The 144,179-nt window shown below is 39.4% G+C and overlaps 4 protein-coding genes across 4 annotated transcripts; 1 reads left to right on the top strand and 3 right to left on the bottom strand.

Annotated features, from left to right (window-relative positions):
• Nucleotides 1–34,563: 34,563 nt before the first annotated feature.
• On the top strand, nt 34,564–66,660 carry LOC133537478 (proline-serine-threonine phosphatase-interacting protein 1-like). The gene is made up of 15 exons (XM_061878532.1): nt 34,564–34,713; nt 35,042–35,142; nt 39,566–39,640; nt 39,721–39,755; nt 45,229–45,335; nt 45,409–45,471; nt 50,526–50,615; nt 53,726–53,771; nt 57,042–57,121; nt 57,267–57,365; nt 57,449–57,545; nt 61,108–61,195; nt 61,269–61,351; nt 62,215–62,297; nt 62,357–66,660. Exons 1-15 carry the CDS (start codon nt 34,681–34,683, stop codon nt 62,486–62,488), a joined length of 1,212 nt encoding a protein of 403 aa, XP_061734516.1. The 5' UTR covers nt 34,564–34,680; the 3' UTR covers nt 62,489–66,660.
• Nucleotides 66,661–67,242: 582 nt separating this feature from the next.
• Nucleotides 67,243–84,407, bottom strand: LOC133537487 (tetraspanin-3-like). Its single transcript, XM_061878542.1, has 7 exons — nt 84,248–84,407; nt 78,652–78,843; nt 78,509–78,583; nt 77,287–77,388; nt 70,429–70,581; nt 70,263–70,346; nt 67,243–68,822 (listed from the first exon to the last, which is right to left on the bottom strand). Exons 1-7 carry the CDS (start codon nt 84,308–84,310, stop codon nt 68,730–68,732), a joined length of 762 nt encoding a protein of 253 aa, XP_061734526.1. The 5' UTR covers nt 84,311–84,407; the 3' UTR covers nt 67,243–68,729.
• Nucleotides 84,408–96,899: 12,492 nt separating this feature from the next.
• On the bottom strand, nt 96,900–98,798 carry nmbb (neuromedin Bb). The gene is made up of 3 exons (XM_061878518.1): nt 98,579–98,798; nt 97,197–97,384; nt 96,900–97,129 (listed from the first exon to the last, which is right to left on the bottom strand). Exons 1-3 carry the CDS (start codon nt 98,742–98,744, stop codon nt 97,079–97,081), a joined length of 405 nt encoding a protein of 134 aa, XP_061734502.1. The 5' UTR covers nt 98,745–98,798; the 3' UTR covers nt 96,900–97,078.
• A 5,065-nt stretch (nt 98,799–103,863) lies between these two features.
• sec11a (SEC11 homolog A, signal peptidase complex subunit) lies at nt 103,864–119,626 on the bottom strand. Its single transcript, XM_061878504.1, has 6 exons — nt 119,450–119,626; nt 117,990–118,099; nt 109,160–109,309; nt 108,957–109,076; nt 104,248–104,305; nt 103,864–104,175 (listed from the first exon to the last, which is right to left on the bottom strand). The coding sequence occupies exons 1-6, from the start codon at nt 119,498–119,500 to the stop codon at nt 104,125–104,127; spliced, it is 540 nt and encodes a 179-aa protein (XP_061734488.1). The 5' UTR covers nt 119,501–119,626; the 3' UTR covers nt 103,864–104,124.
• Between the last annotated feature and the right edge of the window lie 24,553 nt (nt 119,627–144,179).

Genomic DNA, 144,179 nt, shown 5'->3' with positions numbered 1-144,179 from the left:
GCTTTGCCGGTAAATAGCATGTTAGCGTCGATTAGCGAAGTATGTTAGCATCGATTAGCTGACAGTCACGCCGCGACCAAATATGTCTGATTAGCACATTAGTCAACATGAACAAAACTCACCTTTGTGATTTTGTTGACTTTGTCGTTGCAAATGCATCTGCAGGTTATCCATACATCTCTGTGCCATGTCTGCCTTAACATCGCCGGTAAAATGTGGAGCCACTTTAGTACATTCAATGGGGGTCTGGCAGCAGACACTTTCGCATCTTCGGGCCAGTTGTGCAACTTGAATCCCTCCCTGTTAGTGTTGTTACACCCTCTGACAACACACCGACGAGGCATGATGTCTCCAAGGTTCCAAAAAATAGTCGAAAAAACGGAAAATAACAGAGCTGAGACCCAATGTTTACAATGGGTTGAAAATGAAAATGGCGGCTGTATTACCTCGGCGACGTCACATTCTGACGTCATCCCCTCCAGAGCGATAAACAGAAAGGCGTTTAATTCGCCAAAATTCACCCATTTAGAGTTCGGAAATCGGTTAAAAAAATATATGGTCTTTTTTCTGCACCATCAAGGTATATATTGACGCTTACATAGGTGTGGTGATAATGTTCCCCTATAATACAACAAAAATGAGAAAAAGACATTTGCAGAGCCAAATGTTCCAGTGTTGGAATATTTTGGTTTCAAACAGGTCAGTATTCTGAATTCATTGGAAAGTTATAGCAACAACAACAAAAATACCGGACCCAGTTTTTCCTAACTGGGGAAAAAGCTGCATTTGAGGTGTTTAATATTAATTGATTCCCAATTTTTGCTAACAGAGATTTAGAGTCCATTTTATTCTTATTGTTTGTTTACTTATTTAGGATAATTACATTATTGACCTTCCAATTACAACAGTAAAAAAATTGTAATATTTGGATTAGTAGAATTGTTGAATATCCTGATTACATTAATGCTTAATTTGGTCCCAAAATAATATTGATAACAATATTGTTTATTAGCAATACTTTGTGGGACAATATACATTATGTTAGCGCCCAGCAAAATGTATAATCGGAAAGCTGATTTGACATACCAGATATGGAACAAGTTAAATGCGTAAGTGAAGGCACTACAGTATTATATTAATATTAGTCAATAACTAGCTAGCTGCTATTGTGCTACTTGTTGTGAGTTTTAGCAATTTACTGTACATTAGAATGACTTTTTATTTATTTGAAAGTTCATGTGAAAACATTTTTTATTACGGTAATAGTCAAAGTTAAGTAGTTCTAGTATATGATTACACTTAAGCCCAGTGGTTCTCAACCTTTTTTCAGTGATGTACCCCTCTGTGAACCTTTTTTTTAATTCAAGTACCCCCTAATAAGAGCAAAGCATTTTTGGTTGAAAAAAAGAGATAAAGAAGTAAAATACAGCACTATGTCATCAGTTTCTGATTTATTAAATTGTATAACAGTGCAAAATATTGCTCATTTGTAGTGGTCTTTCTTGAACTATTTGGAAAAAAAGATATAAAGATAACTAGTGATTCAATTATAATGAAATATTTCTACACATCGAAGTAATCATCAACTTAAAGTGCCCTCTTTGGGGATAGGAATGGAGATCCATCTGGATTCATGAACTTATTTCTAAACATCCATCCATCTTCTATCGCTTATTCCCTTTTGGGTCGCGGGGGGCGCTGGTGCCTATCTCAGCTACAATTGGGCGGAAGGCGGGGTACACCGTGGGCAAGTTGCTACCTCATCGCAGAATTCTAAACGTTTCTTCACAAAAAAAGAAATCTTTAACATCAGTATTTATGGAACACGTCCACAAAAAATCCAGCTGTCAACACTGAATATTGCATTGTTGTATTTCTTTTCACAGTTTATGAACTTACATTCATATTTTGTTGAAGTGTCATTCAATAAAAATATTTATAAATGATTTTTGAATTGTTGCTATATGTAAAATATTTTTGAAAAATCTCAAGTACTCATTGGTATACCTTCAAGTACCTCCAGGGGTACGCGTACCCCCATTTGAAAACCACTGCTTTAGCCTACACTAAAAAGAATACAGTATAATACCACAGTGGTCAACTTATTTTTCACTTCTATAGAAACACTTATAAATATTTTTAAATTATTAATCCTGTCCTGTGTGGGAAAATTATGACAGTGAAAAATGTTAAAATGTTACTTGACATTGCATTATAATTAAAAAAAAATAATAATTATGAAACCAACAGTTTTGACCTCTGTACATAACATTACCATTTGGTCTTAAAGCGAGAATTATTTTTAAACTTAAACCAATTCTGAAACGTATTGTGTTCGGCCTTTAAGATTTGTAATTTACCAAGAGGTGCCTCCCACTACAAGCAATAAAGACAATATGAAGGCAGACAGAGGAGGAAGACAGCATATAGTACAGACACACAGACACACAGACACACACACACACACACACACACACACACAGCTGCTCCTCTTACACATCCTCTATGTCTGTGTGCAGGCTAACCACAATGCCTGCCTCCCTGCAGCGTTGACCACAAAGCAGTCAACAGAGGCACACTGGGCCTTATCCTGCATGACATGATGGTCGATAATCATGCACGCCGCCACGCAGCACAACACCAGTGTAACGGCGATACCTGGGCCCGGCAGGGCCTGCATAAACAAACACGCCTGCCTGGAGCCGCACGTGCACTTACAGTAATTAATTGTTCGGAAATAGAGATTAGATAAAGATTTGGGGTATTTGTTTCTTTGTGACTCTGTGGTTCAAGTGGTTTGGTAGCCTGGATGTTTATTTTATAACATTCATTTCTAATTTCAGATGCTTTTGACCTGATTATGCAATTATCCCACCTTCAAAGCTGACTTTTAAAATAGAATGTGATGTTTCAGACACCGTACATTTGGGGTGTCAAACTTCTTTTCATTGAGGACCACGTCTCTCTCACTTGTCTCCCTGTATATTAATGAATTTTAACGTATAATGATACAATTCCCTATATATTTGATGATTATTTTTTTATGTACAAATTGATGGATACAATACTTGTTTTTTAAATCATAAATCAGAGGAAAAAGCTTTTTTTTTTCTAACAAAAATGTTTGGAATAAATATATATAATTTTAAATTTTTAAGTATGCGGAGGCCATTTTGATATGTTTTTATTTTGTAAAAATAAATGCGGAAAAACAGAGATTACCTCTATGTTTAAAGACAAATTTAGTGTTGGCTTTGTGTTACAGGTGACAAAGTGTGCTATTATTAAAATATAAAAAATAAAAAAATGGTAAAAATGTAAAAAAAAAAAAGAGGCGCAAAGACTTGATTTAAAGGCCTACTGAAATGAGATTTTCTTATTTAAACGGGAGTAGCAGGTCCATTCTATGTGTCATACTTGATCATTTCGCGATATTGCCATATTTTTGGTGAAAGGATTTAGTAGAGAAAATCGACGATAAAGTTCGCCCAATTTGGTACTTTCTGAAAAACCCTCGCCTTTACCGGAAGTCGCAGACGATGACGTCACATGTTGATGGCTCCTCATATATTCACATTGATTTTGATGGGAGTCTCCAACAAAAACAGTTTTTCGGACCGAGAAGACGACAACTTCCCCATTAATTTGAGCTAGGATGAAAAATTTGTGTTTGAGGATATTGATAGCGATGGACGACTACAAAAAAAAAAAAAACGCGATAGCATGGGACGTATTCCGATGTTTTTAGACACATTTACTAGGATCATTCTGGGAAATCCCTTATCTTTCTATTGTGTTGCTAGTGTCTTAGTGAGTTTAATAGTACCTGATAGTCGGAAGGGTGTGTGCACGGCCGGGTGTTGACGCGCAGTGTCTCAGGCGAGTCGACGGCAGCTATGGACGGAACAAGCTCAGCTTTTATCTGGTAAGAACTGACATTTTAACCACAATTTTCTCACCGAAACCTACTGGTTGACATTTGGTCTGGAACCATGTCTGCTTGACCGCGCTCTGATCCATAGTAAATTTTCACCTCTGGGAATTTTAAACAAGGAAACACCGTGTGTTTGTGTGGCTAAAGGCTAAAGCATCCCAACTCCATCTTTCTACTGTGACTTCTCCAAAATTAATTGAACAAATTGCAAAAGATTCAGCAACACAGATCTCCAAAATACTGTATAATTATGCCGTTAAAGCAGACGACTTTTAGCTGTGTGTGTGCTTAGCGCTCATATTTCCTAAAAACCCGTGACGTCTTGCATACACGTCATCATTACACGACGTTTTCAAGACAAAACTCCCGGGAAATTTAAAATTGCAATTTAGTAAACTAAAAAAGCTGTATTGGCATGTGTTGCAATGTTAATATTTCATCATTGATATATAAAGACTGCGTGGTGGGTAGTAGTGGGTTTCAGTAGGCCTTTAATGAGAAATAGTCAAAAGTTGTATTAATAATATACTTTGTCACTTATAACACAAAGCCAACCCCAAATTATGTCTTTAAATATATTTGTTTTTATCTTGTTTTTTTAACAAAAAAAAACATTTCAAAATGAAACCCTCATACTTTGACTCTTCAGCATGCGACCCCTTGGTAAAAAAAAAAAAAAAAAATTTGGACACCCCTGAATTATTAGTATCAAATTCTCTTTTTTTTTCATCACAAATGTTTGCCATTTTTTTAACATTCTTACTGTTGTTTTTTATCCAAAAATATGCTGCGGGCCACAAAAAACCAGATGCGGGCCCCACTTTGGACACACCATTGTTAACATGATATGTTTTGGATGGCTAGATAATTCTCAAGTTTAAAAGACATGCAACTGTATGCAGTGCATACCATTTCTCTGTCAGCATTGAAAGAACAAATATGTTTGGTGAGAAAGACAAAAGACTCTATTGACGCACATTTCCAGGCTTTCGCAGGTCACATAAAAGGATGTGGCGACCTGATCTGACCCCAGGCCTTGATTTTGACGCGTGATGTACAGTGGGGCAATAAAGTATTTAGTCAGCCACCGATTGTGCATGTTCTCCCACTTAAAATGATGACAGAGGTCTGTAATTTTCATCATAGGTACACTTCAACTGTGAGAGACAGAATGTGAAAAAAAATCTAGGAATTCACATTGTAGGAATTTTAAAGAATTTATTTGTAAATGATGGTGGATAATAAGTATTTGGTCAACCATTCAAAGCTCTCACTGATGGAAGGTGGGTTTTGCTCAAAATCTGACGATACATGGTCCTATTCATTCTTTCCTTAACACGGATCAATCGTCCTGTCCCCTTAGCAGAAAAACAGTCCCAAAGCATGATGTTTCTACCCCCATGCTTCACAGTAGTTATGGTGTTCTTGGGATGCAACTCAGTATTCTTCTTCCTCCAAACACGAAGAGTTGAGTTTATACCAAAAAGTTCTATTTTGGTTTCATCTGACCACATGACATTCTCCCAATCCTCTGCTGTATCATCCATGTATCCATTTTAGTATAAAGTCAACTCGTCGTGTTTGGAGGAAGAAGAATACTGGCGGAAGGCGGGGAACACCCTGGACAAGTCGCTACCTGATCCCAGAGCCAGAATACATTTGGGATAATATATTATATGAAGAACCTTGTCATTCAATAATTTACATTTGAATGTGCTTCTTCACACTAAATAAGACTTGGAAGAAACAGTTTATTTTCCGCCGTGGTGGTGAGGTTTAGTATCTTAGAAGCGGCTTGGCACTGTGGATAGAGGACGCGTTTCTTGTAGCTTTTTCTCAAATTAGGAGACAGTGTGTTGGTGAGACTCGCACATTCCTCTATTCACGCCGCCCTTGAACATGGAAATATAAATAGTGTCTCCCTAAGCATGCATCCCTTTGAAAGAATAAAAACCAAGAAGAACACTGAAACCGACAAAACGAGCCCTTTGGCGACAGAGGCACGGAAACACTCCCACAAACTGGGGCTCATCCGTCCCTGTCTTTTATACCACAAAACACAACCTGTGCTACCCTCACTTCCAAACTCAGCAATAAAATGTTGAATAGATCGCTGCAACACAACATCAAAGACGCACTGCCACATAAATTACCCCAGCACGACAGGTTCAGTCAAAGTTAAAGGCTTGGTTGCAAAATGTTTGATAGTCTTTTATTGGCAGAGCAAAAACATATGTATACGCTTCAAAATAACTTCAGCGATAGAGAATGTGAGCTAACCCTCTCTAGCATGTAGACATTTGGAAATTAGATTCCAGCCCCCCTCCCGACACCGACAGCGACAAAAAATAGATAGATGGATGAATTTATAACAAATGTAATTTTAAAAAAATGTAATTTGACCTTTTCTAACATGTGTAAAAATGTAGAAGTTATCTATTAAACTGTTTTAAATAGAACATAATACAAAATAAGAAAAAAATATATATGGATTTTTTTTTTTAAACTGTAAGCTGACCCTCTAACAAACTCATTTAAGTTGATGTTAAATGGGTTTAAACTTAAAATGCTACAAATAAAAAAAATATATGTTAATAACATTTTTATAAAAAATGATAATTTAATATGTGAGCTGACTCTCTAACATGTATAGAAATGTATAAGTGGATGTTAAATGGGTTTCAATTTAAAATGCTAAAAATTTAAAAAAATTATGAAAAAAAATGAAATACAAAAAGATAATTAGAGGATGAGGTGGTTCGGGCATCTGGTAAGAATGCCACCCAAACGCCTCCCTCGGGAGGTGTTTCTGGCATGTCCGAACGGTAGGAGGCCACGGGGAAGACCCAGGACACGTTGGAAAGACTATCTTTCCCGGCTGGCCTGGGAACACTTCGGGATCCCTTTGGAGGAGCTGGACGAAGTGGCTGGGGAGAGGGAAGTCTGGGCTCCCCTGCTTAGACTGGTGCCCCCGCGACCCAACCTCGGATAAGCAGAAGAAGATGGATGGATGGATGATAATCAAATATGTCAGCTGACTCTCTCTAACATGTACAGAAATGTATAAGTTCATGTTAAATGGGTTCGAATTTAAAATGCTAAAAACCTGCGATGAGGTGGCGACTTGTCCAGGGTGTACGACGCCTACCGCACGGATGCAGCTGAGATAGGCTTCAGCGACCCCCTGCAACCGCAAAAGGAACAAGCGTTAGAAAATGGATGGGACTTATGGATGAAAAAAACTATGAATTTTTGCTTTAATAAAAAATCAAATTAAATATGAGCTGACTCTCTCTGACATGTATAGCAGGGGTAGGGAACCTATGGCTCTCGAGCCAGATGTGGCTCTTTTGATGACCACATCTGGCTCTCAGATAAATCTTAGCTGACATTGCTTAACACTATAAGTAATCAATATTTCGCTGGTTATCACAGTGTTAAAAATAATGTTCAAAATATAAAAATTCTCATACATTTTAATCCATCCATCCATTTTCTACCGCACCTGTTCAAGAAGTCGCATTAATGGCAAGACGTATTTTAATTTTTTATTAGTTAGCTTCAGAATAACAATTTTATTATACTCTAAAAATGTTGGTCTTACTTAAAAAAAAAGCACACAGTTAGTTGTATTTGGTGTTAAACAATATTATATGGCTCTCAAAGAAATACATTTTAAAATATTTGTCTTGCATGGGGGGCTTCACGGTGGCAGAGGGGTTAGTGCGTCTGCCTCACAATACGAAGTTCCTGCAGTCCTGGGTTCAAATCCAGGCTCGGGATCTTTCTGTGTAGAGTTTGCATGTTCTCCCCATGAATGCGTGGGTTCCCTCCGGGTACTCCGGCTTCCTCTCACTTCCAAAGACATGCACCTGGGGATAGGTTGATTGGCAACACTAAATTGGCCCTAGTGTGTGAATGTGAGTGTGAATGTTGTCTGTCTATCTGTGTTGGCCCTGCGATGAGGTGGCGACTTGTCCAGGGTGTACCCCGCCTTCCGCCCGATTGTAGCTGAGATAGGCGCCAGCGCCCCCCGCGACCCCAAAAGGGAATAAGCGGTAGAAAATGGATGGATGTCTTGCATGGCTATCTCAGCCAAAAAGGTTCCCGACCCCTGATGTATAGAAATGTATAACTTGATGTTAAATGGGTTTGAATTTAAAATGCTAAAAATAAAAGAAATAGTGAAAAAAAAATTAATAAAAAATTATATTTAAATACGTGAGCCGACTCTCTCTAACATGTATAGAAATGTATATGTTGATGTTAAATGGGTTTGTTTTTAAAATGCTAAAAATAAAAAATAAAATATGAAAAAAAACATCTATAAAAAATGATAGTTAAATATGTGAGCTGACTCATGAATTGATTAACGTGGACCCCGACTTAAACAAGTTGAAAAAGTTATTCGGGTGTTACCATTTAGTGGTCAATTGTACGGAATATGTACTGAACTGTGCAATTTACTAATAAAAGTATCAATCAATCTAACTCTCTCCAACATGTGGAAATGTAGAAGAAGTTAGATGTAAAAATGTTAATTACACATTCTTCTCTGGGTAAGAAAACATGTGACCTGTTACAGTACGTTGCAAATGCAGAGCAGGGTACATGTGTTCCAAAGCCATCCAAGCATAAATCCTTTTAAACTAAGGTATGTCTTCAAAACAAGCCTTTTCTTAAAATGTCGCCACTACTTTGTGTGTGTGTGTGTGTGTGTGTGTGTGTGTGTGTGTGTGTGTGTGTGTGTGTGTGTGTGTGTGCGTGCGTGCGTGTGTGCGTGTGTGTGTGTGCGTGCGTGCGTGCGTGTGTGTGTGTGTGGTGGGGGGGGGGGGACATACGGCTTGTGATAATTCTGTCAGAGGGCCTCATCAGTTTAGGTGAGACTGAGCAGAAAACAAAAGGAATGTGCATAAAGGATGCAAGAGGAAGGATGCTCTGCAAACTCAACAGCACCACCTGCTGTTGCATAAGTGCACTGACTACTGATACACAGCAACAAGAAGTGAGGCCACTGAAATAAAGCAAAATGTGAATTTTCTATTTCAATATGTAATTATATTAGTAGGCATGATTTGAACTTCCTCTTTAGTACCACAAACTAATTTACAATATGTTAATCTATGTAATTTGGTGGCTATATTTGCCAAATGAAAATAGGTTACACTTTTTTACATGAACGCAACAGGCATTCACAAAAATTCACATTTGTTCCTTTTAAAGGCCTACTGAAATGAGATGTTCTTATTTAAACGGGGATAGCAGGTCCATTCTATGTGTCATACTTGATCATTTCGCGATATTGCCATATTTTTGCTGAAAGGATTTAGTAGAGAACATCCACGATAAAGTTCGCAACTGGAGAAAAGCCCTGCCTCTACCGGAAGTCGCAGACGATGACGTCACATGTTGATGGCTCCTCACATATTCACATTGTTTTTAATGGGAGCCTCCAACAAAAACAGCTATTTGGACCGAGAAAATTACAATTTCCCCATTAATTTGAGCGAGGATGAAAGATTCGTGTTTGAGGATATCTGCGATGAGGTGGCGACTTGTCCAGGGTGTACACCGCCATCCGCCCGATTGTAACTGAGATAGGCGCCAGCACCCCCCCGCAACCCCAAAAGGGAATAAGCGATAGAAAATGGATAGATGGATGGATGTTTGAGGAGATTGACAGCGACGGACTGGAAAAAAAAAAACAAGTTAAAGAAAAAATCGCAATTTGCATTGAGACGGATTCATATGTTTTTAAAGACATTTAAAAGGATAATTCTGGGAAGTCCCTTATCTTTCTATTGTGTTGCTAGTGTTTTAGTAAGTTTAACAGTACCTGATAGTCGGAAGTGTACGTCCACGGCCGGGTGTTGACGCGCAGTGTCTCAGGGAAGTCGACGGCAGTTATGGGCGGCACAAGCTCAGCTGATATCCGGTAAGAAGCGACTTTTTAACCACAATTTTCTCACCGAAACCCGCTGGTTGACATTCGGTTGGGATCCATGTCCGCTGTGATTCATAGTAAAGTTTCACTTCCGTGAATTTTAAACAAGGAATCACCGTGTGTTTGTGTGGCTAAAGGCTAAAGCTTCCCAACTCCGTCTTTCTACTTTGACTTCTCCATTATTAATTGAACAAATTGCAAAAGATTCAGCAACACAGATCTCCAAAATACTGTGTAATTATGCGGCTAAAGCAGACAACTTTTAGCTGTGTGTGTGTGCAGCGCTCATATTCCTAACAGTCCGTGACGTCAAGCGTACACGTCATCATTACGCGACGTTTTCACGAAAAAACTCCCGGGAAATTTAAAATTGCAATTTAGTAAACTTAAAAGGCCGTATTGGCATGTGTTGCAATGTTAATATTTCATCTTTGATATATAAACTATCAGACTGCGTGGTGGGTAGTAGTGGGTTTCAGTAGGCCTATAAATAACATATGTAACTTGTTTTGTTCAATTGAAAATGTACAAAAAAAAAAGAAAAAAGCCAAATCACACGCTGCTGAAGTGCCACAAAAATAAAGCAAATCCAAGAAATAAAATAGAGAAAAAAACTGCCGGAAAAAAAATCAATCAATGATCAACTCTTTGGAGAGAGACAACAAAGCAAAGTGACACCTCCAGGCCACGTGTGCTGACCCTCATCTGGGTACCACTTTGACTCCCCTTGTGGGGGCGGCGGATCACAGGAGTGAAGCCAAGCAGAATCTTTGTCCTCTGTCAGATGGATGAATCCACTTAGCAAATTAGCAGGCCTTCTTCCCTTTCTGCCTTTACGACACACTCCCAGACTGTGCAAACACACACACACATTGTGCATGGCGGCACACGGACAAGCAGGCTGCATGAGACGCTAAAGGCCCGCTCATGAGAGACTAGCAGCACCAGAAAGAAACATGAACACGTCGGAGAAGCAACCCGTCGGAGAAAAGCTGGAGGAAAACAGTATTTAAAACAAATACATATAATTAACTTTTTTTTTTCCATACAGGCTTTTGTCAAAAAGCAATATCTATATTATACAGCATTTCCTCAAATACTGGCCCGATGGGATTATTTACTCAACTACAGAGAGTAGCAGGCATTGATCAGAAAAGTGGTATTCATGTGTATATTGTATATCACTACATTTCTTCAGAGCAAAAATATTGATGTTGGATTAGAACAGGAGTGTCAACAATGATAAACATTCTGAATTCATTTCATCCATCCATCCATTTGTTTTCAAAATAATCTTACTCATCTCACCATATGAAATATAACTTACTTCTCCGAATATTATCTATTTATTTATTTTAATTGTGATTACTTATGGAGTATATTGTGAATCAATTGAGAACAGGAAGTGAACAAAAGTTTTAGCAACTGTTATGTAAAAAAAAGGGTAGGATTAAATAAGCTCTGCTTCTCTCTACTCCTTTTCGAACATGTCCAAAAGAGAAACTGGAAATTGTGATGTATCATGTTGTATGCTTGCTTGCATGTTCGAAATTAACTCAAACTCAACTCAACAAAACTCATTTTAGATGAGGGGGGGCCACACGGAGAAAATCGACTACCAAGTGGGCCGGACTGGTTAAATCACGGCACGATAACTTAAAAATAAAGACAGCTTCAGATTGTTTTCTTTGTTTGAAAATAGAATAAGCACATGCTGAAAATGTACAAATCATAATGTTGTTGAGTTTTTTTTTTTTTTACACTTACATGTTGCGGTTAATAGTATTCTATCTTTATTTGTCTGTATTTATGCTGTCTGAATAAATTATGTGATAATGTTCATCAGTCAACTCATTACGGTTGATTTTCAATCTATCAAGATAAAAACATAATATCAAATCAAATTACAGTATGTTTTTTATGTATATTTTTAAAAAAGGCTTAAAAACCCATCTTTTAAAAAAAAAAAAAAAAGCCTTTTTATAGGTATGCATGCTGGTTCTACCGTTTGGGCTGTTTCTAGTTTTATATTGTATTTATTTGTATTATTATTATTATTATTATTACTATTCTTTTAACACTGTGGCACGTTGAGGTTGTTTGCTCAATGTTAAGTGCTTTTTTACAAATAAAATGTTGTGATTTTGGACTCTTCCGTTCCCTAGTTTGAGCACTTCCTGTTTCATCTGGTCTCCATGGTTTCACATTGGTCCCACCTGCCCTTGTTTCTACGCACACCTGTTTTTCATTGATTGCTTTATTATTTAGACCTGCCTGCTACCTCAGTTCATTCTGGATGGTTTGTTTGCTCCACGCAACACACACGTTGGTATTTCTTTGTTATCTTTACTAGTGTTAAGTTTCGTCTTAGCTTCTCGTAGGCTCGACACGCTAAGTTTGGACTCTGTTCTCGTTGCTAAGTTTTAGCTTAGCTACCGTGCGTTCTGCACGCCTTTTCTTTGTCATTTTGTACCAGTGTTATTTTATGTTTTGTATTAAATCTTATCTTACCTGCAACTCCTGCCTGTCTTGGTCCTCGTGCATCCCTGGGGTGACAACGCGCATCCACAATGCGTCGCCAACGCGACATAAAATCTATTATTATTATTATTATTATTATCATTAGTTTGATCATTTTCCTTGGCTGGTGCGCTAACATTATGTGGTTTATTTTTTTCACATATGTAGCATCATCTACAGAGATACAGAGAATTGCTATTGCAACATCTAGTGGACACATTTAGAACAGCAGTTTCTTTCATTCCAAAATTTTGTCTCATTTTTATACTTAAACTCATCCCACGGGCTGGATAAAAGCTTTTCGCGGACCGTACATTTGACACATCTGGATTAGAATGATAAACATAAAAATGTAATTCAAATAATAGTGTCAAACAATAATTGATATTTCATGTCATCTTGATTAATGTCTAGTTCCATTCTTTAGCGCAGGGGTCACCAACACGGTGCCCGTGGGCACCAGGTAGCCTGTAAGGACCAGATGAGTAGCCCGCTGGTCTGTTCTAAAAATAGCTCAAATAGCAGCACTTACCAGTGAGCTGCTTCTATTTTTAAACTTGTATTTATTTACTAGTAAACTGGTCTCACTTTGCTCGACATGTTTAATTCTAAGAGAGACAAAACTCAAATAGAATTTGAAAATCCAAGAAAATATTTTAAAGACTTGGTCTTCACTTGTTTGCATAAATTCATTTTTTTGTTTTTTTTACTTTGCTTCTTCTAACTTTCAGAAAGACAATTTTAGAGAAAAAATACAACCTTAAAAATTATTTTAGGATTTTTAAACACATATACCTTTTTACCTTTTAAATTCCTTCCTCTTCTTTCCCGACAATTTAAATCAATTTTCAAGTAATATATTTTTATTGTAAAGAATAATAAAAGCATTTTAATTAAATTCTTCATTTTAGCTTCTGTTTTTTCGACAAAGAATATTTGTGAAATATTTCTCCAAACTTATGATTAAAATTCAAATAAAATATTCTGGCAAATCCAGAAAATCTGTAGAATTAAATGTATATCTTATTTTAAAGTCTTTTGAATTTCTTTAAAAATAAATTTCCTGGAAAATCTAAAAGAAATAATGATTTGTCTTTGTTAGAAATTTAGCTTGGTCCAATTTGTTATATATTATGACAAAGTGCAGATTGGATTTTAACCTATTTAAAACATGTCATCAAAATTTTAATATTAATCTTAATCAGGAAAAATTACTAATGTTGTTCCATAAATTCTTTTTTTAATTTTTTTCAAAAAGATTTGCATGAGCTAGTTTTTCCATTCATTTTTTTCGGTGAATTTTGAATTTTAAAGAGTCGAAATTGAAGATAAACTATGTTTCAAAATTTTATTTTCATTTTTTTCGGGTTTTCTCCTCTTTTAAACCGTTCAATTAAGTGTTTTTTTCATCATTTATTCTCTCTAAAAAACCTTCCATAAAAGAAAAAAAATGTACGACGGAATGACAGACAGAAATACCCATTTAAAAAAAAAAAAAAAAGATTTATTAAAGGTAAATTGAGCAAATTGGCTATTTCTGGCAATTTATTTAAGTGTGTATCAAACTGCATTAATCAGTACCCAAGAAGTAGCTCTTGGTTTCAAAAAGGTTGGTGACCCCTGCTTTAGCGTATACTGGCAACCTCATTGCAAAACAACTAAATTTTGATATAAAAAATTATAATTTTCAAAAATGACAGCTTATTAAATAATCCCTTTAACCTGTTGTTTGAACTTCACGGCACAGCGCATTCAAACATGTTTATGCTCCTGCGTCACCAAACCTAGCGTGACATATGCCTCCCAAAAATGATGTGCATTTTAGCATAATTTTGTATTAAACAATCTTATCTGTATAAATGATACTAAATCTGGAGCTAACAAGTATATTTGTAAATAGTATAGCGAAACACAGGTAGGCAAGAAGAACCGAAGCAGAACGTGGAACTAATAAGGTACAGACCTCCTCGGAAGCCAAATATTGACAAACACAACATTGCAGGGCGACCACCTGTCAGTCTAATGCTAATGCTAATCAGCAGAACACAAGCTGTTTCTAAAGCAGTTTTCTGTAGGCCAGCTACTTTTCAATTGACCAAGTCGAGGGGATCTACCTCATTCATATACAATTTATATTGATTAATTTATGAAATAGATGTTTTTGCTAGGGCTTCACGGTGGAAGAGGGGTTAGTGCGTCTGCCTCACAATACGAAGTTCCTGCAGTCCTGGGTTCAAATCCAGGCTCGGGATCTTTCTGTGTGGAGTTTGCATGTTCTCCCCGTGAATGCATGGGTTCCCTCCGAATACTCCGGCTTCCTCCAACCTCCAAAGACATGCACCTGGGGATAGGTTGATTGGCAACACTAAATTGGCCCTAGTGTGTGAATGTTGTCTGTCTATCTGTGTTGGCCCTGCGATGAGATGGCGACTTGTCCAGGGTGTACCCCACCTTCCGCCCGATTGTAGCTGCGACCCCAAAAGGGAATAATCGGTAGAAAATGGATGGATGTTTTTGTTAACAAGTTAAAGGTGTTTGATAAAAATAAAAGCAAGTCGCCACCTCATCACAGGGCCAACACAGATAGACAGACAACATTCACACTCACATTCACACACTAGGGCCAATTTAGTGTTGCCAATCAACCTATCCCCAGGTGGATGTTTTTAGAGGTGGGAGGAAGCCGGAGTACCCGGAGGGAACCCACGCAGTCACGGGGAGAACATGCAAACTCCATACAGAACGATCCCAAGCCCGGGATTGAACCCAGGACCTTCGAATTGCGAGATACATGCACTACTTGTCCAGGGTGTACTGTGCCTTCCGCCCGAATGCAGCTGAGATAGTCTCCATCACCTCCCACAGGGACAAGAGGTAGAAAAATGGATGGATGGATAACCATTGTTATAGGGTTGACTACGCCGTTGGGGTAGTCTTTCATGAGATATGGCGTCAGGAGATAAACTGGGTTACCCAAAATAAAAAAAAGGGACCGGATCTTCATCTTCCAGCAGTTGATTGAGACACGAAGGGATGGTTCCATCTTTAAGCTGCGTGCTAATGGCGGAGTTGGCGAAGATGCGGGCATAATGCACGCTGCCTGGCCATTTCACAGTCACATCCATAAAGCAATATTGTTAGTCACACACCGCCTGTATCACATCCACAGGAGGAAGGGACAAAGTTTTTCGGCAAGTAGAATCACAGCGGCGAAAGTTCTCTTGCCGTCTGAGAAGTGTTGTATCCGAAATAGCTGCATTCGGGCCTTTCCTTCACTTAAGACAGGGGCGTCCAAAGTGCGGCCCTCAACTAATTGTTTAGCGGCCCGCCACACATTCTGGAAATGCTATTGCAAAAATAAAAAAGAACACTTAAAAAAAGGGAAATGAGGTGAAATCTAACGAGAAAAAGTTGCAGTGTTGACACAAAACTGCAATGCAGGCTGTTTTTTTTTCTTTTGTCTTTCTTTATTTTTCTTTTTTTGCCGTTGCTCAAAAATAAATAAAAATGACAAAAAAACCTATGTTATAATTAATCATTTTCAAGGCTCCAATTATTTCAAGTATTTCACTTTAAAATGTTTTGTGTTGTAAATATTGCATATATTGTGTGGTTGCCATATAAAAACATCAACATTTTTTTTTTTACAAAAGAGCATAAAACAAACAAAATAATAGTTCAAATGTAAAGCCGATAGATTTTGATCCTGTAACTTATGTGTTGAGAGTAAAAGAAAAACCTAATAAAAATGTATCACTTTATGAGTGGGGCACCCTTTGGATCCCAAATATATTTATTGGTATTTTATTTATTTTTTCACTCAAAAAATATAAAGTAATTACAATCAATGGTTTCCTGCTGAGATAGGCGCCAGCGCCCCCCGCGACCCCAAAAGGGAATAAGCGGTAAAAAATGGATGGATGGATGGGTTTCCTGCATTATTGATCTTTTAGGGCGTTTTATTAGTACATACTGCATATTTCAGTTTTACTATAAAAAAAAAGTAGTAGTTTTTGACAGAAAAGCCATAAAACCTTTTTTTGTATTACTTTATATCAACACGAAGTTGATATAGAGATTTATTGTAAGCGTTAAATAAAAAATAATAATAATTTGACTTATTTTTAACATTTTAATGACTGAGACCCTTTATGGTCCCCGGGACCCTTAAGAAAAATAAAAAAAAATAAAAATCCATACATTTTGTTCTGGTTTGAAAATGACAAAATATCAAAATGGCCCCCGCACGCTTTCATTTTTCCATGTGCGGCCCTCAGTGGAAAAAGTTTGGACACCCCTGACTTAAGATATTCATGTGTGATTTCCACAAGCGTCTGTGCGGCATGTCTGGATGACTCGCCTTCATCTTTTTAGCTTCGGTTGTTATGAAGCTCGCTGTGGCGCGGTCTTTCTGGCGTTACTTCCTGTGTGGGGCGCGGACTTTCTGGCGTCACTTCCTCTTCAAACTCACTTTGTAAACCATCAATGAATCCATACAAAGATAAGTGCCGGAGATTCAAGAATTACATGGCTGACTTACCCGTGTAAAAACTTGTCCGAGGAGGGGTACCTTAAACGATGGATTAGTGTGGTTAACACGAGGCTTAGGCTAAATAATTATTCGTTTAAGGGGTTAAACGACTTAGTGGAGGCATGGCCTTAAAGCAGTTTCAATTTGTAGTATTGAAGCAGTGCTTTTCACGCTTTCAGCCGACCTTACAAGACCTGTTGTGTTCAGTTTGACAACCGCAGACGTAGCAATTAATCCATGACGGCAAAGTTATTGTGTTAATTTTCATTCACCGGTCGATTGATTGACTATAAGCCCAGTCCTACAATTGCATAACTTTTTTTCATGCCTCTGGACATCAAATTTAAGGTTTTTTACTGTCATTTAAGACCTCAATTTTTACAAAATCCATTTTATGACTTTTAATGCTTTTTAATATCCCTCGGAAACTCTGTAGATGTGCCAAGCTTGTGGCATCGTATTCAAAAAGACTTGAGGCTGTAATTACTACCAAAGGTGCATCAACTAAGTGTAAAGCAAAGGTTGTAAATACCTATGTTGATGTCATTTCTTAGTTTTATATTTACTAAATTTCAAAAAGCTCTAAAAACACATTTTCACATTGTCATTACGGGGTATTGTTTGTACAATTTTGAGGATTGAAATTAATGTATTCCATTTTGGAATAAGGCTGTAACATAACAAAATGCTGGAAAAGTGAAGAGCTGTGAATACTTTCCAGATGTACTGTACATTTTTTCAATTGTAAAGACCCCTTTTGGACACCCTGTATATCAGAAGTCACCAACGTGGTGCCCGCGGGCACCAGGTAGCCCGTAAGGACCAGATGAGTAGCCTGCTGGCCTGTTCTAAAAATAGCTCAAATAGCAGCACTTACCAGTGAGCTGCTTCTATTTTTTTAATTTTATTTATTTACTAGCCAGCTGGTCTCGCTTTACTCGACATTTTTAATTCTAATAGAGACAGATCTCAAATAGAATTTGAAAATCCAAGAAAATAAGGTCCTGCAGTCCTGGGTTCAAATCCAGGCTCGGGATCTTTCTGTGTGGAGTTTGCATGTTCTCCCCGTGAATGCGTGGGTTCCCCCGGGTACTCCGGCTTCCTCCCACTTCCAAAGACATGCACCTGGGGATAGGTTGATTGGCGACACTAAATTGGCCCTAGTGTGTGAATGTGAGTGTGAATGTTGTCTGTCTATCTGTGTTGGCCCTGCGATGAGGTGGCGACTTGTCCAGGGTGTACCCTGCCTTCCGCCCGATTGTAGCTGAGATAGGCGCCAGCGCCCCCCGCAACCCCGAACGGATGGATAAATAATTTTTTTATTTTTTTTTTTTACTTTGCTTCTTTTAACTTTCAGAAAGACAATTTTACAGAAAAAAATACAACCTTGAAAATGATTTTAGGATTTTTAAACACATATACCTTTTTACCTTTTAAATTCCTTCCTCTTCTTTCCTGACAATTTAAATCAATGTTCAAGATTTTTTTTTTTTTTTAATTGTAAAGAATAATAAATACATTTTAATTTAATTCTTCATTTTAGCTTCTGTTTTTTCGACAAAGAATATTTGTGAAATATTTCTTCAAACTAATGATTAAAACTCAAAAAAAATATTCTGGTAAATCTAGAAAATCCGTACAATCAAATTTAAATCTTATTTCAAAGTCTTTTGAATTTATTTTAAAATTTTTGTTCTGGAAAATCTAGAAGAAATAATAATTTTGTCTTTGTTAGAAATATAGCTTGGTCCAATTTGTTATGTATTCTAACTAAGTGCATATTGGATTTTAACCTATTTAAAACATGTCATCAAAATTTAAAAATTAATCTTAATCAGGAAAAATTACTAATGATGTTCCATAATTTATTTTTTTTAATTTTTTTTCAAAAAGATTGGAATTAGCTAGTTTTTCTCTTCTTTTTTTCGGTTGAATTTTGAATTTTAAAGAGTCGAAATTGAAGATAAACTATGTTTCAAAATTTAATTTTCATTTTTTGTGTGTTTTTTCCTCTTTTAAATCGTTCAGTTAAGTGTTTTTTTTTCATCATTTATTCTCTACAAAAAACCTTCCGGACGGAATGACTGACAGAAATTACCATTTCTATAAATATATATATATGTTTATATATATATAGATAGATAGATGGATAGATAGATAGATAGATAGATAGATGGATAGATGGATAGATGGATAGATGGATAGATGGATAGATGGATAGATGGATAGATGGATAGATGGATAGATGGATAGATAGATAGATAGATAGATAGATAGATAGATAGATAGATAGATAGATAGATAGACAGACAGACAGACAGATAGATAGATAGATAGATAGATAGATAGATAGATAGATAGATAGATAGATAGATAGATAGATAGATAGATAGATAGATAGATAGATAGATAGATAGATAGATAGATAGATAGATAGATAGATAGATAGATAGATAGATGGATAGATAGATAGATAGATAGATAGATAGATAGATAGATAGATAGATAGATAGATAGATAGATAGATAGATTGATAGAGAGAGAGATTTATTAAAAGGTAAATTGAGCAAATTGGCTATTTCTGGCAATTTATTTAAGTGTGTATCAAACTGGTAGCCCTTCGCAATAATCAGTACTCAAGAAGTAGCTCTTGGTTTCAAAAAGGTTGGTGACCCCTGCTGTATATTATTATTACAGGAGGCTGCAAAATATATTATAATATACATTTTAGGCCATATTGCCAATCCCTACAAGCACTAGTTAGTAGAATTAGTTTTTCCTAATGGGATAAGAAAGGCGTCTATTTAACTAATATGGCACAGTGTCAATTGTAGGGACCAACTATTAAATACCATATGCCATGTGTGTTTGTGTATCGTGTATTTATAGATGATACCAACATAAGGATGTAATCAATACTATCTTTTATCACTAATACAGAGGATTAAAGCATCTAACTAATGTTTGATTTTAGTGGCAGGCCGACATCAAACGTGAGAAAGGCTCCAGGCTTGTTCTCTGGGGTCAAAGCAGTACTCTTCTTCTTCCTCCTTCAGCTGTTCCCTTTCAGCTGTATTATGACAGCAACTACAGATGGCCTCAGCAGCAAGTACGCATCTTTAGACGGCCATCTTTCAACTTTTGAGCAGGTTTGCTAAGAATTCTCGTCCTGACTGCAAATGCAGTTAAGAGTTGTTATGATTTAACCTGCATCAAAGGTAGGAACTAGGGTTGTACGATATACCGGTATAAGTATAGTACCACGATACTGATGAATCATATTCGGTACTATACCGCCTCTGAAAAGTACCTGTCCAGCCCCAGTCGGCAGTGTTTTAGTTACTTCAAAAATCACTAATCCTCGCATCCATGGCGACAAATAAAGTACGTTTCTTAAAAGTATCATCCCTGCAGGACCAGGAATAGCTAAACATGCTTCACTACACACTGTAGCTCACCGGCCCTTAAAATGTAAACAAACACCATTGGTGGATCGACACCTAACATCCAATGTAATGATACCAAGTACAGAAGTGTATCTAGTCGATACTACTATGATTATGTCGATATTTTTTGGCATCACAACATTTTTTTATTTTTTTTATTTATATTATTTATATAAACTCAGGAAATCTATCCCAGACCTTTTTGAGCAATGTATGGTCCTGTAACGACTTGGTATTGGATTGATACCCAAATTTGTGGTATCATCCAAAACTAATGTAAAGTATCAAACAACAGAAGAATAAGTGATTATTACATTTTAACAGAAGTGTAGATAGAACATGTAAAAGAGAAAGTAGGCAGATATTAACAGTAAATGAACAAGTAGATTAATAATTTATTTTCTACCACTTGTCCTTAATAATTTTTACAAAAAAATAGAATGGAAAATGACACAATATGTTAATGCATATGTCAGCAGCTAAATTGGGAGCCTTGGTTAGGAGCCTTACTTACTAATAAAAGACAAGTTGTCTTGCATCCATCCATACATTTTCTACCGCTTATCCCCTTCAGGGTCAGTGGAGCCTATCTCAGCTACAATCGGGCGGAAGGCGGCGTACACCCTGGACAAGTCGCCATCTCATCACACGGCCAACACAGATAGACAATATTCACGCTCACATTCACAGACTAGGGTCAATTAAGTGTTGCCAATCAACCTATCCCCGGGTGCATGTTTATGGAGGTGGGAGGAAGCCTGAGTACCAATCAATCAATCAATCAATCAAAGGGAACCCACGCATTCACGGGGAGAACATGCAAACTCCACACAGAAAGATCCCGAGCCCGGGATTGAACCCTGACTACTCAGGACCTTCGTATTGTGTGGCAGACGCACTATCAGAGGGGAATGTTAGAAGTTATTAAAAGGGAATTACCAAGTAGATTAATAAGAACCTAGAGAGAGAATACCATAACAACTACTACACAAGCAAGAGAACTGGAGGTACACATAAAGCAGGGGTGGGCATTACGTCGATCGCGATCGACTGGTCGATCTCGGAGGGTGTGTCAGTCGATCTCAAGCCAGGCATTAAAAAATAGACATGAAAATGAGCAATCATCAATCATACCAAGACTTCACTTTCGTCAGTCGTTTGACATTCTCGGCACCCGAGGATCTTGTGAGATGACGCTGGCTGCTGCGAGCTCATATTTAAGAAAAAAATCACTAACAGGGCGGACGCAGAGAAACACATTTTATTTCTAGAGACTTCGTACCTACTGTCAAAACTCTAAAGACCGACTGCACAGTTCCTGTCTTCACCATAAAAGACCTGTTTCAATCTTCCTGTGCTAACAAAATAAGAGTCTCAGAAAGCTAGCGTGCACAAGCTAGCAAGCTACGGAGTTTGATGCCAATGTATTTCTCCCCCGCCCTCAGCGACCGCTTTCTCACTTGCTTGCCCACCCGCACACTCACTGACGTCACTCACCTGCTGCCAGACATTAGAGGGCCACACACATATGCTACTCTCATAACAAAGTGTTTAAAAACGAGTATGCAAGTTGGACAAATGAGATGCCAAATCCAACCACTTTCATGTGGTATTGGAAAGAAAGGAGGACTTTTTTTTCCTCCATTTGAAAATGCGGACGTTATCAGCAACACTGTCTGATTCCAATCAATGCAAGTCATCAGAATCCAATACATCAACTTACATTCTTGTCTTCATGAAAGAAAGGAATCTATGTGTGTTAAACATGCTTGTATTATCATTAAACACCATTAACTTGTTAACAAAAATGTCTCTTTCATATATAAATACAATTATAAATAGGAATGAGGTAGATCTCCTCGACTTGGTCAATTGAAAAGAAGCTCACCTGCAGAAAAAGTGTGAGCGCCCCTGACATAAAGGGTGGGTGTATCGATCCATATTTCTTTCTGCAGTATCGTTTCCAAAAGTGGTGACAGTACGGTATATGATCGATACAAGTGATTATATCGATATTTTATTTTCACATAATTCATTTTTTTGTCGTTTATTTGTATTGTTTACCAATTCAGGGAATTCCATCCATTCATCCATTTTCTACCGCTTATTCCCTTCGGGATTGTGGGCGGCGCTCTCAGCTACAATCGGGCAGAAGGCGGGGTATGCCCTGGACAAGTCGCCACTTCATCGCATGACCAACACAGATAGACAGACAACATTCACACTCACATTCACACACTAGGGCCAAAATTGGTTCCTGGAAATAGAAAGACTTTTGAGGGGGAAAAACTAATTGAGTAGTATGGTAGTTGTTGTTTATGGGAACCCACGCTGTCACGGGGAGAACATGCAAACTCCACACAGAAAGATCCCGAGCGCCGGATCGAACCCAGGACCTTCCTATTGTGAGGCAGATGCACGACTAACCCCTCCTCCACCGTGCTGCCCTGTCTTGTATGTTCACTTTTTTTTTAAGGACAAACTTGCAATAAGAAACATACATTTAATGTACCCCAAGATTTTTTGGGTTAAAATAAAGCCAATAATGCTATTTTTCGTGGTCCCTTTATTTATAAAAGTACCGAAAAGTACCAAAAAGTATCAAAATAATTTTGGTACCGGTACCAAAATATTGGTATAGGGACAACACTAGTAGGAATAATTGTAGGTGGACTACATCTTCCCTCTCTATTCTTTCTCCACACTTCCCCCCCTCTCTTCCTGGAAGTATCTGGTGAGATTTGGTCTGGTGTCGCTGGCCTACGGGGGATTAGCAGGAGTGGAAGATGTGGAGAGTGTAAAAAAACACACACTCACGTGCACGGACTGTCCCCATCATCACGTTCAACAGAGGGCTCCTCCACACGCCACACAAAAATCAATAGAACAGCGTGGTCTGTGCAGGGTTCTACATGAAATAGCTCAAATAAAATAAAGTTTCTGGAGGAATGGCAGCGCTTCCGACACTGTGTGTAACTATCTAGGGAAGGCTTGGGCAGGGAGCTTTACAGCAGTGGTTTGGTAATGGAAGGGTCATTTAGCCAATTCTCCGGGTGGGGTGGGGGCTGCTCTGACATGGCTCGTTTGTCACAGATCAATAACTGCCACTCCAGGGAGTGCGAGGGGGATACAACCATGAAGTGTGTGGGTGTGTGTATGTATGCGCACTCGGGCGCTCGGGGTGCACAGCTTATTCCCAAAGCTTGTCCCTCCATTAGAGGCCTCAAACGAGGTCATGACAAGGGCCACCGAGTCGGAGAAGAACTTCTGTGTGGAAACCTGCACAGAGGTGCATCACGCCTGTAAGGACAAGCCATGCAGAAATTGTTTGATTGCCTAAAGGCCTACTGAATTGAGTTTTCTTATTTGAACGGGGATAGCAGGTCCATTCTATGTGTCATACTTGAACATTTCGCGATATTGCCATATTTTTGCTGAAAGGATTTAGTAGAGAACATCCATGATAAAGTTTGCAACTTTTGGTCACTAACAGAAAAGCCCTGCCTTTACCGGAAGTTGCAGACGATGACGTCACCCGTTGAGGGCTCCTCACATCCTCACATTGTTTTTTAATGGGAGCTGTCACGCCAAAAACCTTCCCCTCCATTTACTTTCGGGGTCATGATTAATACGGACGTTTTGTTAACGCTATATTATAAAAATATAACGCTATATTATAAAAATACAGACGTTTTGTTAACGCTATATTATAAAAAAAATTAACAAACAATTTACAAACACAAGCTATGGGATGACGCATTTACTTCCAGGGTCACGTTTCCTCTTATGTCATCCCATAGCTTGTGTTTGTAAATTGTTTTTTAAATTTTTTTATAATATAGCATTAACAAAACGTCTGTATTTTTATAATATAGCGTTATATTTTCATAATATAGCGTTAACAAAACGTCTGTATTAATCATGACCCCGGAAGTAAATGGGGGGAAGGTTTTTGTAGGGAGAAGATATTCGGCGTGACAGAGCCTCCAACAAAAAGAGCTATTCGGAAAGAGAAAACGACAATTTCCCCATTAATTTGAGCGAGGATGGAAGATTTGTGTTTGAGGATATTGATAGCGACAGACCAGAAATTAAATAAAAACGCGATTGCACTGGGACGGATTCAGATGTTTTTAGACGCATTTACGAGGATAATTCTGGGAAATCCCTTATCTTTCTATTGTGTTGCTAGTGTTTTAGTGAGTTTAATAGTACCTGATAGTCGGAAGGGTGTATCCACGGGTGTCTTGAGACCAGTGTCTGATGGAAGTCGACGGCAGCTGTACAGACGGCACAAGCTCAGCTGATCTCCGGTAAGTAGCGACTTTTTACCACAATTTTCTCACCGAAACCTGCTGGTTGACATTCAGTCAGGATCCAGGTTCGCTTGACCGCTCTGATCCATAGTAAAGTTTCCCCCCTGGGAATTTTAAACAAGGAATCACCGTGTGTTTGTGTGGCTAAAGGCTAAAGCTTCCCAACTCCATCTTTCTACTTTGACTTCTCCATTATTAATTGAACAAATTGCAAAAGATTCAGCAACACAGATGTCCAAAATACTGTGTAATTATGCGGTTAAAGCAGACGACATTTAGCTGTGTGTGCGCGCAGCGCTAATATTTCCTAACAGTCCGTGACGTCACGCGTACACGTCATCATACCGCGACGTTTTCAACACGTCACTTCGCGGGAAATTAAAAATTGCAATTTAAAAAACTAAAAAGGCCGTATTGGCATGTGTTGCAATGATATCATATATATCCTCATTGATATATAAACTATCAGACTGCGTGGTCGGTAGTAGTGGGTTTCAGTAGGCCTTTAAGACACTTCAAAAATATTTTCCTTGGCAGGGGTCTCCGTTTTTACTATCACAGAATGTTATTGTGTGAATTTGCGGCTTGTGTGATGCCTGTCCTGGGCATGATGTTAAAGGGCATCCGTCAGTGGAGGCTCCTCTATGTGGTCTTGGGGCACTAGGAGGTCAACCCCTTTAATACTGTTACCCCAGGTGGCCCTTGGCAAAAGCATAATACCGGACTGCCCCCTAGCCAGGAATGCGGTGAAGACCTCAACGTCAGAGCAGGCGAAAGACGGTAGATGTAAGAACTACCCCAACGGCTGCCATGGCGGAAGAAGGCGGCCCAGTTATGGGGAAATAACAACCCAAGACCTCAACGGTGGAACAGGCGGAGGATGATTGCTAACCCTATGGAGCGTCACAACGGCTGGGATGGCGGATGAAGGCCGCAGCAGAAAAGGGTCCCCAGTCATCTTGGACTCCATGCCACTGGACCCTGACCTGTCAAGGATCATGTGGTGACTGTCTGTGCACCAGTCTGCCCACGTTAAACAAAGTCACACACAGGCATCCTCCATAAAGGGATACCCCCCTACCAGGAGGATCGTCCTACTCGTTTCGAGTGACCGCCGATGATGATGTGTGAAGCCAGTTAAAAATGAACACTTCAGGAAACTTAAGCTGCTATTATATTCTATTACTACTGTTTCACAAGTATACAGGTGAAACACAATAATATTTAATAACGTCCAAAACTCCATTCATGTCAACAATTCAACTTCAAATGTCAAACTAATATGTGATATATACTCATTACATGCAAAATGAGCTATGTCGAGCCTTTATTAATTAAAATGTGGATGATCATAGCTTACCGTATTTACTTGAATTGCCGCCGGGGCGCTAATTAATTTAAAACCTCTTCTCACTCCGGCGCTTACCAAAGGCATGCGGTAAAGGCAAATATGTCCTAAACATTTTAAAACCCCTTCTCACTCCGGCGCTTACCAAAGGCATGCGGTAAATTTATGCCTGCGCTTAAAAAATTTAGTTTGATGTAAGGATACCATCATGAAAAGCACATTTAATAAAAAAACGTTATGATGGTCTTACCTTTACTTATAAATGAAGTCCATGCGCAGCTCCTTCTGATCAACAGCATCGATAACTTGTTCATAGATGTCTTCCTTATCTTTCTTCAGTATCAAAAGTCTCTCTGTCTCGATGGAAATCTTCCTTTATTAACTCCTGCTTCGATTGATTCCAGTTTAGAAAACTGTTTTATTCTAAATATGTAATCCTCCATGTTAAAAGTGCAAGAGAGAGGAAAAAATAAACACACACTGCTCACTCTTGCTGCTTGTTGTCACTTCTTCTACAGCCGAGTAGTCGCAAGAAGGATAACTAGCGCCCTCTACCACCAGGAGGCGAGAGTCATTTAATGACTCATATTCGACACACGCATCTACGGTATATGAATAAAACATAGCTGCTTACTGTTCTTTTTAGCATATTCAATAGCCTGGACCTTAAATCCTACTCAATAGCTCTTAATCTTCTTCCCTTTATGCGATTTCAAATGATTGAAATCAGCCTCTTCCATTTTGAAAATGATGACAGAGGAAGTGTCACTCGTGACGGGACGAGTTTGACCCGGCGGAAATTCTAGGCATATGCTAATTATTTTGCAAAACGAGTTTGACCCGGTGGAAATTCTAGATATGCACTAATAAAAATAATATTTTGCTAAACGAGTTTGACCCGGCGTTAATCCTGAGCCGGCGGTAATGCTAAACATGCGCTAATTATTTTGCGAAACGAGTTTGACCCGGCAGTAATTCTAGGCAGGCGCATACTATATACCTGGCGGCAATTCAAAGAAACACGGTATATATTGAAAACCCCACATTTTCTGAGCTTTTCAGTTTGAGGTTTTCATAAGGTTTTCATCCATCCATCCATCCATCCATTTCCTACCGCTTATTCCATTTGGGGTCGCGCCATAAATATCAAAATTTAATCAAAAGAAGGCTTGAAATATGTTCAGTTGCATGTTATGAGCTTATGTCAATATATTAGTTTTACCTTGTAAATCCATCCATCCATCCATTTTCTACCGCTTATTCCCTTTTGGGGTCACGGGGGGCGCTGGCGCCCATCTCGGCTACAATTGGGTGGAAGGCGGTGTACACCCTGGACAAGTCGCCACCTCATCGCAGGGCCACCTTGTAAATCGAATTGCCAAAACAAATAAAACTTTGAAAAATATACATTTTTAAGAATCACATGTACAGTACAGGCCAAACGTTTGGACACACCTTCTCATTCAATGCGTTTTCTTTATTTTCATGACTGTTTACATTGTAGATTGTCACTGAAGGCATCAAAACTATGAATTAACACATGTGGAGTTCCATATTAACAAAAAGAGGTGAATGAATAGAAAAAAAAAATTAAATTTTAGTTTTTTCAAAAAAGCCACCCTTTGCTCTGATTAATTTTTCGCACACTCTTGGCATTCTCTCGATTAGCTTCAAGCATTAGTCATCTGAAAGGGTTTTCACTTCACAGATGTGCTTGAAGCTCATCGAGAGAATGCCAAGAGTGTGCAAAGCAATAATCAGAGCAAAGGGTGGGTACACACAATACCCCATAATGACAATGTGAAAAGAATTTTTAGAGCTTTTTGAAAATACCATATTTCCTTGAATTGCCGCAGTGTATATAGTATGCGCCTGCCTTGAATTATTGCCGGGTCAAACTCGCTTCCCAAAATAATTAGCGCATGCTTAGTATCAAACTCGTGACGTCACAAGTGACACTTCCCCTGTCATCTTTTTCAAAATGGAGGAGGCTGATTTCAATACCGGCAATTTTAAATCGCATAAAGGAAAGAAGATTAAGAGCTATTCAGTAGGATTTAAGGTCCAAGCTACCTCACACTCAAATTTTTACTGCATACCTTTGGTAAGTGCCGGAGTGAGAAGAGGTTTTAAAATAATTAGCGCATGCTTACTTTTACCGCATGCCTTTGGTAAGCGCAGGAGTGAGAAGAGGTTTTAAATTAATTAGCGCCCCGGCGGCAATTCAAGGAAATACGGGTAAAAAAAACCCTAATTGGGACGGCATGGCTCGGTTGGAGAGTGGCCGTGCTAGCAACTTGAGGGTTGCAGCTTTGATTCCCGCTTGTGCCATCCTAGTCCCTGCCGTTGTGTCCTTGGGCAAGACACTTTACCCACCTGCTCCCAGTGCCACCCATACTGGTTTAAATGTAACTTAGATATTGGGTGTCACTATGTAAAGCGCTTTGAGTCACTTGGGAAAAGCGCTATATAAATATAATTCACTTCACTTCACACTAATTAATGACATGTACATAAGTATTTATAATGTAAATATTCATAAAAATAAAGAATACGCATTGATCGAGGAGAAGGTGTGTTTAAACTTTTGGCCTGTACTGTGTGTCTTTAATCAAATGTTGTCATTAATAAAGAAAAAAAAAATACAAAAGGTCTGGGCGATAATACATTTTACTGAATGCTAGATTGTCCCACAAATTATTGCCAATAAACAATATTATTGTGAGCATTACTCTGAGAACAAAGTAAGAATTAATGTAATCATGATACAAAATAATATTGCAACTAAGTAATCCCTTCAATCACAATAAACTTTGATTCCTCATTGGTATTTTTACCATTGTAATTGAAAAAGGCCAATAAATTTTAATTACTCCAAATAAACAAAGTTAAAACTGACTCAAAAATTGCACTTAAACCATTGTCTCCATTGGGAATTTGGTTTAAAATCAGTTGTATAGAAATAAGAAATGGTGGGAGGGACATTGACTTTAACCTCAGCAGGCCCTGAATGATTTGTACTGCTTTGTAGACATGTCCTGACTGGGGTGTGTGTGATGTGTCTGACTTTCACACTTCACCATTGAGCGGCTGCTGGGAGACACCTCGGTCTGTCCCTCTCCTCGATTCTAAAAATCAATAGGAAGCTTCCGCATGCTCTGTCACGTGTCCTCCCACCGAGGCTCCCCCCGGCACATTGCACTACTCATCCCAACTGAGTGCACTGATTTGGGCTTATACTTCCACCCTGGCACCCCCACCAACAATGCAACTGGTTCCACCTACTCCAGCAGATAAACACGTTCATGAAGTTCTATAGACAGGTCTTTGTCTCCCTCCTGTGGCCGCCACTGGAACATAGCCTTTTAGCTGTGTGAATCACAAATAAAGAACTATTGTTTACTTTGCACTAATGACCTTTCAAAAAAGATGATACACTAATAACTAAATATAGACGTTTCCAACGGATTATTTACCTAAAAGTGCAGACATTAAAGTACAAATAAGTATTTTGTGTCGCAAGGCTCCCTCGACTCAACTGATAATTTTGGTATTGATACGATATTCAGGAAAACCTCCACAAGGCCTATATGAATATCGATATTTTGACTTAAAACGTCACAATCATTGACTAATTTTGTGAATTTGCCTCTTGTTAGTCGATTGTGAGTACAACACGATGAAAACAATATACACAAAAGAATGTATTAGATTACAACAAAATGACAATTAATGTATTACTTTTAACTACACGCAATTATTCAAGAAAAAGGTTATTACTGTTTGACAACAAAAATACAACAAAATAAATGTAATTATGTTGGAAAAACAACTTTAATTAGATTCCTCTACAGAATCTCATCTCTGGTCAACAAAAGCACCTTGGAGATTCTAGCGGGAACTCTCATTCAACCCTTTTTCGATTACGCTTGCACCTCCTGGTACCCCAGCACCTCCAAAACCCTCAAATCTAGACTCCAAACATCCCAGAACAAGCTAGTCAGGTTACTTTTAGACCTCCACCCCAGATCACACCTCACTCCAACCCACTTCTCCAAAGTGGGCTGGCTCAGGGTGGATGGACAGAGTAAAACAACTTGCACTGAGCCTAGTCTATAAAATCCGCTACACCTCCCTGATACCGAAGTACATGTCAAACTACTTCCTTAATGACCGCCATAACCACAACACCAGGGGGAGCTCCACAAACCACGTTAAACCCAGATTCCGATCTAACAAAGGTTTTAACTAATTCTCTTTCTATGCCACATTAATGTGGAATGCACTCCCAACAGGTGTGAAAGTAAGTGCATCTCTATATTCCTTCAAAACCGCTCTAAAACAACACCTCTAGGCAACTTCAACCCTTTACTAATACCCTCCTCCATTCACATCCCATCTCCCCGGATTATAAATAACCTAATGTAAATAATCAAATGTACTTCTAATGTATTTACTTGCTCTTATGCTATCTGAACTCACTATGTTCTCTGCTCGCTGTACATATCCTACTAAGTAAGACCTACACTGTTTCAATGTCCATTTCTCTGTTGATGCAATTGTTGATGACTGAAGTACTGATATCAACCAAAGCTCCTCATCACAACCCCGGGTTGTGAATAATGTAAATAATCCAATGAATATGCTGTGATGATTAACTTGTGTGATGACTGTATTATGCTGATAGTATATATTTGTACCATGAATTGATTAACAAGTTGAAAAACTTATTCGGGTGTTACCATTTAGTGGTTATTGTACGGAATATGTACTGAACTGTGCAATCTACTAATAAAAGTATCAATCAATCAAACTTACATTGCAGGCAGAAACTGCATGGGTGAAAAATAAAGTCAGTCATCACTCTAAGGGTTAAAGACATGAAAGTATCAATCCTAATACCCACCTTGGTATCGATGCTATCGATATTTAAATTGATACGTCCAAGCCTACTTTCTACAGTTGCGCAACCTACAATTACTTTTAAAACACTGTGGCAAATGCAAACGTACCAAAGTGTATTTGTTAAATTACGCAAACATTGATGCTAAGCGTTAACACAGCATGAGGTGACCTGACTGGTCAACCAAGAATATAAACAAGTATGAATGTCGAGTGATTTGCTTATTTCAACACAACATTTAATGTGAATGATGTTATGCATAGTGTGTATGAATGTACAAACGAAGTACAGTGTCAATTTGTTTGAGACGTTTTCATGCCAGCACCAAAATACATACAGTGGGGCAAAAAAGTATTTAGTCAGCCACCGATTGTGCAAGTTCTCCCACTTAAAATGATGACAGAGGTCAGTAATTTTCATCATAGGTACACTTCAACTATGAGAGACAGAATATGAGTTTATACCAAAAAGTTCTATTTTGGTTTCATCTGACCACATGACATTCTCCCAATCCTCTGCTGTATCATCCATGTATCCATTTTGGTATAAACTCAACTCGTCGTGTTTGGAGGAAGAAGAATACTGAGTTGCATCCCAAGAACACCATACCTACTGTGAAGCATGGGGGTGGAAACACCATGCTTTGGGGCTGTTTTTCTGTTAAGGGGACAGGACAATTGATCCGTGTTAAGGAAAGAATGAATGGGGCCATGTATCGTGAGATTTTGAGCCAAAACCTCCTTCCATCAGTGAGAGCTTTGAATGGTTGACCAAATACTTGTTTTCCACCATAATTTACAAATAAATTATTTAAAATTCCTACTATGTGAATTCCTGGATTTTATTTCACACTCGCTCTCTCACAGTTGAAGTGTACCTATGATGAAAATTACAGACCTCTGTCATCATTTTAAGTGGGAGAACTTGCACAATCGGTGACTGACTAAATACTTTTTTGCCCCACTGTATACGGCGCCTTGCAAAAGTACCCCCCCCCTGCTTTTTACCTAATTTTTTAGTAAGTTTGTTGTAAGTGTTTTGCCATCTAAAGTTTATGTGATGGATCTGCACAACATATTACAAGTGTTGTCACCCCTTGAAATTGTTCTGGTGCTATTACCTCCAGATATTTTACTTCGTGTTTCTGCTTTTTTCTGGCTACTCTTCCCTAAAGCCCAGCTCTAGGGAGTGTTTGGCTTATTGCGGTCTTACGAACAAATACTCCAATCTTTGCTGTGGAACTTCGCAGCTCCTTCAGGATTACCTTGGGTCTCTCATCTCTCTGATTAATGCTCTCCTTGCTCGGTCTGTGAGTTTGGGCGGGCGGCCCTGTCCAAGCAGGTTTGTTGTGGTCCCATGTTCTTTCCATTTGAAGATTATGGATTTGATGGTGCTCCGACGGATCATCAAATATTTGGATATCTCTTTATAACCCATTCCTAATTAATTATGGGATTTCTGGAGGTAATATATTGCAATTTAAGGACATCATAGCAAAGCGAGTAAATACATACCGGGTATGTATGTGACTTAAATTATTTTTTTCCATTTACCTTCACCAACTTGAGTTATTTTGTGCAGATTGATCACATGAAAAATTGATTTAAAACATTTTAATTACAGGTTGTAAATAAACAAAATAGCTAAAAAGCCAAGGGGTGAATAATTTCAAAGGCGCTGTAGACTGGACCCCACAGTGCCTGTATCCACCTGCTACTTTGCTACATTAGCTTGGCCGCTATCTTGCAGCATTCATGACCCATTAGTCAACCAGTACATGTCCAGTAAAACACACTGAGTTTACCAACAAATGAACTGGCTCTGTGCAGAGAAATCCAACTATCAGTGTAAAATGACCCAAAGTGGATGAGAGAAACAACAATTAAGACATTGCATCTACAAACCCCGTTTCCATATGAGTTGGGAAATTGTGTTAGATGTAAATATAAACGGAATACAATGATTTGCAAATCATTTTCAACCCATACTCAATTGAATACACTACAAAGAGAACATATTTGATGTTCAAACTCATAAACTATTTTGGTTTTTTTTGCAAATAGTAATTAACTTAGAATTTCATGGCTGCAACACGTGCCAAAGTAGTTGGGAAAGGGCATGTTCACCACTGTGTTTCATCACCTTTTTTTTTAACAACACTCAATAAACTTTTGGGAACTGAGGAGACACATTTTTGAAGCTTATCAGGTGGAATTCTTTCCCATTGTTTTTTTATGTACAGCTTAAGTTGTTCAACTGTCCGGGGTCTCCGTTGTGGTATTTTAGGCTTCATAATGCGCCACACATTTTCAATGGGAGACAGGTCTGGACTACAGGCAAGCCAGTCTAGTACCCGCACTCTTTTACTATGAAGCCACGCTGTTGTAACAAGTGACTTGGCATTGTCTCGCTGAAATAAGCAAGGGCGTCCATGATAACGTTGCTTGGATGGTAACATATGTTGTTTTAAAACCTGTATGTACCTTTCAGCATTAATGGTACCTTCACAGATGTGTAAGTTACCCTTGCCTTGGGGCACTAATACACCCCCATACCATCACAGATGCTGGCTTTTCAACTTTGCACCTAGAACAGTGCTGATGGTTCGTTTCCTCTTTGGTCCGGAGGACACGACGTTCACCGTTTCAAAAAAACTATTTGAAATGTGGATTCGTCGGACCACAGAACACTTTTCCACTTTGCAGCAGTCCATCTTAGATGAGCTCGGGGCCAGCGAAGCCGGCGGCGTTTCTGGGTGTCGTTGATGAATGGCTTTGGCTTTGCATAGTAGTTTTAACTTGCACTTACAGATGTAGCGACAAACTGTAGTTACTGACAGTGGTTTTCTGAAGTGTTCCTGAGCCCATGTGGTGATATCCTTTACATACTGATGTCGCTTTTTGATGCAGTACCGCCTGAGGGAACGAAGGTCTGTTATATCATCGCTTAAGTGCAGTGATTTCTCCAGATTCTCTGAACCTTTTGATGGTATCACGGACCGTAGATGGTAAAATTCCTAAATTCCTTGCAATAGCCCGTTGAGAAATGTTGTTCTTGAACTGTTTGACAATTTGCTCATGCATTTGTTCGCAAAGGGCTGACCGTTTCCCAATCCTTATTTCTGAATGACTGGGCATTTCACGGAAGCTGCTTTTATTGCCAATCATGGTACCCGCCTAATCCCAATTAGCCTGCACACCTGTGGGATGTTCCAAATAACTGTTTGATGAGAATTTCCCAACTTTATCAGTATTTATTGCCACCTTTCCCAACTTCTTTGTCACGTGTTGCTGGCATGAAGTTCCAAAGTTAATGATTATTTGCAAGAAAAAAAAGTGTTTATCAGTTTGAACATAAAATATGTTGTCTTTGTAGCATATTCAACTGAATATGGGTTGAAAATAATTTGCAAATCATTGTATTCTGTTTATATTTACATCTAACACAAATTCCTAACTCATATGGAAACGGGGTTTGTATTAGAGCACATGTCATTGGTTAAAATAACTTGTTGTATAATGTGAGTAGTTTAGCTAGTGTTAATATTTGCACAAAGTGTGTATGCTGAAAACATGTGGTCAGTGACATCATGGCACAGAAGCTCTTCCCTATTCATAATGACTCACTGGTCGTCAGGAAGTTTAGAACCAACCGTGAGTACACAGACCTCTAATTATCTGACTCGGAGCCCCAAGTTTGTATATTTTTATTTACTTCATAGTTAAGAGACTATAGAAGATGACATGTGTGATGTTCAGAGACGCTTTTTGGGTAAGTCACTTATTGTTTATGCCTAAAGTAATTTGAAATCAAACATGGTAGCCAAACATTCTTAAAAAAATAAATCTTGTGTATTAACACAAAGTCTAATGTATGACAACCTGGCTTGTTTTAGCAGCTAAAAACATGTATCTTTTCTATTGTTGGATATTGTATTAAAACGTCACTCATTGTTACTCTAAAGTCAAGTTCTGCATTTTTTAAACTCCAACCACAGACGGTGTGGAAGAACCTTGAAGGCATGTTGCAATAATTGCTGAGCAATGCTTGTCATTGCAGGGCTTTTATGCAAGTGCTTGTGTCTTCTTTTACGTTGCAGGGGTCAGATTTTACCTGCCACGCAGGCTATGAGGCTATGGTGCAACGTTTACGGGATGGAAGACAGATGTGCAAAGATGTGGAAGAACTTTTAAGGATGAGGTACACGATCACAGGAAAACAAATTAACAGAAGTTGATGTATTATTCAAACACAATGATCATTATTGTGGTTGTAGTTTGCAGTTCTGCACTGCATTTTATGGTTTTTAATATAATACTTTGCTGCTGTATTGGCTAATCAAAATATTAAAAAGCGGACACAAAATGTACAAAAATAGACAGTGGGTGCCCTTTCCCAACTACTTTGGCACGTGTTACAGCCATGAAATTCTAAGTTAATTATTATTTGCAAAAAAAAAAAAAAGTTTATGAGTTTGAACATCAAAATACGTTGTCTTTGTAGTGTATTCAACTGAATATGGGTTGAAAAGGATTCACAAATCATTGTATTCCGTTTATATTTACATCTAACACAATTTCCGAACTCATGGAAACGGGTTTTGTAGATGCAATGTCTTAATTTTGCTTTCTCTCATTCACTTTGGGTCCTTTTACAGCGATAGTTGGATTTCTCTCGACAGAACCAGTTCATTTGTTTGTAAACTTAGTGTGTTTTACTGGCCATGTACTGGTTGGGTCATGAAAGCTGCAAGATAGCGGCCAAGCTAATGTAGCAAAGTAGCAGGCGGATACAGGCACAGTGGGGTCCAGTCTACAGCGCGTTGCAAATTATTCACCCCTTGGCTTTTTACCAATTTTGTTTATCTACAACCTGTAATCAAAATGTTTTAAATAATTTTTCATGTAATCAATCTGCACAAAAAATAATTGGGCCAATGTGACTAGTTATGACGCTACACAGATAGATCTGATAACATGAAAAATAGCTCTGATAACTGATTTAAAAAAAACACCCCAATCAGGCTAGAATACCCGTAGTAAAGATGGCGTGTTTGTCCTCCAAGGAGCCACCATACTCGAGAAAACTGGTTTGCAAACGCATAATTAAGTGTGTTAATCCGATTTTTTTTAGAAGGCAAACAAGATTAGAAAGCTTGTTTTGAGCCAAATTATCTGAGAAATCAGACTTATTTAATGCATGGAAACGTACTGACTGGCGAGATACGCCTAGACAGCTGGTGTCGTGCAAGCGTAGATTCCACGACGATCACGTCAGTGGTGTGGAGATGTGATTCCGGACTTTTTGAACAGTTCACTTCTCGCCGGAATATGTCACAAACCAAGACGAGTGCACAAGAAGATGACAGCAGTGCGCCGTAATTGTTCAGTAGAGAGGAGCTGGAACTATTAGACTTAGACAAAGTTTATTGATCTCAAGGGATATTATTTGAATATTATTGTTTTGTTTTGTTTAATTTGTCTGATTTAGATTAACGTTGCACTTTGGGTAATTGGGAATTATTCTTCCTCTTTCAACTCTTCCTGTTGCACTTCACTTTAAAATAAACAAAAACAAAAAAAACACTGCAAACAAGGTGTACAAAGTGCGGCACAGGGGCCATTTTCAGGGCAAAGCTTTCAGTAAAGAAATAATTGGTTATTAATGAGAAGGGCCGCAATCAACAACTATTTTGATAGTCGACTGGTCATCAATTATCTTAACAATTAGTGGACTAATCATATCATGACGTATTAACCTATTCTAATTTAGCCATCTGCTTTTAAATTCATCTTAAGATGTTTTTGGCATATGCTAACTAACAAAGACGACTAATTAATTCAGAAATATTTATTTGTACTGCAACTGTGCAGCTCATGAGGCTGTTACAAAAACAAAAAATGACTTCTAAACGTTTGTTCATTTAAAAGCCAGGACAGGCAAGTGCACACATAAAGAACGTTTTGGGTGTTTTTTCTTTTTTTTATGAAAATAAAAGATTTAAAATCGCTACAATTAAAACGAACTAAAAACACCAACGCTATCAAACTTCCTAAAAAAGAAACAAGCATTTTGTAATGATGTGTTTAAAAAGCTGCACACAGGTGTATTATTGATTATTGAATACAGTAAACCCTGGCATGTTCAGCAATATAATAGACTTTATTCATTCTGAACATTTTATCCATCTAATATATTGTATTCTGGTATTTATTCTTTTACATCGTGGTGCCTAATGTTCGGGTGTCCTTGCCTCACTGTTTCTGTGTGTGTGATTGACGTTTGTGATTGAGCCCTTCTGCTTTGCAATGCTAAACAAGATTGGGATAAATTGTTCCCACACCTGACATGATTTCACCTGCGTTATTGTTGCAAAGTGGCCGTGCTGATTGGCTTCATTTTGGAAAAACACGAGCGATGACGTCAACGACTATTGTCGACAAATTGTGGGTGACAAATTTCAATGTCAATATTGACGAATCGATGCACCCTAAAATGAGTTTATTATTAATTTAAAAAAAAACATATTTTATATCTTATAGTAAAGTATACTGACCTTTGTTGGATTAGTTCATGTATTAATTTGATGCACAAAATGTATAAAAGTGGCCCCCCCATATTGTGTTTTGCATTTTGTTCCCTTACTGTACTTAAAATGAACATAAAAAGTTTTCCTTCATGTTATTTTTCAAATATAGATTGGAAGTGGGTCTTAAATTTTTTTCATAATGCTTTTAAAGAAGCTTTTAAAATTCTTACATTCAAGCTGCTGAAACCTGCAGAGACCCTGACCACAAAATAAGTAGTCCAAGTGTGTTTGATTTGCGTCAGATTGACATGGGATACTGAATACAAAGTACAAACCCCTTTTTCATATGAGTTGGGAAATTGTGTTGGATGAAAATATAAACGGAATACAATGATTTGCAAATCATTTTCAACCCATATTCAGTTGAATATGCTACAAAGACAACATATTCGATGTTCAAACTGATAAACATTTTTTTTTTGCAAATAATCATTAGCTTTAGAATTTGATGCCAGCAACATGTGACAAAGGAGTTGGGAAAGGTGGCAATAAACACTGATAAAGTTTTGGACTGCTCATCAAACACTTATATGGAACATCCCGCAGGTGTGCAGGCTAATTGGGAAAAGTTGGGTGCCATAATTGGGTATAAAAGCAGCTTCCATGAAATGCTAAGTAATTCAAAAACAAGGATGGGGTGAGGGTCACCCCTTTGTAAGCAAATTGTCGAACAGTTTTAGAACAACATTTCTCAACGAGCTATTGCAAGGAATTTAGGGATTTTACCATCTGTGATCCGTAAAATCATCAAAAAGTTCAGAGAATCTGGAGAAATCACTGCACGTAAGCAATGATATTATGGACTTTTGATCCCTCAGGCGGTACTGCATCAAAAACCGACATCAGTGTGTAAATGATATCACCACACGGGCTCAGGAACACTTCAGAAAACCACTGTCAGTAATTACAGTTGGTCGCTACGTCTGTAAGTGCAAGTTAAAACTCTACTATGCAAAGCCAAACCCATTTATCAACAATATCCTATAACGCCGCCGGATTGGCTGGGCCCGAGCTCATCTGTGATGGACTGATGCAAAGTGAAAAGGTGTTTTGTGGTCTGACGAGTCCACATTTCAAATTATATTTGGAAACAGAGTATGTGGTGTCCTCCAGAACAAAGACGAAAATAACCATTCAGATTGTTATAGGCGCAAAGTTCAAAAGCCAGCATCTGTGTTGGTATGGGGGTGTATTAGTGCCCAAGGCATTGGTAACTTGCACATCTGTGAAGGCACCATTAATGCTGAAAGGTCCATACAGGTTTTGGAGCAACATATGTTGTCATCCAAGCAACGTTATCATAGACGCCCCTGCTTATTTCAGCAGGACAAATGTTACAACAGCGTGGCTTCGTAAAAAAAAGAGTGTGGGTACTTTCTTGGCCCGCCTGCAGTCCAGACCTGTCCCCCATCAAAAATGTGTGGTCCACTATGAAGCGTAAAATACAACCCCGGAATGTTGAACGACTGAAGCTCTACATAAAAAAAGAATGGGAAAGAATTCCACGTTCAAAGCTTCAACAACTAGTTTCCTCAGTTCCCAAACGTTTATTGAGTGTTGTTAAAAGAAAAGGTGATGTAACACAGTGGTGAACATGCCCTTTCCCAATTACTTTGGCACGTGTTGCAGCCATGAAATTCTAAGTTAAGTATTATTTGCACAAAAAAAATTGCATTTATGAATTTGAACATCAAATATCCTGTCTTTGTAGTGCATTCTATTGAATATCGGTTGAAAAATATTTGCAAATCATTGTATTTCGTTTATATTTACATCTAACACAATTTCGCAACTCATATGGAAACAGGGTTTGTACATCGGGCAACACCCAAGCCTGCAATATCAGATGTGGAAAAAGTTGCATCTGCACACATGTAATAAATACCTGTAGAAAAGTAGCAATTAAAATATTAACACTGTATATGCTGAATTTTCGGAGAGCTCTTGCATTGGATATCATTATTTTGTACATGTTTTTACTATTGTTTTTTCACAGTCCCATTTCAGGATGTTAAATTCCTCTGTATTTCACAGGGCAGCAGCAGAGGAAAAGTATGGCAGGGAAATGGTGACCATTGCCCGTAAAGCTGGAGGACACGCAGAAATAAGGTTGATTGATTTCGGAAACATTTACAAAACATAAAAGTATTTTGATCTGTGACAACTAACTTTAAATATACCGACTGCAGCACTTTGAAAGCTTCCTTCCAACAATTAAAAACACGTAAGTCCACCAAACCAATGAATGCTGTGATTTCTCAAATAGTGGCCTCTACTCTATTAGATGCAGTGCCTCTGTCAATTATCCACTTGAAGAAACAAATGCAGCCTTATTCTTTTCAAGAAAAACTGAATACCGATAATAACCTTCGTCAGCCATGTTTTCATCAAGCGCTACAGTTACGTTGTGTTCACCACGGCCGTAATTGTTAGCACTCCTACAACGGATGTGTCGGCACGTAGAATAGATTTAAGAAATACAGTACCTGAAAAAAGTGAATACACCTATCACATTCCAGCAACCTCGTGTTATTGCAATATATCTTCTCAAGTCACACACAATACTATGAAAGGTTAACGGATGCTAATTTGAAACAAAACATCAGAATGATTTATGTCTCCTTTGATAATCTATGCCACATGATGAAGTGTGTTGCCATAGTGCTTTACAAACTTACAATTTGCTGTACTTTGACTACTCAAAATCCAAGTTTCTCATTAAGAGTACTGAGCCTTGACAATACATAAAAAATGCATGTATTCTTACAAATACTATTGGGACTGGGGGACTGGAAAACCAGGCTAAAAATGAGACACATTGAGCAAGACAACATGCTAAAATAGCTTGAAAACAACACAATAATAAGTGCTTAAAGGCCTACTGAAACCCACTACTACCCACCACGCAGTCTGATAGTTTATATATCAATGATGAAATCTTAACATTGTAACACATGCCAATACGGCCTTTTTAGTTTACTAAATTGCAATTTTAAATTTCCCGCGAAGTTTCTTGTTGAAAACGTCGTGGAATGATGTCGCGTGCGCGTGATGTCCCGGACTGTCAGGAAATATTAGCGCAGCACTATTTGCGGCTAAAAGTTGTTTCTTTTCATCGCGCAATTAAACAGTATTCTGGACATCTGTGTTACTGAATCTTTTGCAAGTTGTTCAATTAATATTGGAGAAGTCAAAGTAGAAAGATGGAGTTGGGAAGCTTTAGCCTTTAGCCACACAAACACACGGGGATTCCTTGTTTAAAATTCCCGGAGGTGAAGCTTTACAATGGATCAGAGCGGTCAAGCGAACATAGTTCCCGACCACTTGTCAGCAGGTTTCGGTGAGAAAATTGAGTTAAAAAGTCGCCTCTTACCGGAAATCTGTGGAGATTGCGCATTTCCTTATATCTGCTGTCGACTTCCCTCAGACACTGGCCTCAAGACACCCGTGGACACACCCCTCCGACTATCAGGTACTATTTAATCTCACTAAAACATTAGCAACACAATAGAAAGATAAGGGATTTACCAGAATTATCCTAGTAAATGTGTCTAAAAACATCTGAATCCGTCCCAATGCTATCGCCTTTTTTTTTTAACTTTATTTATTTTATTCAAATTTTTTTCTAGTCCTTCGCTATCAATATCATCATCCACAAATCTTTCATCCTTGCTCAAATTAATGGGGAAATTGTCGTTTTCTCGGTCCGAATAGCTCTTACTGCTGGAGGCTCCCATTATAAACAATGTGAGGATGTGAGGAGCCATCAACATGTGACGTCATCGTCTGCGACTTCCGGTAAAGACAAGGCTTTTTTATCAGCACCAAAAGTTGTGAACTTTATCGTCGATGTTCTCTACTAAATTCTTTCAGCAAAAATATGGCAATATCGCGAAATGATCAAGTATGACACATAGAATGGACCTGCTCTCCCCGTTTAAAATAAGAAAATCTCATTTCAGTAGGCCTTTAATTCACTTTAACAGAAGTGTGTATGGAACTGCATCAGAGGGTAATGTTAGCAGTTATTAAAAGTGAATTACCAAGTAGATTAATAAGAACCTAGAGAGAAAATACCATAACAACTACTACACAAGCAAGAGAACCGGAGGTACACATAAAGGGTCGGTGTATCGATCCATATTTCTAGCTGCAGTATCATTACCAAAAGTAGTGACAGTAAGGTATATGATCGATACAAGTGATTAGATCGTTATTTTATTTTCACATAATTTGTTTTTTTGTCGTTTATTTATATTGTTTACCAATTCAGGGAATTCCATCCATCCATCCATTTTCTACCGCTTATTCCCTTCTGGGTTGCAGGGGGCGCTGCAGCCTAGTTCAGCTACAATTGGGCAGAAGGCGGGGTACGCCCTGAACAAGTCACCACCTCATCGCAGGGCCAACACATACAGTTTAGACAGACAACATTCACACTCACATTCACACACTAGGGCCTAAATTGCTTCCTGCAAATAGAAGGACTTTTGAGGGGAAAAACTAATTGAGTAGTATGGTAGTTTTTGTTTTTGTTTAGTAATCTTGTACTATCACTTTATTTTGCTTAAACAACTGTATGTAGTAAAAGAAAATAATGAAATAGTTTGGATATTTAATTCATAATGCTACAATGCCTTACTTTGTTTTCTGCTGCTTATAAATGGGATTAAAACCTGAAAAGTAAAATAATTAAGTGATCTTAGATATTTTAAATGGGCCATGTTTTGCAAAACCAACTTTTATTACCCATTGGTAACTGCTGTTGTGTGTTTACAATCTGCTTAAGTCCAGAAAATTTGAAATTAAACTGTGGAGGCGTTGCGGGGATTTTTATAAAGCAATTGTGCAATCCCTCGTACTTCCATGAAACAAAAATTTTGGAATTTGCCCATTTGGTGACGTTTTACCAGGTGTGGCATCAGCAGATTATCCATATATCATAGACATTTACCCGAATAAATTTTTAGTCTGACCCTGTAGTCACATGCACACGCACCCTCCGCTGTTGCAATTTCTCAGACAAAGTAGCATATAGTTCAAACTTAATCCGTCAGCATATGGAGGCGCTAAAAACTACATCAAAGCCAGCCAGGAGAAGACACTGTCACAATGGAGACATGTAAATAAAACTGCCTACAAAACAGAGCATCCTAAAGAGACGGTCACAAAGTGGCTTGAAGATGGTCTGTAAAACATAATCTATGCAAAATTGTGACCAAACAATTTTCAAAAACACCATGACATGTTTTGCAGACCACAAGAAAGTATTTTAAATGTAAGGGAAAACATAATATGACACATATAAGTAAAAAGTATTGGTATGGCCAGTACTGTCCTTGGCTGTAACAACATAATATTGAATCAAAGCACAAATGTATTTCCAAAAAATACAGTGATTTATGGTTCCCTTTTCAGATCATATATTCAATAGCACTATCCAGAAATACATTGAATCATCCACAGTAGAGATGTCCGATAATATCGGCAGGCTGATATTATCAGACATCTCTACTGTGATCTGTATCGGCCTGCCGATATTATCGGCCGATAAATGCTTTAAAATTCAATATCAGAAATTATCGGTATCGGTTTCAATAAGTAAAATGAATGACATTTTAAAACGCCGTAGTACAGAGCAGTTGCGTCTCCCAGTCAGCAGCTCCTCTCCTCTCCAATACACAACACAGGAGTTGAAGCATGACTGCAGCATGAGAGGTTTACTGGCGACGCTTGATGACCTCATTAAACCGCCGCGAGCGTAGCATAACAACAACAAGAGTGTGTTGTTGCCGGTGCTGTAGCCATGGCTAACAAGTGAGCTCACTCGGTGGCTGACTAACGACACCATGTCTATGCTTTAAAGTGTGTCTGACGGATAAAAAAGTGGCAATTTGGAATGACTGCAAAAAGTTAGTTATGCGAGAAGGAACAAAGAAGTCTTCCTTTAATACGAGCAATTTGATCTCCCACCTCCTCAAGAACCATAAGGAGATACACGATGAATACAAGCAGAAGATGGATCAAAAGCAAACACCGAAAAAAAGTAGTACCACACAGTTGTCGCTTAAAAAAAATACGACAAAAATCAGCCCAGGGTGAAAGCCCAAGTTGTGGCCTGTCTCAACGCAGCATTTCAGAAGCTACTGCTGACTGGTAGGCCACTTCAAGCACTCACCACTCGCTTCCAGCACATTTGTGCAGGACAGATTGAGCCCAGTTTATAATTCCCTGTTATACATTATGCCACGCAGTCTTGCTCTAAATGAGGACTACGTTATTGTTTACTTTATTACTCTAGTATACTCTGGACTAAAGCTGTGTGCCTTCATTGTTTTTTTAGCTGTTGTTTTGAGGCAAGTTTTTAAAAAAAAAGCACTTTGTGAAAGTCAAAGTGTAGTATTTCACATAGTTGTGGTGGGTATCAGGATCATCTCAGGGAGAGCATGTCCCAAATTCAAAGCTGTTATTCTGAGGCATGTTAAAAAAAATTATTCACTTCAATAATAAATATAGCAGTGCCATGTTGGCACTTTTTCCCATAACATGAGTTGATTTATTTTGGAAAACCTTGTTACATTGTTTAATGCATCCAGCGGAGCATCACAACAAAATCAAGCATAATAATCTGTTAATTCCCCGACTGTATATATCGGTACCGGTTGATATCGGAATCTGTAATTACGATTTGGACAATATCGGAATATCGGATATCGGCAAAAAAGCCATTATCGGACATCTCTAATTCACAGTAAATACATGTTATCTGTATCGGCTGATCTCACTTATGGATGATCGGTTTTGCATCATAAAAACCCCGCTCAAGACACGCCAACATTGAGGGTAAGGACATAGTCCAGTGTCTCAGTCAGAAAAAACTCAAACAACACGGTACTCTGTAAACTAGAAAATCAAAAAATACTTTTCACAGCAGCACCACTGTAATGCACCAGCACTTAAAAGGGTTGCATTAAGGGTGATTCTCCGGGATGACGGGGGAAGTAAAACAGATCTGTGAGTAATTTACTTTTGGATCCTAAACCAAACGACATGTATTAAAAGTTTCTAGACACAAAACATATTTTTAGAGAATTGCTTTGTGCAATTTATTGCACTACTACACTTAAAATATGTTAGTTACAAAAATAAACTAAATATACAGATTAAATGAATAAATAATCAATTGATTAATCAATTCAAGAAACGATAGTTTGGTGCAGCCCTAATTAAAAGGTTGCTGAAATGTGTAGGATTTTTATTGTACATAATATAATATGCTTTATCTAGACTTTATTTAAACAATTCAATGTGAGAAAATGTTTTTATTACTATGTCTGTTGTATTTAGTGCACATGACAATGCAGAAACGGTTACTTCCACCTCTAACTGTAGGTACAGAGAACAACTCGAGAAACTGCTATGATGAGTCAGTTACACGTTATATTCCATGCAGACTTCTACTTCTACAATATAAAAGTAGACATTCTTCAATAAACATTCAACACACACGGCAGCACATTTATACGGTAGCAATAAAAACCTCCACTCAAAAAAACACTTTACTGTTAATCAAAGAAGGCGTCTGGTACTCAATAAGTGGCCACTTTTTGAGAAAATACACCAGCAAAGCTTGTTTAGTCTCATTTTGCTTCAGAACCTGCTCTGTTACAAACAGTATGTGATCTTTTTGGCTGCAGAAATTGAGAACATGGGACATTTTCATATCCAAATGTCTGAGGCAATGAAAGAGGAAGTGAAAAAGATTGAGGCATTCAGAGAGCGACAAAAAGAGCAGAGAAAAAAGGTTTTTGACCATAACTTATGTGATCTGGCACCGTTATTAATATCGTTAAGCGCTTCAATGTTTCTCCTCACAGTTTGAAAGCATCATGGAGAAGTTGCAGAAGAAAAAGGTGTCCATGTTCAAGAAAACAATGGAGGTAATAAGAACACAAATAGAATTGATATTCATTCAACATTTGTTATGTATCAAAACATTCAATTTTTTCCCTCATAAAAATTCAGTAGTCAAATATTTGATGTGAAGTCGTTGGAGCCTTAAAAAGGTCAATAATTTACAACAATGGTGATTTTGATTCACAATAACTGTTTGAGCAGTAACCGTTTTTAATAAGTAATATTATAAGACCCTTATATACTAGATCAGGGGTCGGCAACCTTTACCACTCAGAGAGCCATTTTGACCCGTTTCACAAAATAAAGAAAACTATGGGAGCCACAAGTCTCTTTTGAAATTCAAAATGAAATAACACAGCGTACAAAGGTTTTTTGTTGCTTTGTGCTATGTATTAACCAGGGGTCTCAGACACGCGGCCCGCACCTAATATGAAAATGTAATATTAGTGCGGCCCGCGAGTTTTATTTGAATGCCCTTGACAACATCACATTTGCCAACCATCTCAATTTTTCCGGGAGACTACCGAGTTTCAGAGCAATTGTTCTCTCGACTGGTTTTCACCCAAACAACAATAATAAGGGCGTGCTATGATGACAATGCATTTAGCGCCCTCTACAATCGCAACAAACAGCTCACCAGCCCATTCTTATGTTGTATGAGGCTTCTGCAGACACACATAAGCGACTGCAAGGCATACTTGGTCAACAGCCATACAGGTTACACTGAGGGTTGTGATATAAACCAGTGGTTCTCAACCTTTTTTCAGTGATGTACCCCATGTGAAAATGTTTTCAATTCAAGTACCCCCTAATCAGAGGAAAGCATTTTTGGTTGAAAAAAAGGGATAAAGAAGTAAAATACAGCTCTATGTCATCAGTTTCTGATTCATCAAATTATATAACAGTGCAAAAATATTGCTCATTTGTAGTGGTCTTTCTTGAACTATTTGGAAAAAAAGATATAAAAATAACTAAAAACTTGTTGAAAAATAAACAAGTGATTGAATTATAAATAAAGATTTCAAGTAATCATCAACTTAAAGTGCCCTCTTTGGGGATTGTAATACAGATCCATCTGGATTCATGAACTTAATTCTAAACATTTCTTCACAAAAAAAGAAATCTTTATTGTCAATATTTATAGAACATGTCCACAAAAAATCTAGCTGTCAACACTGAATATTGCATTGTTGCATTTCTTTTCAGTTTATGAACTTGCATTCATATTTTGTTGACGTATTATTCAATGAATATATTTATAATGGATTTTTGAATTGTTGCTATTTTTAGAATATTTTAAAAACTCTCACGTACCCCTTGGCATACCTTCAAGTACCCCCAGGGGTACGCGCACCCCCATTTGAGAACCACTGATATAAACAACTTTAGCACTCTTACTAATACGCGCCACACTGTGAATGGTCCCACTCATAAAAGTATTAAGAGAAAGTCATATATATCACTTATTTTTTTACTTTGAATTAGGGCTGGGCGATATACTCGATATATCGATATACTCTATATATCGCGGGTTTGTCTATGTGCGATATAGAAAATGACTATATCGTGATATTCGAGTATACCTTCTCACGCAGTTGCTTTTAGCTGCGGGCGTCACACTGCAGGCGTTTCCCACTCTTTCTTGTCTTTCCTTCTCACAGAGACATAAAACAAGCGCACCTTCTTACATACGTCACGTGTGCAAAATCTAACGCTCCAGCGTAGCAGAGAGGAAGCGACATAGTAACGTTAGTTGTGATGCTAGCGGTGCGGTGCGGGTGGTAATACGAGAGAGAGAAGGTGCGAATCTGGTAACAAATGGAGGAAGAATTAATTCCCAAGAAAAACAGCACGGGGTCCATCGTCTGGCGGTGGTTCGGCTTCATGAGGGAATATGTTGACCATTTATGCGGCAAAAGCGTTTCTACAAAAAGTAGCACCATGTAGCATTACTTGAAAAGTCACCCGCAAGAGAATGAAGAGTGCTTGAAACTCTGCATGTCAAAATCTCCGGCCGGTGCCACACCCACAAAATGCAGAGGCAACCATTTCCAGCTCAACACCGTATGAAAAAAAAAATCAACAACAAACGTCCGCAGTAACCTATCACGTAGTGAAGGACATACACTATTTGATTTGATTGATTGTGGGGCGGTATAGCTCGGTTGGTAGAGTGGCCGTGCCAGCAACTTGAGGGTTGCAGGTTCGATTCCCGCTTCTGCCATCCTAGTCACTGCCGCTGTGTCCTTGGGCAAGACACTTTACCCACGTGCTCCCAGCGCCACCCACACTGGTTTAAATGTAATTTAGATATTGGGTTTCACTATGTAAAGCGCTTTGAGTCACTAGAGAAAAGCGCTATATAAATATAATTCACGTCACGATTTGATATTATCCAGCTCATTTTTATTTGACAGTTATTGAAGTATCTTGTGTGACATCATGCACAAAAGTGCACTTTTTTGTTTTTAACTATTGTAGTGGCGTTCTGTACAAAAAGTACACTGTAATTTAGTGTACTGTTTAATAAATACAGTTTTGGCCAATTGACTTAGTTGTGATTTCCCTCTGTGCATGAAAGTTTAAAATGAGCATATTTTAATGCAGTATGAACAAGATTGTTTTAATGTAGACACAAAACAATCATACTGGTGTGATTATATACATCAAGTTTTCATTCAAGGCTAAGGCAAACTATCGAGATATATATCGTGTATCGTGACATGGCCTAAAAATATCAAGATATTAATAAAAGGCCATTTCGCCCAGCCCTAATTTGAATGCTTAAATCTCTAGACCAACTCTATATCTATCTGTTTGTATTAGGTTGTTTTTAATCTTTTTTTTGTTGTTGTATTTTGCTTGCCCTTTTTGTCAAAGAAAACACTGTTTCTTCTTTAAGAGCAAACCATTAACACTATCAATGTAAAAATAACAATAGAACAATATCAATAGAAAAACTACAACAATGAGTTGACACACAGACTCTGTCTTTGGATGTTCTCATTCATCAGGTTGTTTTTCTCATTCAACTGATCAGTTGTCTTAGAAGACATTTGGCCTCTCATCTGAGTAGTTTTCATCAGTCAATGCTCATAGACTGACTTTGGTGCCAAGGTCCTAACTATTTATTCTCTAATATGGGGAGGAGTCTATGCACAGAAATGAATATTTCTATTATTTTGTCCTGTAAAAAAGAATGTGGTCAATTTGATTATAACAATAGAATTGAATCATTCATACACCGTATCAAATCTTATCGAATCGTACATACACTAAATCGAATCGCATTGTTCTGATTTATAAATAAATCATTTTTTAATCACATCGTAACCATCCATCCATCCATTTTCTACCGCTTATTCCCTTTTGGGGTCGCGGGGGGCGCTGGCGCCTATCTCAGCTACAATCGGGCGGAAGGCGGGGTACACCCTGGACAAGTCGCCACCCCATATATGGAAATGTGAACCGTATCGTCCAAAACAAAGAGATTTACATCCCTTGAAGAGATAATAGAAATGTAATCATTTAGCACACACAGTGTGATTTATCAAGACTGAAAATGTTCTGTGGTCGCTGTTTTGGGTTATATTCAGTATAATAAATTTGGAAAGAATGTGCAAACTGGCAGTTGCGCAGAAATAGCTGTGTGATATGTGAGCTGTACAGCTAGGCCCTAAATGCTTGTCAACATATATGGACTGTCAAACATTTTTAAAAATTGACATATCGTCTATTTAGAAATATCATTTAATAATTGGGCTGATTAAGGTGCTGATTAAAACAAATTAAACTAATGCGTTTAGGTGTCTCGACGTTTTTTAATTTTTTTTCAAATGAAGAACAGTATGTTTATTCCTACATATTAAAAAATATTTTTGCAATATACATTGTTTTGCATCTGGAATGTTTCAACACACATTTGCAGTTAGTGGCAGCATCTCCTAGGTCGTACTTTCAGAGCACTAAAAAACCTGGGTTCCATTGGATATGTGTTGCAAGACTGCTTTTAAAGTTTGCGCACGCTTTTTAGCGTGTGGTATTTGGATGTTAGTAGATCAGGCCCCAGATCTGGAACTTAATTGCATAGTTCTAGACATACACCGCACACACACTGTAATTAACATATATTGATGTATCTTACCTATTTAAAGATATCTGTTAAATATGTGTTGGCCCTGCGATGAGGTGGAAACTTGTCCAGGGTGTGCACCGCCTTCCGCCCATGTGCAGCTGGGATAGGCTCCAGCACCCCCCACGACTCCATAAGGGACAAGCGGTAGGAAAAATGGATCGATGGATGGATGTTAAACAGTTTTAAGTGATTTAGGCTGTGAAAAATTGGACAGGACTGCTGTCAGTCAAATTAAATCTCGCAAAGTGGCAAAGTACAAATACTTTGACACTGTACTTAAAAATATATTTTACATATCTTCATGGCAATGGTGATGTTTAACAAGCTTTCCCACTGTTAGCTAGCAATGCTAAATTTTACCCAAAGTTCTCACACACACATTAGATTCACTACAGAAAATAAAGACAGGAATTGTACTATAATTGTCAGAGTATCCCATCAACACCCAAAACGTTCATCATGAACAACATTTTATCATGAACGTCTTTTCTTACCTTTGCATCAAATTTTTGGGACGGTCGAACTTCCAATTGGACGCGTTACTAAATAATGTGTCTATTTTTAAAAAGGCATAACTCGGCCAGAACGAAAACCTGAAGGATACCATTTCCGGTTCGCGCGTATACATAAAAATAACAGCACTACTTCATAAAATGGTGATAAAAAATGAACGACATTCATAAATACTACATTATTATATTGTTGTTCTATATTTGAATTTAATTAAACAAAAAAATGACAAATCTTTTTTTTTTAGTGACTCTGCTCCATTTTTATGTACTAAATTTAGTACAATTTAAGGTATATCTGAAAACCTTAAATTACACGATTGTAATGTACTCAGAATCATTGCTTTCATGGTGTTTCCCACTATCTAAAATAAAAGCTAAATATGTATACTTTTTCAGCATTTTTCTCCTGGTCCTTTCCTTCTTTTTATAGTCAAAGAAGATCTATGAGGTGCGATGCAAGGAGGCGGATGAGGCTGAGCATACAACAAAGACAGCCATTGCAGCCAAACAAGGAGAAAAGGTACAATGAGTGTAAAATTATTTTAATCAAAAGATAACCCAAATAACTTTTCTTCAGATAAAAAGATTGAAACTCTCATTCTACTGGTGTATGAATGTTATTGTAAACCCAATATATTTCACAAATATTAACTTTTAAACAATAGTTAATCATTTTACCGCAAATAATATATTTTTGCTTGTAATGGGTGAATATGTCTTACTGCAGTTGCCGTGGCAACCGCTGATCAGATGCTGTTGTGGTATATAATATGCTAAACATACAGTTGTGCTTATAAGTTTACATACCCTGGGAGAATTTATGATTTCTTGGCTGAGTCGCCAGAAGAAAGACATTTTTCTCTCAAAGTACCCCACCTACATTACGCCAAACAGCACAGAGACAAGCCTCAAAACTTCTGGAACTAAGTAATTTGGAGTGATGAGACAAAAATTGAACTTTTTGACCAGTCGACCATGCAGCCCATTTTTCTTCAAGTGCCTCCTTATTGTGCATCTTGAAACAGCCACACCACAATTTTTTAGAGTCCTGTATTTCAGCTGAAGTTATCTGTGGATTTTTCTCTGCATCTCGAACAATTTTCCTGGCAGTTGTGGCTGTATCCCTCATTTTCCACTTCCTAGAGGGGAACATTATTACCAAACCTATAAAAGCGTCAATATATACCTTGATGTTGCAGAAAAAATGTATTTTTTTAACCGATTTCCGAACTCTAAATGGGTGAATTTTGGCGAATTAAACGCCTTTCTGTTTATCGGTCTTGTACCGATGACGTCAGAACGTGACGTCACCGAGGTAATACACCCGGCATTTTCATTTTCAAAACATTACAAACACCGGGTCTCAGCTCTGTTATTTTCCGTTTTTTCGACTATTTTTTGGAACCTTGGAGACATCATGCCTCGTCGGTGTGTTGTCGGAGGGTGTAACAACACTAACAGGGATTCAAGTTGCACAACAGGCAAAAAATCTGCCGCCAGACCCCCATTGAATGTGCCAGAGTGTCTGCACATTTTACCGACGATGCTAAGGCAGACATGGCACAGAGATGTATTGATAACCTGCAGATGCATTTGCAACGATTAAGTCAACGAAATCACAAAGGTGAGTTTTGTTGATGTTGTTGACTTATGTGCTAATCAGACATATTTGGTCACAGCATGACTGCCAGCTAATCGATGCTAACATGCTACGCTAATTGATGCTAACAAGCTATTTACGCTAGCTGTATGTACATTTGAAACTAGATACCCACATTTAATGCGAAACAAACACTTACCAATCGACATATTTAAGTTGCTCCAATGTCACAAGATGCGAAAGTCCTGATCGTTTGGTCCGCACATTTTACCGGCGATGCTAATAAGGAACCATGCTATGGGCCACTTCATTAGGTACACCCATGCTATGGCCGAATAGCGTCAATAGCTAATGCTCAATAACTTCAGTTTCCTCTTCAATTTTGTTTTCGCTATCTGCCTCCATACTCCGACCACGTTTCAATACATGCGTAATCTGTTGAATCGCTTAAGCCGCTGAAATCCGAGTCTGAATCCGAGCTAATGTCGCTATATCTTGCTGTGGTAACCGCCATGTTGTTTGTATTGGCAGCACTGTATGACATCACAGGGAAATGGACAAATAGCGAAAATCAAGAACTTTAAAGCTTTTTTTTAGGGATATTCCGGGAGGTGTAAAATTTTGAAAAAAAATTCAAAAAATAAAACAAGCCACTGGGAACTGATTTTTATTGTTTTTAACCCTTTTGAAATTGTGATAATGTTGTTTTAACACTGCTGATTGGCATTCTCAATTCCTTGAAAAGCTTTTCATACCCCTTTCCTGTTTAATGCAGTTCAATTACCTTTTCTCGCAGATCCTTTGACAATTCTTTTGCCTTCCCCATGACTCAGAATGCAGAAACATCTGTGCAGAAAGATGCAATGGTCTGGCAGAAGCCCAGAAACTCACTGACCTTTTATACACACACATTAATTACAAACAAACAGGCCACAGGTGAGGACTGGAAACGTGGTTAGCCATTCAAACCTGTTTGTGTCAACTTTTGTGAATGTCATCAAATCAAAGTCACTGGGGGTATGTGAACTTTTGATCAGGGTCATTTGGGTACTTTCTTTTGTCATTTTGATTTAAAAAGAGTGAACAGTTGTTTGCAAATAAATAGCATCACACAACCATCAAACATGAGTGGAAGAAAGGTTTTTGTGTTATCAGTCATATTCTCTGAAAAATGGCTAAGAAATCATAAATTCTCCCATGGGATGTAAACTTATGAGCACGACTGTATGTTGGCCCTACACAAGGTCATTTGACTAAAGTTCCTTGAAAATGAACGCTAAGTTAATCTATTAGTTATACTCTTATTAAACTATTTTTAATGGGAATATGTCCCTCTGATGATCTAAACTCCTGTTTAAATGACAGAGGAGTTGTTTTACTTTTTTAGGATGAATGCATTCAATCAACAGTGCCTCTGCTGGTTGTAGCAAAGTAGTGCACACCATATTGACATAACTATCAAATTAACTAACTTCAAATAGCACTTTCCATACACAGGCAAGTGGCTTACACAAACAGAGAACAAAAAAAAAGAGAAGAAAATACATACATACAAGCACACACAGCACTACTGGCAAATACAAAACAAAATATGGCACGGCACTGAGGATTGAGGAAAATGGCCCCCTTTGAGGCGTCCAAACTGGAAAATAACTAAAATTAACGCAATTTAAAAAATAGTATGAAACATATAATGAAATATATGTAAAAATACAATTAAGATATTAATAGGTTAATAAAACAATAACATTGAGAGAAAACTAGTGTTAATAGCAAAAAATAAAAAAACTCAAAATTAAAAAGCCTGTTTAAAAAGGTACCTTTTTGACTTTTTTTAATTATTAAAATATCAATTAATCAGTAATCAGTCATAGACAATTGATGAAAATATCGATTGATTATGTCCATCCATAGTTAGCAGTGGTTCTTACAGTTCAGACTGCCAAAAACACACTTTATAGGCGAGAAAGAAGATACTTTACATGTCAAAAAAATCTATTTTTAGTGAAATGTGAACATGTATTTAACAGGTGCACCACAGGGCCAAACATTGCAGACGGGCAGCGTGTGAAGCAGGTTGGTTCGAGTTTTATATTGCAATTACTGTTTTATGTACGGTATATGGACAAATTCCAAAACCAGTGAAGTTGGCACGTTGTGTAAATCGTAAACAACAACAGAATACAAGGATTTGCAAATCCTTTTCAACTTATATTTAATTGAATAGACTGCAAAGACAATATATTTAACATTCAAACTGGCAAACTGTTATTTTTTGCATATATTGGCTCATTTGGAATTTGATGCCTGAAACCTGTTTCAATGACGCTGGCACAAGTGGCAAAAAAGACTGAGACTTATTTGGAACATCCCACAGTCGGACAGGCCAATTGGGAACGGGTGGGTGCCACAATGAAGTATAAAAGCAGCTCCCATGAAATGCTTATTCATTCACAAAAGAGGATGGGGCGAGGGTCACCACTTTGTGAACAAATGCGTGAGCAAATTGTCTAACAGTTTAAGAAAAATATTTCTCAACGAACTATTGCAAGGAATTAAGGGATTTCACCTTCTACTGTCCGTAATATGATCAAAAGGTTCAGAGAAGCTGGAGAAATCACTGCACCTAAACAATGATATTATTAAAGAGGAAACTAACCATTGTTTTAGGCGCAAAGTTTAAAAGCCAGCATCTGTGATGGTATGGGGGTGTATTAGTGCCCAAAGCATGGGTAACTTACACATCTGTGAAGGCACCATTAATACTGAAAGGTCCATACAGGTTTTGGAGCAACATATGTTGCCATCTAAGCAACGTTATCATGGACGCCCCTGCTTATTTCAGCAAGACAATGCCAAGCCACGTGTTACAACAGCATGGCTTCATAATAAAAGTGTGTGGGCACTAGACTGGTCTGCCTGTAGTGCAGACCTTTCTCCCATTGAAAATGTATGGCACAATATGAAGCCTAAAATACCGCAACGGAGCCACCTGAAAAGCTTCAAAAATTGGTTTCCTCAGTTCACAGGTATGTGGGCTTGTATAAAGCCTCAGGGAGTTGAAAGACCCTGCTTTACATAGTTCCGGGTCACCCTTGGGCTAGGTGTAGCATCCGAATGGTCCCCCATTGGGGTTCCAATACCCCCCTTGAAAGAAACTAAAAGAGGATGCGTTAACCGGCCCAGAGGAAGCCCGGGGCCCTCCTCCGGAGCTAGGCCCGTGTGCAGGGCTCGTCAGCGAGCGCCTGGTGGCCACGGAGCCCGACTGGGTACACCCCGAAGAAGATACGTGGACACACCATCCTATCCACCACCCGCGGTCAGAACCAGTGGGGTCGGTGCGCTGCTAAGTGGATGGCAGTGAAAGCGGATGCTCCAGACGGACCAATTCGGGGCGGCACAGGCTGACTTTTGGGACATGGAATGTCTCTACGCTGGTGGGGAAAGAGCATGAGCGCTACCGGTTGGATCTGGTGGGGCTTACCTCTACGCATAGCAAAGGCTCTGAAACCACACTCCTGGACAGGGGATGGACCCTGTTCACTTCTGGAGTTGCTCAGGGTGTGAGGGCCCAGGCGGGTGTGGGGATACTTACGAGTCCCCGGCTGAGTGCCTGTACGTTGGAGTTCGCCCCAGTGGACAAGAGGTGATACGCCTCTTCAACATTGCATGGAAGTCTGGGACAGTGCCGAGGGAGTGGCAGACTGGGGTGGTGGGTCCCCTATTCAAAAAGGGGAACCAGAGGGTGTGTGCTAATTACAAGGGTATCACACTACCCAGCATCCCTGGGAAAGTTTACGCCAAGGTACTGGAAACAAGGGTCTGGCCGATAGTCGAACCTTAGATTCAAGAGGAGCAATGTGGATTCCGTCTTGGTTGTGGAACAACTCTCCAGCTCTTTACTCTTGTGGGAATCCTGGAGAAGGCCTGGGGTTATGCCTATCCAGTCTACATGTGCTTTGTGGATTTGGAGAAGGCGTATGACCGGGTCCCCCGGGAGATCCTGTGGGAGGTACTGAGGGAGTACGGGGTGAGGGGACTCAGCTGAGAGCAATCCAATCTCAGCACAACCAAAGCGAGAGTTGTGTCTGGGTGCTTGGATGTAAGTCGGATCCGTTTCCAGTGGGGGTTGGTCTCCACCAGGGCTACGCTCTGTTACCTATCCTGTTTGGGATTTTCATGTACGGGATTTTTAGGCAGAGTCGTGACTATGGCAGAGAAAATATAAGTCTCGGAGGGCTAAAGGTTGCGTTAGTGCTGTTTGCAGAATATGTGGTCCTGATGGCACCTTCGGTTCATGACCTTCAGCTCTCACTGGATCGGTTCGCAGCAGAGTGTTCAGCGGCTGGACTGAGGATCAGCATCGATGGTTTGTACAGTCCAGGTAGAGAACGAGACTCTGTCCCAGGGAAAGGGGTTTAAGCATCTCGGGGTCTCGTTCACAAGTGAGGGAAAGATGGAGAAGGAAATCAGCCGGAGAATCGGAGCAGCTAGGGCAGTATTGCAGTCTCTCTGCCGCACTGTTGTGACGAAACGACAGCGGAGCCAGAAGGCAAAGCTCTTTGTCTACCGAGCTATCTACATTCCTACTCTCACCTATGGTCATGAAGTGTGGGTCATGACTGAAAGAATAAGATCACGGATACAAGCGGCCAAAATTAGTTTCCTCAGAAGTGCGGCTGGCATATCCCTTAGAGATAGGGTGAGATTTTAGGTCACCCGGGAGAGACTGGGAGTAGAGCCGCTGCTCCTCCGCTTGGAAAGGAACCAGCTTAGGTGGTTCGGGCATCTCGTGCGGATGCCTCACGAGCGTCTCCCTAGGGAGGTCCTCGTTGCAGATCCCACTGGGAGGAGACGCCACGGCAGGCCAAGGACCAGATGGGGGATTACATATCTTCTTTGGCCTGGGAACGCTTCGGGATTCCCCAGGAGGAAGTTACTAATGTTGCTCTGGAGAAAGAAGTCTGGGGTCTCTGCTGGAGTTGTTGTGCCTGCGACCCGATTCCGCCTAAGCGGTTGAAGATGGAGGGATGGATAGAGTTCCCAAACGTTTACCGAAAGTTGTTAACAGGAAAGGCCATGTAACACAGATGTAAAAATGCCCCCGTGCCAACTTTTTTGCAATGTGTTGCTGCCATACATTTTTAAGTTAATGAATATTTGCAAAAAAAACCAAGTTTTTCAGTTCGAACATTAAATATCTTGTCTTTGCAGTCTATTCAATTGAATATAAGTTGAAAAGGATGTGCAAATCATTGTATTCTGTTTTTATTTACGAATTACACAACGTGCCAACTTCACTGGTTTTGGGTTTTGTATCTATATGTCCTCCTGATTGTTTGGCAGAGTGTTCCTACTTGACCAACATCACCCTGCTGGAAAGCATTCGCCAGGACTGGGAGGAAACACACAGAAGCACGTGTGAGGTAACTCAGCTCATACATAGAGTCATAGGAAAACACACCACTTCCCTTTTACGGTCACGATTCCGACTCCAGGATGGGAAATACAAGTCATGTGCGCTCAGTCAGCTAAAAGTGGAACAAAACCTTTTATGCTGATTCGTTGCAGGTGTTCCAGCAGCTGGAGGCCGATCGCATTGGCGTGCTCAGGTGTACCTTGTGGGACCACTGCAATCACATCTCTATGCAATGTGTCAAAGACGACGAGGCAAGCTTACATTCCTTTTGGGTAGATGTGTGTGTTGAGAGCCATGAAGAGTTCTAATGGATGGTCTACCTGTGTCAAGCTAGTTCTATGAGGAGGTGAGGAAGCAACTGGAGCACTGTGACATCACCGCTATCAACAATTGTTTCATAGAGATGAAAAGGACGGGTTTGCGTCCACCAGGTGAACAAGCTTCATTTCGTACATAAACAATACTGGGCAATGTGGCAGAAAAATGTATCACCACTTAAGGGTTTTAAAATATCCATAACTATTCATATTTTTAATGACCTATCAAAATAAGAGCAAGAGAAAATATATTAAATGTAAACATTTTTGTTTCAAATGTAACCTTCCTCTGACTAAAGTCTTCTCAGCTATCAAGGCAGAAGGGAAAAGAAATGTCAGCAAAAGCATGGAGAACAATCAATTAATGTAAACAAAATTCTAAAATTATATTATATTGTTGCAAGTTTGTCCTTAAATAAAATAGTGAACAAGACAAGACAACTCTTTAGTAAGTAAGCACACCAAGGCTCCTAATTTAGCTGCTGACATATGCAGTAACATCCATCCTTCCTTTTTCTACCGCTTATTCCCTTTTGGGGTCGCGGGGGGCGCCTACCTCAGCTGCAATCGGGCGGAAGGCGGGGTACACCCTGGACAAGTCGCCACCTCATCGCAGGGCCAACACAGATAGACAGACAACATTCACACTCACATTCACACACTAGGGCCAATTTTTTTTAGTGTTGCCAATCAACCTATCCCCAGGTGCATGTCTTTGGAAGTGGGAGGAAGCCGGAGTACCCGGAGGGAACCCACGCAGTCACGGGGAGAACATGCAAACTCCACACAGAAAGATCCCGAGCCTGGATTTGAACCCAGGACTGCAGGACCTTCGTATTGTGAGGCAGACGCACTAACCCCTCTCCCACCGTGAAGCCCATGCAGTAACATATTGTCTCATTTTCCATTCAATTATTTTGTCAATTTTTTTAAGGACAAGTGGTAGAAAATTAATTATTAATTTACTTGTTCATTTACTGTTAATATCTGCTGACTTTCTGTTTTAAAATGTTCTATCTATAACTTCTGTTAAAAATGTAACAATCACTTATTCTTCTGTTGTTTGGATGCTTTACATTAGTTTTGGATGATACCACAAATTTGGGTATCAATCCGATACCAACTAGTTACATAATCATACAATGGTCCTATTACAAGACCTCATGTGTCCAGTGACATATTTCCTGAGTTTATAAACATAATATATATTTTTTTAAACAAAAGAAGAGGTTGTGATGCCAAAAAATATTGACGTAATCATAGTAGTATCGACTAGATACGCTCCTCTACTTGGTATCATTAGAGTGGATGTCAGGTGTAGATCCACCAATGGCGTTTGTTTACATTTTGACGCCGGTGATCTACGGTGTGTAGTGAAGCCTGTTTAGCTATTCCTCGTCCTGCAGGGATGACACTTGAAAAAAACAACTACTTTATCAGTCACCGTGGAGACAAGGCTTAGAGATTTAGAAGTAGCTACAACACTGCAGACTACGGCTGGACTTTAGTCGCTAGCTAGTTAGCCAGTGTTGTAACTTCTCCTTCATCGTTCGTTAGTTTTTTGGCTAAAATGCATCCGTTCTCCCTTTTCTGTCTACACACATTGTCTGCTTGTAAGTACTCTGTGTGTGTGCACTACAGAACATGCTCCTCTGCTCGTAAACCAGCAATGACCCGATGTGACGACGACGGGGGCGCAGCGGGGTGGGTGACCGGTACTTTTTAGAGGCGGTATAGTACCGAATATGATTCATTAGTATTGCTGTACTATACTAACACCTTACCATACCATACCAACTTTATTTATAAAGCCCTTTAAACACAACCACAGTTGAAGAAAGGGCTGTACACCACAAACAAATAGAGGCAAAGGACAGACTAAAAAATAACTTTTAAAACAAAAGTAAAATACACATTGAAAAAGCAAATACAAATTACCCTAAGAACAATTTGTTAGATAAAAAGCATTCAAAAAGTTAAAAACAGTTAAAAATGTTAAAAGTTAAAAACAGTTTCAAGTCGTGCTGTGTTAAAGGGGAACATTATCACCAGACCTATGTAAGCGTCAATATATACCTTGATGTTGCAGAAAAAAGACCATATTTTTTTTTTAACCGGTTTCCGAACTCTAAATGGGTGAATTTTGGCAAATTAAACGCCTTTCTATTTAACGCTCTCGGAGCGATGACGTCAGAATGTGACGTAACCTAGGTAATAAAACCGCCATTTTCTCAAACACATTACAAACACCGCGTCTCAGCTCTGTTATTTTCCGTTTTTTTCGACTATTTTCTGGAACTTTGGAGACATCATGCCTCAACAGTGTGTTGTCGGAGGATGTGACAACACTAACAGGGAGGGATTCAAGTTGCACCACTGGCCCGAAGATGCGAAAGTGGCAAGAAATTGGACGAAATTTGTTCAAAATACGAGGGTGTGGGGAAAGCCGACGAAATGGTCAGTCGTTTGTTCCGCACACTTTACCGAAGAAAGCTATGCTACTACAGAGATGGCAAGATTGTGTAGATATACTACGACACTCAAAGCAGATGCATTTCCAACGATAAAGTCAAAGAAATCTGCCGCCAGACCCCTATTGAAAGTGCCAGAGTGTCTGCACATTTTACCGGCGGTGCCAAGGCAGACATGGCACAGAGATGTATGGATAACCTACAGATGCATTTCCAACGATAAAGTCAACTAAATCACAAAGGTGAGTTTTGTTGATGTTGTTGACTTATGTGCTAATGAGATATATTTGGTCGCGGCATGACTGCCAGCTAATCGATGCTAACATGCTATTTAGGCCAGCTGTATGTACATTTGAAACTATATATACATACAGCATTTCCCTCCACCCACCTTTAATGCCAAACAAACACTTACCAATCGATGGATTTAAGTTGATCCAGTGTCACAAGATGGAAACTTCCGATCGTTGGTCTGCAAATTTTACCGGCGATGCGAAGGCAAACATGGCTGAATAGCATCAATAGCTATTCGCTGACTAGCTTCAGTTTCTTCTTCAATTTTGTTTTCGCTATCTGCCTCCATACTCCAACCATCCGTTTCAATACATGCGTAATCTGTTGAATCGCTTAAGCCGCTAAAATCCGAGTCTGAATCCGAGCTAATGTCGCTATATCTTGCTGTGCTATCCGTATTGGCATCACTGGATAACGTCACAGGAAAATGGACGATGGCTTCACAGATAGCGAAAATCAGGCACTTGAAAGCTTTTTTTTAGGGATATTCCGGGATAGGTAAAATTTTGAAAAAAACTTCAAAAAATAAAATAAGCCACTTGGAACTGATTTTTATTGGTTTTAACTCTTCTGAAATTGTGATAATGTTCCCCTTTAAAAGCCAGTGAATAAAAATTGGTTTTAAGAGGGGTCTTGAAAATAGCCAAAGAAGGGGCCTGTCTCACATGGAAAGGGAGATCGTTCCAGAGTTTGGGACACGCCACAGAGAAGGCTACGTCCCCTCTGAGCAACATACAGTACAACCCTAGTCACAAAATAACCTTATATAACCGTGACTTCAAATGTGAAAAAAGTTATTCCTTGCTCAGCACGCACCTTCATCCAGATCTGCCCTGAAATATAACATCTTACCTAGGATTCAACGGTGTACTTATAGTAGTTAAATCCTGCTAACCAGCATTTCCTGACAGAGCCTGTTGAATTTGAGAGCTATTACCAGAGGGAGACGTCTGCAGATGGAACTGGCCAAGCCCGCCCAGCACAAGGCGTACTGAGGAGGTGTGTCCCAGACAAACTAGACCCATCCATTGTCAACATATTGAATCTTGTTTTGTCTTCTTTACTATTCCAGACGCTCTGATCCTCTACTGGGAGCTTCTGTAGGAATAAACGGGCCTAAAAGACAGCTTTCAATATCACCATGTAGTGGAGAAAGTAAGTCATCCATCCATCCATTTTCTACCGCTTGTCCCTTTTGGGGTAACGGGGGGTGATGGAGCCTATCTCAGGTGCATTCGGGCGGAAGGCGGGGTACATCCTGGACAAGTCGCCACCTCATCGCAGGGCCAACACAGATAGAATAGAATAGAAAGTACTTTACTGATCCCTGGGGGAAATTCAGCACCACAGTTCGCTCACAATAAACAATAATAATAATAAATAATATATGACATAAATTATATATATAATATATGAATAATATAAATATATTCTACATATATTCTACATTTAAGTGCAGTCAAGGAACATATGCATTATACAGTCTGATGGCTGTCGGTATGAAGGACCTCCTGTGTCGTTCCGTGTTGCATTTAGGGAGTCTGAGCCTTCCACTGAACGTGCTCATTCTCTCCGCAAGCTCCCAGTGTAGTGGGGTGGGAGGTGTTGTCCATAATGGCAAGGAGTTTTGCTAGACTTCTCCTCTCTGACACCACCGCCAGAGAGTCCAGCTCCACTCCCACCACGTTACTGGCCTTCTCTACCAACTTGTCCAGTCTGTTTGCGTCCCTCCCTCTCAGCCCGCGGCCACAGCAGGCCACGGCGTACAAGAAAGCGCTCGCCACCACCGACTTGTAGAACATCTTCAACATCTTTGTACAAACGTAGAAGGATCCTAGCCTCCTGAGGAAGTAGAGGCGGCTCTGTCCCTTCTTGTAGAGTGCCTCAGCGTGTTTTGACCCATTCAGCTTGTTCAGATAGACAGACAACATTCACAATCACACTCACATGTGCTATATAAATGCACATTATGGATTACTTAGCAGTCAAATGCTAAAACTGATCTTTTTTTTCTTCAGATAAGACATCGGATGGGTCATACGCATCACTGCCAACCCTGGATGAGGACACCTACTTTGTGCTTTATAACTACACCGCACAGGTAATGACTGCAAGTAATATTTAAGAACCTTGTTTCACTATCTGGCATGGAACACTCAGGGGGAAGATGAACTGACCGTCCGCAGAGGTGATGTGGTCCAGGTCCTGGAGAGAGGAGAGGACGGCTGGTGGACGGTGGTAGGACACGGGCAGAGGGGAATCGTGCCTGGAAACTATCTGGGAAAACTGTGAATAAACTTGTAGGGAAGGTCAAGTGAAACCCAAACATGGGATACAAGAAAACATACAAGTCAAATATACTGTAAGAAAATATTATTTATGGTTCATAACCACTTGTCCCCTTAGAATAAAATAGAATATATCTTTATTTTCATTGTACATTGTACAACAAAATTGTATGCAAACTAATTTAGTGCAAAAATCATACATAAAAAATAAGAACAATGATAAATACATAAAATACATAAAAATACCAAGCATACAGCTCACATGCACAGTCATTATTGTTACCTTGTGTTCAGCGACACTATTGCTCTTGGGTAAAAAGTGTTTTTAAAACGGTTTGTCCGGCAATTTATCGCCCTGTATCTCCTGCCTGAGGGCATCAGTTCAAAAAGTTTATGTCTAGGGTGAGATGGGTCCTTTATGATGTTTTGGGCCTTTTTTTGTCCCCTTTAAAAGGGAACAATATTCTGTCGTTTTACTTTGAAATGAAATAATTTCGATGTTACTTTAGTAGTGATGGCGGACCAGCCAAGGAACTGGCCATGTTGAGTTAGCGTTAGTATTGGTGCTAATGTTATTGTTCCAGAGATAGTGTGCGGCCTTTGTACAGTATTTACTGCACACAAAGACGGTCAGACAATGTTTAACACTCTGGGGACATTCAAGTTTAATTATATCCGAAGCCAAAAGTTTTTCAGGACCGTAAAAAAGTGTTTTTTTGGTTGTTGTTTTTTATTTCTTTTGCTCAAAATTTTCAATAAAAATCAGTCCAAAGAGTGGCGGGCCGTGCGTTTCTCACCTAGGCCTTCAGTGATGTCCTAATTTATGTCACCAGATGGACACGGCTGAAGATACTACACAGAAACATACTTGCACGCTACTACACATTGAACCCCCTCAACAGTGTACAAAAGGGTCTATTTCTCCGCGCATTTAACATTCAATAAACCTGCTTCAGCAATATCTTACATGGTACTGTCGAAATTAAAATAATGGTATAAAACAAATGGAATATGAAAAAGTTAAATATTTGAACTCATAATTTGTAGCACCCATCCGATGCCGTACAAGCCAGTGGTACCGTCGGAGACGGTGAAAGTGGCGAGTAAACCATTCGACGCCGGTGTTGTGCTAAAATGTGATTGCTTGCCAAAAATGTATTTCCTTCGTCGGAGCGCAGAATGCTCGCTAAACCTGCATTGCTTGGCTTCGTCTGTCCACAGCGGATTACTAGGTGTAAGACAAACACTTTATCTTGGTGGTTATTGTAGCGGTGAGTTTCCTGTAGTTTTGTATGGCTCGTATGGTTCCGGTGCCACTTCCTGTTTTCACAACTTGTGACTGGATACTCACTTGGGACTCCCGAGCATCCAATCACAGCATTAGGCCAGCTAGAAGGCCCTACTGACAACAACTTGGATCTGATTGGCTATCGCAATTGTCAGCATTGGAAGGAGCATATTTTGACATGAAGAGAATACTTTTAGATATTTAGGGAAAGTAAATAAAAAAATACTTTTATCTTTAATTATGATTATGATTTCTAGTTATGTTAGGCCAACAGAGAAGGCCTTGCTGGCCCTGACGGCACACCACTGAGTCCAAACGCGTCTCGGATGTTGTCATTCATCCAGGTCATTGTATTCTCAGGGCATTCAATCGATGGCAACTGGACTGTTTGGTTAACCTTTTGTCTCTCAACAGTTTGTATGGTTCACTTGATCCGACCAATTTAAGTCTAGACGTCCTCGAAGACCAACCAAACAGTTCAGTCCTAAACAAAATGATCAAACATATAATTTTTTGAAAAGTTTATGATGTTATGCAAATGCATACTAACTGACAACTGTAACATCATTTGATCAAAAAGCATTTAAAGGGTTGAAATGAAAATGTATAACAGTACATGTTTTGTAGGGGTTCTCCCAAAAAAAATTCACGTCCAAATTGGGATTTTTTTTTAAATTCAATTTCTAATTCGATTCATAAGTTTTCAAAAATCTTTTTTTTTTTCATATTTAAAAGAAATACATCTAGGAATCAATTTTTGCATTGAAATACATTAAACAACTATAGATAGTATTCATATTTTTTTTATTACTGATACTGTTCCTCTCATTTAAGTTGTTTTGTATGTCTTCCCAATTGCTTTGTAAATTTCTATCCTATTTAATGTAACGCTGGGTTTGGGTTGGATTTGTTTTATTCCCTTTTATTAGACTCTTTAATATTCTGTGATTTTTGTAGGGTTGTAGGGCTGTTTTGAAAAGGTTTTATCATAAACTATATACCAAATAATATACAAAAATCCTGAATGGAATAGTCACCCCAAATATGGAAAATAAATCAAATCGTGAGGTGCCTAAAAAATCCCACCTCTAATTTTTGGTATTTTTGTTATAGGACATATGTTGATTAAAGAGATTTGAGGAAAAAAGTATTAATAAAAAATGTTTTGATGCCATTTGAAAAATTTACTTTAATGTCCAATTAGGCTCTGGGATATTGTACACCTGTTTCGCACGTGTGAAATAATTGGACATTGAACTCTTTGAATGCAGTATGATAAAATACCGAAAAATCCTGATTGAGTAGCAATAAAAAATATGGCCAAAATACAGCAATCATGAACTGAAATGACAAAAAAAGTCAGCCTTTGTCCCTCAGGGTTAAATAACTTTTATCATTATAGACACCCTGTCTTAAAATAATCTCTTATTCAATCACCTGAAATGCAAGAAAATAACAATTTATTGTGACACGGGAAGTCACTAAAAGTTGTTTTTACTACAAAACACACTGACAGCAAATAATACATGACACCTGTAAAGCTGAGGTCTAGGAATTAAAGATAAACAAAGCTGGCAAATATTTAATTAAACATTGTCCCGTTAAGAAATAGAAATTGGAAAAAACTAATGAATTGTTTTTGCAAACTAATACACAGAGCACTACTCTATAAGGAAAACACTTAAAAGATACATTAAGGAACAACTAACCGAGTTTAATTTTAAGACCCATTTAGCTCTCACTGTCGGATCTAAAAATCCATACATTTTGTCCTGTGTCAAAGTTAGCTTAGCAAATTTGAAAACAATGCTTTTCTTGGATTTTCTCAAGCTGCTGTATGCACCTCCAGTGGCAATATTTAATACTGCAATACATTTTCACCTCATTATGTAATAACGTCACATTTTTTAGCATCCAAAATACAGCATATTATAAAATATGCTGTATTTTGTAACACATTTCTTGGACGCATTAATTAGATAAACTATCACATGTTAAATGTTTAAAAAAACATGAAATTGGTTGAATTTTTTCTTTCTGTTTCATATTTGCATTAGTGTGTTCTGTTCTTACTATCATGTAAAGTAATCTTTTGTTCCTCGCTTTTAAATTTGTTGCAGACATGACTTAGATAAATGAATTTCCGCATAGTACAAATTATTAATTATAAATTGATAATTTTTATAGCTGGAGCTTGTATTGTGGCCAATCGGTGACCACAATACTGAACAGCATGCTCTGATTGGTTTGGTCTCATGTAGGTGGCCAATACTTCTGTAGTATTGATAATTTTAGTTTATTTAGCCACGTTTAAGCTTGAAAACGCTTAACTCAGGACAAGAATTATTATAATATACTTTAAAAATTCTGCAACGTAGTGAAAACGCAATATTACAAGCGCAATATGGGGAGGGTTGGCTGTATAGTACAGTATCGGCATCCCTGAGTATTCTAACATTTTAGTGCGCATCCCTTTTCTAACGTCAGTAATACTTCATTAGTGTAACTTTTGCTTGCACATTCTCCATTATGATCAGTCAGTGATGTATTGTATAATGCACCAAATTGTTAGCCTTTTTTTAACTAAAAAAAAAAAAGTGCAATAACCATTGCATAATGTAAGACGTTACCACAAAATGTGTCAAAGCTCATTATAAAATGCATTCAAGAATAGTATTACTAAATGCGGCGTAATTGCATGATGAGGTAAAAATGTACTACATAATTACATACAGTAATGCACCATTGTTACATATTGTGTTGTTATTCACCTCCCAGTTTTGAAACCCTTGTGCTAAGCCTTTAAATGTGTATTTTAGAAAAAAAAAAAAAACATAAAAAAGTACACCGCACACTGTACAAAATGAAGGTGTGTTGCTGAGTCTGACTTGGACATAATATGGACAATACACAAATGCGTATCATGAAAATGTATTTTTTTTTTTATAAATTATATGCAATCTGATGTTTCCCTAATTTTTTGTTGTACATGGATGAGGGTGTGTGTTGCTGAGCCCGACTTGGACATTATCTGGACTGGACCTGGTTTTAAAAACCCTTTAAACAAATCTAATTTCATTAACAACCTGGTCTGGTGAAGATATGGTTCTTTTTTTTAATTTTATAAATAAAATAAGATTAAAAAAAATAATAATAATAATTTTCTTGGATAAAAAAGAAAGTAAAATAATATAAAAACAATTACATAAAAAATAGTAATTAATGATAATGTTAGTGGACCGGCGGCACACACAATCATGTGTGCTTAAGGGACTGCGTCCCTAGCAGACTGTGTTATCTATGTTGTGGGAACCAAAATTTTGGTAGCAGAAAGAAATAACCCCTTTTTTTGTGAGTGGGTATGGATGAGTGTGAATGGGGGAGGGAAGGGTTTTTTTTGGGGGGGGGGGGGTTGATGCACTAAATTGAAAGCGTATTTTGTACACCGCGTCAATTAAGGAGTAGTCAAGTTGAAATGTATGACTTTATTGGTTTACTGTTCAAATCAAATCTACACACCATTTTGTTCACCCCTATTTTTCTTGCAGGTCCGAAAAAAGTATTTTGGGATCAATGTATTGTGACAGCTCAAAATAAAGAAATATAACAGCACAAATTCCCACACACACAAACATATATATATATATATATATATATATATATATATATATATATATATATTATATATATATATATATATATAGTACATATAAAATCAAATATATAAAATAAATAGTTCCGCCTCAAGGGCGTATGACTAAGAGAGTAAACAGAGGAACTGGAAAAGGCAAGATAACACTGATAATACACACACAGACAACACTGGTGACTGGCTCACACCGCCTTGTATATTCACAGAGCTTCAATAGTGAAGCGGATTCAGGAGGAAATTCACAGCATAAAAATAAAATGGGGAAAGAGTCTAAATCCGACTTCTTAGGACGGGCAGGTTTGATATTTTTGTTTCTGTATGTTTGCATCGGAACAACCAAAGCTAAAGTAGCACACAACGAAACGGATTGATCCCATACAAAACCTGTTAGCCACTTAATAGGATTTTCTATGAAAATAAATGTACTGTAATAAGTACAATGGGTGCAATTTAATTACAATGAATTACATCAAATATTCCTAATTTACTGAAATCTCTTTAATTCGAGGCTACAAAATGTCACACAGATTGTCGCGAGTAATCGCGACGTAACAAAGACAAGGAATCTTGAAAGACGTTAACAGATCTCATAAGACATCAATTTGCCTCAAAGGATTAGCTGTGCCTGTGTTTTAATTCTTGATTTGTTTGGAGTTGACTGCTAGTTAACTGCTTAGCGCTAGCTGCCGGTTAAATGGCTACCAACTACAGTACACCCATTGTCTTTGCTATTAAAGAATGTATTACCTTCTTTTTACACTTGTATGAGTTAACAGAGTTAAAATGTTGCAAGACTGCCTTTACTGTTATTGAAGGTTTTATGGTGACAGTTTGAACATTTATATTTCCATTACTTCATATAGGAAAAAAAGTCCAAAGTGTGACAATTAAGTCAATCAGCCTCCCATAACATATTTTAGTCATGCTTTTTTTTCTAGTAATAACAGTTTTTTGGGGAATTTCCTATTAAATTCTGGTTTCATATAAAACTTTGACCCTTAAGCACCAACGTCATTTTTTCCATTCTGACTGAATGAGCCTTTCTTAAAACATTTTTTTTTAAAGTTGGCTTTTAAGGAGGAAGGACAAAAAAGAACATTAAAAAGAAGTTACAAAGCGTGACGTTAATGAAAACTATAAATAGGTGGTTCTTTCTGTTCGAAACCCACTCGTTGCCAGTGTTCCCTACTTCATCGGATTGTGCAAGGTGTGCTCAAGCTTAGAGTATATGCTTTAAATATATGACAGAACTACAGCGGAAATCTACCGTGAAGTGGTGTGACGACCCCTTTCTGGGTGGTGGATTCAGGCGTAGCTGTTGGTGGTGACCAGCAACTCGTACGCCGGGTCGTGACTCCGCCTGCAGAGAACCACGCAGGCGCACAGCATGCCCAGCATCTGTTTGCAGACAAGGAAAGGGATTTAGAATCATTTGTTGGATGAACTTTTTACACCAACAACATCGTATCAGTTAAATAACCATTTATTAAAAAAAGAAAACAAATCAAATCATTAAACTATCTCAGAGTAAATTTTAGTACATCAATCCATCCATCCATTTTCTACCACTTTTCCAAGTACAGGGAAAACATAAAAGAGAAAAATGTTTAATAATTCAAAAAATATTGTTATAATGTTGTAATATTATCAGAAAAAATATTTTGGTTTTATAAATTATGTATGGCACCATCTAAAGAAAGAAAAAATATGCCTGTCTCAGAATGTTTTGGGAATTTTGAGATTCACTTACTTTAGAAATATTTAAACTTTGTTTCTATACCTTGACTAATTGTACTACTTTCTATGTCAACATTTTTATATAAATCAAAAAAAGTGCAAAGTCACAAAAATTAGGAGATAAAAGTAATGTAAAAGTACAACAAAATCGTGTATATATTGTAAGATATCTTTTTTTTTTAATATATTTTATATATTGCAGCTATCGAGAGAAAAACAGCAGTTACTTGTCTAAGAATGTTTGTGTGGGAATTTTGACATTCATTTGTTAAACTAAAGCTATTTTTCTACTACTATTTTAGCTTTCTTTACTTTATTTTGTTACCTTTCTTTCTCATCATTGTAAATCTGAACTAACCTTTGCATGGTAATTTCCACATTTGTTTTTAATATAGAGAAATGTTTTTTTGATCTTATTTTCAAAATAGTTTTTCTATGCTATGTGCCTCTTAAGACCTCGTTGTCGGCTTTGTAATGTCATGTTAGTTCTAAACTAAAACACAATTTATGCTAATCCACCTTTTATTTTTTTTATATTTTTTTCCCCAAATAAAAATCAATAAGAGAACTGATAAAGAACCGAATCGTTTAGCAGAATCAAAAGTGGAACCGGAACCGGAAAAATCTTATCAATTCCCCATGCTTGGATATCCATCCATTTTCTACCGCTTATTCCCTTTGGGGTTGGGGTGGCGCTGGAGCCTGCTGTCATAATTAAGATACACAATACAATTAAGTTTATATTCAATTTCAGGATAGCCCATTGAGATGCAGCATCTTGTTTACAAGGGGGTCCTTATATCTTAATTAATCCAATGCTGGAGCAAAACGTAAAAAATCCACACGTTCTTTAAGTCTTGGTAATGCTTGTTTGTATAACTTGAACTTTGCATAAAAACTTTAGGCTGCCTTATTAACTATCATGTCACCAATTCATTCATGAAAAGTGCGGTTAGGAAGTTAAAAAAGAAGAATACCCAACCGCGGTTATGCAAGTGGTGAAAATAGGTCTATGTACAGTCGCTGCACATGTTCTAGAGCTTCACTAAACTTGCAATCCTCCAGAGTGTGGTGTAACCCTGATACCTGTATCCTCCTCACCTGTATGGACGCAAACGTTAGTGCAGCCCAAATGACGTACATCATGATCTCCTTTAACTTCTTCACCACCAGAGCTTCACAACCCTACAAAATAGAATGACAGTTTTGTGAAGGCAATTAAGGGAAGCTTCTTAAATGAGAAAATGGTTGTCGACGTCGTGTGCACCTCCTGGTATAAGTCGCCCGGTCGGGTCAGGGTGCCGGTGCAATTGCTGATGTTGGGCTGGCAGCAGCTGACGGGGACGCTATTGTTTTTGGACTCTTTAAACCAGCGAGTGTACCTCCAATCCGAGTAGTTATGAATGCCGCAGCAGTGGAGCTGACGATGAGGAGAAGGACATTTACACAAAGGGTTAAAAATTGGAGCTGTCATTTCTTGAGAGGAGGAACAGAACAGATATTGAAAGATTATAAGAGGTTGTTCAAATGAATTGAATTGAAATATTTATTTCAAACCTGCACAGTACAACTAAAAACAGTTTTGTTTTTTACATGTTTGCAAATATATTTATGCAAAGCTTGAAAAGGGGTTGGATGAAGCAAATGCTTATAATAGCCCAACCCTTCTCACTCATTCTACATTTAACATAAACAATATAATACAAGAACAATACTCTATAAACAAAAACAAGAAAAACTCCTGTACACTAACTATACTATGAGACAAGACAAGACGAGACAAAAAACACACACACACACACACACACACAAACACACACACACACACACACACACACACACACACACACACAGGCCCAAACACTCTCTGACCATGCACCTCTCTCCCATGGCTCTGTGCTGAGGGCATCACTCTCTTTCCTCCTTGTTCTTCGTCAGTACTTCTTTTTTAAACAGTGTTTTAAATTGAATCATGCTAGAACATGTTTTTAACTTGTCCCCTAAGTTGTTCCACAGAGTGACTCCACGCACTGAAATGCACATTGATTTTAAAGTTGTTCTAAATGTAGGCACATATAATTTGTTGTTTCCTCTAAAACTGTAACTATGGTGATCATCTCTATCATGGAATAAGTTCTGTATATTGGAAGGTAGAGAGTTTTGGGATGCCCTGAACATAATTTGAGCAGTTTTAAAGTTGATCACATCGTTTAGTTTAAGTTGCTTTAAGTCCATAAATAGTGGATTTGAATGATGTCTGTAGTGAACATTGGACACAATCCTGATGGCCTTTTTCTGCAGAGTGAGTAAAGGCTGTAGATGTGATTTATAACAATTACCCCAGAATTCAAGACAATAGTTTAAATATGACATACTAAATGAATGATACAATAACAGCAGCGCATTGGTGTTCAATAAATGAACAGTGCTTACAAAGTACAAAGAAGACAAATTATGAGAAATACCTTCAACTTAATCATTCACTGATGTAATTGTGTTACAAAAAGAAGACAGTAATTGAACATATGTATTTGTAAACGCTCTGACGTGGGGAAAAGGGCAGGTTTGAATAAGCTTTGCTTCATCCTGCTCCTTTTCGGGCATGATGTAAAAAGAAATTATATGAAATTGTTTGATGCATTATACAGTAAGTGTGTTCATGTTCGAAATATACTAAAAAAGAAAGAAAGATAAAGTCGCCAGTTGGCCTGGCCTGATAACAAATCTTGCTGGATACAATGTCCCACAAATCATTGCTGATAAACGATATTATTGTTAGCATTATTTTAAGACTTAATATAATACTATGATAAGTAACCTTTTTAAAGCAATACACTTATTTCTCATTAGTATTTGTTACCATTGTAATTGAAAAGTCAAAAACTTTTAAAAATTATCCTAAATAAATAAATGATTAAAATAAAATGGATTCTCCCAAACTTTGTTAGCAAAAATAGAACTTAAATAAATATAGAATATTTTAAGTGCATTTTCTCCCGGTTGGGAAAACTGTCAGGTATTTTGTTGTTTTTGCTATCACTTTTTATGGCATACTTGCTCGTTCATCCGTGTTGATGGGCTCATGTTGCTCACTTGTTTGAAGCCAAAATATTCCAACACTGTAACATTTAGCTTTGCAATCCTTTTTTTCCCTCCTAATTATTGTTACTTTACGGTGCTTCTCGCCAGCATCTAGCGAGACTCTGTCCGTGCATGTGTGTAAGCGAGCGGCCACGCCTGTGACCATTAAAGGGGCCCGATAATGCAATACCAACTTTTCTTACCTACTGGTACCTGGTTATGTGTATTTGGGGTCTGCATAAATCCCGAAAATTTTAAATCAAACCATGGAGGCATTGAGGTGATATTCATAAAATAATTTTCCTTCCTTCAGACTTCCTCCAAACAGTCAGTTTGGAACTTGCCCCATTTGTGACGTGTTTCCCAATTGTGACGTTAGGTGATATCTGCATATATGGTGGAAATGTACTTAAACATCGTTGCGCGGGTCAGCCATTTTTTATCTATGTACAACCAGGTGTATCACAACATTTTCACGATGAAGCCTGTTGAAGGAAAATGCTCTGTTGTAAGTCTGCTTTAACCAGCACAAATTACAACACAAATCTGAAGTAAAAAAAAATGTCTTACTTTTATTTTTCACAATTTGTGGCAATGTGCCTTCAACGGTGAATAAGTCGCTTCGAGTTCTGCTTCACCCACAAACTTTCACAAGTTTTAATGGCGGAGTCAGTGACTACTAATTATGACACTGGTGGAGACAATGAAACAGTAAGTAATAACAGTGGGTTAGAAATGTGTGAAAGATATGTTAGCAATCTTAGCTTGATTTAGCCTTCTGATGTAAGACAACAGGTTAACTGTCTGCCACAAAATAAAGAATGATATTCCTAAAAACTACTTGTCAGTGCCTACTAAGGTTGTATGTTATATTAGTATAGTACCGCAGAACTAATTAATCATATTTGGTACTATACTGCCTCTGAAAAGTAAACTCAGTAAAATATGTCCTTGGACACATGAGGACTTTGAATATGTATGATCCTGTAACTACCGTATTTTTTGGAGTAAAATTTGCTCCGGAGTATAAGTCGCACCTGCCAGAAATGCATAATAAAGAAGGAAAAAACATATATCAGTCGCACTGGAGTATAAGTCGCATTTTGGGGGGAAATTTATTTGATAAAATCCAACACCAAGAATAGACATTTGAAAGGCAATTTTAAATAAAAAAAGAATAGTGAACAGCATGCTGAATAAGTGTACGTTATATGAAGCATAAATAACCAACTGAGAAGGTGCCTGGTATGTTAACGTAACATATTATGGTAAGAGTCATTCAAATAACTATAACATATAGAACATGCTATACCTTTACCAAACAATCTGTCACTCCGAATCGCTAAATCCCATGAAATCTTATACGTCTAGTCCAGTGGTTCGTAACCTTGGCGGGGGTACCGAACCCCGGAAGTTTCATATGCGCTTTCACCGAACCCTTCTTTAGTGAAAAATAAAATCCATCCATCCATCCATTTTCTACCGCTTATTCCCTTTCGGGGTCGCGGGGGGCGCTGGCGCCTATCTCAGCTACAATCGGGCGGAAGGCGGTGTACACCCTGGACAAGTCGCCACCTCATCGCAGGGCCAACACAGATAGACAGACAACATTCACACTCACATTCACATGTTTTTTCTTAATTTAATGATGTTACTATATTAAAGAAATACTAATAAAGATATATCTTACAAAAAAGTTAAAGTAAAGTTAAAGTACCAATGGTTGTCACACACATACTAGATGTGGCGAAATTATTCTCTGCATTTGACCCATCACCCTTGATCACCCCCTGGGAGGTGAGGGAAGCAGTGGGCTGCAGCGGTGCCACGCCCGGGAACCATTTATGGTGATTTAACCCCCAATTCCAATCCTTAATGCTGAGTGCCAAGCAAGGAGGTAATGGGTCCCATTTTTATAGTCTTTGGTATGACACGGCCGGGATTTGAACTCACGACCTACCGATCTCAGGGCGGACACTCTAACAACGAGGCCACTGAGTAACAGAAAGTTACAGGAATGTACACATGATCCCATGTTTACATCTCATTGTGCAACATGTGAATGTTTTGGTGGGACCTAAATGCAATATCTGAAAGGGGTACAAATTATTTCCAACCCCACATTCTACAGAACTCATGAAAAACAATGTTTGTTTTTTTTGTCATTGTAAGTGTGCCAAAACACTTATATTACAAAATAATCTCATGGAAATGATTGCTGTCATTTAATTAAAATAATAAAACATTGAACTTGTTATTTAGTCAGGTTTGAATGGTGGCTCCGTCGAACCCCTGAGGCCGACTGACTGAACCCCTAGGGTTCGATCGAACCCAGGTTAAGAACCACTGGTCTAGTCTCTTATGTGAATGAGCTAAATAATATTATTTGATATTTTACGGTAATGTGTTAATAATTTCACACATAAGTCACTCCTGAGCATAAATCGCACCCCTGCCAACCTATGAAAAAAAACTGCGATTTATAGTCCGAAAAATACGATACTTGGTTTTGGATTGATACCCAAATTTGTGGTATCGTCCAAAACTAATGTAAAGTATCAAACAACAGAAGAATAAGTGATTATTACATTTTAACAAAAGTGTAGATAGAAAACGTTAAAAAAGAAAGAAAAGCAGATTATAAACAGTAAAAGAACAAATAAGTTAATAATTGAATTTTCTGCCACTTTTCCTTAATAATTTTGACAAAGTTATAGAATGAGAAATGACACAATATGTTACTACATATGTCAGCAGCTAAATTAGGGGCCTTGGTTTGCTTACTTACTAACAAAAGACAATTTGTCTTGTATTTTCACCATTTCATTTAAGGACAAACTTGCAATAAGAAACATATATTTAATGTACCCTAAGATTTGTTGTTAAAATAAAGCCAATAATGCAATTGTTAGTGGTCCCCTTTAATTAAAAAAGTGCTAAAAAGTATAGAAATAATTTTGGAACAGGTACCAAAATATTGGTATTGGGACAACACAAGTGCCTACTGTGTTTGGCAACGGACCAGTTAGTAATATAATCAGTTATTAGGTTCACAATGTAGCTCATAGCGTAGCTTACTGGACAGACGGTTTTATCCTCTGTTGTGTACAAGGTTTTGAAGCAACAGTGCAGTAAAAGTATTAACATAAAATGAAATAGAAAAGCCTCATATTGACAATATACACATGTAAATGTCCAGGATTTAGCATTGGAGAGCTAAAGACTCAGTAGAAGTTTGACCTTCCCCAGCATACAGTATCAGACTTGCAGCCGGGCTTTATTACTTTCTCTCCCCTGCGTCGTCTCCTCCATCCTTGAGCCGACAACAAACCTCAGTGAGCCGCTGGTCTCGCTATATTATCTGGGATGTCGCGTTGTGGTGAAAGTCAAGTAAAAATTAGATGGCCGGTGGCGATCACCGGTGTCTATATTCCATACGGTTTTAGCAAAACAAAAAAAAAAACACTACAAAACAGGGCTTCCGGATCGGGGGACGAAAGTGTAGTCAGTAGTCTAACAACTCCACCTCTCAAAACAAACCGTTTTTGAAGGGTGCCAAAAAGTGGCTAGAAAATAGGTCTTTGCAGCAAAATCTACGCAAATTTTGACCATGAACCATCATTACATGTTATATAGACCAAAATGAAATGTTTTTAAAACATCATAATATGACCCCTGTAAGACAAAGATTGGGGACTAGGGGTGTAACGGTACACACAAATTTCGGTTCGCTACGTACCTCGGTTCAGAGGTCACGGTTCGGTTCATTTTCGGTACAGTAAGAAAACAACACAATATACATTTTGGGGTTATTTATTTAACAAATTTGCTAAATCTTCCACCATAAATATTTTTCTTAGTGGAATATTTGATGTGAAGTAATCGGGAACTTGGACAGGTCAATAATTCATAATAACATTGATTTTGATTCAATATTATGTTTTGAGCAATGACAGTTTGAAAGAAAAAAAAACAGCTTTGTTTTATTAGTCAACGTTGCAACTTTTATTAAATTACATTTAGCCATTAAGGTTTTTATTTCACTTTCGTTTGTTTTTGTTTATTTTAATAGTCTTTTTAGAATGTGTTGTGGGCCTTTAAAACATTAGCTATGGGCAGCAAATGGCCTCCAGGGCACACTGTTGACACGCCTGCTATAGATAATAAAAAATAAAATCTGAAATCTATTGGTAAAAAGCAGAGCCTGGCGACAAATGCGCGTTTATCATAACTCTCTCGCTCTCTCTGTCTCCGCCTCTCCCTCACGAATGTTGCCTGCGCACACTTTTTTTTTTTTTTAACCTCTTCTTGACCCTGAACGTACATTGAAAATACACGCAATCCTAACTTAAAATGCCGGACATTTGAGGCATTTAAGAAACTCCACCTGTACAGCCCCGCAAAAGAGGACATGTCAAGCGAAAAGAGGAGGTATGGTCAGTCTATCGTAGTCCACGGTCGCTGCTAGCATGCCGTGTGTTGGTTTTTTTTTGATTGATTGAAACTTTTATTAGTAGATTGCACAGTACAGTACATATTCCGTACAATTGACCACTAAATGGTAACACCCGAATAAGATTTTCAACTTGTTTATATGTCGGGGTCCACGTTAATCAATTCATGGTGCCTTGGTGTGCATTGTTTACACAACATGCGGTGCGCTACTTAATATGTCCGTGTGGAACTTGTTCGATACACCTCCGAACCGAACCAAAGCCCCCGTACCGAAACGGTTCAATACAAGTACACGTACCGTTACACCCCTATTGGGGACTGATGATGTTGTGCAACGTAGTTGTTGACAAACTACATGGGGTCAAAGAGAGCCAGAGTTTCCTTTCCACTTTCTCATGCACTACAAATCCTTATCAAAGTTCATTAATTAAGTCGTTTTGTTGGTCCTGGCTATGATTACAAGATTTACAGAAGGTGGATCTTTGTATCTTGTGAAGCACGCCAAAATAAATACTCTTCTGTTGTGCCACTTAACAACACCCTTCTATGCCAACAGGCAACACATTTCCATTATATTTTTTTTCCTTACCTGCCTCTGCACGTAGTCTATAGCGCGACTTGGAGCGTCCGTGTTGGTGCCGTTGTATTCGTCGTAAACCTTCTGGATGGAGTGGTTCACCTCATCCTCTACCTGAAACATGTTCAGAGACTTCACAGCTCCAAATATAAAACTTTGTTCCCTCGCTAAATAGACGGAATAGAAATTGAAAGAGTAAATGAAACCAAATTTCTAGGTATAATGATTGATGATAATTTGAACTGGAAATCTCATGTAAAAAATATACAACATAAAGTAGCAAGAAACACGCCAATAATGAATAAAGCCAAATATGTTCTACACCAAAAATCACTTTATATTCTCTACTGCTCACTAGTGTTACCATATCTGAGTTACTGTGTAAAAAATATGGGGAAATAATTACAGAAGTACACTTCATTCACTAACAGTGTTACAAAAAAGATCAGTTAGAATAATATATAATGTTGGATATAGAGAACATACAAACCCTTTATTTATTGAATCTAAGATACTGAAATTCCACGACATAGTGAAATTGCAAACAGCTAAATTTATACACAAAGCAAACTATAACCTGCTTCCCAAGAACATACAACAATTCCTCTCAACAAAAGAAGATAAATATAATCTTAGAGAAAAATGTAATTTAAAACATTTGTATGCACGTACAACACTTAAGACCTTCAGTATATCAGTATGTGAATTAAATTATGGAATGGATTAAGCAAAGCAATCAAACAATGTACTAATATAATCCACTTCAAGAAACTCTTCAAACTGGAAGTGTTTACAAAGTACAAAAAAGAAGAACCATGATAAACATTCTGATTTGACTCACCCATTCATTCTCAAAATAATCTTACTTATCTCATCGTATGGAATAAAACTTACTTCACCAATTATTTATTTATTTATTTTTATTGTCATTACTTATTACTTATGGAGTATACATTGTGAATACATTGAGAACAAGAAGTGAACAAAAGTTTTAGCAACTGTTATGTAAAGAAAAGGGGTAGGATTAAATAATCTCTGCTTCTTCCTACTCCTTTTCGAACATGTTGAGAAGAGAAACTGGAAATTGTGATGTATCATGTTGTATGCTTGCATGTTCGAAATAAAAATCAAACTCAAACTTGCTTGCATTGGTGTATCTTAGGGCCTCTCTAAATAATTAATCTCTCACTGACATGTTCCTTTTTCAAACGCCACAGTTTAAGAAGCGGCTTACCTTTGCCCGGTATATGTAGCCGAGCACCACCACCACGCACTCTGTTACAAACACCAGCAGCAAAATGGCAGCAAACTAAAACGAAAAGTCAATAAACCAGTTTTATTAAGCTCAGGTAACATTGTAGTCAGGTGTCAACTCACAGTGGCCAGACCACAGGAGCTCTCGCGTATCGTGGCGCAGCAGCCAATCAGGCCGATGATGAAGAGGAGAGTGCCGACGGCGATTATGATGACAGCCGGAATCAAAGTGTATACGTCCTCAAAGAAATGGTCGTAGTCGTCGTATGTGATGAACACATAGGCGCCGATGTAGCACAATATGCCCGCGGCAGCCTGCAATCAGAGAGACAAAAATGTAATTTATTGAAATAAAACAATATCAAAACAGCAATAGCACTAGACATAATATCAATAAAAAAATGCTGTTGATAAAACATTTTTAAAAAATGTTCCTTCTATGATGGAAGAAACCACAAGTTACAAAACAAGGTCGGTTGCATTGACAAAGGCACTCGCTCTCTGGTAACCGAGCAACACAGGAAGTGTTCACTGATCAGTGGGAGTAAGTCGCTAACAGCCGATCAGGTAACAACATGGATATCATATAAATGAACACAGCATTGCTACTGCCTATTGGGGCTGACGAGACTTGGGTCCGCCATCTTGAAAGGGGCAACATCTCCAGCTGCTGGCAGGCGTAATTCAAGATTCAGTACTCAGTGGCCTAGTGGTTAGAGTGTCCGCACTGAGATCAGTAGGTCGTGAGTTCAAATCCCGGCCGAGTCATACCAAAGACTATAAAAATGGGACCCGTTACCTCCCTGCTTGGCACTCAGCATTAAAGGTTGGAATTGGGGGTTAAATCACCATAAATGATTCCCGGGCGCGGCACCGCTGCTGCCCACTGCTCCCCTCACCTCCCAGGGGGTGATCAAGGGGTATGGGTCAAATGTAGAGAATAATTTCGCCACATCTAATATGTGTGTGACACTCATTGGTACTGTAACTTAAAGAATCAAGATTGTTTATTGTCATATGCACAGTTAAGACAGTTGAGTTTGAGTTTATTTCAAACATGCAAGCATACAACATGATACATTAAAATTTCCAGTTTTTCTTTTCAACATGTTCGAAAAGGAGTAGGAAGGAGCAGATTGCCGTGCAATGAAGATCTTACTTTGCTAGTCCACCCTTTATCAAGTCACACGGTACTTAGCTAAAATAAAAATTTAAAATGTACAGTTTAGCAGTTTAAAATAAGATATACAAAATAGGTATAAGTTATATACACGGCCCACTGAGTAACATAACATTATTGAACATTCTGATTCACAGTAGACAGAATAAATATGGAGGTGACATTGAGTCACAGCAGCAGTTTAAAGTGTCTTTGTGATCAAAGGTGAAAAGTGTCTACAGTGATGGTTCACAGTTCAGGGGTGGTCATAGTCGTAATGAAGTGTCAGCTCATTTAACCCATCATAACTTCCTACATACTAAACTAATTTTCAACTTTGATTATACCTATCTGGCAACAATTTCACTGGTGGCCATAAATACGTACGATAATCTTGAATTCACCAAATACAAACAATAGTCATATACACTTTTACTTTTGGAAAGTAATCACTCGTGATCAGTTTTCCACAGTCCGCCGATTTGCACAAGAACAGAACAATAATGAGGCATTGTGTTTTTCCTCATTTTGTCGTTTCTATGAGTAGATGCCCCTTTCAAGGTGGCTGTCGAAATTTCTGCGCTCTGGCAGCCAATGCGGCGTCTACGAATACGATGTCCATGGGTAAGAGTATCAACTATTCAGTTTTGTTGCGCCATCTTGTTGTCTTGCGGCTGATTTTTTGCATGGAGTGATAAGAGAAAGTAAAAATGAGGGCTGCAGAGAGCAGATAAATTGTCACTAAAAAAGGAAAAGTCAACTCGACAGTATGGCAGTTTTTAAAAAATTTTAAAAACTGACACTGTCTTTTGTCTTCAAACCACATCCATTCCCTGTACGGGTGTACGGAAACAACTGTATAAATAAAATAATTTAAAAAATATAACAAATGAGCTACTTTAAAATAATTGTAATGTGGTCCAATATTATTTAAATAATAACTAATGCATAACATGAATTCATTTCTATACTTAAATAATAACAGACAAAGGTAAATCTTATACATTTTCACATGTTGCACTATTTTGTTACACTTTGTTAAGCATTTTTTTTTTACATTAACCTCATAGTTGCACCTTGATTTGAAGAAGTAATTGTTAAGTCTTTGATGTGATTTTACAATTTTTACAATTATGTGTGTTTTCCATGATTGTGTTGACATTTCCTTTCCTTTCTGCCTTGATAGCTGAGGAAATTATAACCAGAGGAAGGTCACATTTAAAATAAAATATTTACATTTATTATATTTTAACCTGGTCCTTATGTTTTGAAAGATCATAAAATATCAATAACTATCAACATCGAGCAAAATAAAACACTTATATCGTGATACAGTTTTCAGCCAAATCGCCCAGCTCTATATTGAAATGAATATGCTTAACGAGGATGTTGTAGTCGTAATGATTTGTGCAGTCCTTTGAGACATTTGTGATTTGGGGCTATATAAATAAACATTGATTGATTGATTGATATGCATTAGGTTCACTTAAATAGTACTAACAACTTTATGGGAAAGTGTGAGTTGGTTCAAGAAGTAACATTTCCATCATAAAGTCAATGGGGAAAATATTAGAAGAATAGTAACACAAATGACAATCATATTTCCCCAAATAGTGGTGTGCCCTATATTAGACACTAACTATATCAATTATCAATTGACTAGCCTTTTTTTTTTGTTGTTATTATTAAATGTGTTGTTCATTTTAACAAAGACAGTTTAGTTAAGCCTGGGCAAATTAAGGTCCGGAGGCCACATGCGGCCCGTTAAGCTTTTCAGTCCGCCCCGCCAGACATTCCCAAATCATTTTTTTTAGATCTTTAATATGGAAAGTGTAGCTGCCATTATGATGTGCAATGATGTTTTCTAACGACCGTAAGTCCTGAACTTTACAAAGTATTTCAATGGTTGGAATCTGCGCTTATGGCTGATATACCAGTTACTATAGTAATCTAACTAGTTACTATGGTAATCTAATTAGTTACTATGGTAATCTACGTCACAGCAGCTCAGACAAGGCACCAAATAGCGTGGGCGGGAATCGTTCCCACAGACGCGGAAGGAGATTTTCACAACAAATTTCTAAAGTTTAGTGATATATCAGATTGTAGGTGGGTTTATTTTGTACACCTCGCGTTCAAATTTCCTTGTTTGTTGCATTTTTGTTGCGTTTCACTTGATTGTAAAATATGTCGATAGCACGGGGCTGCGTCATTCATATTTTGTCAATATTCAGTGTTTTATCGTTCATAGAAAAATGTAAAATTCCATTACGTTTTTTAAAAGGCTTACTGAAAATTAGATTTTCTTTTTTAAACGGGGATAGCAGGTCCATTCTATGTCTCATATTTGATCATTTGGCGATATTGCCATATTTTTGCTGAAAGGATTTAGTAGAGAACATCGACAATAAAGTTTGCAACTTTTGATTGCTAATAAAAAAGCCTTGTCTTTATCTGAAATAGCAGACAATGGGCGCATGACGTCACGGGTTGTAGGGCTCCTCACATTGTTTACAATCATAGACAGCAGGAGCTAGAGCTATTCGGACCGAGAAAGCGACAATTCTCCCATTAATTTGAGCAAGTATGAAAGATTCGTGGATGAGGAAATTTAGAGTGAAGAACTAGAAAAAAAAAAAAAAAGGCGAGGGCAGTGAGAGCGATTCAGATGTTGTTAGACACATTTACTAGGATAATTCCGGAAAATCGCTTATCCTCCTATTGTGTTACTAGTCTTTTAGTGAGATTATAAAGTACCTGAAAGTCAAAGGGGTGTGGCCACAGGTGTGTTGACGCCAGAGTCTCTGAGGGAAGTCACGCAGCAACAGCAAGACGGAAGCTCCGCTGATGTCTCCGGTGAGAGCTGACTTATTACCACAATTTTCTCACAAAAAACTACCAGTTAACATTTGGTCGGGGTCCATGTTCGCTTGACCACTCTGATCCATTGTAAAGCTTCACCTTCGGGAAATTTAAACAAGGAAACACCGACTGTGTTTGTGTGGCTAAAAGCTTCCCACCTCCATCTTTCTACTTTGACTTCTACATTATTAATTGAACAAATTGCATAAGATTCAGCAACACAGATGTCCAGAATACTGTTTAATTATGCGATTAAAGCAGACAACTTACAGCTTGGATCGGGCTGGAAAATAACGTCCGCTACAACCCGAGACGTCAAACGCATGCGTCATCATACAAGTCATCGTACCGCAACGTTTTCAACACGACACTTCGCGGGAAAATTTAAATTGCAATTTAGTAAACTAAACCGGCCGTATTGGCATGTGTTGCAATGTTAATATTTCATCATTGATATATAAACTATCAGACTGCGTGGTGGTAGTAGTGGGTTTCAGTAAGCCTTTAAAGGAGGTCTGGTCTGTCCTAAGGTTTTTAGCATTCAATCAGACATTATTGTGAGGTTTTGTTTTAGTATTCATTGCTTTCGTCCTCTCCAAGGTTCTCATAGTCATCATTGTCACCGACGTCCCACTGGTCGTAGTGGTTTGTGTTGTGGTTTGTGCAGCCCTTTGAGACACTAGTGATTTAGGGCTATATAAGTAAACATTGATTGATTGATATTCCTAAAAGTAGATATACCGGACCCCAGACACAATTTTTTTATCTAAATGTAGCCCCCGAGTCAAAATAATTGCCCAGGCCTGGTTTTGTTTGTTGATACTGATAGATGATCACAGTCTTAAGCATGAAGAAGTAAACAATATTATTACCGTATTTCCTTGAATTTCCGCAGGGTATATATATACTATGCGCCTACCTTAAATTACTGCCGGGTCAAACTCGCTCCCCAAAATAATTGGCGCATGCTTAGCATTACCGCCTGGTCAAACTTGTGACGTCACGAGTGACACTTCCCCTGTCATCATTTTTAAAATGGAGGAGGTTGATTTCAATACCGGTAATTTGAAATTGCATAAAGGGAAGAAGATTAAGAGCTATTCAGTAGGATTTAAGGTCCAAGCTTACATCACACTAAAATTTTTACTGCATACCTTTGGTAAGTGCCGGGGTGAGAAGAAGTTTTAAAATAATTAGCGCATTCTTACTTTTACTGCATGCCTTTGGTAGGCGCAGGAGTGAGAATAGGTTTTAAATTAATTAGCGCTCCGGCGGCAATTCAAGGAAATACGGTATATATAATATTGTATCAGTATTATATTGGTATATTTGACATTCAAATGTATTTTTTTCTTAAAATATGATTGTATGTTTATTTCACATTATTTCATCCGACTAACTAAAATAGCACAGCAGGTCAACAGATGCTGCATTACGTCATGGCGGCTGCTGGCGACATAGTTGACTTCGAGCCTGCTGCAGTGCACTTAATTCAGTGTGTTTATTAATAAATCTGGATAAAAATGCATGTACTGTACATGCACCATCTTTGTGGACAGTAATGACATTCAACGCGACTCGTCCATCGTTGAACGCTGAACAATGCATCAGTTGGTGCAGTGTGCTAGCTCGCTAACAACATCCAGCCTCGATGCAGTTTGCGGTACATTGCTCAACGTTAATCTGCAGTTTGCTTACCCAAAATATGAGATTGAGGAAAACCAAGACGGTTTTGGATGACGTAATTCCGCACTGGCCCATTTTTGTCTAAAAAAAACCAACAAGATAATGTAATGTCGCTACAGCAATGCACCTGCTGCACTTTGCAATGTTATGATAATAAAATGGCTTCAGTGGCCCCGCCCCTCCTGTGCAGCACCTCGACAGCTCCACCAATTGAAACGCTTCAAAGCAGACCACGTGGTCTGGTGACGTCAAGAATTTGCTTTTTTTCCCCTAGTAAGACTCCACACAATCTTATAGCAACTGTATATGCCCGCAACGTATTATATTAATCATCCTCTTTTAAGTGCCATCTTAGTGTATTTTGATTATTAAATACTCATGTTTCGTACGGTGTTATCAATAATGTAGGTGACGATCAGTGTCAATTAAAACTGGTGCAATGGGGATTAACAAAAATGGCCGCCTTGTGCTATTCTATGTGAGGAATGTGGCCAAAAGGTGGCAGTGTATGAATACAAGTTTGGCATAATATAATTGGTAAGAAACCCCCAACATCGTTTAAACCAAACTGTAAATTCAGACCAGTGTCTTTGGTGTGTTTAAATATATTTACCTACACAATAGCTTAAATTTTGAGAATAAAAAATGTCTAGGAGCCATCCATCCATCCATTTTCTTCCGCTTATCCGAGGTCGGGTCACGGGGGCAGCAGCCTAAGTAGGGAAGCCCAGACTCCCTTCTCCCCAGCCACTTTGTGTAGCTCTTCCCGGGGGATCCCGAGACATTCCCAGGCCAGCCGGGTGACATAGTCTTCCCAACGTGTCCTGGGTCTTCCCCGTGGCCTCCTACCGGTTGGACATGCCCTAAACACCTCCCTCGGGAGGCGTTCGGGTGGCATCCTGACCAGATGCCCGAACCATCTCATCTGGCTCCTCTCGATGTGGAGGAGCAGCGGCTTTACTTTGAGTTCCTCTCGGATGACAGAGCTTCTCACCCTATCGCTAAGGGAGAGCCCCGCCACCGGCGGAGGAAACTAATTTCGGCCGCTTGTACCCGTGATCTTATCCTTTCGGTCATGACCCAAAGCTCACGACCATAGGTGAGGATGGGAACGTAGATCGACCGGTAAATTGAGAGCTTTGCCTTCCGGCTCAGCTCCTTTTTCACCACAACAGATCGGTACAATGTCCGCATTACTGAAGACGCCGCACCGATCCGCCTGTCGATCTCACGATCCACTCTTCCCCCACTCGTGAACAAGACTCCTAGGTACTTGAACTCCTCCATTTGGGGCAGGGTCTCCTCCCCAACCGGGAGATGGCACTCCACCCTTTTCCGGGAGAGAACCATGGACTCGGACTTGGAGGTGCTGATTCTCATTCCGGTCGCTTCACACTCAGCTGCAAACCGATCCAGTGAGAGCTGAAGATCCCGGCCAGTATATCTATTTTTATGAACCCTAATACAAAACCTCACAATAATTTCTGATTGGAATGCTAAAAACGTTAAGACACACCGCACTAAAAAAACATAATGGAATTTTACATTTTTCTATGAAGGATAAAACACTGAATATTGACAAAATATGAACGTCACACCACCTGTCGATCAACACATTTTAAAATCAAGTGTAAAAAACTGTGAAATACGAACGCGAAAGGTACAAAATATACCCACCTACAATCGGATATATCTGATACATCACTACGCTTTAGAACTTTGTTGTGAAAATCTCCTTCCGTGTCTGTGGAAACGCTCCCCACCCACACTGCTTGGTGCCTTGTCTGAGCCTCTGTGACTTACATTACCATAGTAACTAATTAGATGACTAATTAGATTACCATAGTAACTGGTTAGATTACCATAGTAACTGGTATATCATCCATAAGCGCGGATTCCAACCATAGAAATATATTTTATAGTTGAAGACTTACGGTCGATAGAAAACATGAACGCACATCATAATGGCAGCTACACTTTTCATCTTAAAGATCTAAAAAAAAATGATTTGGCAATGTCCGGCGGGCCAGATTGAAAAGCTCAACGGGCTGCATGTGGCCTCCGGGCCTTAATTAGCCCAGGTCTGGCTTAAATAAATCATTGTAGTAGACATTTTAAAACCAAACCAACAAAGACTGGATATATGGATCTTATTCTTACTAGTATTAATTAAAACGTGTCTTCGGGCCTTAAAATTAAAGACCACAGTATTAGTTGACTCTCTTAGAGTAAAGTACAATAGTAGTATCCATTGTTATCCTTAGTTTATTTTGTTAGAATGTCCCTAAAAGTGCACATAGTTTCTTAGAGAAACGCATCACTTGTTGCTAGGCGGAATTTGTAGAGCACAAATTATTGTCCATCATCCACAATCCTTATGTAAGACAAAAACACGCATTTCTGTCTCTTTTCTGTGCATTATAGATAGTTAAAAACTGTTAGCATGAGGCGGCAAACGCTGCATTTACATACCGTGACCTGCATATCAATCCAACAATAACAACATTATTGTAAGAGCTAATGTCGAAAAACTACTTTTCTGGCTTAGTGACACAGTGCCATGTTGACAATGCTCCTCCTGCCACTAGCGACAGGTAAGCTACTTGAGCTGCTTCTTATGAAGACCTGTGATGAGGTGGCGACTTGTCCAGGGTGTATGCCTTCCGCCCGAATGCCGCTGAGAAAGGCTCCAGCGACCCCCCGCGACCCAGAACGGGACAAGCGGTTGAAAATGGATGGATGGGTTATGAGGAATGTCTGTCACCCTTATATTAGAAGGTTGTTCCAAAAAGGAACGAACTATGAAATTCCACCGCTATTCTAAAAATCCAGACTGACGGACGCAGTGCTGTGGTTCTCAATTTGCGCTAGTTTTTGTCTCTCAACAAATGAATGCAGTAGAAGACCCGACATCATTTCTAGGAAGACTCAACAGATGTTAATTTTCTATTTGAGGAATGAGAATTATTCTGAATACAGCAGCTCAAGAAAAGCACAAGTGCTGAAAGGTACAACCATCCCATCAGTCGGCATCCTAGTGCAAGCAGGCTTTGTAAATCCCTGTTTTATGTTCCTATTTGAAACATTTGCAATAGTGTTTGTATTATTGGTATTTGTACTAATTAGCTGCCTCATGCTAGCAGTTTTTACTGTTTGGAACGCACGGAAAAGGACAAGACGTGTGTTCTTTGCTCGCATGAGATTTGTGGGTGATGGGCCAAATTCCCCCGAAAAGTACAGTTTTTCTTCAAATCGACACATTCATTTGTGCCCTATAAATTCTGCCTAATTCAAAGTGATGATATAACTACTCTATTTGTAATATGATTTATATTTGACACTGTTTGTATTTTAGCGCTGTCTGTCACCTGTGTTGCTGAGCCAAAGACAAATTTCCACCTGAGTGGGCAATAAAGCTTTTTTCTATTCTACACAACTGTGTACTGAACACAGATAACAATGGCTAGTACTATTCTACTTCACTCTTAAGACCAAGGGTCTCAAACTTGCGGCCCGCGGGCCAATTGTGGCCCGCAAGACGTTATTTTGCGTCCCGCGCTTATATATGACAATTTAATGTTGGTGCGGCCTGCGAGTTAAGTATGAACGGCGCTTGACAGCGTCATACTTGCCAACGTTCCCAATTTTCCCGGGAGTCCCCTGAAGTTCAGGGCATCTATTCTCTCTAAATCCCTGCCGATTTTTACCCAATGAACAATATTCAGGGGGTGCCATAATGGAGATGCCTTTAGCGCCATCTACATTCTGTACAGACAGCGTGCAAGCTCAGTTATATGTTGCATTTAGCTGTGCTGTACCCACGTGTGATATTGCAAGACATATTTGATCAACAGCTACACAGGTCACACTGAGGGTGGTCGTAAAAAAAACTTTAACACTGTTACAAATACGTGCCAGTCTCTGAACCCATACCAAACAAGAATGACAAACACATTTCAGGAGAACATCCGCACCGTAATACAACATAAACACAACAGAACAAATACCTGGAATCCCATGCAGCTCTAACTCTTCCAAGCTACAATATACACACCCCACTACCACCAACCCCCGACACCCCCACCCTCCTTACTTGCGTCGGTAGAGGTTGTGTATGTTGTAGCTCGGGAGAGTTAGGGCTGCAAGGTGTTCTGGGTATTTATTCTCCTGTATTTGAGTTGTGTTAGGGTGCGGATGTTCTCCCAAAATGTGTTTGTCATTGTTTTTTGGTGTGGGTTCAAAGTGTGGTGCGTATTTGTAAACAGTCTTAAAGTTGTTTATACGGCCACCCTCAGTGTGACCTGTATGGCTGTTGAACACGTCTTGCAGCCGATGACGTCGGTCCGCACGAGTCTCACACAACATAATACATAGCTGTTACTTTGATTGTGTGATGTAAAAGCGTACGCAATGACAAGTTATAAAGCAGTAATCCTCCTATTGAAAGTACGCCACGGGACAAGTAAGATTTATTAAAAATATTCTAAAAAAAAAATAGCAGCGATTCATAAATACTTAATAATTATATTTATTGGATAATACTTCAACAAATTATGAATGTAAGTTCATAAACTGTAAAAAGAAATGCAAATTCAGTGTTGACAGCTAAATTTTTTTGTGGACATGTTCCATAAATATTGATGTTAAAGATTTCTTTTTTGTGAAGAAATGTTTAGAATTAATTTGATGAATCCAGATGGATCTCTATTACAATCCCCAAAAAGGGCACTTTAACTTGATGATTACTTCTATGTGTAGAAATCTTTATTTATAATTGAATTCCTTGTTTATTTTTCAACAAGTTTTTGTTATTTTTATATCCATCCATCCATCCAGCCATTTTCTACCGCTTATTCCCCTTCGGGGTCGCGGGGGGCGCTGGCGCCTATCTCAGCTACAATCGGGCGGAAGGCGGGGTACACCCTGGACAAGTCGCCACCATATCTTTTTTTCCAAATAGTTCAAGAAAGACCAGTACAAATGAGCAATATTTTGCACTGTTATACAATTTAATAAATCAAAAACTGATGACATAGTGCTGTATTTTACTTTTTATCTCTTTTTTTTTTCAACCAAAAATGCTTTGCTCTGATTAGGGGGTACTTGAATTAAAAAAAATGTTCACAGGGGGTACATCACTAAAAAAAGGTTGAGAACCACTGTTGCAGAGAACGTTAAAGGCAGTGCAGTCACGGCAGCCCTTAATAATGTCGGCCGGGTGAAAATTGGGACAAATCCGGGAAAATGGTTGTCGGGAGGTGCACTGAAATTCAGGAGTCTACCGGAAAAATATTGAGGGTTGCAAGTATGTTGCTAGGGCGGGAAAGCCATTAATAGAAGGTGAAATCATTAAAAAGTGCATGTTAGATTTTTTAAGAAATCTTTTCTTGCGGCCCAGTCTCACCCAGTTTCTGCACCCAGTGGCCCCCCGGTAAATTGAGTTGGAGACCCCTGCTTAAGACAGTCACTTATTATTATTTTAATTTAGAGAGAGTTAGTAAGAGTAATGTAATAATAGCTATGCCCACAAAAATTGAAAGTTTTCTGTTAAACAAAAAAAGTGGCTCCATCATCCCAAGAAGCGGAAAAACTACAGTCAGACAAAACGAGTTTACAAGATAAGTTTATTTACACACAAGCATTTTGCAGTTGAATTATTACTATAACAAACTCCATATTGTAACCAAGCAAACAGTTACAAGTTTTTTTCCACACAGCTCCATCTGGTGGAAGTAATGTGACAATACCGCACTTTCACTTGAAAATCAGCACTGTCCTCAAATATTATTCAACGTGTAAAAAAATTAGTCAAATTTAAATCAATCCTTTTATTGTAAAATTCATTAATTTTGTCGTATTGCTCAAGCAAGTATTCATGATGGAAATCTAATTTTCATTGTGTGATGATACACAACATTTTTTGTCCGCAAGACACTATGCTGGAGTAGTGGTGTGCACAGTCACCCAGGGTGACGGATCACTAGCATCAATATTATAAACTTTTGAGAGCAAGAAGGCCTGTAATGGCTAATCAAGCAAATGGAGAAGTCAGCAGACCACATCCAGATACAAAAATACATCTTGAAGGGTGTGTGTGTGTGTGTGTGTGTGTGTGTGTGTGTGTGTGTGTGTGTGTGTGTGTGTGTGCATGTGGGTGTGTGTGTGCGTGTTCCTTTATTTCTACCCTTCTTGAGACATCAACAAGGAAAAGTACCGGAGAACAAGTTAGGACCGAAATCATGGACCCAATACGGAAAAACCATTGTATTTAATAGAGAATTTGCAACCCTGCTGGTGAAATCCATGAAAATTGGGGTGGTCCCTAAAAAGGGGATATTTTTCCAATTAACTGTGTGTCGGTTTTAAAAGTGCTCCCCCTCTGGTCAACATATGAAATAAGAAGTGACTGTGTAAAAATTTTGAAGTGATCACCCTCTGGCCAACATATGTCGTAACAAGTGTGTGTAAGCAATTGAATTGCCCTTTGGCCAAAATGTATTGAACAAATAATAAAAATCTGTATATAGAGACATACTGTAATACCTTGAAGTAAATAATGAAGACTAAAAACCAATTACAAACAAAAATAAAAAATAAATTAATCAAAAGCAGTCTTTTTCTCACAATGTGTCGACTTTTTTCTCATTAAACTGGGAACGATTTCTCATATTCTTTCTGTTTCTGTAATATTGCTCTATTTTTTTGTAAAATTATTACTTTTTTAATGTAAAATGATTACTTTGTAATGCAAAATTGCAACATTTGTCGTATAAAATTCTGACTTTTATCACAATAGTGCCAGGTTTTTTTTTGTTCTTGTAAAACAGTGACATTTTTGGAGTAAAATGCTAACTTTTGTCCTCATGTTGCCAAGTAAAATTCTGATTATTTTTATAGTAATGCCAAAATGTTTAAGTTTTCTTCTAAAATAGTGACTTTTGTTGAGTAAAATTATGACTTTTTTCATAAAATTGTCAAAATGTTAAGCTTTTCTTGTAAAATTGCGACTGTTATTGAGTAAAATGTCAACTTTTATCATAATATTGCACAGTTTTTCTTGGAATGTTTTGACTTGCGTTGAGTAAAATCACGTTTCCTGTGAAATTGTGACCTTTTTCTTGTGAAATTCCAACTATTTTTCCAAAACAAGCGTTTTTCTATTTGCATAGTATTTATATATTATTAATGTTGCAAATACAAATCTTTATATAGCTAGAAAGGGTGGTCCTAAAGAGGTAGGTGTTTATTGGAGGTCTCAAGAAAGTAAGAAATATAGGAGTGTTTGTGTGTGTGTGTGTGTGTGCGTGCGTGCGTGCGTGCGTGCGTGCGTGCGTGCGTGCGTGCGTGCGTGCGTGCGTGCGTGCGTGCGTGTGTGTGTGTGTGTGTGTGTGTGTGTGTGTTGGGGGTAAGGAAGTAATGTGAGATATGCTCAAATTGCGTAGAGACTTTGGGGCCCAGCAGAGTTAACACTCTGCAGCATGTTTGGATTTGGTTTTCTAGTGTCAGGAGAGGACAACAATAATGAATGAATTAACACAACTCCTGTATTAATATTATGATGCAACATTCATTAAAAAAAAAAAAAAGAACACTGTGGTGTAAAATCCGAAACTCAACTGCAGAAAAAGTGGTTTTAGTACAAATGTTTTATTTACCCATTAATCAAAATAGTACAAGTTGGATTAAATTGCCCATGCAGACAGATACCGTCCTCCAGAGGAAGCAGAACCAAACGAAAAACATGCAAATCATCTCCCTTCTCTTGGTCCACTGGCTTTTTTATATGACTCCTCATGGGTCAAGGTCGAGTTGTTTTTGCCACTGCTGGCACCAGCGCAATCGTGGATCTCCTAGTCATAACAAGCATTCATCACATCTCCCAGACTGGTTGGCGCGACCCCAAATTCAACTTTCCCTTACATTTTGCTTCCCAGTGATTCAGAAATAGGCTTTAAGATAGACTTTCCTTTTCAGACTTAAACAGACACAAAATATGGTATAAAGTCAGAAATTCCACTACAACACTTTTTTCACGGTTCAATTTTTTCAAGAGGCCTTTGGAGTCAGTTCAAAATTAGCAATAGAATTGACTCAAAATACATTTTGTGTACCCTTTATTAACATAAACTTTTTTTTCTGCAGTACCAATTAAATGCCACCAAAACACTTCCTGTCTATTAGGCTTAGTAGTTTTCCTTAGTTTTAGTTGCAATGTCATCATGGGGCATCAGGCCTGTGTGCAGGCATCGATGATCAGGGCTCTCCAATCTTCTCTGTCGTCTGCTCTATGTATGACTTCTATATTATTGATGTTTCCCATAAAATTTCCAAGACTGTTAGTACATGTTGTTCGTTATCGACCTGGAGCTTTCTTTCCTACTAGTTTTCCTGTTAAAATCAGATGTTCTAAGCTGTCTTTTCTAATGATACGTCCGAGGAATCTGTGATGAGGTGACGACTTGTCCAGGGTGTACGCAGCCTTCCGCCCGATTGTAGCTGAGATAGGCTCCAGCGCCCCCCGCGAACCCCAAGGGAATAAGCGGTAGAAGATAGATGGATGGACGTCCGAGGAATTTCAGCTGCCTATTTCGAATCATTGCAATTAGAGTTCTTCTTGTTTGTACCTTTGCCAATGCCTCTGCATTACTTTTATTTTCAGTCCACGATAGGCGGAGTATTTTTCTGAAGAACCAAATTTCAGTTGCCTGTAATTTTCTCAGTTGTTGATTGTTTAAAGTCCAGCATTCACAGCCGTAAAGTAGGACAGACCATACATACGTTTTTAGGACTCTTGAGTTTGGTGTCAATTGAGATGTTTCTATTTCTTAAATATAAGACTCATTTTTGACATGGCATCCGTTTGTTGATCTCTTTTTCACACCTACCATCAGATGTTACTGTGTCACAGAGGTTGTTGCATGTGATGTTATAAGGTGGATGTGGTTTCTTGGAAACTGCCATGCTTTCGGTTTTGTTGAGGTTTAGGGCCAGTCCGTTTGCTTCACTGTGGGCTACTACTCTGTTCAGGATGTTCTGTAGTATTTCTTCAGAGTCTGCCACTAGCGCAGTGTAATTTGCATATCTGGGGTTTGTAATGTCTTGTGATCATGTTTTGTTTAGTTATGTTCTGTTTTGTTTAACACTCTATTGCTCCCTGTTTTTTCACATCCTTGTTTTGTCGCCACGGTTGCTTATTGTGTTCACTTGTCTCCGATTAGTGTTCGCCCGCTCACCTGTTTCCCGAGCACTAATCAGAGGCAGTATTTAAGCTCGTAGTTGCCAGGCAGTCGGCCTAGCGTCATTGTTGTTGTTCGTTTGTTTGTTTTCTGTCATAATGGGGGGGGGGGGGGTCGCAGCTTGCTGCGGGGTCGTTCTCCCAGGAAAGCAGACGGACTACTCATGACATGGCGTGCAGGTATAAACATGATTTTTATCTTCAATCTAAAAAAAAAAGGTGAAAACAAAAAGGCGCACAAGCCCAAAGCACAACTTGACGCAGAAAACAAAACCAACACTTGGACTGAACTATGAACATGAAACAAAAGTAGCTAACAGGCCGACTGCCTGGCAACTACAAGCTTCAATACTGCCTCTGATTAGTTCTCGGGAAGCAGGTGAGCAGACGAGCACTAATCAGAGACAGGTGAAAATAAGTAACCGTGGCGACAAAACAAGGCAGTTAAAAAACAGGGAGCAATAGTAAACAAAACAGAACATATCTAAACAAAACATGATCACAAGACATGACAAGGTTGTTGACAAATAATTCTTCCAATTTTTATACCATCTTGATGACTGATGTTGCATAAGATCATTTCACTGTAGATGTTAAACAGATCAGGAGATAGTACACAACCTCTTCCAACACCCCTTCGAAAGGCTTTGAATCGACTGCATTCACTATTTACTCTGTATCAATCCGTTGTGGTGAAGAAGGAGCTGAGCCGGAAGGCAAAGCTCTCAATTTACCGGTCAATCTACATTCCCATCCTCACCTATGGTCATGAGCTTTGGGTTTTGACCGAAAAGACAAGATCATGAGTACAAGCGAACGAAATGAGTTTCCTCCGTTAGGTGGCGGGCATCTCCCTTAGAGATAAGGTGAGAACCTCTGTCATCCAGGAGGAGCTCAAAGTAAAGCCACTGCTCCTCCACCGTATGCCGCCCGAACGCCTCCCTGGGTGGTGTTTAGGGCACATCCGACCGGTAGGAGGCCACGGGGAAGACCCAGGACACGTTGGGAAGACTATGTCTCCTGGCTGGCCTGGGAATGCCTCGGGATCCCCTGGGAATAGCTGGACGAAGTGGCTGGTGAAAGGAATTGAAGTCTAGGCTTGGCTGGTTAGGCTGCTGCCCCCGCAACCCGACCTCGGTTAAGTGGAAGAAGATGGATGGATGAATGGCACTATCTATTCAGACTGTTGCTTTTCGTTCCCAATACAGATTTCTGATAATCCTCAGGACTTTCACTCTAATATCCATCTTATTCAAGATTTGAAAAATGTTTTTTATGTTTCACTTTATCGAATGCTTTAGAATAGTCTATAAAACACAGGTATAAATCCGTTTGCACTTCTATCGATCTCTCCATTACTATACGGAGTGGGAATATAGCATTTCCGGTGCCCTGGTCCGGGAGAAATCGTGATTGCGTAGCCGAAAACTCTGGATGTATCTTATTCCTTGCTCTCGCCATCAGTACTCTAAGAAGAATTTTGATGGTATGACTCATAAGGCTTATCAATCTATGTTGATCACAGTCTGTGGCTCCTGGTTTCTTTGGCAGAGAAATAAAAATAAATGTTTTCATATCTGATGGAATTCACCCTTTGTCGTAACTAATGTTAAACAGTTTTTTCGGCTCTGATGTTCCAATTTCTTTGAGTGCTTCTATTACTTCAATTGGTATTTTATCTGCTCCTACCGCTTTACCATGTTTCATTTTGGACATGGTATTTTTCACTTCATCTTCTGTTATGGATGGGCCTTCCATTTTTTTTTCTTATAGTCATCATGGACTAAATCTTCAAAATATTTTGACCATCTTGACAGAATGTCTTCCTTATCCATTACTACGTTGCCTTCCTTTGATTTAATGCATCCTGACTTTGAGGGGCCCTACATCCTGTTGACTTCTTTGATCTGTTGGTGCATGTACTTGCTATCAGTGTCATTGTGTTGTTCTATTTCTTCGCATTGTGAGTTTATCCAGACTTCTTTAGCCATGTTGCATTTCTTCTTTATAAGCTTATCCAGTTTTTTGTACTGAATTTTGTTTTGTTTTCATACTCGCTGTGTGTCCAGCTAATCAAGAACTTCTTGAGTCATCCATTTTTGTGTAGAACAAGTTTTTCAATGGTTTGGATTCTATATTATTGCATCTTTTCCCATCCGTCTTCTGCCTTGATGTGGCTCAATTATTTCGAAGGTCTTGGTCCAGTTTAAAAAATGGTTACTGCAATTTTGGAGTTCTTTTATATTTTTGGATGTTTTTGAGTCTCACTTTTATGACTGCTCTAACTGGGACATGATCACTACCCCAGTCTGACCCTGGCATGGATTTTGAGCCTAGGTTTGAATTTTTAAACCGCTCTTCAATTAATATAAAATCTATTTGGTTTCTAGCTCTATCACCAGAACTTTTCCATGTCCAGCGTCTCCTTGGATGGTTCTGAAACCAAGTGTTGGTGAAAATGAATTTGTTTTTTTGACACTGCGTTCATTGATCTCTCCAATTCCAAATGTGCCAACAACATTTTGGATGCGTTCTTTACCAACTTTTGCATTGAAGCCTTACATTATTATATTGATGTCCTATGATTTAAGTTGGCATTTTGCCCTTTCAAGGTCTTCATATAATTTCTCAATCTCTGCCTCGCCTTGGTCTGCTGTTAAGACCAATGTCAAAGGGTGTTCGTCTAAGTTTGACAAAAAGTTCTCTGTCTGTACCTGCCCAGAATCCTTTCAATGCTTTCGAACATTCGGGATCCAAAATTACTAAACTCCTCTCTGGTGTTTCTCACCTCCAGAGTATAAAATTGTGTGGTTTTCTGATGTTATTTCACCGACACCTTTCCATTGATCTTCATTCTGCTAATTTCATGTTTGTCATAATCTAGTTTCTCTTTCTGGTACAAAGTCCTAACATTGCATGTGCCAATTTTGATCAATTTCATCCCATAACCATTTAAACTGCAAAAATATTTGAATACTGTAAAAAAAACAAAAAAAACACTTGAAATATATTTTTGTGTATCGGAAGTATTTTAAGGCTATAAACTGGGCCACTTTGGCATTATATTTTTTTTCCATCGAGCAGAATTAGCTGGTTCCTAATTTTTTTTTTTTTTTATCAATTATAAATACTAAATACAATTAAATAATAAAATCAAATAAAATAATTAGTTTGTTTAAATTCATGCAACCAGAAACATGGTTTGTATACCCTGCCTACTTGTATTTAAATGCGCTATTTTGGACATGATTTTGACACATCACCCATGCAAGACTAGAACACAAATAGGGCTGTATCTCAGTCCTCTGAGGCCATAAAAAATCCTGATGAATTGATACTAACTGAACTTAAGTGGCGACACAAGTTGTTATATAACCACATACATCAAGTCTGCTTACATGTGATTGGATGAGCTCAACGACGCTCAGCTCAAAATGGCAGCAGTGGAAATCACCATTTTATTGACTATAAATAAGCAAAGAAGAGAATATATCAGAACATTTTGGGGGTGGGGGTTATTGCAAATGTCACAAAATGTCTTGATAATGACTGCCGTGGATTACAATCATCATAAATTGTAGACTGTACACTTTGATCCATCCTCTGCATCACTTTCTCCGCATGTTGCTCTCCAAAATCCTCATCAGCATGTTCGCTTCCTGCCACACACAATATTTACATTTCACAGTTGAAATGGATCCAAAACCACAAGTGAAGAAGCCTCACCTGAGCTTTTAAGCGGCTATCTTGCAAGTCCAGCTGTGTTTGCATCGCCACCCGCAGGAAGTCCTGGAAAAGCTCACCGAGGGAGCTGTGGCCCCCTGGCAGGGAGCCCTCCACTGCACCCTCACCTTGGTCCTCGGCAGAGGAGAGCAGAGGAGGGTCCATCACACTCTTTTTGCCCATGAAATGTCCTGAAAAGTAATGTCACAAATATATTATATAATACGTAAAGTATGATATACTTATATAATATAGGATGCATAATAAATAAAATATATCATGTAAAAATATGTCAAATATACATTGTATCAGACAATACAATACAATGTTACTGAATATAATAAAATAATAAAAATAGTAGATACAAGAAAAAGATGGACTATTATTACTAATAATATTACAAATAATATTTTAATTATTACACAATAAAATATATAAAAAACTAATACAAATTGTACAAGAAAAATAAGTATAAAAAAAATACTATAACTATTTAAATTTCTTAAAAAAAAACTATATAATTTAAAGAGGCACGGTACAATTGACCTCAAATATAAATGCACAAGTTGTCAATAAACTACAAAAAAATAAAAATAAAAATAAATACTACTTTTAAGTAATATAGCTGTGAAGACTGCACTGGTGATTCAATAAAAATACAAAAAACATGGAATAATTTGTACAAACTTTAAAATACTAAAAAAAAGAAAGAAAACTTAGAATATGAAAATGTGTTACATTTGGTATATGAAATTTACTTTATTGCATTGTTTTCAAATGTTTGCTTTAAAAGCAGCTTAATGCATTTTTGGTATGTTTAGTGTTGAAATAGCTAATAGGAAAATATTCTGAATATATTTATATATATATATATATATATATATATATATATATATATATATATATATATATATATATATATGTATATATACATATATATATATATATATATTTCAAAAAATAATACATTTGATAATAATATCAAAATGTTGCTTTTTGCATTATATTCAGCGTTTCCTTAACAGTACAGTGCAGTAAATTGTTTGATGTGTTAAAGTGTGTCTGATTCTTTCTTCAAAAATAAATTATACAATAAAAAGGAGAAACAAACATTTAACACTCGTTTTTTTTAATTCACTAAACATTTAAAAAATGGTATTATATCTTCCAAATTGTTCAAATAGCGGTAATATATTATCCAGTTAAGTATATAAGATGGTTTTCCCCTAAATTATGAGGTATGGTGTTAAAACATATTTTAAAAAAACATGTTGTAAGTGGTGGAAAATGAACGGTATACCATAACAATAAACATGATATTTAATTTAGCTTCATGGTCACATATGATGCAAGAATCATGGGCTGAATAAAAATGTGGTCCTTACCTGTAGCCCACAGGTTCCCTCTGGGGTTGACTTTGATTTTGGCCACTTTATTCCGAAGCTCGGTGAGGTCAAAGCTGACTGCTGTGGTGAAAGAAGTGAGGGAGAAGAAAAGAAAGTAAGTCAATAAGCCACACTGGCACACGTTGGTTGCTGTGAGACCCTTCATGTTGGGCTATGAAGCACAACGTGTGTGTTTGTGTGTGTCCTGCAAGTGTGGAACGTCCTTCCCGCTTTTATAGGCGCTCCTGGCCTAGATCCGCCTCCTTTCGCCCTCTTAACTTATGATGCGTGTTACTCACCATGCATGACATTATCATTTTGAAATTGCATTCAAGCATTAACACACGTTGGGAAGGCTTACAGTCTTCTATACTTTTACTGGACACTTCATCCGGCAGTTATAAAGCCGTGAAGCGCAGCAGCTTGATGAAAATAAAGAAAACCTGTGAAGGAAACATACATTGTTTTTGATGTGTTTTTCTGGTCTTGTCACCCCCTCCCGGGCAGAAGGGTGACGCGGCAGTGCGGCTGGGTCACAAAAAGTTGCTTTATTACAAGCGAGCATCCTTATACAGGACTGCAGTCCCTGGAGGAGGCCAAGTCAAAAAAAGAATGAGGCACTCCTAACCTGGAGAAGCCAAACCATCAGTTTTTATATTTCTCCTTTCTGTCTCTGGGTGTGTGCGGAGTCAGGACAGCGCAACCTGACCGTATAAGGACATGTTCATGTGTAAGTGACCGGAAAACAACCTGTGTAGGTTGTACCTTAAATGTTGGTGTGAAGATAGACACAACGTCTCTCCTCCAGGATAGAGCTATCACTTTTGCATTCCGAAGTCTGAATTTATTGCCTCTTCTCATGGGAGTTAATCCAGTTCACATGCGAATGCCCAAAAAAGACTCCATAATTTATTATGGTCTCAACCAGTACTTACTGGAATCTGGTGGTTTGCTTTCTCCAAGTTGAATATAAACATTCACCATATGTAGAACATACAATTCAGTTTTTTGTTTCTGCTATGACAAAGGCAATGGCATACAGTTGCTGGATACCTCAGAAGCCATTTCTACAAAGATGTACAGTATATACACTTTATGAAACAGTTTTCAAGCTACACACCAAAGAAGCTTGACGAAAATAAAGACAATATGTAAATAGGGATGACTGATAATGGCTTTTTTGTCGATATCCGATATTCCGATATTGTCCAACTCTTAATTACCGATTCCGATATCAACCAATACCGAATATACAGTTGTGGTATTAACACATTATCATGCCTACTTTTGTTGTGATGCCCCGCTGGATGCATTAAACAATGTAAAAGGGTTTCCCAAAATAAATCAACTCAAGTTATGGAAAAAAAAATGCCAACATTGCACTGCCATATTTATTATTGAAGTCACAAAGTGCATTATTTTTTTTAACATGCCTCAAAACAGCAGCTTGGAATTTGGGACATGCTCTCCCTGAGAGAGCATGAGAAGGTTGAGGTGGGCGGGGTTTTGGGGTAGTGGGGGTGTATAATGTAGACCGGAAGAGTTAGGGATACATGGGATTCTGTGTATTGGTTCTGTTGTGTTTATGTTGTCTTACAGTGTGGATGTTCTCCCAAAACGTGTTTGTCATTAATTTTTGGTGTGGGTTCACAGTGTGGCGCATATTTGTAACAGTGTTAAAGTTGTTTGTACGGCCACCCTCAGTGTGACCTGTATGGTTGTTGACCAAGTATGCTTACATTCACTTGTGTGTGTGAAAAGCCGTAGATACTATGTGAATGGGCAGGCACGCAAAGGCAGTGCCTTTAAGGTTTATTGGCGTTCTGCTCTGTTCTTCTCCTTACATCCGTGGGCACAGCGGCGTTTTAAAAAGTCATCAATTTTACTTTTTGAAACCGATACTGATAATTTTGAAAGTGATACCGATATTACATTTGAAAGCATTTATCGGCCTTCCGATATTATCTGACAACCCTATATGTAGAGCTAACTTTTTATGCAACATGTGAAAAGTGTTTCTTACATTATTTCCTCGGTGACAAAGATGTACAGTACAGTAGCAGCTTGATAAACATTTTTTAAGCTGAAGAAAAGTTGAAGTTCAGGGAGCAGGTGAGAGGAGCAGTGAGCAGCAGCGGTGGCCGCGCTCAGGAATATTTTGGGGGGGATTTAACCCCAAATTCCAACCCTTGATGCTGAGTGCCAAGCAGGGAAGTAATGGGTCCCATTTTTCTAGTCGTTGGTATGACTCGGCCTGTGTTTGAACTCGACCAATTAAGCTAACTTTTTCTAAATTACAAATGCTTGAATTTATTTATTGGGTGACAAAGGCGTACAGTATTGTAGCAGCTTTGGCAAAAATAAAAGCTAATTGTTTTCTAACATTATTTCCATGGTGACAAAGGTGTACAGTATTTACACTTCATGAAGCAGTTTCCAAGCTACGCACCACAGCAGCTTGACAAAAACAAAAAAAGGTGTTCATTTCCTAAGTTGTTATTATTTTTGTTTTTTAAATGTCTATATTGACAAAGGCGTACAGTAGCAGCTTGTCGAAAATAAAGAAAATGTTAAGCTAACTTTGTCTACGTTAATAGTGATTTTTTTTTTATTGTTCCGACGGGGACAAATGCGGACAGAACTTGTAAAGCTGCGCAGCTTGACAAAAACAAAGACAATTATGTACATAATTTTTTACTTTTTTTCCCCCGATTTGATTTATTTGATTCTTTTCAGTGACTGTGGTGACCATGCAGAAACGCCGTCAGAGAAGTATGAATACAACAATACATTGACTAGTGGCGGTTGTCGTGTGCAGTGACGTACACAATAAACCATAGAAAGTACCACTAAAACCCACCCACTAACGATCACCACGTTAATATCCCACCTGCCCCTCCTGAGTGCTTGTTGCCAGGTGTGACATTTGGCCACGTTGCGACACGCTGCTCCTCATCACCACCGTCCTCGGAGGGCACGACTTGCGCCGCTAAGTCGCAGAGTCACACACTGCTGATAAGACGTTCAGGTTTTGCTGCTTCATTGGCGTTCTTTGCTCTTTCCCTAACCTTTGCCAATCACACACACGCATACACACTCTTGTATTTGTTACCTTGTTACCTTCTTGAGACCTGTGAAAACTGCCTACCTCTTTAGGACCACCCTTTGTAGATATATGAAGATTTGTATTCACAACATTAATAATATCTAAAGTGGGGCAAAAAAAGTATTTAGTCAGCCACCGATTGTGCAAGTTCTCCCACTTAAAATGATGACAGAGGTCTGTAATTTTCATCATAGGTACACTTCAACTGTAAGAGACAGAATGTGAAAAAGAATCCAGGAATTCACATTGTAGGAATTTTAAAGAATTTATTTGTAAATTATGGTGGAAAATAAGTATTTGGTCAACCATTCAAAGCTCTCACTGATGGAAGGAGGTTTCGGCTAAAAATCTCACGATACATGGCCACATTCATTCTTTCCTTAACACGGATCAATTGTCCTGTCCCCTTAGCAGAAAAAGAGCCCCAAAGCATGATGTTTCCACCCCCATGCTTCACAGTAGGTGTGGTGTTCTTGGGATGCAACTCAGTATTCTTCTTCCCCAGAACACGACGAGTTGAGTTTATACCATGAAGTTCTATTTTGGTTTCATCTGACCACATGACATTTTCCCAATCCTCTGCTGTATTATCCATTTTGATATGGATAATATATGTGTGTGTGTGTGTGTGTAAAAAGATTACATTTTTGGATAAAAAACATATTTTGCTTGCACATTACTGTCCTAAATATTACATACATACATATATATGTATATATATATAAATATATACATACATACATATATATTTATATGTGTGTGTGTGTGTATGTAAAAAGATTAAATGTTTGGATTAAAAACATTATATTTTGCTTTGCACATTACTGTCCTAAATATTACAAAACTAGGTTTTGGATTGGGATTGCTCGATTTTCTCTTATGAGATTAACTTTCAGGAATTCTTTTAAATCAAATTTGAAAAATACTTTTTAAAAAAATATATTTTTTAAGGCTAAAACCATGCGTATTAGGTCGGGAATTAGAAGTTAAGACAAGCTTTTGAAACCGGTTTTGAAAAGATTTTATTTCATATTTTACAAAAGTCGTGTTGATTCAAATTTGTATCAAATCTTCACCCCCAGAATCACAATCGAATCGTTAAATCTCCAAAGATTCCCACCTCTATCATTTACTATTCACTACCAAACACTGTATTTTGCAAAAAGCTAATTTAACTAAATCTATTGTTCAGTTTTCAATTACAGGGAATAATGCAATACATTTTACAACAGTGATCTCTATCTGTACGAGTGGTGCACAGGTTTTATTTAGTGGTGAAAAAAATCACTTGAATTGTTTTTATTACCTATATTCAAACTGTATGTAATCTTACAGTGGCCACAAATATTAGACATACTTGTAAATTAAACCTTTACATTGTTTTAATGAATACTTACATATACTACTTTGCTATATTTCAGTGTTGGTCTTCATTATGGTACTTTGCGAGCCAAGTGTTTTCTGAGGTGGCCTTTAATTAAAAAAAGTTTGAGAACCTCTGTACTAAAAGATTTTCTTGAGAACAGTTATGTTTGTATAACTTATTGAAACAATGTCTCCCTTTAAGGACAAGTAAGAAGTTACTCACCCCACATGAATTGTTTTTTTGGAATAGACTTCATGACATTTTGTTTCCCAACTACCCCAACAAGGTGGGCACCTTGCAAACCAAGTGATGTATTTTATTCACAGAAAACTTGTTTAAACCGCATTAAAGGGAAAAACATTTTACTCTTTGAATTGACAGAGGTTTTCTATCCATTTCGTGTTGTTATTTTTAGTCTGAAATAATTTTCATGTGATCAGAAATACACATATGCCTAGCTGTATTAAACATGTATTCACACATTAGAAATGAAAAAATATTTAAACTTCACTGAGAACTGAGGAGATGAAACCCATGAAAATGTATCTCCTGCTGCCGCTGCAAAAAACAAAAAAAAAACACAAACCTGGTCGACACAAAAACCGGAAAATATAAAAAATCTACTTGGCAAATAATTTTGACATGATTTGAGCATTTTAACTGAAGCAAACAAAACAAACTGATATCAATGAAAGTGCTTTTTTCCCATGAAATCTTAAATCAAATTCTAAAACAATGTGACGTACAGTATTTTACAGTAATAGTCTTTTGAGTTAATTTTATGCTAAAAAGAAATAGACGTGAAAAAATCCATAAAGGAGGGTAACCAGAGTCCATATTTAATAATGTTCATATTTCATAAAATACTTCTTTTTAAAGACAACGACTGGACAAGAAAAAAACATGGTTTACATCCACTTTAAAAAATGCCGTTTATGAACACATTTCCCAAATTCTAGCCTTGTTCCCTTACAAAAATATTTGTAAAGCTCGGCTTTATCCCCGACCCCCCGCCAGTCTAACAAAAAATGGTAGAAAAAGAAAACGCTGGATGAGTTGGACAGGTTTTCTCGGTCACTCCCGGTGGACCAACACAAAGAGACCCAGCATGAAGAGAACGGCGTACTGCAGAGGGATGACAGTGAACACAACGATTAGAAGACGTTGCACACATAGAATACGCCTCGGCAAACCTACTTTGAATTTGGGGTAATCGTTCATGAGGATGGTGACAATTCCGATGTACGGCACAAAACTAGAGGGAAAAAACAAAAAAAAAAGACAACAGGATAATTTAGGACACTATTCCAAAAATGGACCCGTTACTTGTACAGTTTACAGTCAAAGAACAAAGGGAGAACACCACATCTTGAATATGTGATGTCAAGGAAATGTCAAGTGTTGGCTTCCCTTGATTTGCCTCTTCATGTGGGCGTTCCACCAAAATCCCACATTGTTCAATATAATTCAATGAGCAGAAGAATAATAAAAACATCAACCCCAAATCTAGTCAAGTACCCACATTGATGACCTTGAAGTGAAGTGCTTGCCTCTATAGAACATGTAGACTGGTACCTCAACTTACGAGCAACTTCAGATACGGACTGTCTCTCAGCTATTGTCTATGCTTTAAGTTGCAAGCATACCTTGAATTACCAGCATTTTCACGGTAGGTGGAAGTAACATTTGTAACAGCTATGGTTATACGGCATACCGGTACTAATAAAGTACTGTGGTACTCGTGAAACTAAAAACAAGTACAATTCTGTCTTTGAAAAATACTGGTATTTTTTTTTTCATGAACAAGATGGCATGCTGTGGTGACATTGTAATATGAGCCGGAGCGCATGTGAGTCAACACACACACAGAGCAATTAAAAGGGGAAACACTGTAGAGCAAGGGTGTCGAACACATTTTAGCTCGAGGGCCACATGGTGGAAAATCTATTGCCAAGTGGGCCGGACTGGTAAAATGATGGACTGGTAAAATGATGGCACGATAACTTAAAAATAAAAATAACTTCAGAGTGCTTTTTTTTTGGGGCCAAAAATGGAACAAGCATTGTGAAAATGTACTTATCACAAATAATCTTTTTGACAAAATACTGCACGTTAGTAGAAAATTATCTGGAAAAAAATGGTGCAGTTTATCTACAAAGCCATCAAACTTTAAGTTAATCAATCAATCAATGTTTATTTATATAGCCCTAAATCACAAGTGTCTCTAAGGGCTGCACAAGCCACAATGACATCCTCGGTTCAGATCCCACATTAAGGGCAAGGAAAAACTCACAACCCAGTGGGATGTCAATGTGAACGACTATGAGAAACCTTGGAGAAGATCGCAGATGTGGGTGACCCCCCCCCTAGGGGAGACCGGATACAATGGGCGTCGAGTGGGTCTAGCATAATAGATAAAGTCACAGCTGATCTAGGATTGAACAAAAAATAAATAAATTAAAACTATTCCAGGTATCAAATAACTCATTTAATCCTGTGCTAGCTCAACAACCCATAAGAAACGGAGGTAGAAAAGATTCAAGAGGTATGAGTTACACTTAGTACTTACTTTTCTCATTTTTGACTAAGATATTTTGGGGCAATAAGGGTGTCAAATAATGTGTGAAGCAGAAGACGTAAAATAAGGCACGTTTTGCGTTTCATTTGGGTCGAGGGGGAGGAGCCGCAGCCACACTTTACCGTGTACCTCTTCTCTAGCTTGGCCCCGGTATAAACTGTTTGCTTGCCTAACCGAATTGCTATTGCAACATCTAGTGGACACATTTAGAAAAGCTTTTCCTTTCACAAAAATATTTCAGTTCAGTTTGATACTTAGCAAACACATGTCGCGGTTGCGACAAAACCTGTTCGTGGGCCAGATCCCATACGTTTGACACCCCTTGCATAGAGACAATAGAGGTAGAGTGGACATGTTTTTGTTGAAAAAAATAACTGTAAAGTTAAAGCCATTACCACTGGAGTGCCAATCTGCATGCGGTGCTTTAAACACAACTAGCTAGCGGCTAGTGTCCCTCCACAGTGTTTAGCTACTTCCAAATCACTAATCACCGCTTCCATGGCGAAAAATAAACGGTTTCTTACAAGTATCATCCCTGCAAGACAAGGAATAGCTAAACATGCTTCACTAGACACTGTAGGAGGATATAGTAGCTAACCGCTAACAGCAAGATAGCGCTCCTGAATGTAAACAAACAAAGAAAAGTATTGACTGTCACGATACAAAGTACAACAGCTGTATATAGAAGATAATACTATGACTACATGGATATATTTTATCACAAAATCTTTGGTCGCTTTTGTTTATAAACTCAGGAAATACATCACTGGACACAGGAAAATTTTAAGTATGACCAATGTATGATCCTCTAACTACTTAGAATTGGATATATCCAAACAACAGATTAATAAGTTATTAATACATTTCAGCAGAAGTGCAGCCAGAACCTGTTAAAACAAAGTAACCAGATATTAAAAGTAAAGAATAATATTCCAACCATCCATTTTCTACCGCTTGTCCCTCATAATTTTGACAAAATGATACAATTGGAAATGACTCAATGTGCTAATGCGTACATCGGCAACCGAGTTACCGTCCTTCGTAACCAGTTTGCGTACTTACTACAAAAAGATATGTCTTGTATGTTTACTATGTAATTCAATGCCAGAATTGTTCTCTGATTGCAATAAAAAACAATGTTTAATGTATCGTAAGATATTCTGTTTAAATAAAGCAAATAATGACATTTTTAGTGGGGCCTTGTTTCTTGAAAAGTTTCAAATTGCATTTTGGTACCATATCAGGGACAACATGAGTAACAATGTTGTGCAGTTTGTGCAATAAAGAGTTAATATACTGCTACATCTTTCTGTTTGATTTATAAAAGAAGCAGACATAAGTTTTGATTCAAAAGTTCAGAGACCGACATAATCCTGCACTCCTACCATTGGAACTAGGAAAGTTAGTGTGAAGAAGAAGTGGGAGACCAAATCAGGCAAACAAACCATTTACATTTTCACCATAGCTTCAGTTTACATCACATAAGCTGAAGCCAGCATTCATGGCATGCAGCTGCAAACGTACAAACTTGATTACATAAAAATATTGACAAGCTGCAAATGCTGTCTGTTTTTCTTGTGTCTCAATTTGTTCTGTGTAGTCCTGACTTTTGGGTTTTGTTTGTCTATTTACGGTGCAATCATATGTGCGCAATACTGGCTGCTCATTTTAATTTTTTTGAGGCATTTTACTTTCATAGCTGTATGTAGAAATGGCACGCCTGAAGTGGCAGCTGGTTAGGTTACATCGGCTCTTTATCTTGTATGTCCTTTGTGTTCTTTAGTGTTTCCATTAGTTGTTTACCTTATTTTTGTGGAAATTTTGTATTTGCACTGCAACCACATCATTTCCACGTTGGGGATAAATAAAGTCTATCCAATCCTAACAAACCGGATGGTCAAACATAACCTTTAATAAGCAGACATACCATATTTTTTGGACTATAAGTTTCATTTTTTTTTCATAGTTTGTGTGAAATTATTAACACACTACCCTAAAATATCAAATAATATTATTTAGCTCATTCACGTAAGAGACTAGATGTATAAGATTTCATCGGATTTAGCGATTAGGAGTGACGGATTGTTTGGTAAACTTATAGCATTTTCTATATGTTATAGTTATTTGAATGACTCTTACCATAATATGTTACGTCAACAAACCAGGCACGTTCTCAGTTGGTTATTTATGCGTCATGTAACGCAGTGGTCCCCAGCCAACGGGCCGCGTTGCCCGGCTCGATTGGTACCGGGCCGCAGAATAATTTTTTATTATTCTTTTTTTTTAATTATTAAATCAACATAAAAAAACACAAGATACACTTACAATTAGTGCACCAACCCAAAAAACCTCCCTTTTTCATGGGGCTGCTTTGAGATATGAGTGTTTGGCGTTAGAAACTCAGTAGTGGAACAAATTGTGCTCGTAAATTGCAGTGTAAGATGGCCCGATTTTTGCAAACATTTTTTCGGGGTGGGGTAGGGGGAATCCAAAATATTGTTATTATTGGACATTTTAGATGTTGCTCAACTGGCCATATTCATTAGTAGAGTTAATGAGGAGTTCCCTAAGTTGGTGCCTATGATGAACACAACTAAAGACATTTAATGCACATGTGTTAGTTTGGCCCACTTGACATGTAATTTATCTGCATGTAGTGCCTGCACTGAAATGACGGACACCCTTCCACTTTAACACTTTTTTTAATCATCAGAGTTCATCCCTTTTCACGACAAAATCTGGGACACACTGTCACCGTTAAGACTACTTGACATGAATAAGAACTGCCGTATTTCCTCAAAAAGCGGTCATTCTTCTAATAGACGCCGTGTCCCTGATGCGTCATCCACTTAAGACAAATAAGAACCTCCCTCAAACAGACACCTTCTTTTCATATGAGTAATAAGTATGAAACTATAATTACATGACCTCAGGTCATTCACTCTTTTGCACACACACAAAAGTGTATAGGCTAATGCACACATCAGTTGCTTAACAAAATTAACCACATACTTTGGTAAATAACCATCCATTTTCCAACGCTTGTCCCTCTTGGGGTGAAGGGGAGGCTGGGGCCTATCCCAGCTGCACTTGAGCAAAAGGCAGGGTACACCCTGGACAAGACTGGCGCCTACACAGATAGACTCACATTCACACACTTAATGTTCTGTTGATAAACACAATGACAATGTTGCGTATTTCTTACGATAAAACAAACACTCCCATTTATTTGCTTGCACAAAATACGCTGAAATATACTTCTGTATAAAACTAAAAACTACGAGTACAAAACACCCTTAAATAGTGTCAATAATTATTGTTCACATACCCCCTAGCTCGTCCCACCACGTCCTTTTTCTCCAGCCAGTGTTGTCCTGGATTATATAGACCTCTGTCGTCCACAGCATTATTGTCCCCCTTGGTCAAAAACTTAATGTCGCCATTTTCCCTGGAAAAAAAGCAAATGCATGATTTTGGGGACACAGCATTTCATTACATGAGAGACATCCTTAAATGTAATGCAGTACTGACTTTTCGTGAATTTTAAGTACTCTATGCACTATGGGAATCTCTCTGCCTTCTATCCTGAAGACGACGATCTCTCCAACTCTGATTGGGTCCTCAACCCGGTTGGTCAGGAAGAGGAGGTCTCCTCTGTGGAAAGCTGGTTCCATACTGCCACTGGAATCGACAGGGGAAGCTAAGTGTTAGTTTTAAATCATTGTTTGCAGGTAAGAGTTAATACTGTAAATTCCGGGGTATTCGACTACATTGTTTTGGGGGCCACATTTCCAGAAAGCTTAGGACTCTGGGGCCTGACATCTCCCTTCACTGTTAGTCTGAGAACCAGTGTCCTCTACAGTAAACATTTAATTTTGGACTATTTATGGTGTTAGAATTACAGGACCGTTGTGATATTTCCAAGGACCTTCTGCAAATGTGCGTCTCTCACACGTATTTTGTACTGAACTCCCTGAACACCATTTGAACAGCCAAAATGATGAAAAAGAGAGGACCTGAAATAAAACCTTCACAAACACCGGTCGTATAACTAAAGCAGTTGAATAAATGATTACTGACTGCATCAAAAGTAATTGATGTACAGCAACACATGTGTGCCTTGAAAAATGCCTCAGTTTAGTAATCACAAGTTTGGACCCCAGTTTATATTTGCTAGCAGGGTTAAAATGTCAATTAGGGCTGGGCGATATATCGATATACGATATAAGTCGCGGGTTTGTCTCTGTGCGATATAGAAAATGACGATATCGTAATATTCGAGTATACGTTCTCATGCAGTTTTTTAGCTGCGGGCATTACACTACAGGCTCTTCTCACTCCTTCTTATATATACAGGTGCTGGTCATATATTATTAGAATATCATGAAAAAGTTGATTTATTTCATTAATTCCATTTAGAAAGTCAAACTTGTAGAATGTATACATTCATTCCAAACAGACTGATACATTTCAAGTGTTTTTTGCCAAAAAGGAGTATGATTATAGCTGACAACCAATGAAAACCCTAAATTCAACATCTCAGAAACTTAGAATATGGTGAAAAGGTCAGTTATTGAAGACACCTGTGCCACACTCTAATTAGCTAACTAACTCAAAACACCTGGAAAAGCCTTTAAATGGTCTCTCGTATTGATTCTGTATGACACATAATCATGGGGAAGATTGCTGACTTGACAACTGTCCAAAAGATGACCATTGATACTTTAAAGAAGGAGGGCAAGACACAAAAGGTCATTGCCAAAGAGGTTGGATGTTCCCAGAGCTCTGTGTCCAAGCACATTAATAGAGAGGCGAAGGGAAGACAAAGATGTGGTAGAAAAAAGTGTATTGCAGCTGGAGTCAGTGCTTCAAGAACCACCACGCACTGACGTATGTAAGATATGGGCTTCAGCTGTCGCATTCCTTGTGTAAAGCCGCTCTTGAATAAGAGACAACGTCAAAAGCGTCTCGCCTGGGCTCAAGACAAAAAGGACTGGACTGCTGCTGAGTGGTCCAAAGTTATGTTTTCAGATGAAAGTCAATTTTGGATCTCCTTTGGAAATCAAGGTCCCAGAGTCTGGAGGAAGACAGAAGAGGCACAGAATCCACGTTGCCTGAAGTCCAGTGTCAAATTTCCACAATCGGTAATGGTCTGGGGTGCCATGTCATCTGCTCTTGTTGGTCCACTGTGTTTCCTGAGGTCTAGGGTCAATGCAGCGGTCTACCAGGAAGTTTTAGAACACTTTATGCTGCCTGCCGCGGACCAATTTTATGGAGGTAAAGATTTCATTTTCCAACATGACTTGGCACCTGCACACAGTGCCAAATATACCAGCACCTGGTTTAAGGACTATGGTATCCCTGTTCTTGATTGGCCTGCAAACTCACCTGACCTTAACCCCATAGAAAACCTATGGGGTATTGTGAAGCGGAAGATGCGAGATGCCAGACCCAACAATGCTGAAGAGCTGAAGGCCACTATTAAAGCAACCTGGGCTCTCATAACACCTGAGGAGTGCAACAGACTGGTCGACTCCATGCCACGCCGTATTGCTGCAGCAATTCAGGCAAAAGGAGCTGCAACTAAGTATTGATTGCCGTACATGCTGAAACTTTCCATGTTCATACTTTTCAGTTGGCCCGCATTTCTAAAAAATATTTTTTGGTACTAGTCGTAACTAATATTTTAGTTTTCTGAGATACTGAATTTGGGATTTTCAGTAATTGTCAGTACTAATCATCAAAATTTAAAGAAATAAACATTTCAAATATATCACTATGTGTGTAATGAATTGATATAATATGTAAGTTTCATGTTCTGAATATAATTACTGAAATAAATCAACTTTTTCATGATATTCTAATAATATGAACAGTACCTGTACAGTAGAAATGATGAACAAAATGTCAGCTACTGTCTTTTTCTAAAACGCCAAGGAAAATGACATTTCTAATTTAGACAGGCAATACTGTAGCAAAAGTCATCACATGTCTGACACAATCATGTGTGTTTTTAAATGTGTATTCCACGTCTTCCATGTCGAAAGTTTTGATTTGGGCTTACATGGAAAACAACTAAAAATCAATGTGTTGGACACTGTTTTATCCAGACGCATATATTTGTCCAAATGTGGCCAAGTAGACGCACTGTGGGTTTCCTGGACATCTACATCGCTAAAAGAAAAATCTAAGGAGGAGAATCCCTCTGCCAGCTTCCACCAGTTTTTAAAAATATAAATTGCCCGCTTGAATATTCCCTCTTCTCTTCTCCCACTCTCTCGTCGTCATTTGGGATGTGCGCGTCTGTTGTGATTTCCCTTTCTGGTTCAATGACCCACCCTACTTTGCCTCTGATTGGCCTCTTAACCAATCATGACTCATCATAGTAAACCAACCAATCAACCAACCATGGATTTTCTTATACGTAAACTAACCAATCATCATTTATGTTTCCCGTATATATTTTCTCCCCTGCCTGTGGAGCTGCTTAGCTACATAGCTTTGATTTTTAAGTTACCGTATTTCCTTGAATTGCCGCCGGGTATGTATTATCCGCATGCCTTGTTTTACTGCCGGGTCAAACTCGTTCCTCAAAATACTTAGCGCATGCTTAGAATTTGCGAATGCTTAGAATTACTGCCGGGTCAAATTTGTTTAGCAAAATAATTAGCGCATGTCTCGGTTTACTGCCGGTTAAAACTCGTTTCGCAGAATAATTAGCATATGCCTCGTTTTACTGCCGGGATCAAACACGTTTCGTAGAATAATTAGCATACTTCCGGGTCAAACTCGTCACGTGACGAGTTTGACCCGGATGTAGTACAAGGCATAGTTTTCCAAAATGGAGGAGGCTGAATTCTAGAATTTAAAATCGCATAAAGGGAAGAAAATAAAGAGCTATTCAGTAGGATTTAAGGTCCAAGCGATTTAATATGCCAAAAAGAACAGTAAGGAGGGATCCCTGCTTATCAAGAACAGCTTCACACTCCACACGATTGGCGCAATGGACGAGACTCCAATTTGGTTGGATATCCCGGGAGATATGACGGTGGATCTGACTGGTTCCAAAAGCATCCCAATCAAATCCACAGGCCGTGAGAAATCACGGGTGACCGTATGTTTATCGGCAAAGGCCAATGGACAAAGGCTGAAGTCGTTCATTGTCTTCAAGGGAGTGCGAAGGGATAGAGAAGCGGACGAAATAAGCGGTGTTGTAGTGGCAATGTCTAAAAATGGGTGGATGAATGAAGACCTGACGCTCCAATGGCTTCGTGATGTATGGGGACGGATTGCGTTCCGCCCACGTCTATTGGTGTGGGATGCGTTCAGATGCCACATCCAGGACTCCACAAAGGCTGTGCTCAGGACCATGAGCACAAAAATGGCTGTCATTCCTGGTGGTTGCACAGGTAATATGATTTAATTCAAACAATCACATTTCACTGTATGATATACCGTATACAATTTAATGCAGTGGTTCTCAAATGGTGGTACGTGTACCCCTGGGGGTACTTGAAGGTATGCCAAGGGGTACGTGAGATTTTTTTTTAATATTCTAAAAACAGCAACAATTCAAAAATCATTTATAAATATATTTATTGAATAATACTTTAAGAAAATATGTCGTCTGGATGTCTACCAAACGGCCGGAGGCGGCCCTGTAGGACTGTGTCCCAGGTGTGGGATAGTTGGTACGACAGGCACTATCAACAGGGATGAAGGAGCATACCAACTATCCCACACCTGGGACACAGTCCTGCAGGGCCGCCCCCGGCCATTTGGTAGACATCCAGACGACAGGGGGCGCTCGCCCCACCCCCAACGCACACCAGGGGACCCCGCCATCCCACCACTTCAGGTGGGATGGTACAATCCATATAACACGTCACAGACAACGCCACGCTAACATCACTTGACACCTCTGATGAAGGCTGCAGAAGCAAGGTAGTCGAAACTTGTCAGGTACAACACTTTACCTTACTAGCCAATATAAATCAACCATTTATAAATAGTTATAATTGCCTTTAGTGAGTGTGCCACACGCTCACTACGACAGTAATCTCTGTTAACTTCTTTCAGACAGTGATAAACGTTTGAATCATTAATCATAAATCGAATATTTTCATGAATTGAAAATAAAAAAACTGTTTATTACCTTCTAAACACATTTGTCAGTCTCATCTTTTATTTACATACTTGAAATGCTTAATTTATGAAATTTTTTTTGTAAAAAACGCTTTAAATAAACAATATCAATATTTTGTTATTATATAATTGCAATTCTTAATATTAATATTGTGTTAGCTTGTAGTGTTGGAGATGTAAATGTGCTTTTCATGATGGTATCCTTACATCACACTCAAATTTATAAGTGCAAGCCTAAATTTACCGCATGCCTTTGGTAAGCGCAGGGGTGAGAAGAGGTTTTAAAATATTTAGCGCCTGTACTTTTACCGCATGCCTTGAATAAGCGCAGGAGTGAGAAGAAGTTTTAAATTAATTAGCACCCCGGGCGGTTATTCAAGGATATACGGTAATCATTTTTAATGGAAAACCGTATTTTTCATCACTGGATTTTCAAAAACCAAAGTTTTTGGCAGGCATGGCAAAGAGACGGATCAATATTTGAACACACATTGTAGGTCGGAAAAAATGAAATAAAATGGAAAATATTTTTTTATATTTTTAAAGTTCGAACTAAACGGATTTCCGACTATAGACGGAAAAATCACATGCTTACATCTCTTTAGACTGCGCCGTTTTGTGGGCCAGTCATATATACATTCCTCCACTTCAACAGCTTTTTTTCCCACACCATCTTTGTTGTATTTTTTAGCACTTCTATAGCGAGTCTCCCAACAGATATAAGTTCGAACTATACGCCAATTGTGCACAATCCATCCAAACCAGCTCGTATGGCGTAAGTAGAAAGGAAGGCAAGATTATTTTATAAATATCTTTGCAGTGCCTCCATGGTTTGATTTAAAATTTTCAGGACTTTTGCAGATCCCAAATACACAACAGCGGGTACCAATATGTAAGAAAAGTTGGTTTTGCATAAAAAAAAAACAGTTTTATTTTAAACTTAAAGGGGAACATTATCACAATTTCAAAAGGGTTAAAAACAATAAAAATTAGTTCCCAGTGGCTTGTTGTATTTTTTGATGTTTTTTTCAAAATTTTAGCAGTCTCGGAATATCCCTAAATAAAGCTTTAAAGTGCCTTATTTTCGCAATCTTCGAAATCACTATCCATTTTCCAGTGACGTCATACAGTGCTGCCAATGTAAACAAACAATGGGAATACCACAGCAAGATATAGCGACATTAGCTCGGATTCAGACTCGGATTTCAGCAGCTTAAGCGATTCAACAGATTACGCATGTATTGAAACAGATGGTTGGAGTATGAAAGTATTGAAGAAGAAACTGAAGCTATTGAGCGAATAGCTATTGACGCTATTCATACCCATAACATGGCCGAATAGCTGCGTTAGCATCGCCGGTAAAATGTGCGGACCAAACGATCAGGACTTTCGGATCTTGTGACACTGGAGCAACTTAAATCCGTCGATTGGTAAGTGTTTTTTTCGCATTAAATGTGGGTGGAAGAAAATGTAATATAGTTGCAAATGCATCTGCAGGTTATCCATGCATCTATCTGTGCCATGTCTGCTAATTAGCATGTTAGCATCGATTAGCGTAGCATGTTAGTATCGATTAGCTGGCAGTCAACATCAACAAAACTCACCTTTGTGATTTCGTTGACTGTCGTTGCAAATGCATCTGCAGGTTATCCATACTAACTGTGCCATGTCTGCTTTAGCACCGCCGGTAAATAGCATGTTAGCATCGATTAGCTAGCAGTCACGCCGTGACCAAATATATCTGATTAGCACATAAGTCAACATCAACAAACTCACCTTTGTGATTTAGTTGACTTTATCGTTGCAAATGCATCTGCAGGTTATCCATACATCTCTGTGCCATGTCTGTCATCGCCGGTAAAATGTGGAGACACTTTGGTACATTCAATGGGGGTCTGGCGGCAGACACTTTCGCATCTTCGGGCCAGTGGTGCAACTTGAATCCCTCCCTGTTAGTGTTGTTGCACCTTCCGACAACACACCGACGAGGCATGATGTCTCCAAGGTTCCAAAAAATAGTCGAAAAAACGGAAAATAACTGAGCTGAGACCCAATGTTTACAATGTGTTGAAAATGAAAATGGCGGCTGTGTTACCTCGGCAACGTCACATTCTAACGTCATCGCCTCCAGAGCGGTAAACAGAAAAGCGTTTAATTCGCCAAAATTCACCCATTTAGAGTTTGGAAATCGGTTAAAAAAATATATGGTCTTTTTTCTGCACCATCAAGGTATATATTGACGTTTACATAGGTCTGGTGATAATGTTCCCCTTTAAAAAAATTGTAGCTCCCTTGATGCCTTAAAAAGCTTTCTCCGAGGTCTTAGCAATGGTATCATATTTGAACAGGAGTAGACAAAGTGGTGGGTCACCAAACCAATAGATGGATAGTACTCTATTGATTCCTTCAGGAGAGTATAGCTACTGTGCAGCAAACAGAGAGCAATCTATCGGAGTACGCAAGCGGCATATATCTTACCAATAAAAGCAAATACAAGCAAAAAATCTAACTATGCAATATCTGTTCATTTTCTATACGTTATCAAAAAATATATTTTTCAAGTGATCCCAAGGATTATCCGTCGGTCGTGTTCCCAAACATGGCAAACTATCTGGTGCTCCAGACTTCTTTCTACACAACAAAACAGATGAAAACTTGTAATATCATGGAAGTCTACAACTTCTTTCTGTGTGGCTGGGTCAACGAAATTGGTATCAAGACTGACCGATAAATCATGCAACATTGATGCTTGAGTAAGGTTGCATTTCATGATTTAACTTCACGTGTAGAGCCAGGTTTGTTGCCTCATTGTTGTTGAAAGCGCTGTACATGTGTTTTTCACCGTCTTTATCAAAATACAACTACAGCTCCAAACAGTGTATATATATGTGCTGACAGTTTAATCTATGATCACTTCCTTTGGTAAAAGCTTAACTCTTAGATTTTGCTCACTTTCACTTTCTTTTATTTAGACTTGCTTATTTGGTGCTTAACGAAACACTCAGGGGTTTCCCGCAGCGCTTTGTTGCTAAGGCCTTAACAACAAAGAGCCACCGCCTAAGCTAAAGTCTAAACAAGCTGCTCCGCTTCGTTCCATCTCTGTCAGTACTCTCTGCAGCAACCAGCATTGTCCCACCCACAGAACCATGTGATTGGTTACACGCAGAGCACTAACAGCCAATCAGCAGTGTGTACTCAGAGCGGTAACAGCCAATCAGCAGTGCGTATTCAGAGCGCATGGAGTCTTTGCTCCAGCGTCGTGGGGAGCAGATAGGTGTTCAGCAGGTAAGCATCAGGCAGCGGACTCTCCCCAAATTATAATAAACAGCTCCCAGTCAAATTCTAGTAACTACTATGAGCCCGTTGACGTTCTAGAAACAAACGGCAGCTCAGCTCGCTTGCAGTCCTTGAGGTCGAGGATAATTAGCTTTTAGCATGACGTTAGCTCATTTTGCGGTGTGTGTGTGTTATGAACAGCAAAGCTCTGTCTGTCTGTTATTTCACTTTAACTTTTTCTGTCTTGAAGCAGCAAAAAAAGACATTATGTTAAATGAAGAGTTTCTGTCTCTGATAGTGGATATAGTAATGTAAGTGCATCATTAAGCCTACATGAACTACACAGTGTTCAGGGATGAATGGTCTCTCCCATTGCTATTGTACTATTTTTTCAGCTATAGTTACATTAATCATTAGTAATGTAGCTACCTAGTTTTGAATGTCAGGGTCCCTGCTATCACATGTTGATAAAAATATAACATTTACATGAGAAAAATTAACTACAGGCTTACCAAATGCTGTAATAAATTAAGCATGACGAGTTGAACATATGTCAGCATGTGGCATAATAATGACATACTTAGTATCTCAGGTAACTAGGACTGTTTTGTTTTTACATTATGGAAAAAATATCGAGATATATATTGTTTGAGTTTATGTTTATTTCGAACATGCAAGCATACAACATGATACATCACAATTTCAAGTTTCTCTTTTCAACATGTTCGAAAAGGAGTAGGAAGAAGCAAAGCTTATTTAATCCTACCCCTTTTATTTTACATACCAGTTGCTAAAACTTTTGTTCACTTCTATATCACCATTTAGCAAATGGAGCGGAAAATACAACCAAAAATTTTAGGCTTTAAATAATCTCCCAAGGCACATTAGACTGTACATCACGGGAAAGTAGTGTACATTCTGTCAAGATTGTGGAACTCACCTGAGTACGACAACAATAGGACTCTCACTGCCGGTGACAACCATGAGTCCTTTCCATATCATCAAGGCAGAGGAAACAATCATACCAAAGTTGAGCACTTGGTAATAGAGCTGCAATAAAGATAGAAACAACATATATGTTAGTATTAAACTGGTTAGTGCAGCAGAGCATGGTTTAAGTTATATAACCGCTTCAAAACCACTGTAAAACAACACCTCCAGACAACTTCAACCCTTTACTAATACCCTCCTCCATTCACATCTAATCTCCCCGGATTGTACATAACCTAATGTAAATAATAAAATGTACTTTTAATGTATTTACTTGCTCTTATGCTATCTGAACTCACTATGTTCTCTGCTCGTTGTACATATCCTACCAAGTAAGACCTACACTGTTTCAATGTCCATTTCTCTGTTGATGCAATTGTTGATGACTGAAGTACTGATATCAACCAAAGCTCCTCATCCCACCCCCCGGATTATAAATAATGTATATAATTCAATGTATATACCGTATTTCCTTGACTTGCCGCAGGGCATATAGTATGCGCCTGCCTTGAATTACTGCCGGGTCAAACTCGCTTCCCAAAATAATTAGCGCATGCTTAGTATTACCGCCTGGTCTAACTCGTGACACTTCCCCTGTCATCATTTTCAAAATGGAGGAGGCTGATTTCAATACCGGTAATTTGAAATCGCATAAAGGGAAGAAGATTAAGAGATATTCAGTAGGATTTAAGGTCCAAGCTTACATCACATTCCAATTTTTACTGCATAGCAAACATTCCAATTTTTACTGCATACCTTTGCTAAGTGCCCGAGTGAGAAGAATTTTTAAAATAATTAGCACATGCTTACTTTTACCGCATGCCTTTGGTAAGCGCAGGAGTGGGAAGAGGTTTTAAATTAATTAGCGCCCCGGCGGCAATTCAAGGAAATACGGTACTCTGATGATTAACCTGTGGGATGACTGTATTATCCATCCATCCATCCATTTTCTACCGCTTATTCCCTTTCGGGGCTGATAGTATATATTTGTACCATGAGTTGATTACCGTGGACCCCGACTTAAACAAGTTGAAAAACTTATTCGGGTGTTACCATTTAGTGGTCAATTGTACGGAATATGTACTGAACTGTGCAATCTACTAATAAAAGTATCAATCAATCTTAAGTGGGCTGAACTTCAGCTAACAATGCCATGGGAAATAGCAAGCTAGCTGTTGCTCAAACCTGTTATTCAAGCTTAAATTGGCTTGCACGACCAAGCAGCTGTTGCATGTTGAAAAGGTGCAAACATGTAACTTCAAATGTGGCAAACAAATGACAAAAAGAGCGCCGTGAATGTAGTTTGTTTTATAAAAAAGGCGCTCGAAGGCTAGTGACCGTTAGCTAAGAAGGTGGTCTCTTCCCATACAATAGTCACCACAATAATGGCGGTGAGGAGTTTGTACCAACCTGCCGCTTGTTCATGCGACGGACATCGTCGAGAAAATCAAACGATAACATTGCGGTAAATAATAAAGGGTTATCTTTTCTAATAAGGACCAAATTGACATGAAAACGTGTTTGCGCGGCGAGGCAACGTCAAGCAGGGGACGCGCACATTCTCGATTTCCGGGTCTGCTCAACCGGAAGTTCCGCCTCTTTGCTCAACTGTGTTGAGTTGTCACTTTAGGATACGAGGGACTTGTCCCATACGTCCAAAATAATGATTTGGTGCTTTTTTTTTGTGTCCGACAAATCCTACATTTATTTTTATAAATTGTTTATTGGTGGATTCTTCTACGAGTAAATAGATTATAGCACTTCCAAATTAACGCCTTTTTAAATAAAAGTCTACTTGCATGGGTTGCTTTCAATAAACTAGCTGATTTTTTAACGGCCTGTTGAAGTACTATTATAAAAAAAAACAAATCAAATAGGGGAATAAAATAGCAAACAGCTCAAATGTAACAAGTAATAGTTGCAATGTTGACTCTAATACAGTGTTTCTTAACCTTGTTGGAGGTACGGAACCCCACCAGTTTCATATGCGCATTCCCCGAACCCTTCTTTAGGGAAAAATAAAGTTTTTGGTTTTTTTCAAATTAAAAAAAAAAAGTCCTATTTTTTTTTACTGGTGCACAAAATGAACCATTCATGAACATCACCTTGTTCAAAGAACAAAACCAACACAGTGCGTGAACACACAACAATATTACACACCTTACACACTTCCATCCATCCATTTCCAACAGCTTATTCCTTTTAGGGGTCGCGGGCGGGGGTGGGGATGGGGGGCGCTGGCGCCAGACTTATACAAGTTGAAGAACTTATTCGGGTGTTACCATTTAGTGGTCAATTGTACGGAAAATGTACTGTAGTGTGTTAACTGTACTGTTTCATATAATGTATTCTCTTCCTTTACAATCTGCTAGTAAAAGTTTCAATCAATCAATCACAAAACCTGCAAATCAGATGGAAAATTAGAGGGAACATTGTTTGGGAGTATCCATAATACGCTGATAGGGAGAAGTTTTTATTTACGCGATAAGTCAGATGTGTCTTTACCTCTGTGGCGGAGACTCTGCCGAACCCCTGAGGCCGACTCACCGAACCCCTAGGGTTCCATCGAACCCAGATTAAGAACCACTGCTCTAATATCACAAAGGTATATTATATGTTATATGTATATTATAGGGACTGCGTGGCGCAGTGGAAGAGTGGCCATGCGCAACCCGAAAGTCCCTGGTTCAATCCCCACCTAGTACCAACCTCGTTACGTTCGCTGTGTCCTGAGCAAGACTCTTCACCCTTGCTCCTGATGGGTGCTGGATAGCGCCTTGCTTGGCAGCTCCCTCCATCAGTGTGAGAATGTGTGTGAATGGGTAAATGTGGAAGTGGTGTCAAAGCGCTTTGAGTACCTTGAAGGTAGAAAAGCGCTATACAAGTACAACCCATTTATCATTTATCATTTATTATTATATGTATATGGGCAGCACGGTGGTACAGGGGTTAGTGCATGTGCCTCACAATACGAAGGTCCTGGGTTCAATCCCAGGCTCGGGATCTTTCTGTGTGGAGTTTGCATGTTCTCCCCGTGACTTCCTCCCAATTCCAAAGACATGCATCTGGTTGATTGGCAACACTAAATTGGCCCTAGTGTGTGAATTTGAGTGTGAATGTTGTCCGTCTATCTGTGTTGGCCCTGCTGTGAGGTGGCGATTTGTCCAGGGTGTACGCCGCCTTCCGCCCGATTGTAGCTGAGATAGGTTCCAGCACCCCTGCGACCCCGAACGGGACGAGCGGTAAATAATGGATGGATGGATTTATTATATGTTGTTGTTTTTCTTTAAAACTGTCATTGCTCAAAAAAATAATAATGAATAAAAATCAAGGTTGTTAGGAAATATTGACCTATTGTAGGCTCAAATTATTTCCAATGAAATATTCCACACAATGATTTTTGAAAAAAAATATTGCATATTTTGTGTGTTTGTCATTAACAACTCTAAAGGCCTTAGTGGCCACATGCGTGAACAGCACCTTTTAGCTCTTATATCCAAAATTGTGTACACTACTGAATTGGGGTCTTATGGCCCTTATGTGGACACTTATACTGTCACCTGGTGGTGTCAGAAGAGTATAAGATGCTACTGAATTGGGGGGGGGGGAAGTGTAAAAATAAGAATTAACATGTCACTAAACAGGGCTTCACGGTGGAAGAGGGGTTAGTGCGTCTGCCTCACATTACAAGGTCCTGCTGTCCTGGGTTCAATCCCAGGCTCGGGATCTTCCTGTGTGGAGTTTGCATGTTCTCCCCGTGACTGCGTGGGTTCCCTCCGGGTACTCCAGCTTCCTCCCACTTCCAAAGACATGCACCTGGGGATAGGTTGATTGGCAACACTAAATTGACCCTAGTGTGTGAATGTGAGTGTGAATGTTGTCTGTCTATCTGTGTTGGCCCTGTGATGAGGTGGCGGCTTGTCCAGGCTGGACCCCGCATTCTGCCTGATTGTAGCTGAGATAGGCACCAGCGCCCCCCGCGACTCCAAAGGGAATAAGCGGTAGAAAATGGATGGATGGATGTCACTAAACATGAAGTACATGTTTGTTACTTATGGACTAAGTACATCATATCAAAAGATGATTCTTAGTTTTTTTTAATTCTAACTAGGGTCCAATAAGCCCAAATATCAAAGACAAATAAAAAAGCCATTAAACAAACAGCTTGGGCCTTAAGTTAAGGCATAAAAAGGGCAAAAAACAAACAAACGAAAAAAAAAAAAAATCAACGGATAGATCTGAAGTTCATGTCAAGATTTAAGCCTTGAAAATAAAAAAATAAAAAAGATATTGTATGACTTTTTCGCAACACTATTATGAGTAGGACACTATTTAGATCCCTACAAATTTTAGTGGGATTTGACAAAAACATAATTGCTTAAAAAACAAAAATTTATTAAAATCTGTTTAAGGCTCCAACTATCAGCTATCCCACTTTGATATTTTTCAAGGGATAAATGTTGCATATTTTGTTTTTGCCACAAAAAACTTTTTTTTTTAAAAACGAAAAAAAGGCATTATACATCAAAAATATAATTTTCTATCAACAAATGGATCTGAAGTCCATCCATCTATCAATTTTTTACTGCTTGTCCTTTTTCAGGGTCGCGGGGGGTGCTGGAGCCTATCTCAGCTGCATTCGGGCGGAAGGCGGAGTACACCCTAGACAAGTCACCACCTCATCGCAGGGCCAACACAGATAGACAGAACATTTATAATAGACAAAACAAAAGTAGCGCAAACGAATGAGACAAGTCTGGGGAGATTTTGACACGGTGGGGGGGCTGGATGATGTCACAAGTGAGAACATTTATTTGAGAACAATTTAAAAACTGTAACGGCACAAACAAAAGTTTTTACAACACAAATGAAGTCGACTCAGAGATTTAAGGGTTGAAAACAAAATACTAATATGTGACTTATTTCTAAAATTGTTATGACTGAGACTAGGCCATGTCCTCGTGACCAAACTTGAGCGGAGCCCTAAAGGGTAAAAAAAAAATCAATATATTGTAAATGTTTTAAAAATGAAAACATATCAAAATGGCCCTTGTGTGCTTTGATTTTTTTAGTGTGCGGCCCTATCGGAAATATATTGGCATTTTTGTGTGCTATAATGTGCATTAGGGAGTAGTGCCCTATCAAATAGAAGGACTTGAAATAAAAGTTGCATTTGTAGCACACATGTGATCACAAGAGAACAACAGATGTAGACACATTGTTGACTAAGGGTCAATTCCTGCAGGAAGAACATTGGTTATATGATAACATTATTTGCAAGCAAGCTGACCACAATATTTCTTTATGAGTGTCAAATATGTCACACCTGCTCAAGCTGTCATTAATGTGTCATGTTTATATTACTCCAACATGACTCATCAATATATTTTTAATTTGATGCTGGGATTCAGCATCTTTTTGTTTGCTTTTCCTACAACCCACTTGTTATTACATGGTAACTTAACCTCATAACAACGACACAAATCTTCAAAATAAAACAATATTATTAGAATACAATTACTTTAGAGTTGACTGTATTTTTTGGGACTGCTGTAAATCATTAAAGTCATTTAATGAATTTACTGTAATAACTATCATCTTAAGAGAGTACCATGACAACTAATGTGTGATTTATAAGTCTTTTAATTATGTTTTTGCCGGTTAACAGCAGTACACAAACAGGTTGTTGATGAGGGTTCCATAGGTAAATGTTTGTAACTTTAGTCTCTGTTTTATTTTAACAATTATTTTTGCCGATCCCACTGCTTGTATTAAACATGCTTCACTGATGCGAGTATTTGGCGAGCATCGTTTTGTCCTACTAATTTTGGAGGTCCTTGAACTCACTGTAGTTTGTTTACATGTGTAACTTTCTTCGACGATGCCGGAGAAAGACATATTTTATGCCATTCATTGTTTGTTTCATTTTGTCCACCAATCTTTCTATACTGTGTGTGAATGTACAAATGTGAACTTTGTTGGACTTCTAATTGGTCATATTTGGTCAGTGCATGACTGCAAGCTAATCAATGCTAAAATGCCATTTAGGCTAGCTGTATGTACATATTGCATCATTATGTCTTATTTGTGGGTAATTTCAACTCAATTTCCTATGTAGTCTTTGTATTTAATTTATATCTGCAATTCTCATGACATATATGTATGACATTTTGCATGCATTTCTGATAGTAGTTTGTGTGTCTCTGTTGCAGACCACAGCAAACATTACCTAGCTTGCAAAGATTGTAATAAATCCGTTAGAAGAAGACAGCCTGCCGTTTCCTTGACCTTGGACACACACATCTATATATTTGGCCACTGAAAGCCAGTCATTTACAGCAGTTATCTCACCTTCTGAAAAGTTTTACTAATGTTTTCTAACGTTATAAAATGTGTAGAATAAATATTACATTTCTGTCACCCACATCTGGGATCCTTTCAAAGGTTTCTCATAGTCATTCACATTGACATCCCACTGGGTTGTGAGTTTTTCCTTGCCCTTATGTGGGATCTGAACCGAAGATGTCTTTGTGGCTTGTGCAGCCCTTTGAGACACTTGTGATTTAGGGCTGTATGAATAAACATTGATTGATTGATTGATACATATTATTTCCAGGCTTTCCAGATAAAATAAAGTGGCGGGCCACATTTGTCCCCCAGGCCTTGAGTTTGTTACCCGTGATCTACAGTGCCTTGACGTTCATGCAAGTATGCAATTTGAATCAGGGCTATTAGCATCTGTGGTCATGACGTAACCCCTGTTGACTTCAGCACGGGCCGCCAATATGCGGACGTGTGAGCGAGCAGAATCGTGCGTCCAAACGCAGCTGCGCTAAACACAATCACACAGTTGGTTTGCGATGACTTTACACAGCATTAAAATGAACATCTTGTCAAGGACACGTAGTAAGCACTTGCTCCATGTGTCCTCTCGCCATGTTGTTCAGCCAGCATCCAACAAAGGACTCCATTGGGTTGTTAGCATCTATCCATCCATCCATTTTCTAGTGCTTGTCCCTATTTTGGGGTCACGGGGGGGTCGCTGGAGCCTATCTCAGCTGCATTCGGGCGGTAGGCGGGGTACACCCTGGACAAGTCGCCACCTCATCGCAGTGGGCCGTTAGCAAGGTCATAAAAAGTGTCTGGAAAACCAACACTGTAAAAAATATATTCAATCAATCTTAAATGCAATGGTGGCTTTTTTAAAGAAGAAGTAAAAATTAATAAACTGGAATGTATAGTACAGTTATTCCATTCACTTATGTGTGGCAGGACTAGCAACTATGTGTAGCAACAAGTGGCCAACATGTTAAGACATAAGAACAAAAATACACTCAATGATGGACTAAGACTATATACCATCTGTGTTGCCTGATTGGAGAACATTTATGGGTTTTAGTTTAAATATTTTATCAGTTTGAATGGTTAAACTTTGATTGCTTTAAATGTTGTTTCGTTATTGTAGCACTTTGAGATGTGTTTAAATGTAAAAAATAAGTTTACCCTTGTTGAAAATAAAACTTATAATAAGTTGATATACTAAACTGCTATAACATGTGGAGCCTCACCCTACAAAAAATATAACTATGTTTCAAAACAAAGTTACATAAATACATACAGCAATCAAAACAGTAGCAGTCACACACCACAGTTAAAAATATAAATTACCTGCAATAAGACATGCACCTGGGGATAGGTTGATTGGCAACACTAAATTGGCCCTAGTGTATGAATGTGAGTGTGAATGTAACTTGTCCAGGGTGTACCCCGCCTTCCGCCCGATTGTAGCTGAGATAGGTGCCAGCGCCCCCCGCGACCCCGAAAGGGAATAAGCGGTAGAAAATGGATGGATGGAGGGGTTTCAGTTTGTGTAAAATATGTATATTTATTATGCCTGATCTTTCTCATAGTGCCCGAGCCCTTTAACATTTATTATCAGGATGATAACTCATATTATGCAAATAAAAAATAAAAATAAAATAGCAACAACATTATTATATCAATTCAAAGGATTGAAATAATAAAAATTAAAAAAATTTAGAATGACATTTTTGCCATTTTTATTTAGGACTAAAGTCGATCAAAAGATTTGAGCTAAAAAGTGGAAAAAAATACGAATCCAAAATGTTTGTCTATACACTGTTAACTCACTGAGGACTTTTTGGACCTTTAGACTTAGACTTAGACTTAGAAAAACTTTATTGATCCACAAGGGAAATTTATCCACACAGTAGCTCAGTTAAAAAGGACGGAAAGTGTAAGGATGGAAAGGATAATGCAGGTATAAAGTAGACAAAAAAAAACATAGTAGCAATATAAAATATAACATATGTGTAATATTTACATTTTATATATACAGTACATTATATATTATATACTGACCTATTATTGTTGTAGGAGTTGCTTCCTAGCGGTATCTTGGCTACACATGTCACATGAGTAAGACGTGTAGATTTGAACAAAGTTTTATTGTTCCTCAATAAGCTCATCAAAAATCTTTTCAGATATACATTACTTTTTAGTCTCTCTAAGTCCTCTCAGTCCTCCCTGTTCCTGTTCCTGTTCCCGACCGCTACTGTTAAAGACAACAGGTGATTAGACAACTCGTGCCACCCGGGAAATCTAATCACCTTTTCAGCTGTGTTTTGTCTGTCGGTGCACTGTCCTCAGCACCTTGGACAGGGGCGCTGACCTCCACTCTCGCAGGCAGCGCTGGCCACACCTCCCTCCACAATTACATTATATTTTCACATAATATATACAATATGTAACAATTACCATGTACCATATTACTATATATGTAACTGCTGCAGCTTAAAATAAAGCTATTTAGTTACTGAAATGTGCTAAAATATTTCCCAGTGTGTCATTTTTTAATTTTCCTGAGGGAACTCTCCTGAAGGAATCAATAAAGTACAATCCATCTTTCTATTTCGTATTTATGAAAGAATTTAAAAACATTTTTTTTTTTTTTTTTATGAAACTTGAAAAAAACTCTCTGAGGAAAAATCTCAAGTACCACAACCAAAAATTAGGCGAAACTATTCCTCAAGTGACAAAAAAAGTCCCCAATATATTGATCAACTTGCATCATGCATGACTGAGTTTCGTGTTTTGCGACTTTTGTGACAAATTTTTCAGCGGTTTTTGGACAAATTTGCGTTCAAATGATGTTTGTCAGCTGGCTAACCGCCATTTGTTCCCATGTAAAAACCCTCCTTGAGAAGATTGACCCGCATGTCTCGCATACAAAATCCCAGATTAGTCCCACCTATTAGTAGGGATGATGTATGATATGCATCCAGGTTGTATTATTTCATGGTTGACAAAAGCCTGCAGTGAAGATAAAAACCTTCCCTCAAATGCCAGCTCGTCTGTGGCATTTAGGCGTGCGCGTGTGTGATCGTGTTGCTGTCGTCCGCCTAAACGCTCAGCACCAGCTGATGCTAATTGAGGTCACGGCAACAAAGCGGCACGAGGCCCGCTGGTGTTGAGTCCTTCTTCCTGTCTCACACTTGTTCTCGCATCCTTTGCTGCATTTTTTTTTTATCTGAATGAGTGATGCATGCAGTTAAGCTAAGGATATGTTTTGCTAAATGTGTTTAATGTGCTCACTCACGTCATTCTAGCGTCACATTGAGACTGGAGGAAAAATGCACACATAAATGTCTTCAGGGCTGTGTGGACTAACAATTCTGTTATTTGCAGCGCTTATTATAGCGACGCTACTGCTGAGATTAGCAGCGCTCATCTCTTTATCACATTCCGGCACAGGAGCTCATGCAAATGCAATTTTTTAGCTCTAATTTCCCTTCCCCCCCGCGCTCCGCTAATAGTTTCCTCAGAAAATCATTCACAATCTCTTATGACTTGATGACGTTTCTCTCCAAATAATACCACTTTTATTTATGAAGAAGTGGAGCAAGAACCACATTAAAATTCAGCCTTTCTAAAGGGTTAACTCTACAGTTCTTTGATACTTACTCGAACCCTAACCCCAACCTGTAACCCTAACCCTAACCCTAACCCCTAACCCTAACCCTATCCCTAACCCCAACCCTAACCCTAATCCTTGGCATAAATTTAGTTTTGTGAGCCACATTTCCAAAAATTCAAGGACCAGGGGACGGACTTCTTCCTTCACTATTAGTCTTTTTTTGTATATTGCCTAGAGCAGTGTTTTTCAACCACCAGTGTACCGTGATATACAGTCTGGTGCGCCTTGGGAGATTATGTAATTTCACCTCAGTGGAAAGGGACAAACGGTAGAAAATAGTTGGGATGGAAGGATGGGTTGAAAATTTTTTTGCAAACCAGTAATTATAATCTGCAAATAATGTGCCGTTGTTGAGTGTCTGTGATGTCCAGAGCTCGGCGGAGTAAATGTGTGAAGCTCTTTCATATCAGTAGGTGACATCACGTAGCTAATTGCTTTGTAGATGTTGGGAACATGGTTTTTTGTCGTGATCCCAATATGCAGGCGACAGCGGGAGGCCGGGTGCAGGCAAAAAGGCCTTTAATGCTTGAACCAAAAATGACAAAAGGCAAGTGCAGCTAAGAAAAGGCATTGCAGCTTAAGGATGGCTATGCAAAGCGAAACTAAAACTGAAACTGGCTGCAAAGTAAACAAAAACAGAATGCTGGACGACAGCAAAGACTTACAGTGCGTGGAGCAGACGGCGTCCACAAAGTGCATCCGTACATGACTTGACAATCAACAATGTGCACACAAGGAAGGATGAAAACAACTTAAATACTCTTGATTGCTAAAACAAAAGCAGGTGTGGGCAATAGCGTTCAAAGGAAGACATGAAACTGCTACAGGAAAATACCAACAAAAGAGGAAAAGTCACCAAAATAGGAGTGCAAGACCAGAACTAAAACACTACACACAGGAAAACACCAAAAACCTCAAAATAAGTCACGGTGTGATTTGACAGGTCATGACCGTATATCTACTGTCAAGAAGGGGGGTCGCAGCTTGCTGCGAAGTCGTTCTCCCAGGAAGGGTTTTTGATTGTTTGATTGATTGATCGCCCGGATGCGGGTCACCGGGGCCCCCCCCTCTGGAGCCAGGCCCGGAGGTGGGGCACGATGGCGAGCGCCTGGTGGCCGGGCCTGTTCCCATGGGGCCCGGCCGGGTACAGCCCGAAGAGGCAACGTGGGTCACCCCTCCAATGGGCTCACCTCCCATAGCAGGGGCCATAGAGGTCGGATGCATTGTGAGCTGGGCGACAGCCGAAGGCAGGGCACTTGGCGGTCCAATCCTCGGCTACAGAAGCTAGCTCTTGGGACGTGGAACGTCACGTCACTGGGGGGGAAAGAGCCTGAGCTAGTGCGCGAAGTCGAGAAATTCCGGCTGGATATAGTCGGACTCACTTCGACGCACAGCAAGGGCTCTGGAACCACTTCTCTCGAGAGGGATTGGACCCTCTTCCACTCTGGCGTTGCCGGCAGTGAGAGGCGACGGGCTGGGGTGGCAATTCTTGTTTCCCCCCGGCTCAAAGCCTGTACGTTGGAGTTCAACCCGGTGGACGAAAGGGTAGCCTCCCTCCGCCTTCGGGTGGGGGGACGGGTCCTGACTGTTGTTTGTGCTTATGCACCAAACAGCAGTTCAGAGTACCCACCCTTTTTGGGAGCACTCGAGGGAGTACTGGAAAGTGCTCCCCCGGGTGATTCCCTTGTCCTACTGGGAGACTTCAACGCTCACGTTGGCAACGACAGTGAAACCTGGAGAGGCGTGATTGGGAAGAATGGGCTGCCCGGATCTGAACCCGAGTGGTGTTTTGTTATTGGACTTTTGTGCTCGTCACAGTTTGTCGATAACAAACACCATGTTCAAACATAAGGGTGTCCATATGTGCACTTGGCACCAGGACACCCTAGGCCGCAGTTCCATGATCGACTTTGTAGTTGTGTCATCGGATTTGCGGCCTCATGTTTTGGACACTCGGGTGAAGAGAGGGGCGGAGCTTTCTACCGATCACCACCTGGTGGTGAGTTGGCTGCGATGGTGGTGGAGGATGCCGGACAGACCTGGGAGGCCCAAACGCATTGTGAGGGTCTGCTGGGAACGTCTGGCAGAGTCTCCTGTCAGACAAAGTTTCAATTCCCACCTCCGGAAGAACTTTGAACATGTCACGAGGGAGGTGCTGGACATTGAGTCCGAGTGGACCATGTTCCGCACCTCTTTTGTCGAGGCGGCAGATCGGAGCTGTGGCCGCAAGGTAGTTGGTGCCTGTCGGGGCGGAAATCCTAAAACCCCTTGGTGGACACCAGCGGTGAGGGATGCCGTCAAGCTGAAGAAGGAGTCCTATCGGGTCCTTTTGGCTCATAGGACTCCAGAGGCAGTGGACAGGTACCGACAGGCCAAGCGGTGTGCAGCTTCAGCGGTCGCGGAGGCAAAAACTCGGACATGGGAAGAGTTCGGGGAAGCCATGGAAAACGACTTCCGGACGGCTTCGAAGCGATTCTGGACCACCGCCCGCCGCCTCAGGAAGGGGAAGCAGTGCACTATCAACACCGTGTATGGTGCGGATGGTGTTCTGCTGACCTCGACTGCGGATGTTGTGGATAGGTGGAAGGAATACTTCGAAGACCTCCTCAATCCCACCAACACGTCTTCCTATGAGGATGCAGTGGCAGGGGAATCTGTGGTGGACTCTCCTATTTCTGGGGCTGAGGTCGCTGAGGTAGTTAAAAAGCTCCTCGGTGGCAAGGCCCCAGGGGTGGACGAGATCCGCCCGGAGTTCCTTAAGGCTCTGGATGCTGTGGGGCTGTCTTGGTTGACAAGACTTTGCAGCATCGCGTGGACATCGGGGGCGGTACCTCTGAATTGGCAGACCGGGGTGGTGGTTCCTCTCTTTAAGAAGGGGGACCGGAGGGTGTGTTCCAACTATCGTGGGATCACACTCCTCAGCCTTCCCGGTAAGGTTTATTCAGGTGTACTGGAGAGGAGGCTACGTCGGATAGTCGAACCTCGGATTCAGGAGGAACAGTGTGGTTTTCGTCCTGGTCGTGGAACTGTGGACCAGCTCTATACTCTCGGCAGGGTTCTTGAGGGTGCATGGGAGTTTGCCCAACCAGTCTACATGTGCTTTGTGGACTTGGAGAAGGCATTCGACCGTGTCCCTCGGGAAGTCCTGTGGGGAGTGCTCAGAGAGTATGGGGTATCGGACTGTCTTATTGTGGCGGTCCGCTCCCTGTACGATCAGTGCCAGAGCTTGGTTCGCATTGCCGGCAGTAAGTCGAACACATTTCCAGTGAGGGTTGGACTCCGCCAAGGCTGTCCTTTGTCACCCATTCTGTTCATAACTTTTATGGACAGAATTTCTAGGCGCAGTCAAGGCGTTGAGGGGTTCCGGTTTGGTAACCGCAGGATTAGGTCTCTGCTTTTTGCAGATGATGTGGTCCTGATGGCTTCATCTGACCGGGATCTTCAGCTCTCGCTGGATCGGTTCGCAGCCGAGTGTGAAGCGACCGGAATGAGAATCAGCACCTCCAAGTCCGAGTCCATGGTTCTCGCCCGGAAAAGGGTGGAGTGCCATCTCCGGGTTGGGGAGGAGACCCTGCCCCAAGTGGAGGAGTTCAAGTACCTAGGAGTCCTGTTCACGAGTGAGGGAAGAGTGGATCGTGAGATTGACAGGCGGATCGGTGCGGCGTCTTCAGTAATGCGGATGTTGTACCGATCCGTTGTGGTGAAGAAGGAGCTGAGCCGGAAGGCAAAGCTCTCAATTTACCGGTCGATCTACGTTCCCATCCTCACCTATGGTCATGAGCTTTGGGTCATGACCGAAAGGATAAGATCACGGGTACAAGCGGCCGAAATGAGTTTCCTCCGCCGTGTGGCGGGGCTCTCCCTTAGAGATAGGGTGAGAAGCTCTGCCATCAGGGAGGGACTCAAAGTAAAGCCGCTGCTCCTCCACATCGAGAGGAGCCAGATGAGGTGGTTCGGGCATCTAGTCAGGATGCCACCCGAACGCCTCCCTAGGGAGGTGTTTAGGGCACGTCCAACCGGTAGGAGGCCACGGGGAAGACCCAGGACACGTTGGGAAGACTATGTCTTCAGGCTGGCCTGGGAACGCCTCGGGATCCCCCGGGAAGAGCTAGACGAAGTGGCTGGGGAGAGGGAAGTCTGGGTTTCCCTGCTTAGGCTGTTGCCCCCGCGACCCGACCTCGGATAAGCGGAAGATGATGGATGGATGGATGGATGGATGATTGATTGATTGATTGATTTATACTTTTATTAGTAGATTGCACAGTTCAGTACATATTCCGTACAATTGACCACTAAATGGTAACACCCGAAAAAGATTTTCAACTTGTTTAAGTCGGGGTCCACGTTAATCATTTCATGGTAGATGAGAGATGGACTACTCGGGACATGGTGTGCAGGTGAAAACATAATTTAATTTTCACACTAACAAAGCACAAACAAAAGGCACGCAAAAGGCGAAAACACAAACTTGGCTTATGGAAACAAAAATTAACTTAGACAGACTATGGGCATGAAACCAAAAAAAAAAAACACCTCATGAACATTGTCAGAAAGCATGTTGTTACAGCGTTATGTTTCAGTTGCTCAATGTTAGGACCTAATTCAACAAGTTCCCAACGTTGTTTTAATTTCTTGTCTTATGTAGTGACATAAGTGACGGATAAAATTTGCAGCTGTTAAAATGGAGAAGACTTAAAGGTGTGCCTTGATGGACGCCTTAGTTATGTACAAACCCTGTTTCCATATGAGTTGGGAAATTGTGTTAGATGTAAATATAAACGGAATACAATCAATCAATCAATCAATGTTTATTTATATAGCCCCAAATCACAAATGTCTCAAAGGACTGCACAAATCATTACGACTACAACATCCTCGGAAGAACCCACAAAAGGGCAAGGAAAACTCACACCCAGTGGGCAGGGAGAATTCACATTCAGTGGGACGCCAGTGACAATGCTGACTATGAGAAACCTTGGAGAGGACCTCAGATGTGGGCAACCCCCCCCCCTCTAGGGGACCGAAAGCAATGGATGTCGAGCGGGTCTAACATGATACTGTGAAAGTTCAATCCATAGTGGCTCCAAGACAGCAGTGAGAGTCCCGTCCACAGGAAACCATCTCAAGCGGATCAGCAGCGTAGAGATGTCCCCAACCGATACAGGCGAGCGGTCCATCCTGGGTCCCGACGAGCGGTCCATCCTGGGTCTCGACTCTGGACAGTCAGTACTTCATCCATGGTCATCGGACTGGGCCCCCTCCACAAGGGAGGGGGGGACATAGGAGAAAGAAAAGAAGCGGCAGATCAACTGGTCTAAAAAGGAGGTCTATTTAAAGGCAATTATTTGCAATGATTTGCAAATAATTTTCAACCCATATTCAGTTGAATATGCTACAAAGACAACATATTTGATGTTCAAACTGATAAATATATATTTTTTTGCAAATAATCATTAACTTTAGAATTTGATGCCAACAACACGTGACAAAGAAGTTGGGAAAGGTGGCAATGAATACTGATAAAGTTGAGAAATGCTCATCAAACACTTATTTGGAACATCCCACTGGTGTGCAGGCTAATTGGGAACAGGTGGGTGCAATGATTGGGTATAAAAGCAGCTTTCATGAAATGCTAAGAATTCACAAACAAGGATGGGGCGAGGGTCACCAATTTGTAAGCAAATTGTCGAACAGTTTTAGAACAACATTTCTCAACGAGCTATTGCAAGGAATTTAGGGATTTTAGCATCTACGGTCCGTAAAAATCATCAAAAGGTTCAGAGAATCTGAAGAAATCACTGCACGTAAGCGACGATATTACGGTCCGTTGATCCCTCAGGCGGTGCTGCATCAAAAACAGACATTAGTGTGTAAAGGATATCACCACATGGGCTCAGGAACATTTCATAAAACCACTGTCAGTAACTACAGTTGGTTGCTACATCTGTAAGTGCAAGTTAAAACTCTGCTATGCAAAGCAAAACCCATTTATCAACAACACCCAGGAACGCCGCTGGCTTCGCTGGGCCCGAGATAATCTAAAATGGACTGATGCAAAGTGGAAAGGTGTTCTGTGGTCTGACGAGTCCAAATTTCAAATTATATTTGGAAACTGTGGACGTGGTGTCCTCTGGAACAAAGAGGAAAATAACTATCCGGATTGTTATAGGCGTTAAGTTCAAAAGCCAGCATCTGTGATGGTATGGGGGTGTGTTAATGCCCAAGGCATGGTTAACTTACACATCTGTGAAGGCACCATTAATGCTGAATGGTCCATACAGGTTTTGGAGCAACATATGTTGTCATCCAAGCAACGTTATCATGAACGTCCCTGCTTATTTCAGCAAGACAATGCCAAGCCTCGTGTTACAACAGTGTGGTTTCATAGTAAAAGAGTGTGGGTGCTTTCCTGTCCCGCCTGCAGTCCAGACCTTTCTAACATCGAAAATGTGTGGCGCATTATGAAGCGTAAAATACGACAGCAGAGTCCCCGGACTGTTGAACGACTAAAGCTCTACATAAAATAAGAATAGTAAAGAATTCTACTTTCAAAGCTTCAACAATTAGTTTCCACAGTTCCCAAACGTTTATTGAGTGGTGTTAAAAGCAAAGGTGATGTAACACAATGGTGAACATGCCCTTTCCCAACTACTTTGGCAAGTGTTGCAGCCATGAAATTCTAGGTTAATTATTATTTGCAAATAAAAAATAAAGTTTATCAGTTTGAACAACAAATATGTTGTTTTTGTAGTGCATTCAATTGAATATGGGTTGAAAAGGATTTGCAAATCACTGTATTCCATTTGTATTTACATCTAACACAATTTCCCAACTCATATGGAAACAGGGTTTGTACATCGCAAATTTGGACCCCAGAGTTGTATGTTTGCTAGCAAGGTTGAAATGTCAACCCAAGTATCTGCCAGTGTGTTCACAGCGGTCCAATTTCTTTTAGTGTTTTAATTTAAAAATAAATAAATAAATTTAAAAAATCAAATAAATAAATAAATAAATCAATAAATAAATAAATAAATAATACAAAATAAAAATAAAAAATAAAAGATAAAAATATATATATATGTATATATATATATATATATGTATATATATATATATATATATATATATATATATATATATATATACATATATATATATATATACATACATATTTTCATTTAAATTTGCTGTAAAACTCAATGGGGAATTGCACTTTTTGGGGAATTTTACTAGATTACATATACTGCAAACTTAGAGTGTGTATATGAAACGTTGTTGGCAGTTTTTGGTTGATTTTTAGAGGGCATTATAGGCGGAATAGATTAATCCCATTACTTGCATTGTTAGACACCTTGTACTAGAATTTTTTCACTATTTAGAATGCACACGTGATCCCATAAGGATTTTGAATGATGGGCAAAATTCTCCAAAAAGTCCAGTTATCCTTTAAAACCTCTTTGATGCTGTCAATCGCTTGACAAAATAAAATATTTTTAGAGACTTACAGTATGAATGGGTAAAAAATAAATAAATAAATAAAATAAAATAAAAAATAAAAACAAGCATATGTTTTGCAATACATATTAAAATTGTTTACTACGGTGCGACTTGTCGAGGGTGTACCCACCCTTCCGCCCGAAACGCAGCTGAGATAGGCTCCAGCGACCCCCTTGGACCCCGAAAGGCACAAGCGGTAGAAAATGAATGGATGGACTACGGTGAGAAAAAAAGAAGTAATCCAAGCAAAATTTAAATATCTAAAATTCAGGTTCACAACTAGATATTTTTTCCTTGTATATTAGAACAAATTTACCCAACAAAAGCAAAATAGACTGTCATATGGGATTATATTTCTTTAAATAGACAAAATAATGAGTCAATCAATAATCAATAAATACTACAGGTAAGATGGAATTCTGGTTAGATTTTTGTTTTACTGTAAGCCGATTTTATGCCTGAAATTCAAATACATACAACTGGACAAGGTGTCAAATGGGAGTCAGGTCTTCCTTGTTGTGACATCCTGCAACTCCAAGTGATTTGTTTTTGTTGTTTTTGCCTCGATAACATGGAGTGTGTCCACAGTGGAGCGTGCATGAGGCCGCCGGCGCTTGCATTAAGGATGACTCACTAATGACAAAGAAATCACAAATAATTATCATGATGAGGTTAGCCTTTTGCACTGTAAACAACACAAAAATCCCTTGTGTGTGTGTGTGTGTGTGTGTGTGTGTGTGTGTGTGTGTGTGTGTGTGTGTGTGTGTGTGTGTGTGTGTGTGTGTGTGTGTGTGTGTGTGTGTGTGTGTGCGTGCGTGCATGCGTGCGTGTGTGTGTGTGTGTGTTCTGTCAAAGCTTATTTAATGGGGACATCGCTCTGTTTATACACCTTTAGGGGACCTCTGACGGTATGGGGAAAAAAACAGGTCCCTAAACCTTTGTAAATGATATTCAGATCCATTCTATATCCTGTAGTTGGAGTTGCAGACAACTTTATTACTGCCAAATAGCAGTTTTCAGTCATGTCACAGAAGATGCAGGATATGCGTTAACATTTTTGAAACTTCCTGTAAGAGGACAGATGTAGTAGTGCTGTATTCTGAGGATCATGTCATATTTAATTTGAATTTGTTTTTTTTAAATGGTCCCTCAGTAGAATTTTGTGTGAATTTATGTAAAATTATTTAAATTTGGTCCCCATGAAGCATATTAACTCTTTTTCCCCAGGGTCCCCAGTAAGAATGATCAGCACATTACTTCATAAATCCAGAGATTTAAAGACGTGTATGAGCTAACTGGGCAGTGGCCATTTTACCTATTTTTTTATGCCTCCACAACCTGAAGAAAGGGTGGTCCCCACAAGTAATGATCAAAAACTTGGTCCCCATTCCAAATGATAACCAGTATGTGTGTGTGTGTGTGTGTGTGTGTGTGTGTGTGTGTGTGTGTGTGTGTGTGTGTGTGTGTGTGTGTGTGGACTGACACCTAATACTCCAATTTTCCTGAAGGCATCTCAGTAGAAAGCACTGCTTTATCATTAATTAGACTGATTTTTTTGTTGTTGTTGTTATTATTGCACACAGACCGACCAAGATTTGTTTTATTGTAAGAGGATGCTCAAAAATGTATGAAAAATAAAAAACTAGAATGGGACTCTAAATTGCAAAACTCAGCCAAGGCCAAACACTGGTGCGTAATATTTTGTCGCTATTCCAAGATTAATTTGTAACCTTTGTCCGACTGGACATTTAACTTATTAATGGATAATAATGCCACAAAATGTCTTACCTTGTTGGTGTTACAGTATATAAAAAGTAATTATAAAGTGTTTTTCTGTTGACTTGTCAGTAAGTGTTAGGAGTTTGATGGCATTTTAAAGCAACAAAACATGTTTTTGGACGTTGTGTCAGTATATAAAGGTTTATTAACAAAATGTTAATAGTTCTGGGAAGTGCTCATTAAGAGTTGTGATATGAGGTTTGACTCCATTTGTTTTGTTGGAATATGATTTTGGACATGATTACCAGTGAACTTTTACCTCCCCCTGTGAGTTGATTAGCATTACAAATGAATCAGCTGGATTTGACCTTCTATCTACGCTGAAATAAAAAAAAGTTGAAATATTTTTGATGTTTACCCTGCTGTGACCTCAGGGGTTAGTGCATGTGCCTCACAATACGAAGGTCTTGAGTAGTCCTGAGTTCAATCCCGTGCTCGAGATCTTTCTGTGTGGAGTTTGCATGTTCTCCCTGTGACTGCGTGGGTTCCCTTCGGGTACTCCGGCTTCCTCCCACCTCCAAAGACATGCACCTGGGGATAGGTTGATTGGCAACACTAAAATTGGCCCTAGTGTGTGAATGTGAGTGTGAATGTTGTCTGTCTATCCAGCCCCCCCACCGTGTGAAAATCTCCCAGACTTGTCCCATTTGGTTGTGCTACTTTTGTTTTGTCTATTATGAATGTTCTGTCTATCTGTGTTGGCCCTGCGATGAAGTGGCAACTTGTCCAGGGTGTACCCCGCCTTCCACCCGAATCAGCTGAGATAGGCTCCAGCATCCCTCGCAACTCCAAAAGGGACAAGCGGTAGAAAATTGGATGAATGGATGGATGGATGTATCCCAAACTTACTACACAAAGTGCTCTTAGATCTAAGTGTGGGGCGGCCACACATTCACTGTATAAACATACATATACACATAATGTACATATAAAAGTACATACATATATATACACATACTGTACATATACAAGTACATACATACATATACACATAATGTACATGTACAAGTACATACATAGATATACACATAATGTACACATACAAGTACATACATACATATACACATACTGTACATATACATTTACTGTACAAACATACATATACACATACAGTACATATACAAGTACATATGCATACATACACTTATGCACATAATCACGTTTCATCAAACATATAACATTGTTGCCCCAGGGGAAATTGGGTAACACATGGCACACTGACAAAGCTTAACCTATAGTTACTATAACAATCTACAAGGTTGATAGAGTTGGCTTCGCTTTCTTCCCCTCCCTTCATCTGCTTTATTTTGTCATTCAAGTGTTCATTACATATATGTATTGTTGTTGAAACAATTAACTGTTAGCGTGCTCACGTTTGCATGCCAGCACGCTAACATTAAAGTGCTAACTTCCCCCCCGCCTATTTTTTCCGCTTTTTTTGTCTAATTCCGCAGCCCCAAACTACCTCCCTCAGAAGAAGCATTTAAGTCTCACCTTAAAACTCATTTGTTTACTCTAGCCTTTAAATAGACCTCCTTTTTAGACCAGTTGATCTCCCGCTTCTTTTCTTTTTCTCCTCTGTCACCCCCTCCCTTGTGGAGGGGGTCCGGTCCGATGACCATGAATGAAGTACTGGCTGTCCAGAGTCGGTACCCAGGATGGACCGCTCGTTGGGACCCAGGATGGACCGCTCGCCTGTGTATCGGTTGGGGACATCTCCACGATGCTGAACCGACTCCGCTTGGGATGGTTTCCTATGGACGGGACTCTCGCTGCTGTCTTGGATCCGCTTTGAACTGAACTCTCGCGGCTGTGTTGGAGCCACTATGGATTGAACTTTCACAGTATCATGTTAGACCCACTCGACATCCATTGCTTTCGGTCCCCTAAAGAGGGGGGGGGGGGAGGGTTGCCCACATTTGAGGTCCTCTCCAAGGTTCTCATAGTCATCATTGTCACTGGCGTCCCACTGGGTGTGAATTCTCCTTGCCCTTATGTGAGTTATTCCGAGGATGTCGTAGTCCTAGTGGTTTGTACAGTCCTTTGAGACATTTGTGATTTAGGGCTATATAAATAAACATTGATTGATTGATAAACCTCTCTGAGCCGCTACCTTACCGTGATAGAGGAGTTTGCGTGTCCCAATGATCCTAGGAGCTATGTTGTCTGGGGGCTTTCATGCCCCCTGGTAGGGTCTCCCAAGACAAACAGGTCCTAGGTGAGTGATCAGACAAAGAGCAGCTCAAAGACTTTTATGGAATTACAACAAAATGAACTTAGATTTCCCTTGCCCGGACGCGGGTCACAGGGGCGGGACACAGGGGAATAGATGGCGAGCGCCTGGTGGCCGGGCCTGTCCCCATGGGGCCCGGCCGGGCACAGCCCGAAGAGACAACGTGGGTCATCCCTCCAATGGGCTCACCACTCATAGGAGGGGCCATAGAGGTCGGGTGCAATGTGAGCTGGGCGGCAGCCGAAGGCAGGGCACTTGGCGGTCCGATCCTCGGCTACAGAAGCTAGCTCTTGGGATGTGGAACGTCATCTCACTGGGGGGGGAAAGAGCCTGAGCTAGTCCGCGAGGTAGAGAAGTTCCGGCTGGATATAGTCGGACTCACCTCAACGCACAGCAAGGGCTCTGGAACCAGTTCTCTCGAGAGGGACTGGACCCTCTTCCACTCTGGCGTTGCCGGCAGTGAGAGGCGACGGGCTGGGGTGGCAATTCTCGTTTCCCCCCGACTCAAAGCCTGCACGTTGGAGTTCAACCCAGTGGACGAGAGGGTAGCTTCCCTTCGCCTTCGGGTGGGGAGACGGGTCCTGACTGTTGTTTGTGCTTACGCACCAAACAGCAGTTCAGAATACCCACCCTTTTTGGGTACACTCGAGGGAGTACTGGAACGTGCCCCCCCGGGTGATTCCCTTGTCCTACTGGGGGACTTCAACGCTCATGTTGGCAACGACAGTGAAACCTAGAGAGGCGTGATTGGGAAGAATGGTCGCCCGGATCTAAACCCGAGTGGTTTTTTGTTATTGGACTTTTGTGCTCGTCACGGATTGTCCATCACAAACACCATGTTCAAACAAAAGGGTGTCCATATGTGCACTTGGCACCAGGACACCCTAGGCCGCAGTTCCATGATCGACTTTGTAGTTGTGTCATCGGATTTGCGGCCTCATGTTCTTGACACTCGGGTGAAGAGAGGGGCGGAGCTTTCTACCGATCACCACCTGGTGGTGAGTTGGCTGCGATGGTCGGGGAGGATGCCGGACAGACCTGGCAGGCCCAACCCCTTTGTGAGGGTCTGCTGGGAACGTCTGGCAGAGTCTCCTGTCAGAGAGAGTTTCAATTCACACCTCCGGGAGAACTTTGAACATGTCACGAGGGAGGTGCGGGATATTGAATCCGAGTGGACCATGTTCCGAACCTCTATTGTCGAGGCGGCTGATTGGAGCTGTGGCCGCAAGGTTGTTGGTGCCTGTCGTGGCGGTAATCCCAGAACCCGTTGGTGGACACCAGCAGTGAGGGATGCCGTCAAGCCGAAGAAGGAGTCCTATCGGGTTCTTTTGGCTCATAGAACTCCGGAGGCAGTGGACGGGTACCGACGGGCCAAGCGGTGTGCAGCTTTAGCGGTCGCGGAGGCAAAAACTCGGACATGGGAAGAGTTCGGGGAAGCCATGGAAAACGACTTCCGGACGGCTTCGAAGCGAATCTGGACCACCATCTGCCGCCTCAGGAAGGGGAAGCAGTGCACTATCAACACTGTGTATGGTGCGGATGGTGTTCTGCTGACTTCGACTCCGGATGTTGTGGATCGGTGGAAGGAATACTTCGAAGACCTCCTCAATCCCACCAACACGTCTTCCTTTGAGGAAGCAGTGCCTGGGGAATCTGTGGTGGACTCTCCTATTTCTGGGGCTGAGGTTGCTGAGGTAGTTAAAAAGCTCCTCGGCGGCAAGGCCCCGGGGGTGGATGAGACCCGCCCGGAGTTCCTTAAGGCTCTGGATGCTGTGGGGCTGTCTTGGTTGACAAGCCTCTGCAGCATCGCGTGGACATCGGGAGCGGTACCTCTGGATTGGCAGACCGGGGTGGTGGTACCTCTCTTTAAGAAGGGGGACCGGAGGGTGTGTTCCAACTATCGTGGGATCACACTCCCCAGCCTTCCTGGTAAGGTTTATTCAGGTGTACTGGAGAGGAGGCTACGCCGGATAGTCGAACCTCGGATTCAGGAGGAACAGTGTGGTTTTCGTCCTGGTCGTGGAACTGTGGACCAGCGCTATACTCTCGGCAGGGTTCTTGAGGGTGCATGGGAGTTTGCCCAACCAGTCTACATGTGCTTTGTGGACTTGGAGAAGGCATTCGACAGTGTCCCTCGGGAAGGCCTGTGGGTAGTGCTCAGAGAGTATGGGGTACCGTACTGTCTTATTGTGGCAGTCCGCTCTCTGTATGATCAGTGTCAGAGCTTGGTCTGCATTGCTGGCAGTAAGTCGGACACGTTTCCAGTGAGGGTTGGACTCCGCCAAGGCTGTCCTTTGTCACCGATTCTGTTCATAACTTTTATGGACAGAATTTCTGGGCGCAGCCAAGGCGTTGAGGGGATCCGGTTTGGTGGCCACGGAATTAGATCTCTGCTTTTTGCAGATGATTTGGTCCTAATGGCTTCATCTGGCCGGGATCTTCAGCTCTCACTGGATCGGTTCGCAGCCGAGTGTGAAGTGACCGGAATGAGAATCAGCACCTCCAAGTCCGAGTCCATGGTTCTCGCCCGGAAAAGGGTGGAGTGCCATCTCCAGATTGGGGAGGAGACCCTGCCCCAAGTGGAGGAGTTCAAGTACCTAGGAGTCCTGTTCACGAGTGGGGGAAGAGTGGATCGTGAGATCGACAGGCGGATCGGTGCGGCGTCCTCAGTAATGCGGACGTTGTATTGATCCGTTGTGGTGAAGAAGGAGCTGAGCCGGAGGGCAAAGCTCTCAATTTACCGGTCGATCTCCGTTCCCATCCTCACCTATGGTCATGAGCTTTGGGTCATGACCGAAAGGATAAGATCACGGGTACAAGCGGCCGAAATGAGTTTCTTACGCCCGGTGGCGGGGTTCTCCCTTAGCGATAGGGTGAGAAGCTCTGCCATCCGGGAGGAACTCAACGTAAAGCCCCTGCTCCTCCACATCGAGTCGAGCCAGATGAGGTGGTTCGGGCATCTGGTCAGGATGCCACCCGAACGCCTCCCTAGGGAGGTGTTTAGGGCACGTCCAGCTGGTAGGAGGCCACGGGGAAGACCCAGAATACGTTGGGAAGACTATGTCTCCCGGCTGGCCTGGGAACGCCTCGGGATCCCCCGGGAAGAGCTAGACGAAGTGGCTGGAGAGAGGGAAGTCTGGGCTTCCCTGCTTAGGCTGCTGCCCCCGCGACCCAACCTTGGATAAGCGGAAGATGATGGATGGATGGATGGATGGATGGATGGATGGATGATTGATAAACCTTAACGTCATATAACTTGATATTTGAATCATGCTAACATTAACATGCTAGGTTTTTTAAGTAAATTTTTCTACCGTTCACCCTACAGTCATATAACTTGGTATGTGACACTTGTTAATTGTTAGCATGATAACGCTAGCATGCTAACATTAAAGTGCTAACTTTTTAGCTAAATTCACACTATGTACTCTAATTCCCCAGCCATACTCCTTAGAGTCATACAACTTTGTACCTGACACAAGCTAACTGTTAGAATGCTAACATGAGCTTGCTAACATTTTGAGATAGTTTTGCAACTATTTACACCGGAGTCATATTCCTTGGTATGTGACATTTGTTACCTGTTAGCATGCAAAAAATAGCATGCTAGCAAGCTAAATTGAGCTTGCTAATTTTTTCATCTAATCATACACATTTTTTTTCTACTTCCCCCGCCATACACCTTAGAAGCATATAACTTGGTATATGAAACATCCATCCATCTATCCATCGGGGGGCGCTGGTGTCTATCTCAGCTACAATCAGGCGGAAGGTGGGGTACACCCTGGAATAGTCGCCACCTCATCGCAGGGTATATGAAACATGCTGACTGTTATCATGCAATCGTTATCACACATGCTACGTGTTAGCATTTTTCTGTAAACATGCTTCTGTTTTAGGCTTACTGGGGATAGGTTGATTGGCAACACTAAATTGGCCCGTGTGTGAATGTGAGTGTGAATGTTGTCTGTCTATCTGTGTTGGCCCTGTGATGAGGTGGCGTCTTGTCCAGGGTGTACGCCGCCTTCCGCCTGATTGTAGCTGAGACAGCGCCCCCTGCTACCCCAAAAGGGAATAAGTGGTAGAAAATAGATGGATGGATGGATTTGTGGCTCATTTTTGAACAGTTACACCTAAAACTCACGCATTCAGACACTCAGCCCCATCTAATAAGCACGGCGGCTTCCAGCGACACTCGCCCAAAGGTCCAGGGCACAGATAGCAGGCCCATCAAAATTCATCATCACTAATGCTATTTCTATATTATCATATTATATATTATGGTATTTGTATTACTCCATTTGTAGTGTAATAATGCTCACTGTCATTGATGTATTATTAATATTTATTTCACTAACTGCTTCTTTGCTATTACTTTTACTATCATATTTTTACATATCGTATTTGCTGATGTTGTTCAGTTGTTGTTGTTATTGTTGTATTTGCTTTTGTTGTTGTCTCTCTGTCGTACCCCCTCTTTTCCCGCAATTTTCCCCCCGTCTTCCTTTTTTTCTCTTTCTATCCCCTCCTGCTCCGGCCCAGCTGCACCAAATGATAATATAAATACATTCAATAAAGTCAAATACAAATAAAGCAACAAGAGAAGTATCCCACACTTCTCTTTTGTAAAGTAC

Source organism: Nerophis ophidion, linkage group LG02, assembly GCF_033978795.1.
Source record: "Nerophis ophidion isolate RoL-2023_Sa linkage group LG02, RoL_Noph_v1.0, whole genome shotgun sequence".
NCBI lineage: Eukaryota > Metazoa > Chordata > Actinopteri > Syngnathiformes > Syngnathidae > Nerophis > Nerophis ophidion.
The sequence above is the reverse complement of the archived record's forward strand: the minus strand, read 5'-3'. Positions and strand labels throughout refer to the sequence as shown.

Bases quoted from the DNA above. Each gene is read 5' to 3' on its own strand.
- LOC133537487 (XM_061878542.1), bottom strand. From the start codon at position 84,310: ATGGGCCAGTGCGGAATTACGTCATCCAAAACCGTCTTGGTTTTCCTC. The intron at 70,582-77,286 runs GTAAGGAAAAAA...CCTCATCGTCAG, and splicing joins TAGACTACGTGCAGAGGCAG to CTCCACTGCTGCGGCATTCA. The intron at 68,823-70,262 runs GTGAGGAGGATA...GTCTGCAAACAG, and splicing joins TAACGTTTGCGTCCATACAG to ATGCTGGGCATGCTGTGCGC.
- LOC133537478 (XM_061878532.1), top strand. From the start codon at position 34,681: ATGACATGTGTGATGTTCAGAGACGCTTTTTGG. The intron at 45,336-45,408 runs GTTTTTGACCAT...TTCTCCTCACAG, and splicing joins AAAAAGAGCAGAGAAAAAAG to TTTGAAAGCATCATGGAGAA. The intron at 62,298-62,356 runs GTAATGACTGCA...TGGAACACTCAG, and splicing joins TTTATAACTACACCGCACAG to GGGGAAGATGAACTGACCGT.
- sec11a (XM_061878504.1), bottom strand. From the start codon at position 119,500: ATGTTATCGTTTGATTTTCTCGACGATGTCCGTCGCATGAACAAGCGG. The intron at 118,100-119,449 runs GTTGGTACAAAC...TCTTTATTGCAG, and splicing joins GTCGCATGAACAAGCGGCAG to CTCTATTACCAAGTGCTCAA. The intron at 109,077-109,159 runs GTCAGTACTGCA...CTTTTTTTCCAG, and splicing joins GTACTTAAAATTCACGAAAA to GGAAAATGGCGACATTAAGT.
- nmbb (XM_061878518.1), bottom strand. From the start codon at position 98,744: ATGAAGGGTCTCACAGCAACCAACGTGTGCCAGTGTGGCTTATTGACT. The intron at 97,385-98,578 runs GTAAGGACCACA...ATTACTTTTCAG, and splicing joins AGGGAACCTGTGGGCTACAG to GACATTTCATGGGCAAAAAG. The intron at 97,130-97,196 runs GTGAGGCTTCTT...TGTGTGTGGCAG, and splicing joins ATAGCCGCTTAAAAGCTCAG to GAAGCGAACATGCTGATGAG.